At 35.7% G+C, this 122144-nt stretch overlaps 3 protein-coding genes across 3 annotated transcripts; all 3 read right to left on the bottom strand.

Moving 5' to 3' along the window:
• Positions 1-3626: 3626 nt before the first annotated feature.
• Positions 3627-71271, bottom strand: LOC123551310 (uncharacterized). Its single transcript, XM_053542101.1, has 7 exons — positions 70507-71271; positions 61074-61256; positions 45046-45140; positions 40005-40165; positions 25561-25661; positions 22421-22537; positions 3627-17354 (listed from the first exon to the last, which is right to left on the bottom strand). The coding sequence occupies exons 1-7, from the start codon at positions 71201-71203 to the stop codon at positions 16405-16407; spliced, it is 2304 nt and encodes a 767-aa protein (XP_053398076.1). The 5' UTR covers positions 71204-71271; the 3' UTR covers positions 3627-16404.
• On the bottom strand, positions 49523-57358 carry LOC128556283 (uncharacterized). Its single transcript, XM_053540835.1, has 2 exons — positions 56865-57358; positions 49523-55184 (listed from the first exon to the last, which is right to left on the bottom strand). Exon 2 carries the CDS (start codon positions 55181-55183, stop codon positions 51356-51358), a length of 3828 nt encoding a protein of 1275 aa, XP_053396810.1. The 5' UTR covers position 55184; positions 56865-57358; the 3' UTR covers positions 49523-51355.
• Positions 71272-88703: 17432 nt separating the features above from the next.
• Positions 88704-105212, bottom strand: LOC123551308 (ecdysone receptor-like). The gene is made up of 2 exons (XM_045340147.2): positions 105105-105212; positions 88704-91352 (listed from the first exon to the last, which is right to left on the bottom strand). The coding sequence occupies exon 2, from the start codon at positions 91299-91301 to the stop codon at positions 88932-88934; it is 2370 nt and encodes a 789-aa protein (XP_045196082.2). The 5' UTR covers positions 91302-91352; positions 105105-105212; the 3' UTR covers positions 88704-88931.
• Between the last annotated feature and the right edge of the window lie 16932 nt (positions 105213-122144).

Below are 122144 nucleotides of genomic sequence, written 5' to 3'. Positions count from 1 at the left end.
GATACTACTTGATAGATGTTCACTAAGCTTTTACCATTAGTGCCCGCTTAGCTCAATAAGGAGACTGGAGAGCGTTGGTCTACAGATCGTGGGGTCATGAGTTCGATCCCCGTGCGGGGCATTTGTTCTCCATGATGATTTGATAAAAGACATTGTGTCTGAAATCATTCAGTATGCTAGGGTTCCTCCAACGTAATCTTCGAGTGCGTAATAAGGACACCAAGTCGCAAGCCTACTTCGCTTTAGTAAGATCCAACCTCGAGTACTGCGCTTCGGTCTGGAATCCCTACACCAAACATAACATTAACAAACTGGAGATGGTTCAACGCAGAGCGGCCCGCTACACCTGCAACAGATACAGGAACACTAGCAGCGTTACGGATATGCTCGACGACCTCCACTGGGAAACGTTAGAGTCCAGACGTGACAAGATCCAGTTAACCATGATGTATCGTATCCGGAACAATCTGGTAGACATCAATGCCACCGACTACCTTAAACCTGCATCTGCACGTACGAGAGCCCAACACTCATCCAAATTTCGGCAACTTTCAGCCAGGACAGACACATACAAGTATAGCGTCTTCCCTCGTACCATCTGCACCTGGAACACACTACCGGCAACAACAGCTGAGGCTCCTGACTTGGTACACTTCAAGCAGGAGCTTGCCAAGATGACATTCTAAGCAGCTATCCTTCTCAGACTGTTTTAAGAACCGATGATGGTTGGAGCAGTACCGGTTGGGTGAATTCCCATTAGGCGCTACGCTTGCCGGGTTGGTCTGACGCTAAGGAACCGACGCAGTCTGAGAACTACCCCTCATGCATTCTCTCTTTGATCTAACTATTTCTATCTTTCCTATTATACATATCTTTTATCTTCATGCTTTTTTTACTTTTCCTGCCACTAGCCGAAACGTAATGGTCAACCTGATGACAGAGTTTCGTATGCTGTAGATGTAGATGTTCATGTGGGGAAGTTGGCAGTTACTTGCGGAGAACAGGTTTGTACTGGTACAGAATCCAGGAACACTGGTTAGGTTAACTGCCTGCCGTTACATGACTGAAATACTGTTGAAAAAATGGTGTTAAACCCAAAACAAACAAACAAAAATAAAAAAATATCTATTCACCCCAGTTATTACATGTTGCCGTCTCATCTTCCATTAAAAAAAATTAAAAAGAAATTCATTTTTTACAGAGCAACATCCAGTTTATTTACTCATCTTTTGTTATAATATTTAAAGGAATGTGTTTTAGAAAAGTGAAAGGCTGTTCTTTCTCATATGTAGCTGGTGAAAATATAGGTACAGGTTTTGAGTTAATCACCAACAATATTCTGCTTAGATACTGGAATACATTAGACAAATATTTGCAGATTTTGGCTATTTCTACAATAACAATTGTTTTATTTTTTGTCAAGTATGCATCCATCACTGTCATCTAAAATTGACTGACAGTATGCAATAATTTCAGATTTTAAATTAGGCATTACAAAATAAACTGTTCCGGTACTTTAGGCCTGTAAAATTGTAATGAAAAATACTCTCATATTTGATGGATTTTTTGTGTGGGTACTTTTCTCATATCACCTTTTCCAACTGAAAGATTGTGGGATATCACATTATGATATATTTCAGTTAGGACTGTATACTCTCTAACTACATGAATATTTGAAAAAAAAAAAAAGAATATGCTCTTGTTGAAAAGCACATGATTCCCCAAATGCATAGTAGTAATAGGCAAGAAGTCACCAATGGTTGGCTGCAATAGGGATCATCTACTCGGCATGTCCAATCATCCCAAGAAGTTTAAATATTGTTAGGGCCTAGTGGTTCTCAAGTTATGAATTGGAAACTGTTTTCCATGTTCTGGCCCCTGTGACCTGACCTTTGATCGAGTAACCCCAAAATCAATAGGGGTCATCTACTCTGCAGGTCCAGTCCTCCAATGAAGTTTCAACATTCTAGGCCAAGTGGTTCTCAGGTTAATGATCAGATTGAGTTTTCCATGTTCAGACCTCTGTGACCTTGACCTTTGCTCAAATGACCCCAAAATCAATAGGGGTCATCTACTCTGTATGTCCTTTCAACCTATGAAGTTTGAAGGTTCTGGGTCAAATGGTTCTCGCGTTGTTGATCAGAAATGTTTTTCCAATTTCTGGCCCATATGACCTTGAACTTTGATCAAGTGACCCAAAAATCAATAGGAGTCCTCTATTGTACATTTCAAATCATCCTGTGAAGTTTCAACATTCTGGGTCCAGTGGTTCTATAGTTGATCAGAAATGTTTTTCCATGCTCAGGCCCCTGTGACCTTGACCTTTGTAATTCCTATCAAATAATGAAGTTTGAAGGTTCTAGGTCAAATGGTTCTTCAGTTATTGACTGAAAATGAAGTGTGACGGGCAGATGGCCCCTATGACCTTAACCTTTGATGGAGAGACCTCAAAAACAATAGGGGTCATCTACACTGTTACGCCCTATAAAGTTTGATCAGAAATGGATTTCCATGTTCTGGCCCATGTGATCTTGACCTTCAATAGAGTGATCCTAAAATCAATAGGGGTCATCTGCTCTGCATGTCCAATCATCCTATGAAGTTTCAGCATTCTGGGTAAAGTGGTTCTCAAGTTATTGATCAGAAATGGTTCACCATGTTCAGGCCCCTGTGACCTTGACCTTTGATGGAGTGACCCTAAAATCAATAGGGATTGTTTACTCCCTATGCCCTACCACCCTATGAAGTTTGAAGCTTCTAAATCAAATGGTTCGGAAATGAAGTGTGATGGATGAACGGATCGACTGACAGTGTAAAAACAATATGCCTCCCCCAGTGTGTGTGTGGGGGGGGGGGGGGGGGGGACATAATTTATTCAAAATAAGGAAAGGGCAGTAAGCTTCTGAAATTACTGACATTCGGATCTTATGGCAACAAAAAATTTAGATATGATAATAGAAAATTATTGCTGTATTTCTCAAGAAGGCTTTAAAACTGACAGATTGTAACTAGCAGATTATATGTTATGGAAACAAATAAGAATTAGTTGTTTTTCCTACTTTTTCCATTCAAAATTGAAAAGCTTTTTTTAACCAGGTAAGGCTTTAAGCACTGGTATTCGCAAAAAGAGGTAAAACAACCTCAGCGGGAAGGGTGAGGTCATGACTTTTTGTTTAATTATATGTTATTATTACTGTTATTATTATTATTATTATGTACAACGCCATTAAATGTCATTATATAGGAATAGGCGTTTAATTGAATTATTCAGTTTCTTTAACTATAGGGTGCTGTCTATCTATTCATTTTTTTGTGATATTCATTTATGGATATCACAAATTCATTTTGTGATATATCATTATTTATTTTTGGACATCATTACTTGAAATAAAGGATATCCCAAAATGATTTAGATTCCTATTATTTGATTATTATATATCCTAAAATCAATTTTACTGCATGCAACACCTTGTTTTGCTATCATGAATGTTTGAGCCATGTTATTTAATAATCCTTCAGTATGGGACTAGACTATCAGGGGAAGGATTTACTGACGGACAGAGGATATACTTTATAACTGTTTTCAACAATTTCAAATGGGAGACTAATAACAACAAACTCAGCCATCGTTTTAACAAGTTTTAATGTCAATGCATAACAAAGGCACCAAATACTTATTTCACTGGGCTCACTCAACAATATAGAATTTTTTTTTATCATCACAATGTCTAACAAGAACTTAGAACAAGAACAACAACAACAAAATACTCCTTAACAGAAAATAGTCCAGTGAAAAATACCGGTATGAGAAAGTAAGATACACTAGTGTGTACAGGCCTCAAGAACTATGAACTTTAACAGTAAAAAGGTGCTTTGGCATATAAGTCCAGACAAAACAGTGCACTAAATTCACCACATTTCTCTAGTACAAAATGAATGGCATCCAAAATTTTGATAAATGACAAAATCTGTGTAACCTTTTTGACTTAAATGCAACAACTTACAAAATATTTATAACCCAACTAGTATCAGTCTCCAATCTATGAAATACAGCAAGGGAAGAAACTGCTGAAAAAAAGTTCTTAATAAACTTAACTATAGTTACTTCCCTTAACATAAGGATGCTTAACAGTGTCTTTTACAGATTTTGTTTGTTTGTTTGTTTTGGGTTTAACGCTGTTTTTCAACAGTATTTCAGTCATGTAACGGCGGGCAGTTAACCTAACCAGTATTCCTGGATTCTGTACCAGTACAAACCTGTTCTCCGCAAGTAACTGCCAACTTCCCCACATGAATCAGAGGTGGAGGACTAATGATTTCAGACACAAGGTCGTTTATCAAATAGTCATGGAGAACATACGCCCCGCCTGAGGATCGAACTCGTGACCCCGAGATCCGGAGACCAACACTCTTACCTACTGAGCTAAGCGGGCGGGCTTTTACAGAAGATTATAGTAAAGATAATCACTGTGTCCATGAAAAAAGACAAATATTCATTAGAACAGCATTTCTTATTCCTTCTTAAAGGAATTGTCTATGAGTTTTTGCTCACTTAAATGCACTCTGAAGCCATATATCTATCAAAATTGCTAAACAAATACATGTATACATGATGAGTTACTGTTACTTTCTTTATGATGCCGTTTAGAGAGAAAAGTAAACTACGGTTAAGCAGTATAACATAAAACACTTGCTGAACAACTACAACTGTATTAAATCTCTTAACAGATAAAGGTATTCTTTGGTTGGCAAAAAGGTATTTAATTGGATTTCAACAAAGTCAGCAGAAATGACAGAAAAAAGGCGATTTAAAAAAATGATGCATACTTGCCATAAAAAATGGTGGGGAAACAATTAAATAAGACCATAATTGTTTTCATGATTTACAACAAGGTACAATGATATAGTAAAAGTTAGTTATGATCCTTTTAAAGGGGCAGGCATCCAGATAAATATCAAAATTTTCAACAACAAAAAAAAAAACAAATGGCAAACTCTAAAATATCTTATACCATAAATCAATGTTGACCAATTTGTTTTTTTATCCAACTGATTTCTTCCAGTTTATATCACAGATTTAGTGTGTTACAAACACATCAGAGAACTTTTCTAAACAGTTTCTAGGTGAATGCTTCGTAGAAATCCCTAAATAGCTTCATTTCTACATCATATTTTCAATTATTAGAAAATTGGAGTTTACAGTTTTTAAAAAAAGTTAACATAAATCTGACGCCACACACCTTTCAATACTGATTTAAAAGATAACTGAATATTTTAGACTTCAACAAATCTTTACAACTGAATATGCAGACATATCTCCAAGGTTTTGCTTTGTAAATGGAATAATTAACATACCTAGAATAATCTGCCAAGAGTTAAACATTTTCTGATTAGTAATAATTCTTTTTATACATGTATTAAATTTCATTCATAGTCCTCTCTCATCATCTGCCTACCGTATTTTACCCTATAAGAAAGCTTTTAACTTTCTAACTATAAAGCCTTGAAGCATCGTCAATATACCAGTAGCTTACAATTGAGCCGCGCCATGAGAAAACCAACATAATGCATTTGCGACCAGCATGGATCCAGACCAGCCTGGGCATCCACACAGTCTGGTCAGGATCCATACTGTTCGCTTTCAACGACTATTGCAATTACAGAAACCATAAGTGAACAGCATGGATCCTGACCACACTGCGCGGATGCGCAGGCTGGTCTGGATCCATGCTGGTCGCAAATGCACTACGTTGATTTTCTCATGGTGTGGCTCATTTATGCAACATGCTGTGCAATTTACATACATGTCAATTCCATTTGGGTTAATAAAGTTATCTCACAAATTTACAGCTGATTTTCTGAAACCAAGATTTTTCATCATATCATTAAAAGTCACAAGTTACACATAACGCTAAAGTAACTGCTTATGTATATAAATTCTAACATATCTTGGACGCATAAACTTTTGCCACCTTTTATAGCCCTGGACTTTTAGAGCCCATTGCTAGTGGGATTTAGCTACCTGTGACCTTGATCTCCGGAGGTTCAGACCTGCTTCTTGCATGTACTGTAAAAGCAGTAATTTTCGAGAGGGTTCAATTTTTGTTATATTTGCGAGGCCCTACGAAAATTAATCCTCATGTGAATATTCACCATTAGTATAATGCTAATTAAAGTAGGATACCATTTTTACAATTTCGTGAATATTAAACCTCGCAAACACAATCAAAATTGCAAAATCGCGAAATTTTGACCCAGTGAAAATATGTGCTTTTACAGTAACCTTCTTTATGTTTAGCTTTTGTGAAAAGCTTCCTTGATCTGCTTAAAAGTAATAACAGAGACAAGAAGAGTTAAGAATGGACAGACTAACATACAGAGAAGAGTGGCCACTACTGCATGCCTCACTTTAATGAAATACTGTAAAATCATTCCTATTTGTGGGGGAACAGTTTTCCCTACATTTCATTGCTCCATCAATCAATGGCATAAAATCCCAAAGAACAAGTCTCAATTCTTAAATCCTGAGAAGTGGAAATCCACGAATACATATCCTAACAAAACAGCCATATAGGCAAAAACCACGAAATTTTACATCCACGAAATTAAATGATTTTACAGTTCACTAAAGCATCATTCAAAGTACTTTCTACAAGTTTAAACAGTATAAACCACTGTTAACAGTTAGTTATCATAAACAGAATTGCTTTATGTTGTATTTAATATTATATTAAAAAAATACGAAAAAAAAAAACTTAACTAAAAAACAGACAACAAAGTTACAAAATGTACATCTATTTAACAATATTATTGTCTGGTAAAGTCACTGTACAAAAACAAAAAAAACAGTTAATTAATTCAAAAACTACGAGTATGACAATATACATAATACTGATGTACATAGTACAATATGTATTTACAAAATTCTGTTTCCAAAAATATCATTTAGCGGAAATAAAAATTTCATTGTGATAGTTCTAACCTATACACCAAAACTTATGTACATAAAATCAGTATATTTTTATCAACATTTCACTTTAATTATTTTCATCAGTCTGCTGCTTAAATTAGGGACATCATAATCAGAATTTTCATTATTTGCCAGACACAGATGTATGTGGACTTCAGCAATATGTCATGCCATCAGATCAAGCCCAAACAAACAAACTGAATTCATATTCCATGAGTTCCTGTATCCACAATGCAGCTGCTTTGACCTCTTAATGTTTCTTAACTTTCTATTTCTTGTCAAGTCTCCTTTAGTACAAGAGATAAATTCTGTTAACAACTTGTAGAAAGTGAAGCCTAAATTTCAAGATAGCTCTAAAAAAAGGGGGCATTTATTGAATATTTTGTTAGTTCTGTGTTTGTAAGAAATATCTATAGACTTTACAACAAATTTTGAATGAACATCATGACCTATGCTTTTTCATAGTTACTTACGTATTTTGGTAGTTCTGAGTTTGTAAAAAATATAGATTATACAATAAATTCAAAATGAACACCATGCCCTATGCTTTTTCTTGGTTATTTTTAATTCAGTCATCGAAGTCATCAAAATGAGCGAAATTTCAGAAAAGTCTATCTGTCTGAAGGAAATTGTCAATTAATTTTGCAGATCAGTTTTGAATTTATGAAGGATTTTGAGAGAACATTTACAGCCGATGAGGTCATCAACCAGTAGATATTGAACCAGTCAGAGATACTAAATGAACCATGACAGGTCTCCCCCCACTATCCCCCATCCCCTGGTTAAATTGTGACGTCCCTAATTTAGATTGTAAATACAAAAACAATGACAGGAGAATAAACAAGTTACCACATCAAAACAGAGCTTCTGAATTACAAGATTTGCTAAAAACTAAATGAGCCGCACCATGAGAAAACCAACCTAGTGGCTTTGCGACCAGCATGGATCCAGACCAGCCTGTGCATCCGCGCAGTCTGGTTAGGATCCATGCTGTTCGCTTTCAAAGCCTATTACAATTAGAGGAACTGTTAGCGAACAGAATGGATCCTGATCAGACTGCGCGGATGCGCAGGCTGGTCTGGATCCATGCTGGTAGCAAAGCCACTATGTTGGTTTTCTCATGGCAAGGCTCAAAAAGAAGCATAATGAACTGGAATAAAACTGCTTCATTTCATTGCAATCAATACAAAAATGTAATTCATGAAATATATTTGTGTTGAAACTATGAATCAAATGGTGAATCTCATTTTACTGAAATGAAGCTAGCGTTGTTATGTCTCAGGATTTATTCGGGGAGGGTTTTCCTACTTGAAGTGATTTAAAAAAGCAACAAATTTTGAACAACGTTACAAACAAATTCTGCGTGTAAATCTCAAGTGCAACACTTACTATATTAAAAGACAAGATTTTTTTCAAAAGTCACATTTTACCACTAAAAGTTAAAGATAAAGTTTACATATGACATACAAGGTAATAAAGATATGGTAAGTTTGATTCTACACCTAAGACTCCCCTCCCCTCGAAAAATGACAATATCAATACTAATAAAAGGAATTCTAAGTCGACCGCCAAAATCTGAGGATCAGTTCATATAAATCTTATATTACACAACAAAAATACTCTGTACAAAAGGCGTTAACACACAAAACATTAAAAAAAAATGTTCTGTGTGTGAAACTTAAACAATTAGCACTTTACAATTATATACATGTATGTTTATATCACTCTTACAATGAGGTATATGTTATCTCTAAAACTTTACAATAACAAGCGCTGTTGAAAAGACAGCGTGCTCCGCTATTAAAAATGTTTGCCAATACAGTAGAAATAGAAAAAGTGACAGAATACAGCAGATGTACTATTGAGTGGCTGGTAGATGGTGTAATGAGGGGATTCTTGGAAAAAAAGTCGTTCAACCAATTTCATTAAATATACGTCCATCACAGTCACTGAGAATATTAAATTCTTTTCCTTATTTGAGCTGCGCAGTCTGGTCAGGATCCATGCTGTTCGCTTTCAAAGCCTATTGCAATTAGAGAAACTGTTAGCAAACATCAAGGATCCTGACCAGACTGTGCGGATGCGCAGGCTGGTCTGGATCCATGCTGGTCGCAATGCACTATGTTGGTTTTCTCATGGCGCGGCTCATTTCATTTAAAAAGGCTGCAATCATAGTAAGATTCACATAAAAAGTTGAAAAGAAGATAGAATACATGTATTAACATTTTATCACATAGTAATCTAGATTTATTTCTAATGTGCATGAAATATTTACTGAAACAAGAGAGCCATTACGACACTAGATCGCTCACCTGAGTTTCACAGCTTGCTTGAACAGTTTTGGTATAGGGTCATGCACGGTAAATACCTATATGATTATTATAGAATAGAACCAGTGATTTCTGGTTAGTTCTCACTGAATAAATATGAAAGGTAATGTGTGTCTGTGTCCGAGTGTGTAGGGAAGAGCAGGTTGTTGACGACACAGGATATCAAGGGATAATATCAAGAAATAGTAGGCGAGGGGGTAATGTGGGATGGGTAATGTGGGCCGATGACAAAACGAGAATATCAAGAAAACTAGCCCTGCCCTGTGACGGCCATGTTTTTAAAGAAACAAAACGATCAGAAGAAATCTGATTGAGGAACATTTCTGTGAAAATATTTCAAAATTGGTCAAGTGGTTTCTGAGGATAAGATTTGTTTTGGGGTTTTTTTTTTTTGACATGGCAACCAGAATTCTGAATGGATGACTTAAGATATGAAGAAATCTGAAAGGGGAAAATGCAAGGAACATTCCTGTGAAATTTGGTGAATTTGATTTAGGATGAAATCTGTACGGATAGAAGGCAGACATCTGACAATCCAAAAAATCTCACCATGAGTACTTTGTGCAAAGGTCAGCTATTAAAAGTGTAACGTGGTATAAAACTTAAAGACTTATTGCCAACAAATTAAAGACTAGAAAACATGAAAAAAAATTGTGAACTTCCATGCAACCTATGTACAGTAAGGTGTTATCTAGAAGTATCTAGAAAGTTGCAGACATAAACATTTAACATTCTGAAAAATTAAACTTGTAATAAAACATGTACATTTATTACTGTTTTCTATGCAGTGGATGAAGGTTTACAACCATTTAAATTTCAACTTTTTTCACAAGTGATACATGTGTTAGGTCTTTATGCAAATTAAATCAAGACTTTAAGACTATTTTGTCTAACTAAAAACTTGAGACTATTTTGTTAATAACACACAATTCTGTTTACAATTTGCTGCAGATATTCAAGAATGCCATTCCTTAATTGGGCTTGCGCAGAACAGTTAAGCCTTATTTATTATATTTCTGTGAATATTATGTCTGCCAAGCCCATTTATTACAATCATACCTTGAGGAGAACATTTGGACAAAAATATTTGTCTGCTGAAAATATAGGGATACTTTATAAAGCACTACTCTCACTCCCTAACCAATTTCACACAACACAAACATGGCATAAACATGTTTCCATGATGTAAACAACAATACACGTCAATATTTTTCTTTTGATCTATAGAGCTGAAGGAATCATTATAAGGCATTTCTATTCATATTTCTACGTCAGTCTCTTTAAATGGTGTAAATAATAATTTCAAAGTTTAATTACTTGCAAACAGTTTTGTCTTAGAACAATTTCCTCATCATCCTTTCATTACCCTGCTAAATTTCTAAAATGGACTGGTCCATCATTCATTTTGGGCAATTCCATTTATTTTTCAAAGGGTGTTTATTGAAAATTTACTGAGTGGATAGGATGTGCAGGCTGATCTTGGTCTGCACTGGTTGCAAAGGCAGAATCACTCACCACCAGCAGGCTTAAGGTTAAATGTGGAAAGTTTCCGACACAAATCAGCGATGGCGGTCAAGTGACCATAGATGTTCTATAGAATGCTATTACTAAAAGCACATGTCTCCCCATACCGCTTTCTTTACACTGAAAGGTAAATTAATATGCAATATCCAGCTATACCACAAAGACATTTTACACACAAGTTAGTTTATTTTTTGGAAAATAGGAAGGGAAATTGCCAAAATTATTTATAACAAAATAGCCAAAAAGACCCACCCATATGTTTTTTCTCCGTTTTGTTTTGTCACGCCAACACAATTTATGTTATATGAGTTGTCTTCCAACAAAAATACAGTTTCTAACTTTAATTCAATATATTCATACATCCAGTAATACATAGTTGTGTTGAATTAATTTTAATTTCTACCACCAGATAATTGAATTGAATGCTCCGTTTTTAAAATTTTGTTTGCAGATTTTGAAAGATATTCTTAAAATCCCTCTTTTTTTTGCTGCTGTCAAATTCTGCACGTGATCTTGCAGAAAGCGTCTACCTTCATACTATTACACCAGTGTTATTCATAAAAGATAAACATGAATTTTTTTCTACACAAAATGCATAGTATATGTAAATATTTTGGTAGACTAAAAAAGTTGGTAATCATTTCAAACTGTAAATTTGCAAATACTTGCTTATAAAGTAGTCATAAAGCACTGTGAATTTGTTAATACTCCGAATATACTTTAAAAAAAAAGAGTCATTTAGCATGCTGAACCTGCAAAAATTTTGAACTACGCTTATAAAAGTACATACATTAAGTATGGTGAATTTGCAAATATTTTGAAATATGTTTATAAAAGTACTAACCTTTAGCATGGTGAATTTGCAAATGTTTTGAAATACCCTTATAAAAGTACTAACCTTTAGCGCTGTGAATTTAATCTCTGGAATACACTTAAGACACTAATCATTTAGCATGGTGAATTTGCAAACATTTTGCAATATGCTTATAAAAGTACTAACCTTTAGTATGGTGAATTTGCAAATATTTTGAAATATGCTTATAAAAGTACTAACCTTTAGCATGGTGAATTTGCAAATATTGGGAATCGGCTTATTAAGTACTAGTCAGTTAGAACTGTGGATTTGTAAATATTGGGAATGCACTAAGACATTTAGTGCTGTGAATTTAATCTTTGGAATATGCTTAAAAATGTGATAGAAAAACTCATTGTTCAGGAAATACTGTAAAATTACGATTTGCACAATTAGTTCATTTTCAGTTCTCACTTCTCCAGCAGTGAAGGTAATAATATGGGGATAGTTGAGAAGCTTCATAGATCAATACATTGCACTGAATGATCTAGCACTTTTTTGTGTTGCTAATAATAAAGGATGATATAGAATGATAGCACTTCAGAATGTACTGTGTTAAATCGAATGATCTGGGCCTAGCCCTCAAAGGTGCAGCTTTCTTTGTGGAAAACAAACTGCTGTTCAGTTTTGTACTCTGTTGACAAATTGTTAGTTATTTTGTTACTGAAAGACAGGGAGTGTATTATTTCCTAAATCAGTAAATACTCAGAGACAATTAACATGCTAAGTTTCACTTGTCTTATGATTCCTAGGACCTTGTTTGTAAAGAGCAGTATTTTGCTAAACTGAAATTTAGTTAAAAATAAGACCTTAAACCTCTTCCGCACATGCATGCACACACACGCATGTACACACACACACACACCATACAAACTACCACAATCCAAACCGTAATTTCAAGATCTTTCATCTACTTGCATGAAAAAGGATAAAGAATATTATTTTCATTTCAAATGTCAAGAATATTAACATCTAAACTAACAGTTCTTTCAACAGTAACACTTATAAGCAAAGAAATTTAGAGTAAAAAAACATACAGAAATGTTTAGTGATGAAAAAATGATTGCAACATGAATACCTAATGTTATTTGGCAAAACAATTTTACCGGTATATTATATTGTATGTACATGTATAACTATATATTTACATTCTTATATATATCACTTACAACTGTTTATTGAAAGACAATTTGCAGAGAAACATTTATAAAACTAATTATATATCTTATGTACAGAAAAAATGGCGAAATATACAGCAAATAAAATGCACAGTTACAAAATTAAAACAACATTAAACCTCTTGAAAATAATCTCTCGCGACCATATACTAAAATAACAAGCTGGATTTCGATGAACTAAAAAAACAATGACAAATATACTGTCATGCCATTTACAAGCGTTGTTCCACCTCTGATTTTAAGCAGTCAAAAAGGAAAGCCATTTTACAAAGAAAAGTTCTTAAGCATTTTTGTCTAAAGTAAAAAAAAAAACGCCAAGAAACTATTACAAACACGAAACAACTACCTTAAAGCTACTAATTTACAGTTGGGTAGAAAAATTACAATAACATTTCAGAATGTATATCTGACACAGAGAAATGACAAAACAAGCAAAAACTAGTACTATTTACTGGGAAATCATTAACGTGTGTCAGCAACCATACCCTGCTAAATTTCTTTAATGAACTTGTCCATCTTTAAACTTGGACAGTACTATTAACTGTTAAAAGGGGTGCTTACCAAAAAAGATACTGACTGAATGGCGAACAGTGCAGATCTTGATCAGACTGCATGGATGTGCAGGCTGATCATGTACACTGGCCGCAAAGGCAGAATCAATTGTGTCCAGCATGACAAGGGTTAAATTCAAAAAGAGAACCTAAAATTAACATTTATTAATCATGCTTTTTTGTCTTGATGAAACTGCCAATCTGGTTGAAAACTCAAAATCTAATGCCAAGAAATTTAAGTGATTTCAAAACAAAATCAGAATGTTGGCTTTGTTAATTATTTCAGAAGCATTAACCCTTACCCTGCTAAATTTCTAAAATGGACTGGTCCATCATTCAATTTGGGCAGCATCACTTATTATTCAAAGGGATGTTCAATGAAAATTTACTTACTTAATAGCTAACAGTACAGACCATGATCAGCCTGCACATCCTTGGTCTGCACTGGTGGCAAAAGCAAAACCACTTTGTGCCAGAAGGTTAAGAGACGGCACTTAAAAGAAACATTTCTTTTCATAAGTTCTTTACCCAGATGCTTCACCAAAATAATTACAATGCCAATAGGTTTCAGGCCTGTGATTAACCCAAAGATCAGAAGCTGGAAAATCTACCTTTTTAAAGCATGAACGTCCTTTTCTAATAGAATACTGGCAACTAAATGAGACAGATAAAAGCTAAATGTTAGAGCCGAAAATTTATTTAAGGTTAAGTATAGGATATAAAGTTTACAAGTGAAGTTTATAGTGAAATCTTCAGCATAAAGAAACTGAAATGGCAGGGGTATAGCGTCCTAACCAAGTTTCATAATGCTCATAGTTTCTATCTGATTTAGTTGTTTTTGCTATATTTTAGATGAAGCTTAAAAACTGGCCAGCCTTTTAATTAACACTCTTCATTTTGAAGTGGCTGATATGTATATGTTGTACACTCTAAAGTTATAAGTACCGGTACTTGACAAATTTGAAAATGTCTGGCGCATTACTGGTTAGAGAAGTTGGGTAAAACAATTCTAGGAAAGGACTTTCTTAAGTAACAATAATGTAAGCAAAATTAAAAATATTAACAACGGTTTTTGGGCACCTCATTTGTTCTTCAGTAAAGACATGTATGAGAAAACAATGAAGAAGAAAAAGAGATAATATCGAGACATTGCCAGAAGACAAACAAGAGCTGTCAGAGGACAGCAACGCTCGACTATTCAACAGCCTTGTCGACTGAATGAATACGAAAGTCGAAAAAGGGGCATAATTTTGTAAAAAAGCAAAATAGAGTTATGGACCTGTGCAATGTAAGTCAGTTTATCACAGTGAATAAGTGTGTGAAGTTTCAATCCATTCCCACAAGTGGTTACTGAGATACCAGCTTACATACAAAACCTTAACCAAAAATTTCTAAGTCGAAAAAGGGGCATAATTTTGTAAAAAAGCAAAATAGAGTTATGGGACCTGTGCAGTGTAAGTCAGTTTATCACAGTGAATAAGTGTGTGAAGTTTCAATCCATTCCCACAAGTGGTTACTGAGATACCAGCTTACATACAAAACCTTAACCAAAAATTTCTAAGTCGAAAAAGGGGCATAATTTTGTAAAAAAGCAGAATAGAGTTATGGGACCTGTGCAATGTAAGTCAGTTTATCACAGTGAATAAGTGTGTGAAGTTTCAATCCATTCCCACATGTGGTTGCTGAGATACCAGCTTACATACAAAACTTAACCAAATCGGGACGCGGACGCGGATGCCGACGCGGACGCCGACGCATGGGCGAGTCCAATAGCTCTACTATTCTATGAATAGTCGAGCTAAAAACTTAGCAAGGCAGAGCTTTTTTCTGGACATGTAAGAGTATGCTCCCTTGAAAACAACTGTCCAGCACTTTTCATTTTTTTGTACAAAATAATTCCATTGTAATAGTCTGAGTGAGCCTCAGCATAGCTACACCACTGAACTGATTACAACTACTTCTCAAGACAAAAATATAAATTTACAGACATTTAATGAGAACAGAAATATAACTGAATACAACAACTCAACTCCACTTCTTGGATAACAAAGAAAAAACTACTGTAATGTTATGTATACACTGAGCAGAATTCAGTTTTGAAAAAATTGATAAAATTACAATAACTGGTGCTAAATTTACTTTTCCTCAACAAAAAGGATAGTCTAATGCGGAAAAAAAACAACAACAAAAAAAAAACAATAAAACACTGAGAAATTAAGATAAAATTTGAGCTCTCAAATACGAAGTGTGCTGAAAAAATTCAAATGTCTGATAAAGATTATTTTATTCAAATACAATAAAGGAACTTTCAGTTCCTACCTTGGCACAAGACTGAAACAGGCACTAATTCTATTTTTAGCAACATGATGACTTAAAGTAAACTTCATACTGAAGAGCTGAAAAAATACAATGATGACTGTTAGTATGTTCACTATGCTGAACTTTTTTTCACCTCTAGAGCCATAATATAAGGCTTCTAATTAATTACAGACTTAGCAGTTAATGACCAATGACCATCTGAAGACCAGTATAGAGCTTAACTGCGTTATACACTTATGTCACCTAATGCAGCAAGCTTTCAAACAGAACATCAGTAAGTGGCTGGCAATTCATACATTTTGTTATATTTAAAGAAGCCATATCAGCAGCCAAAGGCATGTCAACTTTCCAGTTCTAGCGCTGTAGGAGGATCCAAAAAAGCTAGCAGGATGACATGAAAGAATCTGGACAGAAGCAAAGTTCAAAACCCCAGAGTTAAAGGGGAAGTGATTTCAAATCAGCTATTTTTCCACTTATCATAGAAATCCCTTAGGGGCCAGCTAAAAGATGAAGATTGGGCCTTAGGCTATCTTAAGCAGTTGTGATACTGCCCTAAGAAAACCCAATGTGGTCGTAGCTTTACATGAACAAAGCAATGGTCCCTGTACAAAATCCAAAGGAAGGATTTTCTATAAACATCAAGTATCTGGTTAATATGCCAATTAACAATTGTCTCTATTCAAGTCTGTTTGATCAAATCAAGTGGGGCATCTTCTTTCGAATTATTTGTATGCATACCAAATTTTTGTCTTTTCTGCAATGGAATGTAACCCCACCCATCCGGAAACCTTTCCCTATATTTTGGGACTGCTGAGACCTGCTGACTAGGACCCTGGGGCTGACCATGGCCTGGAGATGCTGACATTAGGGGTCCAGGGGTCACTGAAAATGAAGATGCTTGAGACAGAATGGAATGCTGCCCAGACACCAAACCTGGAGGTCGGCCAACATTCTGACTAAACCCTTGTTGCTGTTGCGGCATGTATGTTAAGGGAGATGAGTGTCTGGGACTGGGGAAAGTTGTGGGCGGGGATCTAGACTGTGGGTAAGACTGAGGGGAACTAGACATAGAGCTGCACTGGCTCTGTTCACCCTGATCAACAACTATACGCTTTTTCATCGGAATAGATTTTTCTTCTTTGAAGCTTGATCTTATTGTATCTTGTTGAATATTGTTCTCATTAGCTTGTACATCTGAGGAGATCTTCTTTAACGCCACAGACTTTACATTTTGTAAACTGTAGTTCTCGTTTGATGTGAAAACTCGGAGATGCAAGGGAGAATACTTTTGATCAATAGACTTGTTCTCCGTTTTGTTTTTGTGTAGCAGTAACTGTGACTCTGCTTGTAAACCAGTCAGAATAACTGTATCCTGTGCTGGAATTGTGATCTTCATAGGTGATATGTCAGACGTACAACAAAATGTATCTCCAATACAGTCAAATTCCAGATCTTTAGCTTCAAATTCCCTTTGCTCATTCACAACACTTAGTCCGCTATTATTCCTCTGTTGCACTGTTTCCCTACCACCATTTTCTGCGTAGCCATTTATTCCATTCTGTTCCATTGATCTTGCTATCTGCTGCTGTTGTTGCATATCGTTCACAGGCTGGCATGTAACCATCAGTCCTAGAATATACAGGTAAAACAAAGTTATCCTTTTCTTCACAGACATGGACAAACTGTAATACCGTTACCTGATTTACTTTGGTGGCATAAAATTTAATGGTTTTGGCCATAATTGCTATTTCATATGGGGCTTGCGTGCGTCTTTCAAGTTTTTGTAAATAAATCAAATCCAGATTTTACTTGTTTTTAACAATACGATCAAAGTAAATTTGTCTCTAAAGAATTTTTTTTTTATTTCACAGTACTATGTATATACAACTTTTTGTACATGTTCTTCCTTGCAGGTGCTTTTTTAACTTGGGTTACACCAATTTTTTTTAAGATAGTCAGTATAGAAATCTAACAGAGTAACTTGTGTATGTTTTCTCAGAAAAACAGGACTTTAAGATTATAAACATAAAACCAAGCTTGAAGACCAGTCACAAAATGCTGTCTTGGCACTATTCATTTTCAAAACTGTACTCTTAAACTGCCAATCAATATTGCCAGAACATCAATATTCATGGGATACTAATTCTTGAGGATTTCATAGTCAAGACAGTCCACAACAATATATCCAGATGAATGCTTTACATTTATTATGTTTAATTTTTACCATTTGAAAATCACAAATTCACACCCTATACAACTTGAACTATCTTTAACCCTTATTATGCTGAACAGGATTAATTCTGCCTTTGCAACCAGTGCATATCATGATCAACATGCACATCCATGCAGTCTGATCAAGATCTGCACTGTTCGCCATTCAGTCAGTATCTTTTTAGTAAACACCCCTTTTAACAGTTAATGCTACTGTCCAAACTGAAATGATAGACAAGTTCATTATAGAAAATTAGCAAGGTAAGGGTTAATTTTTACCATTTGAAAATCACAAATTCACACCCCTATACACCTATCTTTATGGAAGAAACCATGAAATTTCATGCCAGCAAAATTAAATGAATTTGCCGTACTGGAGTTTTTTGAGACTTGTCTCAAAACTAAATATTTAATAACATTGGAGCCAGTACTCATTCCTTTTTTAGGGGTGGTCTTGAGCCAAAGGTTATTTGACCCTGCACCTTCTATGTTGCGTGTTTTTAGATACTGGACAAAAAAGAAATGAAAAATTTCATCGTATGATTTTCTCAATTACCACACAAACATATAAAGCTTATTTGAACAACTCTCCATTTCGCTTCATGTGAAATACTTGTAGGAGTGACTGTGAGGATGTGTAGTTGTGACATCCAAGTTGGGTTTCAAACCCTTGGCTGCTAGAATTAGCAGCAGATCCACCACTCCCCTCAAGATATCTTCTAGACATTAAAACTATTTTCAAAATTGAAATTGGATTCAAGTGTTAGCATTTCCTTTCTGAAACATACAGGAGTATTTATAACAGTGCCGGTAAACAGCACTTACACAACATAAGTATCTATCATCTCAAATATGGACAGACAGCAAGTGTAGTGTAGATAAATCTCTCCAAATTTGTTTACAGTTGTCTGAAACAGCCACTAATATGCTTCATATAGGATAAAATATATTTTACAGCTATTAGATCAATATGGAAGAAAGAAGTGTAATCTGATCCCCTCAATTCCGACGTAATAATTATACTAATTCATGGTAATTTGAACCAACAAGATAATTAGCTTCTTGCAAAGTTAATACGATGCCATCATATGAGCATTACATACGTTTTCACAATACAACATTATTTTCTCTAAAAATATTTCGTAACAACATGAGAGGCAGATGACTTGCAAAGTATCATTCATTTACAGAATTACAAGATATGAAACTAGATGCCCAATTAACCCTTACCCTGCTAAATTTCTATAATGAACAAGTCCATCTTTCAATCTGGACGATACCATTAACTGTTAAAAGGGGTGCTTCCCAAAAAGGTACTGGCTGAATGGCAAACAGTGCAGATCTTGATCAGACTGCATGGATGAGCAAGATGATCATGATCTGCACTGGTCATAAAGGCAGAACCAATTGTGTCCAGCATGGTAAGGGTTAAGACTTGGTTGCATACTGTAATGTTAATTACTGTTCATTATATACAAAATTCAGTAAGTCTGATTCTCCTATTATCTCATTATAAGGTATAACGTAGGTGTTGATCTCCCCATCCTTTGGTGGGTCAACGTTGCACCTTCTCGTAATTGTTTTGCCTAGAACACAAGATGCTTTTCTCATATAACAGATTATTTCCCTTTTCTTTGCTGCAAATAAAATTTCTTAGAATGATTTGTAATTCAATCTCACACTTGTACCAACTTTTCAAAGAGTCCACAGAAATGCTGGTATTTAAATACAGAAATAAATTTAGACCAAAAAACGTTGCTGATCCCCAGTTCTTGACACAAAACTATTACCACAATATTTACTAAAGAAACAAAGTATTCACTTGAGCCGCACCACGAGAAAACCAACATAGTGGCTTTGCGACCAGCATGGATCCAGACCAGCCTGCGCATCTGCGCAGTCTGGTCAGGATCCATGCTGTTCACTTTCAAAGCCTATTGGAATTAGAGAAACTGTTAGCGAACAGCATGCGCAGGCTGGTCTGGATCCATGCTGGTCGCAAAGCCACTATGTTGGTTTTCTCATGGTACGGCTCACTTCTTGTTTTCTTCCACACGTAAATTTAACGATGTTTATTTACAATCTATGACCTTTTGTCAAAGGATTGGACATTAATTATATTGAATAAAAGGCAGACAGCATACATGTGATTACAGGATTAGCTGCTATATTGGTACATACAAGAAACAGCACACACTTCACAGTATGGTTAACAGAAACTCCTTACTAACAAGCAAATGACCCTTGTGGGAAAGGTCAGTTTTGGCGTAAACAACAGATTGAATATTTTCACATTATAATGACCATTGTGGGAAAGGTCATTTTCTGAAAATACAGGCTGAATAATTTTGCATTATAATATCTGCAGCAAGAACTCTGCCAAGCCAGGCATTATATGCCTGAAAGGTTATATCAAAGGAGGACGGAAGCAAAATTTAAAGAAAATGAAAAAATAAGATTAAAAGATTTTTGTTTTGTTTTTTGGTGGGAGGTGTAAGGGGGGAGGGAAAGCAGAGTGTGCATGGTGATGTCAGGATACTAAAATGGAAGAAACTAAAATTTTTTTTTTTGGGGGGGGGGGGGGGGGGGATGTAGAGGTGAGGGGTGTTGTAATGTATATTGTTGCAGTCTGCACATTGTCCCATCACCACCTGGCCTGTATCACAAATTTCAAGTCAGTTCCTTTAATATTTTTTAAGTTATGCTCTGTACACAAAATATGATGGGCAGATTTGACCTTGCTATGACCTTGACCTTTGACCTACCACCCTGGTTAATGCAACTCTGCACATCGTCTCATCACCACCTACCTACATTCCAAGTTTAAAGTCTATACCTTGAATGGTTAATAAGTTATGCTTCAGACACGAAATATGATGGACAGATTGAACTTCTGTGATCTCGACATTAAACCTACAGAACAGGTTCATGTTCTCTGCACATCGACTCATCACTACCAACCTACATACCAAGTTAACTTTGAAGTCAATATCTTGAATGCTTAATAAGTTATGATCTGGACACAGAATATGATGGACAGAGTTGCGAATTCCAGGCAAGAAGGATAGGTCTCCATATAGTTCATATAGTTGAGCTACAAATTAGTACACACTAATCCCCAACTCTTGACCAAACACACTTACAGCTTAAGAACTGCACCTCCTGAAGTCATATTCCTCATAGGTTATAATCCTAGGAAGGGGATTGCAAAGCATAGCTTTAAATACAGTCGTGTTACAATGAACAAGTACATGCTAATATGGTAACTGCTGATCCAACACAATGTCAACTTCAGAACTGCACTCACTGGGGTCATACCCCTAACAGGTTATTCTCTTTGAAAGAGGAATGGAGAGCATGGCTTTAAACAAAACCATGCTAAAATGAATTAGCACATGCTTATCCAGCAACTGCTGACCTTTAACATTGTCCACTTGAGACCGGCACTCATTACGGTCAAACTTTCCACAGGTGATTAGTTTCCTACAGTTTGAAAACCAGTTTGCGGAGACAGTAGAACTGCGCTTTTCTGTGCATCATTCTTTCCATCTGCACTTTTGTGTCTAGTCCACAACTCTGTCATCCATCAAGGAATCTTATATTACTTTGCACAAAACATGAGCCAAATTTTCTACGTCAAAAAAGGCTCAAAATTTGTATCAAATTCAAGTAAGAGTTATCTTATATGATTATTCCAGAAGGCATAACAACTAGAAAGTATTATGGGAAGTGTCAATCTAATACACATAGTTGTTTCTGAGATACAACTTAATAGTTTTTGAACACAAAACTTAACCCAAATTTCACAAGTCAAAAAAGGGCCCTAATTTGTACTGAAGTGTTGTGTAATTTAGTTATTTCAGTACTGGTAGTTTTGATGACCTGGAAGCCTTGTGTGAAGTTTCAGTCCAATACACAAAATGGTTTCTGAGATATGAACTTGCAAATAAAACTTTAACCAAGGTGAGATGCTGACACCCATGTGAGAATGATAGCTCTCATTTTTCTGCTAAAAAAACAATCTTCAGCTTCACGAAGCTTGGCGATGCACACCCGAAGTTCTAGATCAGAGGAGGAGGAAGTAAAATTTAAAGAATTTTTTTGGTGGTGTGACCTACAGACCTGTTTCATGTGCAGCCTGCACATTATCTCAGTGCCATGTACGTATATGCCAAGATTGAAGTCAACACCTTGAATTGTTATTAAGTCATGCTTGGGACACCCAATATGAAGGACAAACTTGACCTTTGAGCTCCATTTGTAATCTTGATCTTTGACCTACTGATCTGATTCATGTGCTCTGCACATCACCTCATCACCATCTACCTATATGCCAAGTTTAAAGTCAATACGCTTATTGAGTTATTCTCTTGACACGAAATATGACAGACAGATGGATGGACGCTCAGATGGACAAACGCACATGCTATCACATAATGCATCATTCTGTTCTTCTAAAACGCGTGTATAAAAAGGCTACAAACCTGATGACTCGTGTTTCACCTCAAACGTCTTCATCCAGTTGATGAATGATTTAATATCTCGGACTTCTAGACTGTGCACAATATCGAGACATTTCAATTTGGCTTCCAAGATACTCCCTGCAATCAGATTCACAAGTTCAAGTCTGAAGTTATTTACCCTACATTAACAACAGAGAACTCTTTACAAGAACATAAAACATGCTTTGAAAATAAGGATCTCACAATGTCAATTAATAAAAAAAAAATAAAAAATGCCATTACGTTTGCAATTTGGATCTGTAAAATAACACCTATTTAAACACCAACTGACACTAAGACGGAATACTGAACAACGATTTTTCAACTGTTTGAAGATTTTCTGGTTTTCTTACTGTTGAATGTGAAATACAACCTGAAGTTACAAAAAGGAAAAGATATGGAAATACAAGAGGGCCAAGATGGCCCTAGGTCGCTCACCTAAGAAACACTCCATAACAGTGTAAAACATGTTTGACCTAGTGATTTCAAGGAAACAAATATTCTGACCAATTTTCATTAAGATTGGACCAAAAAATTGGTCTCTTGCGATAAAACAAGCATTTTCTTAGATATGACCTAGTTTTTGATCCTAGATGACCCATGTTCAAACTCGACCTAGATTTTATCAAGGCAATCATTCTGACCAAAATTCATGAAGATCAACTGAAAAATACAGCCTCTATCACATACAGAAGTTTTTTCTTTGATTTGACCAAGTGACCTAGTTTTTGACCTCAGATGACCCATATTCAAATTCAACCTAGATTTCATTAAGGCAATCAACCTGACCAAATTTCATAAAAATCAATTGAAAAAAACAGTCTCTATCACATACACAAGATTTTTCTTTAATTTGACCTAGTGACCTAGTTTTTGACCTCAGATAACCCATATTCAAAATCCACCTAGATTTCATCAAGACAATCATTCTGACCAAATTTCATACAGATCAATTGAAAAATACATCCTCTATTGCATACACAATGTTTTTCTTCAATTTGACCTAGTGACCTAGTTTTTGACCCGAGATGACCCATTTTCGAACACGGCCTAGATTTTATCAAGGTAATCATTCTGGCAAAATTTCATGAAGATCAGTTGAAAAATACAGCCTCTACTGCATACACAAGGTTTTTCTTTGATTTGACCTAGTGACCTAGTTTTTGACCCCAGATGACCTATTTTCGAACGTGGTCTAAATTTCATCAAGGTAATCATTCTGACCAAAATTCATGAAGATCAATTGAAAAATACAGCCTCTATCGCATACACAAGGTTTTTATGTGATATGACCTAGTGACCTAGTTTTTGACCCCAGATGACCCATTTTCGAACTCGGCCTAGATTTTATCAAGGTAATCATTCTGACCAAAATTCATGAAGATCAATTGAAAAATACCGCCTCTATCGCATACACAAGGTTTTTCTTTGATTTGACCTAGTGACCTAGTTTTTGACCCCAGATGACCCATTTTCGAACTCGGCCTAGATTTCATCAAGGCAATCACTCTGACCAAAATTCATGAAGATCAATTGAAAAATACAGCCTCTATCGCATACACAAGGTTTTTCTTTGATTTGACCTAGTGACCTAGTTTTTGACCCGAGATGACCCATTTTCGAACTCGGCCTAGATTTCATCAAGGTTATCATTCTGACCAATATTCATGAAGAAGAATTGAAAAATACAGCCTCTATCGCATACACAAGGTTTTTCTTTGATTTGACCTAGTGACCTAGTTTTTGACCCGAGATGACCCACTTTCGAACTCGGCTTAGATTTCATTAAGGTTATCATTCTGACCAATATTCATGAAGATTAATTGAAAAATACAGCCTCTATCGCATACACAAGGTTTTTCTTTGATTTGACCTAGTGACCTAGTTTTTGACCCGAGATGACCCATTTTCGAACTCGGCTTAGATTTCATTAAGGTTATCATTCTGACCAATATTCATGAAGATTAATTGAAAAATACCGCCTCTATCGCATACACAAGGTTTATCTTTGATTTGACCTAGTGACCTAGTTTTTGACCCGAGATGACCCATTTTCGAACTCGGCCTAGATTTCATCAAAGTTATCATTCTGACTAATATTCATGAAGATTAAATGAAAAATACAGCCTCTATCGCATACACAAGGTTTTTCTTTGATTTGACCTAGTGACCTAGTTTTTGACCCGAGATGACCCATTTTCGAACTCGGCCTAGATTTCATCAAGGTTATCATTCTGACTAATATTCATGAAGATTAATTGAAAAATACAGCCTCTATCACATACACAAGCTAAATGTTGACAGACGACGGACGACAGACGACAGACGACAGACGACGGACGACGGACGCCGGACATCGAGCGATCAGAAAAACTCACCTGAGCATTGCGCAGGTGAGCTAAAAAGATGTTTTGTGCAGTCAAATATTCGATACTTGATCCTATCTTTTTATTTGATATCCTCGACAAATACAGTAACTTATCCCACTTCACTCTATGTATAAATTTGCAATAAGGCAACGTGGTAGAGCCAGCTCCACAGCAGGGCTTTGTCAAGTTACCATTCCTATAATATTAGCAAAACAAGAAACATGGAAATTCCACAAAAAAATACAGGTTTTCAAATATTGCATCTTGCCATCAAAAAAAGTCATGTTCTATTATACATATCTGACTGCATACAATCAGGCCATTCAGAAGTACAGATACAGGAAAAGCAGCTGTGTCATTGCCATATGTAATTTATGATTCATCCTCTACTAGTACAGACACAGAGCGATCTGACCAGAGGGACAGAGTGAGATAAAGCCCCCAGAACAGATAGAGAGAAATCCTTTTAAGATACAGGCATGTCCTGCTAAGTTAGCCTAGCTCTTTGCGAAGAGACACTGGCTCTTTAACGCGCTCACTGTATAGCACTGATACACGTGAAGCTGTCTTTCCTTGGACAAACCAGTGCAAGCCTCCTAACAATCCTGTGCGGTCTGATGACGCTGGTTTTGAGATATGAACGCCACAAATCTGGATGGATGGAATTAGGACAGACAATGGCAACTCTAAGTGGGTGTGGGGGGGGGGGGGGGGGGGGGGGATGCACAAAAATAATTTAAATTTCTTGTCAACCTGTCTCTGTTTTCTTCCTATCTTCATCCACCTGTGGCATGTTTGTTGCAGCACATTTCGCATGGCTCTGCAAGTCCTGTCCACCATTTTGTCCCGTATCCCTGGAGAACAAAAACAAAATGTTACTGCAACAAAATCTGTATGAATGTTTGTATAGCAGTGTAAATTGCATGACACAGCATTTCCTGTTCACCTTTTGTCCAATATGATAATAAACATGAGGGCTATGATGGCTGGTCCTTGGTTGCTCACCTTGGCTTCATTGTAAATTGGTAAAATTTTTGGTAGGGAGACATCCAAAATAATATTTCTGCCAAATCATTTTAAAAATGGCTATAATGTATCCTGACACTTACTTTTAGTTGCTTATAGAATATTACTACATATCCTTAGGTCTTCCGGCACATTTTTATGCAATGTATGTTTTTGACAACACAGAAAATGAAGTAAAGAAAATGAAAGTAAACAGGCTAAACTTGAAAACAAAAGTCGCATTTGCACTGGTGTATAGTCAGGGGTCACGCGCAGCGGTCATCCATCTAAATGTATGCGCGTGGACTTCTTTTCTTTTTTTATGCTAATGGTGAGTCAATTTTCAGCACTTTCTAATGATTACCTGGGCTTTGGCATGACACGTCAACTTTTCATCAATGCAAAAATATTCAAACTTAAAAAAAAAAAACACAAATCCAACAGGGGTCCATAACGGAGCAAGGCTTTATGGAGTTTTTTTGAACTTTGTCAAATCGTTCAAAAGGTCTTAATAATGTTGTCCAAAAGTGTCATTATATGCCTTGGATGTAGGATATTTCCATATCTGAGAGCTGCAGACCTAGACATTTTCAGAAATATTTTCAAAATAAATTTCATGCAATAAATAGCGTGAAAGGGCCATCAGACGCTAATATGTTTTATTATGTTACGGTAGCAGAAAGGATAATACCAGTATGCAAAACTAGCTTTGGAACTACACCTTCCTAGAATGACTGGTTGTTGATCTGAGTAAAAGTGTTTAACACTTAAGCCGGTGCACGGGAGTGTTAGAGGTGTTACACATTTCATTACCAGTCTCACAAAACAGACTCAATCAAACCAAGTCATCTATTATTTTGCTTGGTTGTGTGGGTTGTTTCCAAGAAATCTTTCACAGATTTTATTATAAATGTGAAAGTTAATTATTTTTGTGCTGACAAGGTCATATTTCATAAAAAGGTTCTCTTTTCTTCCATGAAATCAGTTTCAAAGTCTTTCTACATAATGGCATCCTATTTTTGGTATACATGTCAATTCAATACCTCCACGCTAAGACAAACTAACATGAAATTGCAAAAAAAACCAAGATGAATGAAATTGTCACAATCATGTCAAACAGCATGTGTTAGTTTTACAATATTGGTACGTACTAAAATATTTCATAATCAAATGGAAAAAAGAGCTGTTAACTAAATTTCACACAATAAACAGACAGTGATACAAAGTATCGCATATCAGAATAACCATAGGTCAGCTGAGTAAAGCAGGCCTGTTACAACAACAATCATTTTGTGACAGGTTTCGATGCTGTAAGTGACACTTACTTCAATTTCATGCTTCTATTTGAGCCTGATTATGACATGCCACATCGCCACTACAGGTTTACATTTACTGCCGCTAACTACACGTTTTTAAAGGTAACTGAGTGACAATGTTCGTCGACCTTCCAGATCATTCCATTAAAATCCTTATTAATGTAGTTTTTCACATGGGAATAATTGTTTTTCTACAATGTAGAACTTTATAAAACTCCCAAAACTACCATATTTGCACTACCATATTGTCTTACTATAGAAACCAGATGTGTCCGCATGACACAAGTGCCCATCACTCCTGTCACTGTACATGGTTTCCTGACTCTAGGTTAAATATGTTTTAAGATATTTGCAACACAAACTTTTAAGCACTTTATGTGCATTTTGCTCTGTGTAAAGGACCATAAATTTGGCCTAGCCGAGTGAAATCCCAAAGAGAATACCAGGTGCACAACTTAACATGCTATGTAACAATCCTCTAATGTTTAATTACTCTATGTCCGGTACATTTTGAGACACATGGGACACAATCTTGTATTTCTTTGACTTAGTCAAGGGCCACAACTCTGGTTTGCAAAGTGAAACAAGAGGACCATGATGGTCCTGAATCGCTCACCTATCCCCACATGACCCAGTGTTGAACTGAGTATGACGTCGTTATTTCTATTATTTGACAAAGTGACCTAGTTTTTGAGCACATGTGACCTAGATATCATCAAGATAAAAAATTCTGACCAATTTTCATGAAGATCCATTGAAAAATATGGCCTCTAGAGAGGTCACAAGGTTTTTCTATTATTTGATCTAATGACCTAGTTTTTGAAGGCACATGACCCACTTTTAAATTTGACCTAGATATCATCAAGGTGAACATTCTCACCAATTTTCATGAAGATCTCGTGAAAAATATGGCCTCTAGAGAGGTCACAAGGTTTTTCTATTTTTCGACCTACTGACCTAGTTTTTGACCTCACATGACCCAGTTACGAACCTGACCTAGATATCATCAAGCTGAACATTCTCACCAATTTTCATGAAGATCCATTGAGAAATATGGCCTCTAGAGAGGTCACAAGGTTTTTCTATTTTTAGACCTACTGACCTAGTTTTTGACCCGTGACCCAGTTTCGAACCTGACCTAGATATCATCAAGGTGAACATTCTGCCCAAATATTCATGAAGATCTCATGAAAAATATGGCCTCTAGAGAGGTCACAAGGTTTTTCTTTTTTTAGATCTACTGACCTAGTTTTTAACCCCACGTGACCCAGTTTTGAATTTGATCTAGATATCATCAAGGTAAACATTCTGACCAATTTTCATGAAGATCCATTGAAAAATATGGCCTCTAGAGAGGTCACAAGGTTTTTCTATTTTTAGACCTACTGACCTAGTTTTTGACCGCACCTGACCCAGTTTCAAACTTGACCTAGATATCATCAAGGTGAACATTCTGACCAATTTTCATGAAGATCCATTGAGAAATATGGCCTCTAGAGAAGTCACAAGGTTTTTCTATTTTTAGACCTACTGACCTAGTTTTTGATCCCACATGACCCAGTATCGAATTTGACTTAGATATCATCAAGGTGAACATTCTGACCAAAATTCATGAAGATCTCATGAAAAATATGGCCTCTAGAGAGGTCACAAGGTTTTTCTATTTTTAGACCTACTGACCTAGTTTTTACCCCCACGTGACCCAGTTTCGAACTTGACCTAGATATCATCAAGCTGAACATTCTGACCAATTTTCATGAAGATCCATTGAGAAATATGGCCTCTAGAGAGGTCACAAGGTTTTTCTGTTTTAAGATCTAATGACCTAGTTTTTGACCCCATGTGACCCAGTTTCGAACTTGACCTAGATATCATCAAGGTGAACATTCTGACCAATATTCATGAAGATCTCATGAAAAATATGGCCTCTAGAGAGGTCACAAGGTTTTTCTATTTTTAGACCTACTGACCTAGTTTTTGACCCCCACGTGACCCAGTTTCGAACTTGACCTAGATATCATCAAGGTGAACATTCTAACCAATTTTCATGAAGATCTTGTGAAATATATGGCCTCAAGAGAGGTCACAAGGTTTTTCTATTTTTAGACCTACTGACCTAGTTTTTGATGGCACGTGACCCAGTTTCGAACTTGACCTAGATATCATCAAGGTGAACATTCTGACCAATTTTCATGAAGATCTTGTGAAATATATGGCCTCTAGAGAGGTCACAAGGTTTTTCTATTTTTAGACCTACTGACCTAGTTTTGAGGGCACGTGACCCAGTTTCGAACTTGACCTAGATATCATCAAGGTGAACATTCTGACCAACTTTCATAAAGATCCCATGAAAAATGTGACCTCTAGAGTGGTCAAAAGCAAAAGTTTACGGACGCACGCACGCACGGACGGACGGACGACGGACGCCGCGCGATCACAAAAGCTCACCTTGTCACTTTGTGACAGGTGAGCTAATAAAAACAAGAGCTGTCTGATGACAGCGCGCTCAACTATTCGAAGAACTGATTGAAGAATGGGATCAAAATATTAACACAGATATTCAGACAAAAGAAAACAAGAGGACCATGATGGTCCTGAATCGCTCACCTCTTCCCACATGACCCAGTTTTGAGTATGACGTCGTTTTTTCTATTATTAGACATAGTGACCTAGTTTTTGAGCTCATGTGACCCAGTTTTGAACTTGACCTAGATATTATCAAGATAAAAATTCTGACCAATTTTCATGAAGATCCATTGAAAAATATGGTCTCTAGAGAGGTCACAAGGTTTTTCTATTATTTGACCTATTGACCTAGTTTTCGAAGGTACGTGACCCTGTTTTGAACCTTACATAGATATCATCAAGGTGAACATTCTCACTAATTTTCAAGAAGATCTCATGAAAAATATGGCCTCTAGAGAGGTCACAAGGTTTTTCTATTTTTATACCTACTGGCCTAGTTTTTGACCGCACGTGACCCAGTTTCGAAACTGACCTAGATATCATCAAGGTGAATATTCAGATCAATTTTCATGAAGATCCATTGAAAAATATGGCCTCTAGAGAGGTCAAAAGATTTTAATAATTTTAGACCTACTGACCTAGTTTTTGATAGCAGTTGACCCAGTTTCAAACTTGACCTAGATATCATCAAGATGAACATTCAGACCAACTTTCATACAGATCCCATGAAAAGTATGGCCTCTAGAGAGGTCACAAGGTTTTTTTATTATTTGACCTACTGACCTAGTTTTTTAAGGCACATGACCCGTTTCAAACCTGACCTAGATATCATCAAGGTGAACATTCTGACCAATTTTTATGGAGATCCATTCACAAGTATGGCCTCTAGAGAGGTCACAAGGTTTTTCTATTTTTAGACCTACTGACCTAGTTTTGACCGCACATGACCCTGTTCGAACCTGACCTAGATATCATCAAGATGAACATTCAGACCAATTTTCATACAGATCCCATGAAAAATATGGCCTTTAGAGAGGTCACAAGGTTTTTCTATTATTTGACCTACTGACCTAGTTTTTGATGGCACGTGACCCACTTTCGAACTTGACCTAGATATCATCAAGATGAACATTCAGACCAACTTTCATACAGATCCCATGAAAAATTGGCCTCTAGAGAGGTCACAAGGTTTTTCTATTATTTGACCTACTGACCTAGTTTTTGATGGCACGTGACCCACTTTCAAACTTGACCTAGATATCATCAAGATGAACATTCTGACCAATTTTCATGAAGATCTCATGAAATATATGGCCTCTAGAGAGGTCACAAGGTTTTTCTATTTTTAGCCCTACTGACCTAGTTTTTTGACCGCACGGACCCAGTTTCGATCTTGACCTAATATCATAAAGATGAACATTCTGCCCAATTTTATACAGAACCGAAAAATATGGCCTTTAGAGGGGTCCAAGTTTTTCTTTTATTTCCCTACTGACCTTTTTTTTGATGGAACGGACCCAGTTTCAATTGACCTAGTATCATCAAGGTGAACTTTTGACCAATTTTCTAAAATCTTGTGAAATTTGGCCCTAGAGAGGTCAAAAGGGTTTTTTATTTTAGACCTACTGCCCTGTTTTGAGGAACGTGACCCAGTTTCGAATTTGCCCTAGTATCACAAGGTGAACTTTACCTTTTTCATGGTCGGGAAATAATGGCCTTAGAGGGGTCAAAGGTTTTTCTATTTTAGACCTCGGGCCCCCATTTTGATGGCACGTGACCCAGTTTCGAATTGACCTAGTATAAAGATAATTCACCAATTTCAAAGACCAGAAAAAGGGGACCCAAAAAACCCAACAAAATTTACCACACCAACAAAAGGACGGACGACGGACACGACACCGCCGTCACAAAAGCTCACCTTGTCACTTTGGACAGGGAGCTAAAAAAGATTGACAAAAAAAAGTTCCTGTATTTGTGGATTTTGATAAGCCCTTGCACAAAAGGGCAATGTGTAAACCCAATTTCAAAGCCAAAAAAGGGCCAAATTCAGCCAAAATAGTTGTCAGATTTAAAACTTTTGTCTCAGATGGAAATTTGATGAAAACAGTGTTTCAAATTTTAAAAGGGCCATATATTAAATATTTTTGAAAAAACGTGGACTTGTATGAAAACAAACCAATTTCAAAGCCCAAAAAGGGGCCAAAATTCACCCCAAAATAGAGAAAAGGTTTTACTCTTTCCTACAGATGGGGGCTATTAACTGAACAAGTGATAAAAGTTTCAAAAACCCTAGTCAAACACTTTCACAAAATAGAAGGGACGAAAAATTAACCAGATTTCTAAGTAGAAAGGGGCCAAATTCAGCCCCAAAAACCTTTATGGGTTATGTACACTTAATAACTCATGAGATGGAAAAAATTTTGAAAGTTTCCAAAAACTTTATCTCAAAAGCTGTCAAAAAAAGAACCGGTACGAAAAATTAACCATGATTTCTAATCAAAAAAGGGCCCTAATTCAGCCCAAAATCCTTGATGAAGTTATTTGCCGCCTATAAATGGCCTGGTGATGGTAAAAAAAGTGTGAAAAATTTCAAAGCTTTATCTCAAAAGACTTTGTAAAAAGTGGACTGGTACAAAAAATTAAACAAGCTGCGACGCCGCACCGTGGTGATAGGATAGCTCTACTTATTTTTCGAATACGAGCTAAAAAAAAACTCAAAAGAAAAAAAAACACATGCTGGATAAATTTCCCTATGGGTTTATAACTCTAATAAAATAGTTTAAGATAACAACACAAATTTAAGCCCTTTTTTGTAATTTTCACTAAGTCAAGGACCATAACTCTGGTCTGGTTGAGTGAAATCCCAAACAAAAACCAGCAGCAAACTTCACATGCTTCATCACATTCCCCTAATTTTTATGACTCTATGCAAAAACATTTTAAAATCAAAACACAATCTTGTATTTCCCCTTTGGCTATTTTGCATCAAGGGGCCCTAACCTGGTCGTTGAAGAAATCTGGAACAAAATCCAGATGCCCAAAATTCACATCAAAAAAATTCCTATGTTTGCAAGCCCAATAAAATATTTTTTGAAATATGTGTGACCACGTCTTTTATGTTTCTCTGGTCAAAACTAATATTTTTTTGTGTTTTTCCTTAACAAATTTTAGGGAAATTTTTTTTTTTGACCCAACAAATAAACAACAATGTTAATTAAAACCATCTAATGGGGTTTGTGGTGTTTGGGGGGGTTTATTTAAAAAACACGCATCTATGCCCCCGGGTTGAATACATTTGAAGCCTGTTCTGCAAATTTTTTGTACAGGTATAGTGTTGTCAAATTTACATTGAGCCACACCAGAGAAAACCAACAATGCGTTTGCGACCACTTGGATCCAACCAGCCTGCGCATCAGTGCAGTAAGGTCAGGATCCCTGCTGTTCGCTTTCAAAGCCTATTGCAAAAATTTGAGAAACCAAAAGCAAACAGCATGGTCCTGACCAGACTGCGTGGGGCGCAGGGGTCTGGATCCATTTTGGTTCAACCATTATTTGGTTTTTTTCAGGGGCGGCTCATATAAAAGAGATTTTAAAACCCTTTTCATGCTGGACACAATGTTAGAACATCTATGCAATTAAATAATAGCAATCAATTTTTATAGTACTAGTAACATAGATCAGTAGACATTTCACAGCTAATCATACCAGTCCTGTCTATAGGTAATGTCTTACGGTGTGTAACTTTTTCAGACACGGACTTATTAAAAAGCGGAAACAAGCATGAAACTTTATTTAACTATTTTGCAAATATAAAAACCTCAAAAAAAGACTCACTATTTTAAATTTGCTAAATTCTGACTCAGCAAAAATATGATCTTTTACAGTACACTTCAGTGACACGGTGGATAACTCACCTAAACACACTCACCTAAGTAAGCATTTAAATGATAACTCCTACCTCTCAAACAACTACAGGGTTCTTCCCCAGGATTATTGTTTATAGCCGGGCTCTTTGGGACTTATAGCGGGTAACTTTTTAAGCGGTTTTTTTTTGTTATTTATTTTTTTTTAATTGTTTATCACAATAAACATATTATTCATTTAATTAAATTGAGGTGATGCAATGTAAGAATGATATTAAACTGCATGCATCTGAACTTGGAAACATATATTAACATATTATCAAGTACTTAAGTAAAATAAAATCAAGAGAAATCAATGCAAGTAATCAATATTTAATATATTCTACTTGATTTTCTTTGAAGTTGGTTTAAAAAGAAAATATGCACACCGTGATTTTATCTTGCATAACAGAAAAACAGGAAATAAGTCTACATATCTGGTCCTTTAAATAACCGTGTCAAACACAAACTATATCTTTAAACCTACCAATCAATCTGTGTTTTCGTGTTTTAGATGAATCTGCATCTCAATTTATGAAAAATAATTTAAAGTAAAAGTATTGTAATCAAAATATTGATGTAATCTACCTTCTCTGTATACAAGTATTACCTATCCGAATTTGTGTTGTCCGAAATAATCTGCAGTTTCAGGTACGATTTTTCCCAATTTTCGCAAATAGAAGTTGCAATTTTGCAAGTTTTGCAGGTAGCTTTTATTGAAAAAGACTAGCCATTACTTGCTGGATATCAAAAATACAACATTAATGGTTCGACATCCATTTCATTTGGTTGTAACTGAACAGATTTGTCAATTTCTGGCGAACGGTTGCATTTTACATTATGCCAAAATTGATTACATGCAATATCAAAATTTGTTTGATATATACAAGTATTTGAACCCATTGTATTTCTGCTCAAAATAAAATGCGGTCTGCAAAAAGTTTGACAGTTGGCCGATTGTTTGTAACACTGTCCATGATGACGTTCTGCGACTGTAACATTATCGATTTTGCCTCCGGGCATGATCAAACTTGCATTATCAGCTGTTATATCACAGTTTCCAGTGAATAAACTGTAATACATGAAAATTTATGTATTGAAATTTATATAGCCGTCCCTGCGCTAAGATATTTAAGCGTGCCCAGCTGAAAGGGCCTGGGGAGGACCCTGAACTAGCCTTATTGGGTTGACAGTCAAAAATATTGCCAAAGATCAACCATGTTTCATTGATGCTTGAAGTTGAATTCTAAATTGAGAATCGTGTAGAATTTGACCAAATTCCACCTTGAAACTCAAGATTTCAACACAAACATTGTGGATTTATATCAATTTTTTCTTTGAAATTTTATCACTTTCACAAAAAAAAAATTTGGTTGAGAATGAAGGACTGAATGTGTCACTCATAATATCAAATATCAACAGACTATCAGCACTGAAACCTCCCAAGAAAATTGCTGTCAAACAATATCAATTGTTTTAACATGTAACAAAACACTTTTCACAGATTTTAACTGATGTGAAAGAAAAATTTTGGCTTTCACTTTTCTCATGTTCAAATAAATGTGTTACAAAACATTTTTTCTGCCACATTTTGAAACCTGCGAAACTGTTAAATATGTACATAAATTAAAAACTATTTTGTTGTGCAATACTTCACAAGAATCACCTGCCATTGTAAAATCATTATTACAAACATTTTACCACTAATTAAAAAAATATGCCCTTTTTCTCTGTGACAATTCCTTTAACTTTTTTACATAACTTACCATCTCAACATCAAAATTATGTAAATCATTCACAGATCTTTTGCACATTTTTTTCTGGCACATGAAATGATTTTAACGCCCGAAGGGACTATTATGTTATGACGCTGGTGTCCGTCTGTCCGTAGCAATTTCGTGTTCCGCTCGTAACTCTTGAACCCCTTGAAGTATTTCCAGGAAACTTTACAACAAATGTTCACCACACCGAGACGATGTGTCAGATACCACATGTTTTTGGATGTCTCACTCATAGGTCAAGGTCACACTTAGGAGTCAAAGGTCATATTAGTTTGTTGTTTGGTCCGCTCTGTAACTCTTGAACCCCTTGAAGGATTTTTTCGAAGAAACTTGACACAATGTTCAACCACACCAGACTGAACGTGCAGCAGCGCATTTTCCGGATGACTTGCTTCAAGGTCAAGGCACACTTAGGGGTCAAAAGTCATATCAGTTTGTTCATGTCCACTCTGTAACTCTGAACAGCAGGAAGAATTGCAAAGAAACATGGCAGAAATGTTCACAACACAATCGTAAATGATGTGCAGAGCGCATGTTTCCGGATAGACTCGCTTCAAGGTCAAGGTCACACTAAAGGTCAAAGTCATATATGATCTTCACTTGCTTTGTGTATATTGCTCTGCATTGCATTGTGTCTTGATTTTATTTTGGCAGATCTCTTTTTTGTACTTACAAATAAATATTTTTTTTGAATTTGCTTCCCATTTAAGTAACTAAAAATAGCTTATTTTGAAACCTTTTATTAATGGCCGTAGGAAAACCGAGACCACTTATCTGAGAACAACAAGGAAGGTACCCCTCCAATTTAAGTGTATTTTTACATACCTATACCTGATACGGATTTTTTTGTAGAGCTTTGATTTTTTTTCTGTGGACTTAGATATGTTTTAGAAGTTTTCCTTTATGAGTACCAGTCCCTTGGGGCTACAACAGTCAAGTTCCTTCAAAATTTTTTGCTCCAATCCTATGATGTAAGCCTTCAGGCATATATTGCCCCGCATGGCGGCGCTCTTGTTATATGATCTGACCTAATGACCTAGTATAAGATCTACAGGTATCCCCAATTTTCGAACCTGGCCTAAATTTCAATGGCAAAAACATCAATTCTGATATTTTTTATATGGAAAATCAAGTCCTCTGTAAGTTAACACGGACTTTTAATGAATTTGACCTAGTGACCTGTTTTTGGTCTCAAGTTAAACCAGATTTGAACTTAATCTAGGCATTCAAAAAGAAAAACAACATGACAATGTGTTTTATGAAGAATCAGGTCCAAAAATGTTGCCTGTCGAGTGTTAACAAAGTTTTTTTAGGATCTGGCCCAGGGACCTAGTTTAAGAAGTCAGATAACCCAGTTCTGAAATTAATATTAATTCCATAGAAACAAACATTCAGACAAGTTTCATGAAGTTTGGGCCAAAATGAAACATCTAGTGTTAACAGTCAAATTGTTGATCACCCACAACAATGGATGAGGGACACAAGGTAGTCACAGTAGCAAACCTTGAGCACCTTTTGCTCTGGTGAGGAAATAATATGAAAATTTATCCCACTTGCTCCTTAAAAAATGTACCCACCTCTCAAAAAGTCGAAACTGAGAAAACAAATCAAATAAAAATTTTGCTTGCTTGCGCGCTAGCTCCATCGTTTTTGAAAATTTTCCAAATGAACTATTAATCAGTTTGGTGTGGCCTTGAGGCCCTTTTATCATTTCCATTTTTTGTTTCAATAGTGTAACATGGACACTGTACTACTACATAATATTATATACAATTAAAGAACCTAATAATTTCAATATGGTTAATATAGTATACTGTAAAGCAGAAATTTTCACAAGGGTTTGATTTTCGCTATATTCCTGAGGTCCCTAATCTGACGAACATTAATCTTTGTATAAAAACTAACCATATGCATAATACAAATCAAGAATTCTCAATACTACACAATTCTTCCTTAACCAAACTTGAACAGAAACTGCCATATATTAACCAAAATTTGACATTTTTTTGTATTTCTTCTGTAACAACTTTAGGGTATTTTAATGACCAACAAATAAACCACATAAATGTTTTATTCAAACCTTTAAAATAAACTTTTAGGGATTTGAAGGTGTTTAATGAACAACATTGATCATATAATGGCCTATTAAAACGCCTATGTAGATTACATTTGAGCCATGGATTCTGGAATAATAATTGTAACAGGTATAGAGTATTCAAGGTTTACAGGTAACTAGAAATGTTAAAACATCCAAACAATTAATAGCAATCAATCTTTACAGTAATAGTATCATAGATCAGTAGAATTTTAACAGCTAAACATACCTGTCTATAGGTAACGCCTTACGATACACAAGCAGGAAATTTTTTTTAAACCATCACGCAAATATAAGACCACACAAATAGATCCACTATTCCAATTTTTTACATTTTGACCACAGCAAAATATGTGTTTTTTTACAGTACAACTGAAAGTGAGGAGGGGGGGGGGGGAGCAGTGGGGGTGGGTGGTGGGTTACTAATACCGTTAGCCTGCTGGCAGCAAGTGTTTCTGTCTTTGCTACCAGTGCAGACCAAGATCAGCCGTGCAATCCATGCAGGCTGATCGTGGTCTGCATTGTTCGCTATTCAGTTAGTAAATTTTCAATGAACACCCCTTTGAATAATAAATGCATACATGTCATACGTCCCGGATTGTCCGGGATTGTCCCGGAAATCACATACTCGTCCCGGTGTCCCGGACAGTGTTGAAATGTCCCGGAAAATTAAAAATACAGAAATACAAAAATAACCCCCCAAAAAACCTATAAATTTGTTGAATTTTACAGGAATAAAACACAATAACAGTCACCGGTGTCACATTGAGTTTATTCCTAATTATCCGTTAATCAGTATCATCGCCCCCGAGCGGGACACATGTTGATTAAGCATATCTCCGATCACACTCATATTGCTCACAGCGATCTTTTGATGACCCAGATTAATTACAGTCAGCTATATTGAAGACCCTTATAATGAATTTGTAACAAAATAAAAGCAATCAATAACAGTTTTAATTATTATAAATTTAATATTAGGAAACAATAGCCAAAAATCCTCGTTTGTTGTTTACACGTAGGCGGTGAAAGCTACATTAGCCATGATTGGAACAAATGCAGATAACGGAGCAAACGATAATGTATTTTAAAAGGTGTGTAATCTTTCAAAATGTAGACTGATTGTCACACATATTACTAAATTAAACTTATCGACTATAGAATGCATTATGGCACGCCGATCTTTGCAAAAATTGACCTAACCCGAAAATAATTCTTATATGATTTCATCTACAAGAACCTATTTCATTCCTTTGAGGATTCCATTATAATTAAATGATTAGGTAAACTTTTAAGCTTTAAAAAGATACAAAATAAGTCAGATTCTAAATAACGATTACCAGTTAATTCTTCGTATATAAGCAAGTCTCCCATTCCAGTTCACGCTTCTGAACGCAACAAACACGTGCCGAACATAATAGACGAAACATAACCCTAATTACCTCCCATAGAAGCTAGAAACGACATTTGCAACAAATTATTCCTAAGAGCGAGGGAACAATGTTTATCTCCGGAAACAGCCATATAAATTTATGATATTTATGCATGAAACATACGAAAACTAAAGTCACTGTTGTAATGTCCCGGACAAATGGTAAAAATCCCGAAATTTTAACGCGAAATCCTGGAAAGGTCCGGAAAAATAATGGGTCAAATGATAAATGGAATTGCCCAATTAAATAATGGACCAGTCCCATTTAGAAATTTATCAGCAAAATGTTAACTTACCAAACCGTAAACTCGTCTATAGTAAAAACCATTTTAAATGAAAACCCCTCCCTTTATAAACCAACAACATTTTTATCATCAATAAAAACTCCGATTCTGTGGGATGAAGGTCAACATTTAATGTCCACAAATCTTGCCCAGGTCTCATTGAAACTTGAATTCTAAATGAGCAACGATGTTAATACCGAAGAACTTGACCACAATACAAACCTTGAAATTTAAGATTTAAGACACAAATTTATCACTTCATATTTTTCCCAATGAATTATATCACACCAAAAAATAATTTTGTAACAGTAATGTATTAGAATGAAAGCCCTAATGTGTCACTCGATCACAACATATTTCAACAGACATCAACCAGCAAACTTCCCCACTGTACTCACGTGACACTTATCAAGACACTCATCCCAGATTTTAACTGATGTGAAATACAGTACAAGTACCTGGCAATGGGTAATTACTTTTCAAATTTATAATACATAAAAGTGTTAACAAAACATTTTGTTCACGCACATTATATGAAAACCAGTCAAAACTGTCTTAAAGTTGAATATTATACAACTTTTTTGGAGTGAAGCACTTTTTTCAAAAAATCCAGTCTGACAGTTTTAAAATTCATTTATTACAAAACAGTTTACCGCCATATAGATAAAGAACACATGCTCACAGCCTTTCACATGATGCCCTTTGTCTCTGTGACAATTCCTTTTACTTTTTACATAACTTACCATCTCAACATCAAAATTATGTAAATTATTCATACATCTTTTGCACATTTTTTTTCTGGCACATGAAAATGATTCTATACTTTTGGGCATATCAAAAGTGATCTACATTGTCTGCTTTCCGAGATATTTGAAAGACAAAACCAGAGTCTTGTACAGTTAGTTCAAATAGTTACCTGTACTTTGCCTGGTACCCTGGAATGTCAGAATCACAGTTTCTGTAGGTCTGGTATCCTGCTTCTTGCGTTGTATCTAATCTCTCTGCAGCTTTACCCATAAACATGTGAGGGGAACCAGAGTCCCAACTGCTCCCTCTGGTGGCAATATGAAATAAAGTAAAGTATTATGGGTAAATTTCTGAACATTACATCTATAAAAATTCTAAAAAATATTAAAAAATCCTTCAAGATCTGTTTACACCTTACATAAACCAGAATGAAGCTGCTCAAACGTTCATTTCATAGTTTACACAACAGTTTTTCCTAACTAGTTAAAGTTAGCTGTGCTCAGAAGAAGGAAAAAACAGATACGAGTTATTCCATAAAATACAGCCCTAAACAGCAAAATCAACTAATACTTTGGTCAAAATACATGATATAACAAGAGATACAAATACAGCAAAAAATAAGTCACTTGCTAAAACGGAAACAAGCATAATTAGTGAATATATATCCCTATTTCTGGTGAAAGTATCATGGCATCACAGCCCAAAACCATGATCAATATTATAGTACTAAAGTTTTCAAGAAGGTCCATCAAAGGATAACTACTATGTCTGATATGGAATTTATAAATTTAAAAACAAGAGCAATAACTCTGCAGAAACTAAGAGAGTCATTACAAAAGATTTGCATGCACCAATTGCCCTACAGTGACCTACATATTTGTAAAGTTTCATGAAGATTCATCCAAAGAGTAAAAAAATCCCTATTTTTTACCAAAGATACAGTGAAGTCATGGGAGAAACTAATTTTCGAGGATTTAGTGGTTGTGTCAATCAATGAAATTAAATCTCAATGAACAATAAAAGTCATGTTCTAACTAGAGATGCTTTTGAGAAAAGCGCATGTCTCCCACAACTGCCCCTATGAAAAATGTAAGATCTCTAGAATATTTAGACGAGTGGGAAACCAATTAGACGTCTGGATGAGTGTATCCAATCAGTAAAACAAGGTGGCCATAGAAATCAAAAGTGTCCCTGTGCGATTGGCTAGTAATCGAACCACGGTAAGGTCATAAGCCAAACACATTTTGTTCAAGTTATGTGAACATCGTATGAGAAATGTTCGACATAGAGAGCGGACAAGAGTAAAAAGGCCGATTTTTTCGAAAATCAAGGGACGTAACTCTAAAATGCCTGGACCGACTTTGGCTATTATCGAACTTAGGCCGAGGTCTCCATGGTCAAGACACATTTGATTTTCAAGTTGGTGAACAACGGATGAGAAATGTTTCGACTTAGTGTTCGGACAAGATTAAAAAGGCCAATTTTTCGATGAAAAAAAATTAAAATTCAAGGGCCGTAACTCCAAAATGCCTGACCGACATGGCTAGATTTTCGAACTTGGCCTAGGTCTCACGGACAAACAACATTTTGATCAAGTTAGGTGAACATCGATGAGAAAATGTTCGACTTTATTTGTGCGGACCAGAGTAACAAAAAGGCAATTTTTTTCGATAATTCAAGTCCTTAACTCCAAAATGCCTGGACCGACTTGGCTAGTTTACGAACTTTGGCCGAAGGTCACACGGTCAAGACACATTTTGTTCCAGTTTGGGTGAAGATCGGATGAGAAATGTTCGACATATTGTTCCGACATGAGTAAAAAAGGCCGATTTTTTGATAATTCAAGGGCCGTAACTCTAAAATGCCTGGACCGATTTGGGCTAGTATAATCGAACATTGGCCAAGGTCTCGATGGTCAAACACACTTTGTTAAAGTTTGGTGAAAATCGGATGAAACTGTTCGACTAAGAGTGCGGACAAGCTTTGTTGACAGACAGACACACAGACACACTGAATAAATCAATATGTCCTCCCACACCACTAGTGGTGGGAGACATAATGAATAGTGAGTTTTTTGCCGAAACTGCTAATAAATTATTTCACATCTAACCTAGATCCCAGCAGTTTGCTATACAACATTTAGCGGAATTGCCTATACATGATACAACTAAAAAATATAGCTACCTTCCAATCCACCCCAAACAATTTAACACGACTGTGGGAGAATCTACTCTGCATCTGTTATATACCGACTAAATACTCAAACTTTTTCAGTGCTAAGTAGAAATAACAAGAGGGTCATGATGGCCCTTGTATGCGCTCAACCGAAGTTAACCATTGCTCAAAATGAATATGATCAAATTTGACAAAGAGCACAAAGCAACACACTAAGTATGTAAATCAGTCAATAAGCTATCTACTCTACCCTATGCTCAGTCCACTAAAGATATAACGAAATTTCAAATGATTACTAGAAATAATATACCAAGATAAAATCACATTTTTATTAAAAACAGGGAGGTAATCATGCATTGGTATATTCATGTAGAATGATACAAGGTACAAGCCAATACACTAAAATGATTAGTTAATTATTCATATTGATAAATTTATCAATCATCACGATATATCTAATAGGACAATTACTACCATGTAAGACACAATTAATGTTTCAAACCAATCTAATTAGCAGTAGCCAAGTGTATCATATTAAAAAAATAAATAAAGAATGTAATTTGTCATAAATCCATTCAATATGTATCTTCACAGATTGTCCAAGGTCCATCTGTTGACTAAATGTAATTTTCGAGATCAGATCTCATTAGTTTTTACGGATATATACCCATATTAATAAATTTGAAATAAGGAAGGAAATGACAACAAAACAGTCCATAGTTCTGCTACCCTATTGTCTCAGTCCAACTAATGACAATAATAAATTTCCAATAAGTCCAATAAGATAACTAACGACACAATAATCCATTTTGATTACAATCAGAGGATGAAATTAGATATAAAACTAGAGTAGCTTTTGAGAAAAGCGCATGACACCCACAACTGCCTAATCAACCTAAATAGTAAAGTCAGTCTTTATATACAGTTTACTTAATCGGACACATGTGCAAAGCGCTTATCTTGACACCAAAAAGACGCCTATACTAATAGTAGTATAGGCGCCGGTTTACAGGTAAAACTGCACAAGAAATCTGAGTGTTTTTGGTAAATCAAGGGCAATAATTCCGAAGCGCCTAGGCCGATTTGGCTGGTTATCGAATTTGGCCGAGCACTTATTGGCTGACACATTTTGTTGAAGTTTGATGAAGATCGGATGAGAAATGTTCCATTTAGAGTGCAGACACACACAGACTGGAGTAAATCAATATGTCTCCCACACCACTGTGTGGTGGGAGACATAATAACTCTGGAACCTATAACTGGATCTGACAGATTCCTCATGAAATCCAAGATATATTGTTGTTGAAGATATTTTGGAACTTCGTATCAAATCAAATCAAAAATGAAGTCTCTAAATGGCTGCAAAAGTCAAAATATCAAAGTTTGGACATTTAAAGTGTGCCCATTACTCTGGAACCCATGGATGAATCTGCCAGTTTATTTTCAAGAAAGGAACCAAGATCTTTCCTGTGTGATACAAGTTGTGAGCAAGTCTGGTTAAAATCAATCATAAATGAAGCTGGCTAATGTGCAGACAATGAGTGTCAAAATAGCTAATTTTAGGCCTTTTCAGGTCCATAACACTGGAACCATAAAGAAACTAGCCAGTACAAGACAGAACAAAGAACTTATGGTGAAACAAGTTGTGTGCAAGTTTGGTAAAAAATAAATCAAAAAAATAAGCTGATATCGAGCAGACAAGGTCCACAAAAGCATAAATTTGGCACATTCAGGGGCCATAACTCTAGAAACCATAAACGGGAACTTCCGAGTATCATGAAAGGAACCGAGATCTTATGGTGATACAAGATTGTTTGAGCAATCTTGGTTAAAATAAAAACATAATGAACCTTTATCGTGCAGACAAGAAATTGTTGACAAGGACGGAACCCACAGTGACGGACAATGTTGATCACAAAAGCTCACACAGAGACCAATTTGAACGGTGAGCTAATAAAAAGTACATCAAATTTTCTGTCCACAAACAAATTTCATAAACTGATGAATTTATTTTTATATAATTTTACATAGTAAGAAAATGTATCAGCCCAGAAAACAGTGCATCTATGTCATTACGTGGTGAATATACAAATTTCTAGTCGTATGTAGCCTTGAAGGCACCACGAAATGTACAACTAGATACTAATTTGAACAGTAAATAAATTATAATTTCAAGTTTCCAAACTTCAGACTCAAGATGTTTACCTGTGTTTATATGCCTCAGCAAAGATCATGCGTGTATGTTAAATCAGTGCCATCCCTGTAGGGACATTTACAAATTTTAGAAACTGCATATAAAAACTATGAAATGAAGTAATTTACTTCTGATATCTATATCCGACCTTAGATGCTAATATGAAATAACAATTTTACAGCAGTAACTACTTAATACTTAATTAAAATTTGCTGAATACGGAAAATTCCCATTTATGCAACGCTTACCATTCGTGGGGAGGTTTTTTTAATAATAGCATATGGTCCATCCGAATTGACATATCATGCTAAAATTTAGTAGCTGATAAAATGCGAAGAATTTACGTGGTTCAATCAAAATAATAAATATGTTCCCAATAAATTTTAATCATAAATAAAAAGTATGAGATTCGTTCGGATCGATATTAAATCACTCTCGATCAAAATCACTCGTGAATTAATCATTACCAACCGAGCACCTTCCCAAATATTAATAAACACAAAAAAAATAGGCACATTTTATTATTTAACATAAGTAATGTTTTGCTTTTCAATGCTACAGTAGGCAAACTGCTAAAAAACTTTACTCTTTCAATAAACAAAATAGCACGTGACAAATACCAAGTGACTGGACTTTGTCTAAATGCGTTCTACAAGCTGCACATGCAACTGTGCTTCTGAACTATTAAAACTGGCAACTTGATTGTCTGACTGCCACGGCTAAAACATTGGAACTTTCTCCGTAAAGAACATGCTATCGTACAGCGATCCTTCCGAAAGACGTTTCGTCCGTTAATGCATTTCATGATGTGTCTTGATTTCATATGAAAAATTCGACTAACTTTTGACTTGCCAAACAGAGCATAACGACATATGGATTCGATGATCGGAATGTATGATGACTTTATGGCATTGATTGCGTAACTGTCTGGTAAACCTGGTTAATAACGGAAAATTTACATTATTTTTAATCAATCACAATATGTATTAATATTATAATAATAATTAACATTACCTTATTAATAAAGATAACAATGAAGAATTCTTTCTAGTATAATAACACTTTTCTTTGAGAATAACTTTAGTAATAATAAGTACACACATCCTTGATTATAATTTTCATATATCAATATATTAGAAGTGTAATATCGAAAAAATAGCAATACATCGATTCACAGGTGTAAAAAGTCTTTGACAACATGCTTTATCAAGAATTGTAATTTTGTTTGTACAAACAGGCATTCCGTCTGCAATTAATCAATATTGTCATAACAGAAGTCAGTGACACTTCTCTATATCTAACATACCTTACCCTGAACACAAACAGAAGCAGAATTTCAATATACAGGGATTGGTTTTCAGACTCAATGGTTTCTTCATGCAAAAGTTTTCAGGGTTCTACCACACAGCACAATCTACAATAGGGCCCACCTGTGTATCATAACCTTGCTTGGGCCAGTTTAATGATCACTCAATTCTTAATGGAGTAAAACAGAAAATTCTTCCTGCAGAGGTTGATATGGAAACATATACTTTCACTAAAATGTGCAATAAAATAGAGTGACTACCAATGACATGTTTTGCGTAGCTGAACTTCTTTTTTCAAATAAGAATGATGTCAACATTGTATGACACACAAGTGACCAGTTCTATACTTTAGATAATACATTTTATTATGAAAATCATTAAAATAACATTAAGTCAATATTATTATCGAGAGTGCCCTTACCTTTCTACAGTTATTACTTATCAAGAAAATAATTATAGCTAAACATATTTCATTTGATATGGTCATGCTACTTCAAAAGATATTCCCAGACATAATTATGATATGCTCATAATTTAATTAGTAAGTGTAATTAGAATCAGAAGAAATAAGCCACTGGAGTATACAAGTACTTGTCATAGTTTTAATGTATCATGTGTGATATGATTGGTTGAAGTATGATGCCTGTGTGATGTGATTTAGGTTGAAGTTACCAAGATGGCATGACTAAAAATGTAGCAGAGTTTGGAGTGAAAGTTGAAAGAAGTCAATTTGGAGTTTAGTTAGATTTGGGTTTTGTTTTATGGCACCGGAAAGACAAAATTAGTCAAAATTTTATAATTTAAATATATAAGGCAAGAAATACATTTGAGAACCTTGAAAATACTAAATTATTAAGTTACTATGAATCTGATAAATTGAACTAATTGAAAAGTGAAATAATAATAATAATTAGAATGGAAAAAAAGAATATTAAGAACACTACCACTTGTTCCATATTAGCTACATTACCCCCGAGAAAAAAGGCCCCCGTTTATAATAAATGGTGTGATAATCAAAAGGGCAGAAAATTTTAAATATATGGAAATTAAGAGTGAGATGCAAGAAAAATGAATTATATTACAACTCTGTGACAAAACATAAAAACTTGCAGTTAAACCTGAAAACTGCCGCAAGGAAGAAACAGTGAAAATGGACTTGAAAACCGCACAAAAGTTTTGAAAATTCGAAATGCAAAATTCTTTTTAGAAAAATTTGAACTTGTAGCAACTTGCTACTTCATGGAAATAATGAACAAAAATGCATTCAAATGTGTTTAGCTTTGCCAAAGGATGCTGAAACATGGTACATGAACTTAACAGAGGAAGTGAAAAATGATTTTGAAAAGTTGAATCAGGCCTTTAACTCAGATTTGCTAATCTGGACAGTAGATCAATTCTGTACACAAAATAAGTAAATTCAAAAGCAAGTGAGTAGAACATTGCAGGATAATGTTACTCAGTGACTTGTCTTGGACGCTAACACAGAAAAAGTGAGAGTTGATATATAGACAAAGGTCCATACATTGTTTGGCGGATTGACTACGAAAGTTTGTTTCGTTTTGGAAAGGAACACTAATTTGGAATCACTACATGAGTTTGAAGATTCAAACTTTTAGTACTTATTCTTCTTGTAAATAGTCAAATGTTTTTAATTGTAATGTTAGTCACAGTAATTGACTCAGAATGTCAGCATAAGTAATACAATATGCAGATTATAAAAAGTAAATATGTTCTGATGAAGAGGATTCTATGTTAATTAATGTTTTAAAATGGCATTTTTGAGTATAGACTTTGAAACATTGATCACATCCTACAAAATGTGTATTTAAACAAGAGGACCATGATGGTCCTGAATCGCTCACCTCCTCCCACATGACCCAGTTTTGAGTATGACGTCGTTTTTTTCTATTATTTGACATAGTGACCTGGTTTTTCAGCTCATGTGACCCAGTTTTGAATTTGACCTAGATATTATCAAGATAAAAATTCTGACCAATTTTCATGAAGATCCATTGAAAAATACGGTCTCTAGAGAGGTCAAAAGATTTAAATAATTTTAGACCTACAGACCTAGTTTTTGACTGCAGTTGACCCAGTTTCAAACTTGACCTAGATATCATCAAGATGAACATTCAGACCAACTTTCATACAGATCCCATGAAAAGTATGGCCTCTAGAGAGGTCACAAGGTTTTTTGATTATTTGACCTACTGACCTAGTTTTTTTAAGGCACGTGACCCAGTTTCAAACTTGACCTAGATATCATCAAGGTGAACATTCTGACCAATTTTTATGGAGATCCATTCAAAAGTATGGTCTCTAGAGAGGTCACAATGTTTTTCTTTTTTTAGACATAATGACCTAGTTTTTGACCACACATGACCCTGTTTCGAACTTGACCTAGATATCATCAAGATGAACATTCAGACCAATTTTCATACAGATCCCATGAAAAATATGGCCTTTAGAGAGGTCACAAGGTTTTTCTATTATTTGACCTACTGACCTAGTTTTTGAAGGCACTTGACCCAGTTTCAAATCTGACCTAGATGTCATCAAGGTGAACATTCACACCAAATTTCATACAGATCCCATGAAAAATATGGCCTCTAGAGAGGTCACAAGGTTTTTCTATTATTTGACCTACTGACCTAGTTTTTGACCGCACGTGACCCACTTTCGAACTTGACCTAGATATCATCAAGGTGAACATTCTGACCAATTTTCATGAAGATCTCATGAAATATATGGCCTCTAGAGAGGTCACAAGGTTTGTCAATTTTTTGACCTACTGACCTAGTTTTTGACCGAACATGACCCAGTGTCGAACTTGACCTAGATATCATCAAGATGAACATTCAGACCAACTTTCATACAGATCCCATGAAAAATATGGCCTCTAGAGAGGTCACAAGGTTTTTCTATTATTTGACCTACTAACCTAGTTTTTGATGGTACGTGACCCAGTTTCGAACTTGACCTAGATATTATCAAAGTGAACGTTCTGACCAATTTTCATGAAGATCTTGTGAAATATATGGCCTCTAGAGAGGTCACAAGGTTTTTCTATTTTTAGACCTACTGACCTTGTTTTTGAAGGCACGTGACCCAGTTTCAAACTTGACCTAGATATCATCAAGGTGAACATTTTGACCAAGTTTCATGAAGATCTTGTGAAATATATGGCCTCTAGAGAGGTCACAAAGTTTTTCTATTTTTAGACCTACTGACCTAGTTTTTTAAGGCACGTGACCCAGTTTCGAACTTGACCTAGATATCATCAAGATGAACATTCTGACCAACTTTCATAAAGATCCCATGAAAAATGTGACCTCTAAAGTGGTAACAAGCAGAAGTTTACGGACGCACGCACGGACGGACGAAGGACACAGCGCGATCACAAATGCTCACCTTGTCACTTTGTGACAGGTGAGCTAATAAAAATGTGTGATAATGTACTTACATGTCTATTCGTGAACAGTGAGCAGTGATAATGAAAGGACAGTGCATAACAGGAAAATGACTGAGAAATGTGGCAGAGACATTTAATTGTTTAAAACAGTGAAAACGCATTTTCAGCTGGACTTTTATTGTACACATAACAACTTCAATTAAATTGCTTAAAAGTATAATATAATGAAAGATATAATTTCAAGTTATCACAACTTAATTGCCACATATTACTGAACTTTGATCATAATATTTGGTCTATAACATTTGTGTGTAGTATAATATGTTTTCTTTTGTAGATATATCTTACATTTCAATATGATAATTTTTGTTGTTTCTTACCATAATGCTGAAAGTTATTATTCAAATGTTATTTAATATTAACAAATTTGCAGGAGCAAATTCAGTGAGAGAGAGAGAAAATGTGACCAGTTCTATATTTTAGATATATTTTTATTATGAAAATCATTAAAATAACATTAAGTCATTATTTTATCAGAGTGTCCTTACCTTTCTACAGTTTATTACTTATCTAGAAATAATTATAGCTAAACATATCGAGGGCTCAGCGCAAAACTATACTAACTACAGTTTTTACTTTTTTTCAGGAGGAGGGAAAAACTTTCTCTTTTTGTCTTTATTCTATAAATTAGATTTATTTTTGGAATAAAATTACTTTAACACTAAATTAATATAAAAATACTATTATTTAATACATTATTTTCTTTAAAAGTGATTTATTAGACATTTTTTAACTTGGAATAGTTTTGCACTGAAAATTGATTACATTTTACATAATCGATAGCGCAAAACTATTCTAACTAAACTTGGAATAGTTTTGCATTAAACATTGTCAGTATTTAGAACAATCATTTATGCAAAACTATTCTAACTTAAGTTGGATTAGTTTTGCACTTTTATCAGATCTGAATTTGAACAAATATTTATGCAAAAGGATTCCAGTTGAACTTTCTTGGCACATAATCTTTTCATTGTTGTGCAAAACTAGTTCTAAATGGACTTAGCAAGTTTGCGTCAGCAGTTTAGGCTATAACTTCAGTACTACAGGGAATCCAATAAAAAAGACAACACATTTTCAAAACATCAATAAACATAATTTAATAATAACATTGTTAGAATGATATAATGGCAAAGAACAGCAATTATACATTTTGCAATTAACTGTAGTATATGTTTCTATAAATGTAAAATAAATTATTAATTTAATTAACATCAAGAAATTCATGTCAATTTACTTATTTAGGCTTAATTTTCCTGGGTATTTTCACATGATACAAATATAGATGTATTTATATTGTGTTATAAGCTGTAATATAAAATATACTGTTAGTGTAATATCAAATGTACCATCACTAAGTCCATCTTCTTTTTATTTATCAAATTATTATGTCAATTGAACCGGTATTTATAAAACATCTTAGTAAAACAATTTACCTACGTTGATATGTTTGACTCAAGTCAAATACTTTTCCCTTTAATAATGTTCTTGGCATAATTTTCACTGGCATGAATTTGAATTTACATATTACATAGGATACTCTAAGAGTAAAATTAAAATAAATCATTTATGATCAGTCCCTAACTGAAAGGAAACAGAGTAAGGAATAAAATCAATTTTAAAGAAAAACTTAACCAAGCAGAAAATTTTACAAAGATGCTTTATGGATAGGCCCAGTTTATTTCAAACCAATCACTTTTATCCTATACTTGCGTAAAATGAAAATTTCACCACAAAACAGTGAACTAATCTATAGCTATAATCTATGATGGTAATTGTTGAGCTTTATATGGTACCTGTGAAAAACTTCATCATGGTGTAAAGAATGATGCATACTAATCATGTCACTTCAGTCAGGATACTGTAAAATTTTGAAGTAAATAGTTTTGGTTTATTTTTCACTTTTTTTCGCAGATTACCGCCTTTGCAAATTTAACCATCTCAGTTATCTCATTGACAAGAGAATTATCTGATTTAATCTTCTGCAAACAAATTGTGAAAATTTTGTCATATGAAATTATCCAATTAAAAGCCTCACTTAACGAAGTTTTATTTCCTAATATTAGGAAATAAAACTTCGTTAAGTGAGGCTTTTAATTGGATGTTATCCTAATATTAGGAAATAAAATTTCCTTAAATGAGGCTTTAAATACAAGGACAATTTCATTTGACTTCAAAATACCAACAGTCAGTGAATATAGATTTCAAAAATTCACTCCAAAATAAATGCAAATATTATAGACATGGGTTACGGACTAAACTAAATATTGCTTTCACTTTGCAAATTTTAGTACTGTAGTCTGCTTTTAAAAACAATTTTTAATTAAAAACTGTCATAGCTTTTAAGCACCTGTATTTTCTAACAGGGAAGTTGATTATTCAGTGTCATGTGGCAGCTCAGAAAAGAACTGGTGGTGTACAGAAGGAATAATTCCATCCCGACATAGCCTCATTAGGTCTTTGTATTTGTCATAGGTAATATGTGGCCTCTTTTCATATAACTGTTCCAATCTAATGTTTAATGGGTTTGGGATTTCAGTGCTTCTGCGTACCTTTTGTATCAGGTTGATGTAGTGGACTGGTCCATCATAGTTGTATTTGAATCCAACAATATTTGGACTTTCACAGCTCAAGGAAAAGGTCAAAATATCTAACCAATTCACCTTTTGTCGATCAGTATCCAGATCAAAATTCTTAAGAACTGTAGCCACTTTTTTAAAATTGAAAAAGTCTGAACAATCCATCTCCTTAACTTCATAGGCTTTTTTTGACTTTCGGGCTCCTCTTATGGCAGTGGCCCACTGAGGGGTTGTGTAAATAGGTTTACTTACCTCGCTGTGGCTCTCTATGGCTGCATGCACAGAATCATTTTCAGACTGCGTATGTCCCTTCTGTAGGTATTTGTGTTTAATAGACTGCAATTTCAGAGTTTTCATGGCATACCACAACATAGATATATAATATCTATTTTTATTTTGAGAGCTGCAATTGTCGGAAAAAAAGATAAATTTTTGTTTACCTCGACTCCTTGAATACTTTAAAAAGTCATAGACACAGCTACTAATTTCACAGGCTCCTCTACTTGCTATACTTTCGTTCCAGACGTAACAATTAGCATCTGATGTACCAAGATTGTAAATTGAAAGATTGAATGAATTCAATCTTCTTCTATAGTACAAGGATGATGCTTTTCCCTTTGGTGTTAAAAGCACTTTTTCTAAATCAAAGCAGGCAGCAAGCAGGTAATCATCTATTCCAGATTCAGCTTTTTCTTTATCATGGTTCTTTTGGGCACGTGCAGACTCTTTATTTTTAATATGCAGATCATATTCACTTTGAATACTGACCTTTTCAACATCAGATGCGTTCCTGAACCTAACACACATGTCACATTGATCTTTAAGAGGTTTCATGAACCCAATATTGAAGCAGTTATCGAAAGTAGAACGATACACACCTTGTGAAACAGACGTCCTTTCATCTTCTCTGCATTTCTCTTTATATTGTCTATGCAGTTCTGCTAAGTTTAGGTCCTGTTCTAAATACTCCTTCTTAGAATCCTTTCTACAATAATGCGACTCAACTCGTGGGTAAGAGTTTATATGCGCTTTTATGTATTCAATTTCAGTTTGTTTGGTTCGATTTGGTCTGTTCAAGTGTTTGCCTCGCCTGTCTGTTTCACAAACACCAGGGATGATCTTTGACTTTCTTATTGCAGTCCTTACCATTTGTGCTGATACATTTAGTGTATCTAAAAAGAAAGTTTTGCAAACTCTTACCTGTGTTCCATCATTTTGAGGCAAAGACCATGCACATGAAATATTTCGCTTAGAACTGCTGTTTAAACGTTTGCTGGCCTTTGGCTTTGGGGACGAGTGGTTAAACAGGAACTGTCTCTGCTGTTCAATGTTCCCTAATCCCCAGTATTTATGGAATATGCAGTCTCTTTCCTCTGAGTTAAAGTTCACCTGGCACTTATATCTGCACTTCTGCCCACACCCTGGTTTTACATACCGTCCACTTACAACTTTTCCATTTCTATTGTAGAATTTCTTACCTGAATTCTTTAGTCTTTTGCGGATGTTTCTGGTCCATTTTTCGGGGTTCCGTTTTCGTTTTCTTCCCCTGTAAACATCTTCAGTACAAGGTCTACCCACACCACTATCTATACTTTCCTGACTATCCAGTGCCCCTTCTATATCACTTTGATTCCCTGGTGCCCCACCTAGACCATTCCCTATCTGACACTCAGGTGACTCATCTAGACCACTCCCAATATGACATTCAGGTGCCACACCTAAACCATTCCCTATATGACACTCAGATGCCCCACCTGGGTCATTCCCTAAATGACACTCAGGCGCCCCGCCTACATCATCCCCTATATGACACACAGGCACTCCACCTAGACCATTCTCTATATGACCCTCAGACACCCCACCTAAACCATTTCCTATATGACACTCGGGCGCCCCACCTTGGCCATTCCCTATATGACACTCGGGTACTCCACATAGACCATTCCCTATCTGACACTCAGGTGACTCATCTAGACCACTTCCAATATGACATTCAGGTGCCGCACCTAAACCATTCCCTATGTGACACTCAGGTGCCCCACCTGGGTCATTCCCTAAATGACACTCAGGCGCCCCATCTACATCATCCCCTATATGACACACAGGCGCCCCACCTAGACCATTCTCTATATGACCCTCAGACACCCCACCTAAACCATTTCCTATATGACACTCGGGTGCCCCACCTTGGCCATTCCCTATATGACACTCGGGTACTCCACCTAGACCATTCCCTATCTGACACTCAGGTGACTCATCTAGACCACTTCCAATATGACATTCAGGTGCCGCACCTAAACCATTCCCTATATGACACTTAGGTGCCCCACTTGGTTCATTCCCTAAATGACACTCAGGCGCCCCATCTACATCATCCCCTATATGACACACAGGCGCCCCACCTAGACCATTCTGTATATGACCCTCAGACACCCCACCTAAACCATTTCCTATATGACACTCGGGTGCCCCACCTTGGCCATTCCCTATATGACACCCAGGTACTCCACCTAGACCACTCCTTATAAGACACTCAGGTGCTTCTTGGTTCACTTTGTGTGTATCACTATGAGACTGCTTTTGTTTTACTTTACATCTTATCTTTTTCTTACTTTTTAAGTCTGTATCTGACTCAGATTCAGATATATCTGACTGTTCCAATTTACGTTTCTCATATTTTGTGAATTCATATTCACTGCCTGAACTGTCAACATCAAGATCAGTCAAGTTCCCTGAATCTGAATCAGATATATACTGTAATTTCTTGTAATACTGCGACAAAACAGACAGAGGTATATCATCATCTGTAGAATCTGTTACATAAGAAATTTTTTCATCATCAGATGTATTTGAATCAGTAAGATTACTGGGATTAGCATCTGTGTCAGTAGCGCTATTATTTCTGATCAGGTCCTCTACTTTCTTTGCAATATAGGTATACTCAGAATCACTAACATCTGAAAATCCTGAGAACTCAAGACTGCTTGATGTACTACATGCATCAGAAATTATATGCTTATTGTCTTCAATATCTATAGATGTAATAGTTACATTTGTCAATTCATATGGGATATTTGCTGATGTAGAGCATAAATTATTGGACAGCAATTTGACAAAATTAAATAGTTCATCCTTATTGCTGTGCCCAGTGAGAACTGCACTGCCATCAACAGTAGGCAGCCCTTGGTCATTACGTGCATGCGGATCAAAAACGTAAAATGTACCATTGTTAATTACTGCCATTGTATAACATTTTATTGTTAAAAAGGCAAATGTCTCAATGTTTTGTATGGCATCACTTAATGTACTGAAAGGGTTTTCAGCTGAAGATGCATGAATATCTCCACTGTAAATGTTGTTTATTTTGAACCTGAAATTTGAACATACTTCAGGCTTATTTAGCTCTGAAATCAAGAGATAGGGTTCTCTCTGTCCACTTGCACTTAATTCTGTATACAATTTATCCCCATTATTTAGGATATCATCCAGGTCCTCAGTCTGCCAAAACTGTAAGGGCTTCTTCAACGATTTCGTCATAGCCATATAGCTGTTTGCAACGCACTGTCTTCCTGCCCCATAGAACATTGGGTTGCACTGATGTGTAGAAGCTTTAACTGACAACATCCTGGAAAGAGCAGAACATTTTAGATTAATTAATGATTTTCTTTAATATTTCATTTTTTTTTTATTAAAGAAATCACTCATCAGTCTCATTGTGAGTAAAAATTGTGCATTTTGATGCTCAAATATTAATACATGTACATAATATTCCCTACAAAGAATCTGAACATTTTATTTTGCATGTGTGTATAGTTTGCTTTCCCATAATATAATTATACTATTTCAAGGGCTCATTAATAATGCAATACTGGCGTAACTGCCTTCCACAGTCATTTATTATACAGTGATGACTGTATTGCATTCAGATAAAATACTGTATGTAAAGAAAATTATATCTGATTATTATTATTATTGAATGGTAAATTTATTCTAGTGTTTTGTTATTGAATGAAACATGCATGACTGAAAATGATATCACAATATTCTAATAACTCGAGATTTACAATTAGACCTACTAGCATCGAAACTCATGTCCTCTGATTTTAAGTATATATAAAATTTACAGTCAAACTTCGTGAACAAAGGCCATCCACAGGAAAAACAGAAAATGGCCTTACTCAAAAGTTGACCTTTGTTCTGAGGTGCATTTCTCTCATAAATAAATACAGGTTTCTGGAAGGGTGATCTTTATTCAGAGGTGACAGTAAACTACAGGTTTCACCATATTTTCAAGTGTTCAAAATATAGAATTAAACATTAAAAATGCAGTATTTAATGTTTTCAAAATCTGATGGCTTAAGCATATTAAATCCAAAACTTTTTACAGAGAAAAACTGTTCTGAAAATCAGGGGGTGGGTCGCAATTAGGGTAGTTGAATATTTAACTGGTAGATATAAATAAGCATGCATAAAAAAATTGTTTGTTTTGCTATCCCGACCTATCCTTAATTTTTGGCACAACCCTAAATATTTTTATGGCCTTGGAGAATAATTTTTTCAACGTTTAAACAAGAGTTTCAAAACTGCACTTTTATAGCTGTCTTTAGAAACATGGTACTGTGATGTAAGAAATCAACTACTGATGCTCTAAAGGCATAATCCCTATTTATTTTCATTTTTTGACACAAAATTAATTTCCAAAAAGTCTCACTAAAAAAAATCCCACCTCCCCACCCCCACAAAAAAAAAATCCCACCTATCTACCCTAGTTCTAAGCATGTTACCAGAAACAAAAAAATATTTTTTTAAGGCCTAAACAATCTTCTATCAAAACTAATTATTTTAAGGGCGTGGGCTCAATGATCATCTTACTCAAACACCTGACATTTTTCTTATATTCATTGCACTGCAACATTACATTGTGGAAACAAGGTTAAGATTATTAAATTTTATTTGTTTAAAGTCAAGGGTTAACAACTTAATTACAATGGTGCTATTAATTAGTACACTGCATGACCTCATACAATGATGTCATTCTTTTATGATGTCATTGCTCTCATGACTTTGTGTTATAAAATCAATATTATTGTGCAAACTAAAGGTCAACATTAGAACACATGCATTTACTTACTGGGTATGTGGATTTAAATACATCTTATTTGTAACCTTTTGTAATTATTTAGATCTGTTGTCAATAATATGTTTAAAAATCTGTGGGCTGTTCTTATTAAAAAGGCTGTGTGTACATGTACTTTTTATACTTTCTGTATATCAAATACATAGATACAGTTCAATGTCTAAATACCTGATGGTAATATATTACATACAGTCCACTTCTGTGCAGTACTAGTATATTATACAGGTGGTCCAATTGATTCCATAGTGCTACACTGAATCTGAAGAGAGAAATGTGATTCAAAAAGTCATATCCTGAAGTTTTTTACTACTGTGATCAGATATATACATGAAAGAAAGCTCATTCTAAATTAAATATTCAGTACTAAGGAAAAGACAATACCCCACCCACCACAAATGCAGCAGTTTTCATTAAATAAAACTTTTGTCTTGATTAATTATAACATAATACATGTCATAAGTAAGATATAATACAAACCTAGAGTTCTTGCACTGTTTTCTTCTTTTTTTCTCAATCTTCTGAATGCTAAGCAAGAAAATTCCAGATGACCTTATCAGTTCTTATTTTAAGTTTTTACCGCCAAAATTTTGATTTTTTTTTTTTAAGTTTTTAATTTAATTTTAGATATATCAAATTCTGAAATACTTTTCAGATTTAAATATATTCTAGGCGAGTTTGCTGCATAAATTTTTTATTTTGATAATTTTTTTAATTTCTGTATTTAAATTTTCAGCGCAAAACTATTCCAAGTTGAATTAGAATAGTTTTGCGCAAATATAACTGTAAACACAATAGTGTTATATTATAATGCAAAACTATTCCAAGTCAAGTTGAAATAGTTTTGCAATTATAGTTGAGGAGTGTTTTAACAAAAATAGAGTGCAATACTATTCTAACTTAAGATAGAATAGTTTTGCAATATTTTTGAGATAGAATATTTTTGTTTTCTTTCATGATGAAAAAATCTATTAAAGATACAGCTAAACTATTTTTACACAACATGTATCATGATAAAACAACCTCAAAAATGTCATAATGTCATTTTCACCAAAATAAGTAGTTAGTATAGTTTTGCGCCGAGCCCTCGATATGTGCATTTGATTTGGTCTGCTACTTCAAAAGATATTCCAGACAGAATTTGATATGCTCATAATTTAATTAGTAAGTGTTAATTAGTATCAGAAGTAATAAGCCACTGGAGTAGACAAGTACTGGTCAGGTTTTAATGTATGCATGTGTGATATGATTGGTTGAAGTATGATGCATGTGTGATGTGATTGGTTGAAGTACCAAGTGGGCATGAATGAAAATGTTGCAGAGTTTGGAGGGAAAGTTGAAAGAAGTCAGTTGGGAGTTTGAGTTAGATTTGGGTTTTTGTTTTAGGCACCGGAAAGTCAAAATTAGTCAAAATTTATATTTTAATATTTTAGGCAAGAAATACTTTGAGAACTTTGAGAATACTAAATTATTATGTACTATGAATTGATAAATTGGAACTATTGAAAAGTGATATAACATTATTATTTAGAATGGAATAAAAGAATATTAGAACTCTACCACTTGTTCCATAATAGCTAATTTCCCCGAGAAAAATGGACCCCGGTTATACATGCCCAAAAGAAAATAATCTGACATAAAATCCTTAACAATCTGTGCATGTCTATTTCATGCTGATGATGCATACTAAGTTCCATTTGAATTGGATGGAAACTGTTGAAGATGTTGAGTACACAAGTTACGCATGTAGTTGTCATAAGTTAAGACCAAAAAAGGGGCATAACTCATGAAAAAAAAAGACCTGAAAATACGTGCATGTTCACTGCATGTTGATTATGTAGACCATACTTTATTTGAATAGAAAAGAAACTGTAGGAGCAGTTCAGTATACAAGGTATACATGTACAGTTGTTCTAATATGGCTTAGTTAAAAAAGGGCACGAAAAATTAAAAAAAAAATAGATATAAAAGTCCCCAAACTTGAATGAAGGTGTGGGTCTGGTAAGACAGCCATCCATATACTTTGTATAGTCGAACTAAAAGTAAGTTTATTACACAAATAACTAACTGCATAACATTTAAAAACAAGCAAATTTGATGAATTGGTATCCCCCGCCGAAAGGGTTTGTGGTCAGGAATGGCAAAAAAATATATCTGGCAAAAAGTTACGGATGTTACTAAGAAGCAAATAATTTCATTGTCAAAATCAATTTAAGAGAAAATGAATGCTATTTTTTGGTTGGGGAAGCGGGGGCAGCAGGGGTGACTGGGTGAGGGTACAAAACATCGATTATTGATGTGGATTATAAATATTGAAATATCGATGGAAAATTAAATAAGAAAAAAAAAAAAAAAAATGGGGGGGGGGGGATGACTTGGTGGAGGAGTGAGGTGGGGGAACAGTACAACTTTGCATGTTGATAATTATTCATGGAAGGTTTGAAAATAATAATAATAAAAAGGAAATAATTTTTTTTTTTGGGGGGGGGGGGGGGGGGGGGGGGGGGGGGGGGGGGGGGGGGGGGGGGGGGGGGGTGTGACGAAGGCAAGGTGGTGACAGGTGTGGGTACACAACTTCACATGTGTTTACAATAATGTTCATGGAAAAAAATGAAAGAAGTTTTATGAAATTCTACCAACGGGTTTGGGTTTTGGGTTAAGTACAAATCTGTAGATTTTCAAACAATTAAAGGGCAATAACTCTAAGGAAAATTGACCAATTGAAAAAAAAAAATGACAGACATCATCGAAGTATGTTGGTTCATATTTATTTTAAGTTTCATGAAATTCCAACAGCTTGTTACTGAGAAATGGCTGCAGATGTGGATTTTTCATTAAATCAAGGGCAATAACTCTAAGGGAAATTGAACCAATCCAAAAAAAAACTTGAGGGGCATCATTGCTTTAAGGTTGGTTCATATTTATTTCAAGTTTCATGAAATTCTTCCTGCTAGTTACTGAAAATGGCTGCGGACGGACTTTTTTGGGCATTTTTCCTTTAAAATCAAGGGCATAAACTCAAAGGGAAATTGACCAATCCAAAAAAAAACTTGACGGGCATCATCGCAGTATGTTGGTTCATGTTTATTTCAAGTTTCATGAAATTCTACCTGCTAGTTACTGAGAAATGGCTGCGGACGGACGCACGCACGCACACATGGACGCACGGACGGACAACGCCATTTCAATACCCCCCTCCCGATTTCATCGGCAAGGGATAAAAATATATTGTACAAAAAAAGTCATGCACTGAAAAGTTTATGTCACATACTGATATAACATAAAGTAAAACTCATATTTCTAAGAAATTCAACTTCCTGAAAATATATCACCTACTTATAAATACTGACACAGATCGCTATAGATTTACAAGTACATTACAAAGAATAAATGTATATGATCTATAAAATCCTTAAACCCTTAGCCTGCTGGTGGCAATTGATTCTGCCTTTGCGACCAGTGCAGACCAAGATCAGCCTGCACATCCGTGCAGTCTGATCATGGTCTGCACTGTTTGCTATTCAGTCTGTAAATTTTCAGTAAACACCCCTTCAAATGATAAATGGTACTGTCCAAATTGAAAGATGGACAAGTCCATTATAGAAATTTAGCAGGGTAAGGGTTAATATGATGGAGACCTCCAAGGCAGAGCGGTTAAGGTCACTAACTTCAAATCACTTGCCCTTCACTGATATAGGTTTGAACCTCAAAAGGTGCATTCAATTCAACCAAAAGGGTCAAACAGTAACAAACTTTTCCACTGGTACTGTACTAGAGGACTTCTGTATTGCCACTGCAATACTCTGTCACTTGTTTATCACAGTTCTTGAAGCAGTAACTGTACTAATAGGATTGGACTATTTCATTTAGCTCTTAGTGCGACAACATGTGATCACTTTCCCCTTATACCTATAAATAAAGTCTGTAGCAGTGTATAAAAATCAGTACAATGTACTTTGTTCCTTACCTTTTCATGTATTCACATTCTGCTAATGTTTGAAAACTAGGCAACATTACTTCATATTTGTGGCACAAAACTTAACCAGAAATTGTTAAGTCCATAAAGGGGCATGACTTTGTCAAAAAAGAAAGTAAAGTTATGGAACCTGTTCAGTACATGTCATACTATCACAGTGAACAAGTTTCAACTGTTTCCCTCAAATCCATAATTCATATATCCTTATGAAAAAGCTGTTCTTGGCCAGAACCATGAAATTAAATGATTTTGTGTCATCATATACAACGTTACAAACTTATATAAAAAATAAATCACAAACTGACAGGGACTTTGCATACAACAGCATAAAATAGGGACAAAATACACAATTTACACGACAAAATGTACTGGTAACATTTTTACAACTGCTTTTCCCTATTTACCTGCAGACTGTGTAATACGGTTCATCAGTTTGTTTAGTGTACTGTTTCCAATACTCTGGTTGTCATACCAGACAAAATCTGTAGGTAATACACTACGCTTCGGTCGCTGCCAGAACGCATCAGACATCGGATGAAGGTGAATTACATACTGAGTGTATGACAAGACAGGACACTTTGGATCACCTGGAAGTAAAACTATGTGATTAAAAGGCGTTTTGGTAAAAATGATGGCCCTTAATCACTCACCTGACCTTGACCATTTGATCTTGAATATACATGTATATGAGCAGTACCATGAGAAAACCAACATAGTGCGTTTGCGACCAGCATGCATCTGCACAGTCTGGTCAAGATCCATGCTTTTCGCTTTCAAAGCCTATTGCAATTAGAGAAACCATTAGCAAACAGCATGGATCAATGCTGGTGGCAAAGCCACTATGTTGGTTTTCTCATGGCGCGGCTAATATCATGACATGATGTATCATAAAAGGCAATGATTGCATTCAGTATAAAACTAGATGGACAAGAAAAGTATCAAAAAGATCTAGACAATACTGTACATGACTTTAGTGAGCTAATAACGTTCTTCTATGATTTGGCCTAGTGACCTAGATTTTAAACAAAATCATCTACATAAAATTTTTCAATAATCCAGTTTCAAATTGACATATATACCAGAAATAATTATTCTGGCCATGTTTGATCATGATCAGGTAGAAAATGCTGCTATGGGAATATTTTATATAAAGATTCACTGCATTCTGACCAAGATATAAACATAAAGACAAATCGAATAAAGTTTATAGTTCTGCCAGGTGAGTTAAGAAAACAAAACCAAATATTTTTTTTTTTTTTCAAAATTTATCATTTTAACCCTGTCTGCAGTAGATCTATTTGCATAAACATTTTTACAATATTTGCTACATTAGATGTGTGCTGAAAAAAAGTCTCGTTCCCATGCCAACAATTTAAAAGAGCTCTGCCAAGAGGGGCAATATACACATAAACACCTAAAGGGTTATATCTGAGGAAGGAAAGATGCAAAATTTAAAGAAAAAGCAAAATGTATAGGGGGAAGGGGGAGCAGGGTGTGTGTGCAGTGGTTGTGACAGGATACTAAAGGGCAAGAAGGATTTTTTTTCTTCTGGGGGGATGGGGTGTAATGTAGATTGTGGCAGTCTGCACATCATGAACTGCCTATCTTCTAAGATTCAAGTCAATACCATTATTATTTTTTTATGTTATACTCCGGACATGAAATAATTATGATGGGCAGACTTGACCTTGACCTTTGACCTACCACCCTGGTTCAATGCACTATGCACATCGTCTCATCACCACCCACCTACATCCCAAGTTTGAAGTCGATAATTTGAAGTTAATAAATTATGCTCTGGACACCAAACATGACGGACAGATTTGACCTCTGAGCTCAATTTGTGACATTGACCTTTGACTTACAGAGCTGTTTCAACCGCTCTGCACATCGCCTCATCACGATCTACCAATACGCCAAGTTTAAAGTCAGTATCTTTAACAGTTATGAAGTTATGCTCCGGACACAAATTATGACGGACGGACAGACATCACATAATACAACTGTTTTTTTTTCAAAACGAGCATAAAAAAAGGGGGTTACACCATCCAAGGAATGATATAACCATGAATAATATATAATCATGAATATATATAACCAGTAATTTATTTGTGTCCATTTAAATATTTTGATGGAATTAAGACGGCATACATGTATTAACTTTTGGAAGGCTGCACATGACTTGTTATAATGAAAGTCCATGGGGGGAAAACTGGTGGTCTTTAACCTTAAATGTCAACAGTGAAATGACAGACACAGAACATTACACGCTGTTTTGGTTGACGTCACCACATGTAAATGGGATGTCATTCTAGCATAAGAGTGTTTTAACAGAGACAAGCATATCAAAATTGGAATTGTTCAATGCATCAAACATTTTAATATAATATTATATCTTTACAAAGATAGCAATGTTGCTGCTTTAATAAATTTACTCATGGGTTGCCATTAATTCAGAAAACAATTTTCATTTCTGTATACCGAGTCCAGGCTTTATTCTTCGTTACCTGGGTATAAGACATTACGCCATTACTTCCGATTTATCAAATATGCAGAGCACTACCATAAAGCTTGAATGCCAGCCTATTACATAAAACAGGCCTCCTAGCAGGCCTGAACAAAAATAAAGGTTTTTATAAAGGCTCCAATCTATGGAAATAAAGGCCTTTTTAGTGTAAAATATTAAAAAATAAAGAGTAAATAAAGGCTATTTTTGTCGGATTTCTCGTTGAAAACACATAATATATATAGGTATTTACTACATGTATGTGGTCTGGTGAACACAACAGCATTCTGAACAAGAGATCACAGAGTGATCTTGGCGCCCACCAATGTGCCATTTTTGAGTGTTCCAAATTTCAAGACTTACTGACTAGCTCAAGGTCAATTTCATTTCCGTACACAACACTGTGCAATGGTCCAATTTCGAAAGCTGTAGCCGGAGTAATGTGGGAAAATAGGTCACTAGATCAATTTCAAGGACAAGTTCTTTGTTACACCCAAAACTTTGCATGTTTCAACAAGTTTGAAGGCTGTAGTTTGAGAAATTTGGAAGTAGGTCACTAGGTCAATCTAAGGTCAAAGTTTATTTCGGTACACAAAAATATGCAAGTGGTCATCTGAAGGCTGTAGCTTGAGAAATGTGAAAGTTGGTCACTAGGTCAAAATCAAGGTCAAATTACACTTCAGAACACAAATCTATGCATGTGGTCCAAATTTAAAGCCTGTACCTTCAAAAATGTGAAAGTAGGTCAATGTCAAGGTCAAAGTTTGTTTCGTTACACAATCCTATGCATGTGGTCTAAAATTTGAAGCCTGTAACTACAGAAATGTGAAAGTAGGTCACTAGGTCAATCTTAAGGTCAAAGTTCATTTCGGTACACAAAACTATGCAAGTTGTCCAAATTTGAAGGCTGTAGCTTGAGAAATGTGAAAGTAGGTCCACTAGGTCAAAATCAAGGTCAAATTTATTCGGGAACACAGAACTATGCATGTGGTCCAAATTTGAAGCCTGTACCTTCAAAAATGTGAAAGTAGGTCACTAGGTCAATGTAAAGGGCAATGTTTGTTTCGGTATACAAAACTATACATGTGGTCCAAATTTGAAGGCTGTAGCTTGAGAAATGTGAAAGTAGGTCACTAGTCAAATCAAGGTCAAATTTCATTTCAGAACATGAAACTATGCATGTGGTCCAAATTTGAAGCCTGTACCTTCAAAAATGTGAAAGTAGGTCACTAGGTTCAATGTCAAGGTCAAAGTTTTTTTCAGTGCACAAAACTATGCACATGGTCCAAATTTGAAGGCTGTAGCTACAGAAACGTTTAAAGTAGGTCACTAGGTCAAAATCAAGGTCAACTCATGTCAAGGTTTATCTTGCCACTCAAAAACATACATGTGGTCCAAATCTGAATGTTGTAGGTTATTAACAAGAAGATTTTAAAGCTTTTCCCTATACAAGTCTATATGAACCATGTGCCCCCAGGGCGGGCCATATTTGACCCTAAAAGGGGGTAATTTGAACAGACTTGGTAGAGAACCACTACATTAAAAACGCCAAAGCACTAGTCTTTGTGGTTTGGACCAGAAAATTTTCAAAGTTTTTCCTATATAGTCTATGTAAACCATGTGACCCCCAGGGCGGGGTCAAAATTTGACCCCAGGGGGATAATTTGAACAATCTTAGCAGAAGACCTAAATGGGTGTCACAAACAAAATATCCAAGCCCTAGGCCCCGTGGTTTTTAACAAGGTTTTTTTCAAATTTTTCCCTATACAAGTCTATATAAACCAGTGACCCCGGGGCGGGGCCATATTAGACCCAAGGGAAAAAATTTGAATCATCTTGGTAGAGGACCACTAGATGATGCTTCATACCAAATATCAAAGCCCTAGGCTCTGGGTTTTGGACAAGAATATTTTCAAAGTTTTTCCCTATAAAAAATCTATGTAAATTATAGAAATAAACAAAGGGCCAAAACTCATTCAAAAATTGTTGAACCAGTCTGATTTTCAGGGGGACACAACTAGGGTACCAATACATCATTCTGACAAAGTTTGGTCAAAATACCCCGGGTAGTTTCTGAGGAGATGCGATAACGAGAAATTGTTAACGGAAGGACGGACGGAATGACGGACGGACGGACGGACGGAAGGACGACGGACCACGGACGCAGAGTGATTTGAATAGCCCACCATCTGATGATGGTGGGCTAAAAACTCAAGATGAAAGATACACAAGCAGTATCCTAATAACAACACTTACAAGGGGGGAAGAAATACAGTAGTATAACCATTACTTGCTTTAAACTGGCACGGCAAGCAGTCTGAACAAAAATATAGGTTTTGAGTGAAAATTACAGGCTATTTGGCCGTTTTAAAGGTTTTTTCAGAAGATTTAAAGGTTTTAAAGGTTTGCTCTGAAACTAAAGGTTTTTAAAGGTTTTAAAGGTTTCACTAGGAGGCCTGCATAAAATGACGATGCTACTGCAAACCCTGTATCAATTTAAGCGAAAACAAAACACGAGAACTTACCTTACAAGGGAAGAATGGAATTAAAAAATAAAATCACTTTCAGAAAGCAGGTTACTTTTTTTCATATGCCAGGTTCACCAATGTATCAATCAAATCCAAATTTTCTAGAGGTTCCACAGGTAACAAGGATAAACAAGAAGTCCAACGGGCATTAACACCTGCCCAGTTTACGTGACAAGGTGACAACAGCAGTGTAATTATAAATGATATTACCATGGAACCAAAGAATAAAAGATCAATGACAGCATTGCATCAATCCTCTATAGGTATACTTGTTTTGTTTTTATTCTGACTTACTTGTGAACATTTAGCAATATTCTTGATTTTTTTTCCTGACTGAATCATACAAAAAGTTTTTGCACGGCAAAACTTATACAAAAGTCCTTTTGGATCGTGTAGTCTATTCAGTGTCAGTCTGAGTGCTAGAGTGTGTGGGGACTTGCACATTTCATTACCTTTTGTGAATATACTTGATCAAACCAATTCTGCTAGTTAGTGCTTGTTGCATTCTATGTTTCCATCTTAATTTAGATCTTATGACAAGCAGAACTTCTTTACTAAATGTTTCATTGTGTTTACCAGGAAAATATACTGATAACAAGAGGACCATGATGGTCCTGAATCGCTCACCTCTTCCTACATGATCCAGTTTTGAGTATGACGTCGTTTTTTCTATTATTTGACATAGTGACCTAGTTTTTGAGCTCATGTGACCCAGTTTTGAACTTGACCTAGATATTATAAAGATAAAAATTCTGACCAATTTTCATGAAGATCCATTGAAAAATATGGTCTCTAGAGAGGTCACAAGGTTTTTCTATTATTTGACCTACTGACCTACTTTTTTAAGGCACGTGACCCAGTTTCAAACTTGACCTAGATATCATCAAGGTGAACATTCTGACCAACTTTCATGAAGATCCATTCAAGGGTATGGCCTCTAGAGAGGTCACAAGGTTTTTCTATTTCAAGACCTACTGACCTAGTTTTTGATCGCAGTTGACCCAGTTTCAAACTTGACCTAGATATCATCAAGATAAACATTCAGACCAACTTTCATACAGATCCCATGAAAAATATGGCCTTTAGAGAGGTCACAACGTTTTTTCATTATTTGACCTACCGACCTACTTTTTGAAGGCACGTGACCCACTTTCAAACTTGACTTAGATATCATCATAGTGAACATTCTGACCAATTTTTATGAATATCCATTCACAAGTATCGCCTCTAGAGAGGTCACAAGGTTTTTCTATTTTTAGACCTACTGACCTAGTTTTTGACCGCACATGACCCTGTTTCGAATTTGACCTAGAGATCATCAAGATGAACATTCAGACCAACTTTCATGAAGATCCATTGAAAAATATGGCCTTTAGAGAGGTCACAAGGTTTTTCTATTATTTGACCTACTGACCTAGTTTTTGACGGCACGTGACCCACTTTCAAATTTGACCTAGATATCATCAAGATGAACATTCAGACCAACTTTCATACAGATCCCATGGAAAATATGGCCTCTAGTTAGGTCACAAGGTTTCTCTATTATTTGACCTACTGACCTAGTTTTTGATGGCACGTGACCCACTTTCGAACTTGACTTAGATATCATCAAGGTGAACATAATGACAAACTTTCATGAAGATTTCATGAAATATATGGCCTCTAGAGAGGTCACAAGGTTTTCTATTTTTAGACCTACTGACCTAGTTTTTGACTGCACGTGACCCAGTTTCGAACTTGACCTAGATATCATCAGGATGACCATTCAGACCAACTTTCACACAGATCCCATGAAAAATATGGCCTTTAGAGAGGTCACAAGGTTTTTCTATTATTTGACCTACTGACCTAGTTTTTGATGGCACGTGACCCAGTTTCGAACTTTACCTAGATATCATCAAGGTGAACGTTCTGACCAATTTTCATGAAGATCTTGTGAAATATATGGCCTCTAGAGAGGTCACAAGGTTTTTCTATTTTTAGACCTACTGACCTAGTTTTTGATGGCACGTGACCCAGTTTCGAACTTGACCTAGAAATCATCAAGATGAACATTCAGACCAACTTTCATACAGATCCCATGAAAAATATGGCCTTTAGAGAGGTCACAAGGTTTTTCTATTATTTGACCTACTGACCTAGTTTTTGATGGCACGTGACCCAGTTTCGAACTTGACCTAGATATCATCAAGGTGAACATTCTGACCAACTTTCATGAAGATCTTGTGAAATATATGGCCTCTAGAGAGGTCACAAGGTTTTTCTATTTTTAGACCTACTGACCTAGTTTTTGACCGCATGTGACCCAGTTTCGAACTTGACCTAGATATCATCAAGATGAACACTCTGACCAATTTTCATGAAGATCCATTGAAAATTATGGCCTCTAGAGAGGTCACAAGGTTTTTCTTATTTTTAGACCTACTGACCTAGTTTTTGACGGTACGTGACCCAGTTTCGAACTTGACCTAGATATCATCAAGATGAACATTCTGACCAACTTTCATAAAGATCCCATGAAAAATGTGACCTCTAGAGTGGTCACAAGCAAAAGTTTACGGACGGACGGACGGACGCACGGACGGACGCACGGACGGACGACGGACACCGCGCGATCACAAAAGCTCACCTTGTCACTTTGTGACAGGTGAGCTAAAAAAAACCAACTCCATTATTCTGACTAAATTCTAACACACCTGTGTTCGTTTCACCCCTAAAAATGTTCAGATACAGAATCTAATATAGGAGAGGCAGCTTAAGTTTGAGCGTAAAAAGAAGTGCTTCAGTACTGAGCGTAAAATGCTCTCCTTTAGTCCTATTATAAGACAACACTATGTATCCTAAATATAAGACAGTATTATGTATCAAATTATCTGCAACAGAACAAGAGATGTAAACTTATCTATTACAGAATAAGAGATGCTGAATTACCTATGCCAGAACCTGATATACCAAATTACTTCAAAATGACAGAACAGGTGATGTCAAATAATCTATGCCAAGACAGGACATATCAAATAACTTATGTAAATAAATAACAGAATATGAAATGTAACTAAAAGTAACATTATTTATTATCCTAATAATGATTGTTTCTGTTAAAACACGCTTACGCTAAAATGACGTCAATGATGTCAATGTTTTTGTTGCAACCAAGAAAGAGCACTACGATATTTTATCTACTGTTTTAGATTAATGGCATATTAGAATCGAAATAATGTATAGCAAAATTGTGTTTTACCTAAACTAACACACTCAAAACTGGTTATTAGTCGCCAGAATTATTCATTCGAGCAACACCCTTGTGAAATTATTCCGCAGACGTATAACCTCTTTCTGTATTAATAACGTTAAAACACAGTTTTTCTATACATTATTTCTCAAACAAAAGAGAAGATGTTAGAAAATCTATGACAGAACAGGGGATGTCAAGTTCTCCATAATGAAACAGGAGCTGTCCCAATTTCAATGACAGAACAAGAGATGCCAAAACAGGATATATCATTTTACTTTTAAACAGAACATTAAATTACCTACCATAAAGTAGATGTCAAATTGTCTACAACAGAACTAGAAATATCAAATGATGAATAACAGAACTGGGGATGTCAAGTCATCAACGGAACAGCAGATATATATCAAATTATCTACAGACTGTATGACAGAACAAGAGTTTTCAAATGATCAATGCCAGAATAGGATATATAAAATTACTTAATCTATTCCTAACAGTATATTACTTAAGAAATTATTAATAATATATCTCATCCAGTGATTTGTCATTGAATAAAGTCATTGTTTGGAGTTCAGAGAGCAAATCACTAAATGAGATATATTATTGAGATTCTAACACGTTACCAAGGATTTTTCGGTATCCTTGATGACGTCTATCAAATATTTGCCTGTTTTTGTTGGTTTCTTTTCTAACATGCCGCTATGCCGTAATAATTGTGACGTCAGAACAGTGAACTGTTGTAAAATAACACACAACTTTCAGCCTTCTTTGTTGAATAGGAAAATGAATCAGGTTGTGTTAGAATATCTAGTATCAGGCTTATAACAAAATAATAATTCTTTGTTTTAATATGGTAATGCCTCCGTAGGTTTTTTGCTTTAATAAGCAGAAATGCCAACGATCTATAGGGCAGAAACTATAATTGTTAGTGTGATATTTATTTAAATATGAAGCATATGAGATTTTTTCAAGACAAATGTCCATTATTTAATTTAATTTTGCATTAATTTATTCCACTTCAAACCTCCATTTTTGCTAACTTTTGAAAATTTTGCTATCAGCTGAGCTAAATATCCAACCAAACTTGAAAAGTCAAACAATTTGGCATCTGCAACTGAGATTTATCTTGAAATGCTATTAAAAATTAAACAGCCATTTCTGTTCATTTATGTAAAAGTTGACATTTAATAACAAGGAAGGTTATTTCCTAAAACGCAGAAAACCACTTTCTTTTCTTGGAAACAGCCAATGTTTTAATTCTATATGACTAAATGCTGAACAGAATATTTTCTTTATTTGATAAAAAATTCAGTTTTATAATTTTATACAATTAACTGAAAAACAATTTGTTAATAAATACTGTTACAAATATAGTAAAACATGTATTGCAATTAATACGTAGAGTTTGATAAAAGTATTGCAACTGCTTTTTCCTTAAGAACTATATACTTTTGTTTTGTTTCCTTTTCCCCCTAATTTGGCAAACTAGTTCAATCAGAACTAACAACTATGTACAACACTGATTTGTAATTAAACCCACCCTTTTTAACTGATCATAAATGTGTTACCTGGTCGTTCATACATGCGTTCCCCAATTTGCGATCCTTTCACCGATTCCGTTGTAGTTCCACCTGCGACCTCACTAAAACTGAATTTAGAATTGAACTTCAGCCACACATATCGCCGTCCGTTCTGATCAGTGGAAACTTCAAAATCATTCTTCGTCATCAAACGCAAAAAATCTTTACCACGATTACAAATGTACATGCATACATCAAAGAAAACTTTGTTTTGCAATGACTCTGGCTGATCTAAATTCATTGCATCACTCAAATATATTTGTCGCAATTCATTAGTTTCAAAAGTGAAAGTTCGTTGTCTTGAATGTTTTTTCATGACAGTATTTTTAACACCTGTGTCTTTTACAAGATTTTCATCAATGATACCGTTACAATCTGTAAAATCGTTGCCTACAGTTATATCCACATCAATTGCCTTCTTAAAATACTCACTGAGGTCCGCTCTGACTCGTTGCAAACTGGCGACACTAGCGGTGCCATCTTCCTCAGCCTGGTTTCTAAGTTGAAGGTAGAAATCTTTCAGGAAAACACCCAGTTCAGAAGGACTAAGGGATATCACGTACTGAAAATCCTTCTCCTTCTTCCTGGCAAAATCTCTAAGACAGATGACAGCCCTCCTGACGCCTTCGTCCAAGTTTTCCCATGTGTTTTCAGTCTCTCTTTCCGTTGGATTCTGAGACGACATGGTTTTTCTAAGACCCAATTTTCACGCACCTGAAAGCTTTCTGTTTGACATGTTGTTGCAGTATTAGCTGTGACGTCACACAGACCTTGCGACAATAATCGGGTCATGGGGGTGTCAGGTTAGTTGAAATTCTGATAACCGGATGCGATTAAAATAAAATGCAATAAGACATTTTTGAAAATTATTGATTATAAATATTAAACAGAAACAGTGGATAATGAGAAAATATGCTATGAAATAGAACGTATAATTAGATAAAATGAATAAATCAGAAAAAATAAACCGTTAAAGCTTACCTATTTCGAAATGGGTATTTCCTATGTACACAAAGCGCCAATACACACCGGGAGGATGACGTCATGGTAAACTTATATCATCGCTGTCATCTCATTCAGACATTACGTCCCATTGTATTTCGTCCGTCCGTATGCTTGTGTCTTGTCATGAAGGTTATAAGCTTCAAGTAATAAAATTATATAGCATTAACTTGAATAGATTTCAAATCTTGTATATAAATCTTGACCCCTTTCCCTTGGGAAGAAATTGTGCACCCCTTGTCACAGATTTGTTTTTATAGTTTTATGAAATTTGAGCCTTTCTGTAGTCACAATCCGTGACTCAAGTTACTACCCTGACGATCAGTCTCTGAAATGATAACTTTGGTTTTAAAATTAAATCAAAACTTGAAAGATCTGTTTTCTTTAGGATTTTGTTTATAAACCTGGTAAGAATTTAAGTCTTGGAAATTTTCCAGCATTTCTGGTAAAGTTAGATGCAACATGTGCACTTTCCTCTTTGATTGTCTCTGACAGGACAGGTAGAGGACTCCATGATAAGCAGTTCTTAAATCCCATTGTGACTCAGCTGTTTTGATACCTGTCTTCTGGCCTTTCTTGTTTGGCCCTTAATGATGTTTTTAATTCTGTAAAGGCATTCTGTGGGTGAGTACACACATCAGGGGTTCTTTAGAGTTTTTATATATATTTTACATGCACATTTTTGTAACTAAAATCTGTTGCCATTGCATGTATTAGGAATTCACTGGCAGGGATTACTTTTTAGCTCATCTGATTTAAAAAAAAAAGAAAATGGTGAGTTATTGTCATCACTTGATCGGCATTGGCGTCGGCCTTGCCAAGTTAAGTTTTAAGTTTAGGTCAGCTATTGCTTTAAAACTTGCAACACTTGTTCACCATCAATAGCTGGATCTGTACAGCAAGAAGCATAACACCATCCTGCTTTTTGCAAGAATTATGGCCCCTTGTGGACTTAGAAAATATCAGATTTCTTGGTTAAGTTTTGCATTTAGGTCAACTTTTCATTTATGGTTAAAGTTATTAAAAGCTGACTCTACACATCAAGTACCGTAACTCTATATTGCTTTTTGCAAGAATTATGACCCCTTTTGGACTTAGAAAATGAGATTTCTTGGTTAAGTTTTGTGTTTAGGTCAGCCTAAATTCTCCTAACTATCAAAGCTATTGCTTTAAAACTTGCAACACTTGATCACCATCAAAAGTTGACTCTGTACAGCAAGAAACATAACACCATCCTGCTTTTTGCAAGAATTATCTGTAAGAATGATAGATTTACATTTTAGATCTATATTGCTGACAAACTGCTTAATTGATATTGTACTATTGAACTGCAATATTTGTTAAATTATGTGTAATTGTATGTATATGTATTATGTGGAAATAAAATTTATAAAAAAAAACAAGAGGGTCATGATGACCCTGGATCGCTCACCTGAGTAATATGAGCTACATGTTTCAAAGATCAAACTGATGATAAAATATTAAGAAAGTCAGTAGGTCACATTCATGGTCAATGATATTCAGTTTTACGATTGGTGTGCAAAACTGTGTATGTCATCAAAATTTCAAGGCTGTATCTTAAAAAAACAAGAAAGTAGGTCAATAGGTCGAGGTCAAAGTCAAGTGACATCATATTACTTGGGTTCATCAGGTAATTATTATTAAACAGTCTTGGAAAAAGGATCAAATGATTTTTTAAGTCTGTCACATAGTAACTAAGTTACCCCAGGGTGGGTCTTCTTTTAACCCCAGGGGCATAATTTGAACAATTTTGGTAGAAGGACTACTAGACAATGCATCATACCAAATATCAAAAGCATAGGTTGTATGGTTTCAGACAAGAAGATTTTTAAAGTTTTTTCCTATATAAGTCTATATAAAACTTTGGACCCCCAGGGCAGGGCCTCTTTTCACCCCCAGGGGTACAATTTTAACAATTCTGGTTGAGGACCATAAGACAATGCTACAAACCAAATATCAAAGGTCTAAGTGTTGTGGTTTCAGACAAGAAGATTTTTAAACTTTTTTTCATATATAAGTCTATGTAAAACTTGAGACCCCCGGGGCGGGGCCATATTTGACCCTAGAGGGATAATTTGAACAATCTTGGTAGAGGACCACTAGATGATGCTACATACCAAATATCAAAGCCCTAGGCTGTGTGGTTTTGTAGAAGAAGATTTTCAAAGTTTTCCCTATATAAGTCTTTATAAACCATGTGACCCCCGGGGCGGGGCCATATTTGACCCTAGGGGGACAATTTGAACAATTTTGGTAGAGGACCACCAGATGATGCTACATACCAAATATCAAAGCCCTAGCCCATGTGGTTTTGTACAAGAAGATTTTCAAAGTTTTCCCTATGTAAGTCTATATAAACCATGTGACCCCCGGGGCGGGGCCAAATTTGACCCTAGGGGGATAATTTGAACAGTTTTGGTAGAGGACCATTAGATGATGCTACACACCAGCTATCAAAGCCCTAGGCCCTGTGATTTTGGACAAGAAGATTTTTAAAGTTTTTCCTTTTGGTTGCCATGGCAACCAGAGTTCTGCATGGAATTCAATTCTTTGAACAATTTTGAAAGGGGGCCACTCAAGGATCATTCCTGTGAAGTTTGGTGTAATTCTGCCCAGTGGTTTTCAAGAAGATTTTTTTAGAAAATGTTGACGGACGCACAATGCACACCGCACGACGGACATTGAGCGGTCACAATAGCTCACCATGAGCCTTTGGCTCAGGTGAGCTAAAAAGAATTATGGCCCCTTTTGGACTTAGAAAAAATCAGATTTCTTGGTTAAGTTTTGCGTTTAGGTCAACTTTTCTCCTTTACAGTCAAAGCTTTTGCTTTAAACTTGGAGCAGTTATTTGTCATTAAAAGCGCACTCTGCACAGCAAGTACCATAACTCTAAAATTTTCTTGTTATTATAGACAGTTCTCTTAAATAATGACATATTTTTAGCTCATCTGATTTTTATACCCCCGAAGGGAGGCATATAGTTTTTGAACCGTCTGTCCGTCTGTCGGTCTGTCCGCAATTTTCGTGTCCGGTCCATATCTTTGTCATTGATGGATGAATTTTCAAATAACTTGGCATGAATGTGTACCACAGTAAGACGACGTGTCACGCGCAAGACCCAGGTCCGTAGCTCAAAGGTCAAGGTCACACTTAGACATTAAAGGATAGTGCATTGATGGGCGTGTCCGGTCCATATCTTTGTCATCGATGGATGGATTTTCAAATAACTTGGCATGAATGTGTACCACAGTAAGACGACGTGTCGCGCGCAAGACCCAGGTCCGTAGCTCAAAGGTCAAGGTCACACTTAGACTTTAAAGGATAGTGCATTGATGGGCGTGTCCGGTCCATATCTTTGTCATCCATGGATGGATTTTCAAATAACTTGGCATGAATGTGTACCACAGTAAGAAGACGTGTTGCGCGCAAGACCCAGGTCCGTAGCTCAAAGGTCAAGGTCACACTTAGACGTTAAAGGATAGTGCATTGATGGGCGTGTCCGGTCCATATCTTTGTCATCCATGGATGGATTTTCAAATAACTTGGCATGAATGTGTACCACAGTAAGACGACGTGTCATGTGCAAGACCCAGGTCCGTAGCTCAAAGGTCAAGGTCACACTTAGACGTTTAAGGTCATTTTTCATGATAGTGCATTGATGGGCGTGTCCGGTCCATATCTTTGTCATTCATGCATGGATTTTAAAATAACTACGCATGAATGTGTGACACAGAAAGACGACGTGTCGCGCGCAAGACCCAGCTCTGTAGGTCAAAGGTCCTAAATTCTAACATCGGCCATAACTATTCATTCAAAGTGCCATCGGGGGCATGTGTCATCCTATGGAGACAGCTCTTGTTTTTAAAAAAAATGATGAGTTATTGTCATCACTTGATCGGCATTGGCGATGCCTGGTTAAGTTTTATGTTTAGGTCAGCTTTTCTCCTAAACTATCAAAGCTGGTGCTTTGAAACTTGCAACTCTTGTTCACCATCAATAGCTGACTCTGTATAGTAAGAAGCATAACTCTATCCTGCTTTTTGCAAGAATTATGGCCCCTTTTGCACTTAAAAAATATCAGATTTCTTGCTTAAGTTTTATGTTTAGGTCAACTTTTTTCCTAAACTATCAAAGCTTTTGCTTGCTTTAAAACTTGCAACACTTGTTCATCATCAATTAGGCTGACTCTGTACAGCAAGAAGCATAACTTCATCCTGCTTTTTGCAAGAATTATGGCCCCTTTTGGACTTAGAAATATCAGATTTCTTGGTTAAGTTTTATGTTTAGGTCAACTTTTCTCCTAAACTATTAAAGCTATTGCTTTGAAACTTGCAACACTTGTTCACCATCAAAAGCTGACTCCGTACAGCAAGAAATATAACTCCATCCTGCTTTTTGCAAGAATTATGGCCCCTTTTGGACTTAGAAAATATCAGATTTCTTGATTAAATTTTGCCTTTAGGTCAACTTTTCTCCTTTACGGTCAAAGCTATTGCTTTAAAACTTGGAGCAGTTATTTGCCATTAAAAGCTGACACTGCACAGCAAGTACCATAACTCTGCATTGCTTTTTGCAAGAATAATGGCCCCTTTTAGACTTAGAAAATCATGGGTAGGTCAATATTTCTATTATACAGAGACAAAAAAAATCAGATGAGCGTCTGCACCCGCAAGGCAGTGCTCTTGTTTTATACTTCCAGATACTAGAATCTGGGGATTCCGTCTGTCGGTCCATTGGTCCTTCTGTAGATGGATTTGTCTGAGCTATTTTTCAGAAATTATTAGCCAGATTTCCATCAAACCTTGTAATTATTATCAATACCAAGCCTAGTTGTGCATGTGCGAAGCAGGTTCCATTTGGATGATTTTTCACTTAGTTATGGCCCTTTATTAATTTTTTCTATTTCTCAGTCCTTATATGCCAGACTTTTATCAAACCTTGTAAATATCATTGATACCAAGTCAAGTTGTGCATGTGCAAAGTATGTTCCATTTGAATTATCTTTCACATAGTTATGATATATATATGGGAAGTTTTGTTTTTGTCATCACAGTCCAGCAGTGAACCATGGTAGATAGCAGGTATGCATAAATGCCAACTGAATTACACCTCATTTTATTGTACCCCTCGAACAACGAAGTTGTAAGGAGGGTATACAGGTTTCAGCTTGTCTATTTGTCCGTCTGTCTGTAGACATAGACACAATCTTGTGTGCACCAACTCTCCTCATCTCCTGGACACAATTTAATGAAACTTCAAACTAGTGATATAACAATGTATGATATTGAGAAGTCTTTGTAATAATACGAAAATCATGCAGTATTGACTTGGATTAAAGATTAAACAAAAACCTTTTTATGGCGACAATTTATAATTGTTTCGGATACTTTATAGTTTGGTTTTGAGGTCAGCAATGTTTATGTTCTTTTTATAATGGAACAGTCCATTATTTAGGTACAGTTCATTTTCGTAAACATCATGTTTGTAAACATTAAAGATTCATTTTGTTACCTAAACTCAGGATTCTATATTTCAGTGTGTCTTGTATAAGAAAAACGTGAGCTCAAGCTAAAACAAAACATAATCAAAAAGTAGAAAGGTCATTTTGTAAGTAGAGAAATTTTAGTTTGAAAACATGTAAATATGTATGACCGTAATCAAACTGTACTGTTATTCAGTACATTTGTGGTTCTTACCAAAATTAGGCAAGGTAAATCATGCTGATTTTTTAAATCAGAAACTGACAAGTCTATAAATTGAACTCTCAAATATCAAATATTTATAGTAGGTATACTGGTATTGAGATTTTTAATGTTTGTAATCTGTACGATATATTTAAGTTTAAGTAAAGGAAATGTAAAAGATTTTCTGCAAAAAAATAAAGTACACAGAGCACTTGTACATTATAGAAAAATAAGGGAATGTTACAAGGAGTTCATTATATCAAACTGTTCAGAAAGAGTTTTTTCCCTTTACATTAGAAATTAACAAATCACTCAGATGGATTTCAAAGGTAGTGAGAACAACCTTAGACCAATGTGTGAAGACTCTGACTACATTCACTGGAAACAACAGCCTATTAATACATTTACATAAACAAAGTGCGGTTTGTAAAACACATGGCCCGTGTGACGGAGGACTGGGCATCTTAAATTTTTTATGCTGTGATCTTGAACTTTGAGCAAATATAATCTTAAAAGTAAGAGGGGTAATAAACTGAATACAGGCAATCATCCTATGATGTTGATGGCCATAAATCCAAAGGTCCTTCAGAAATTAATCAGAAATCATTTTCAATCTCACAGTTACTGTTATATAAACCCTTGAGGTACTGGCCCCAAGAACAATGAGTCATCTCCCAACCAAAGGCACCCCATCCTATGAAGTGTGCAAACCTAAAAAATGCTCCAAATATTGATCAGAAGCTACTTTCAGTTTCAAGGTCACTATGACATTGACCTTTTACCTACTTACCCTAAAACCATAGGAGGTATTCTTTTGACCACAGGTAGTATATCTTAATATAAAAAGCCCTGAGTAAAAATTATTCAGTTATTAAGTAAAAATTGTTTTCAGTCTCGAGGTCAGTTATAAAACTCACAAGGTCAATGTGACCCTGATGTTTGACCAATACCGTAACATATTAGGAGTCATGTTCCGACAGGCAATCATCCTATGAAGTCTGAGGACTGTAGCCCAAATTGTTCTTAAGTTATTAAGTGGAAACCATTTTCAGTCTAGAGGTCACTGTGACTTTGACCCACTGACCTCAAGGATAACATGGGTTATTCACTGACCACAGACAATCACCCTATAAAGTTTTGATCATTGTAAAACGAAGCATCCTCTAGTTACTAGTATTCAGCGGAAACCATTTTCAATCTTAGAGGTCACATTGTGACATTGGTTTTTGACCTAATTACCCCCCAGAAACAATAGGGGTCATCTACTGATCTTGGCCAATCAAGTTCGACCATTGTAGGACCAAACATTCTCCAAATGGGTTACTGACCAACTGACAGTCAGATAATGAGCAAATAATGTATCCACTTTCATAATTTACATGAACCAACGAGTTATCAGCAAAAATCAACTTTTATCCAGTCAGGGGCAATTACTCTAAAAATTCTTTAATAAGTTCCATTCCACAAAATTTGCAGAGAAGCAGCTATCTGTGAGTAGAAAACCGTCACCAAAATGTCAACTAAATATGGCAAATCATACAAAGAAATAGTAAAAACAAGTATGCCCACAGGCAGAATGTGGAGCCCGCCAGATGTCAAGTGTGACCTTGACCTTAGACCTAGGGACCTTGTTCTTTCGCATGACACTCCATCTCATAATGATGATCATTCATGCCAAGTTACATCAAAATCTCACAATGCATTAAATGCTCCAAACAAACTTCAATTTGACCTTTGACCTCCAACTGTGACCTTGTCCTTTGAGATAGGAACATGGGGTTTGTGCATGACACCATGACACTCCTCAGTGAGGTTAACTTTCATGCCAAATATAAACAAGATTGGTCCATGCATGTCAAAGTTATGGTCAGGACAAAATCGGACGCAAACACGCACGTACCCACCCGCCAAAAGTGATGACAAAGTGGAGCTCACTGCAAGTGGGCTCGACACCGCAAGCGGGCTGGACAAAAACCAGCTTTTAATTATCTAAAGGGCAGTAACTCTGGTAGTATTGTGAAGATTCTGAATGCAATTATTGGTGAGCATCATCCAGTTAATACAAACATTACTTATAACATAGACCATTCTAATGTTTGTCTCTGTTAAAACACGCATTCGCTAGTCTAAGAATGACGTCACGTTAACATGCGGTGACATCAAAGTTTTTGTTGCGACCAAGAAAGAGCGCTACTATATTTTATCTACTGTTTTAGATTAAAGGCATATTAGAATTGAAATAATTTATAGCAAAACCGTGTTTTAACAGTATTTATACACTTGGGCAGTAATACGTCGTACAAATAATTTCACTCGTTCTGCGCCGTCGTGAAATTATTACATCCGACGTATAACCGCCCATCATGCATAAATAGTGTAAAAGCACTCTTTTGCTACAAATTATTTCTTAAATACAAACTCCCACAAAGTATCAACCAAGATACGGCTGCTGAATGAGTGACAGGCAGGCTGATGGACAAACAAACACCAAAGCTTTATCCCTCAATTGTTCACAGGGGACAACAATAGGTTTATAAAATCATCAAATTAAAAGGTTACAAAAAAGATACAATTTACACTTTTTACAGAGTGCCAAACAGTCACAATATACACCCATCACAGCAAATTACCTTTGACTTACTGAGTAGACTATTTGTCATGTTTCTCAGTTTCAGCTAATTCAGGGGCCATCACTCCAGAGTGACAAAGACATGCCTATAATCATTATGACTAAGTTTAGTCAACATTGGATAAGAACGGCTTAGTTTTTTATGTGGACACTGTCAATGTTTGCAATTTTATGTAATTCAAGGGTCATATCTCATGAGTGACTGGGATTATCCAGCTGGTACCAAACTTGTTTGAGATATTATGCCCGTTAACATTTTTACCAAGTTTGGTGAAAATTGGATACGACCTAAAAGTTTGAGAACGCACACTGAAATGTTTCACAATTTTCAACAATTCAGAGGTTGCAACTCCATAGTCACTAGGACAATCTAGATGGTTTTTCAAAGTTAGCTAACCTATTATACTCATAAACACTGTGTCACATGATGAACATTTGATACAAACTGCTCAAATTAGTTTAAACCCTTAGCCTGCTAAATTTCTAAAATGGACTGGTCCAACATTCAATTTGGGCAATACCAGTTATTATTCAAAGGGGTGTTCACTGAAAATTTACTAACTGAATAGCGAACAGTGCAGACCATGATCAGACTGCACGAATGTGCAGGCTGATCGTGGTCTGCACTGGTCGCAAAGGCTGAATCACTTGCCACCAGAAGGCTAAGGTTCAAGGACTACAATGCCCGAGAGACTCGAGGGACCCAGCTGATATTTGAGTTTGCCAAAGATATTATGCCCATAAATGCTGTGATCAAGTTTGGTGAACACTTCACGACACGCCCACAGGACCTGGTGTTCTCATAATACTTGTATGTCCCTTTTACATGGGCATGCAAAAATTCAAAGAAAACAAAACGTAATTAAGTCAAAACAGTTTATTGCTGACATTCAATAAGCTGGAAAGCAAAGTCTGAAAATTGGGAGTTATTTAATGCAATGAATTACCAGCCCTCAAAAGATCACGGTAACATCTCACTAATATTAACATCTCACTAACAAAACAAAGCTTTTCATCAGTAAAAATAAAACACGAAGCACTAACTTTCCACTGAAACTCGAGATAATCAGTTTTTATTTGATATTAAACATTATCACTGCTACAAAATATCATTTCTGATATCATTATATTTTGTTTTGTTACTTGCAAGTTTTTATGTATATAAACTACATGTATAAACAAAATAGTGAATCAACTGGCTCAAAGTACTGTCACATTATAGGCAAAATATGAAGAATATAATAAGTTGAAAAACAGTTCTGGCAAGAACAGACAAGAGCTAGTAATATGCCCCTTCGCACAGAGAATAGGACAGGGCAGTAAAAATGAGCATTAAAAAAACAAATTACATTGGAGACATGTGTTGCTGGATAGGGAGGAGAGTGCACTGCCGATGCAGGGTACTAAGATACAACATAAAGAAACAGAATTGCTGACTTACATCCTTGAAACTCAAAAATTACCAACAAGAGGGTCATGATGACCTTGTATCGCTCACCTGTTAGATTGGCCTTGGAATCATCAACATTCTGACCAAGTTTCATGAAGATAGGGTCATAAATGTGGCCTCTACAGGGTTAACAAGCTTTTCCTATGATTTGAGTGGTGACCTAGTTTTTGACCCCTCATGACCCAGTCTTGAACTAAGCCTAGGAATAATCAAGATAAACATTCTTACCTAGTTTCATGGAGATAGGGTCAAAATATGGCCTCTAGTGTTAACAAGCTTTTCCTTTGATTTGAGCAGGTGACCTAGTTTTTGATCCCATATGACCCAGTTTCAAACTCTGCTTAGGAATCATCAAAATAAACATGCTGACTAAGATTCATGAAGATAGGGTCATAAATGTGGCCTAAAGAGAGTTAACAAGCTTTTCCTTTGATTTGACCATGTGACCTAGTTTTCGACCCCATATGACCCAGTTTGGAACTTGGAATAGGAATCATCAAGATAAACATTCAGACAGTTTCATGAAGATAGGATCATAAATGTAGCTTGTAGAGAGTAAACAAGCTTTTACTTTGATCTGACCTGGTGACCTAATTTTTGACCCCACATGACCCAGTTTCGAACTTGACCTAGAGATCATCAAGACAAACATTCTGTGCATGTTTGTATCAAATCAAAGCATAAATGAAACCTCTATATGGCTTAAAAATAGAACATTTTGCTCATTTCAGGGGCAGTAACTCTAGAACACATGATGGAATCTATTTATATATTTGGGTTTTACGGCGCAGCAACACAGTATAGGTTATATAGCGCCAAACAGGAATACAAATTTTGGTTCCACATCCCATTTACATTGAAATAAAAACATGAGGCAGGATGGAATCTAGCCGGTTTTTTTAAAGGAACCTAGATCTTATTGTAACTTAAGTTAAAGTGTAGAATGTCACTTCTATCGTGTTCACACAGTAAACATTTACAAATTTTGGCTCTTTCAGGGGCCAATCAGGGGCCGTAACTATGGTACCTATAATTGGATCTGATTGTATCATCACGGAATCCAAGATTTATTGTTGTTAAAGATATTTTGCAAATTTGTATAAAATCAAACCATAAATAAAGTATCTATATGGCTGCAAAAGCCAAAATAGCAAATTTTGGCCCTTCAAGGAGCCAAAACTCTGGAACCAATGATGGGATCTGGCCAGTTTTCAAAAGGAATCGAGATGTTATGCCAATACAAGTTGTGTGCAAGTTTGATTAAAATCGATTACAAACTGTGGCCTCTACTGTGTTCACAAGAAATTGTGGACAGACGGACAATGGGCTAAAAGTATGTTAGATCCCTGTGATCTTGCACTGTGAGCTACTGGCTCCAAAGTCAAAAACAGATCCTCCTGAAGTTGTACTTAATCATGGTGTAAAGTCTGAAAGCCACAGCAATTACATGTCTTGACCTAGAACCTGAAAATCAGCAAATTACCAGAAATTAAGTCCGGTCCCTGTGGCTTTCACTTATGAGCCTCTGACCCCAAAATCATTAGTGATACGTAGTCAGTCTGAAAGCAGTTTTCAGCCTCATGGTTATTGTGACTGTGACATTTGAACGATTGATTGATCCCAAAAATCATTAAGGATCCTCGTCATGTGTTGTTGACATAGAGTCCAGAAACACATTTTGTAGAGAATATTTTCAGATTTCAAGGCCAAAAATATTCTATTACCTTGAAATTATCCTGGATGGACCTATTTCCTCATTCCATAATTTCTGGAAGAGTCTTCATATATTTTCAATGGCAGTCCCAGTGTATTTAAGTTAAGAACACTCTTATCCAGTTCAAATGTGGTCTTCATTAGGAGGTGGTCTTTCTTCAATGTAAACGTTAAAATGGGAAACAAAACATGTGGTCTTTAGAGCCAGGTGGTCTCTGTTCAGAGGTGGTCTTTAACACAGGTTTGACTGTAGTTTAACATGTACAAATAAAATATAACAGACCCGCAAACAACATATTTGTAATACTCGTAAATCAGTAAAACTCATGAAGCATTTATTTCCATGGATTATGTGACTGTGTCAGTCTGCAGCAACAGCACCGCCAAGCAGAACAATATATGCCTGAAGGGTTACATCAGAGGATGGGAGCAAAATTTAAGAACTTGACTGTTGAAGCCCAAAGGACAGGAACAACAAAGGGAAGAAATTCAAAAATAAAATCCTTACCAGGTACAGGTATGTCGAAATATACCTAAAAATTGGAGGTTCCATCCATGTTGTACCACAGAAAAGTGGTCTTGGTTTTTCCCTACGGTCAATAATAAAAATTTCAAAATAAGCTATTTATAGTAACATAAATGGGAATTAATTCAAATTTTTTTTATTGTAAGTGAACAAAAAAGGAATCTGCCAAATAAAAACAACAGCAATGCAATGCAGAGCAATATACACAAAGCTAAGTCATATTTGACCTTTGACCCAAAGTGTGACCTTGACCTTGAAGCGAGTCATCCGAAACATGCGCTCTGCACGTCGTCTCAGTGGGGTGAATATTTGTGCCAAGCTTCTTTGAAATCCTTCAAGGGGTTCATGAGAAACAAACTTATATGACCTTTAACCCTAATTGTGACCTCGACCTTTAAGCTTGTTTATACATTTGCTTTTAAATTAGTCTTTCAAAATGTCTTAAAACGAACAAAAAAGTAAATAAAATAATATAAAATTACATGTGAAATGGAAGTTTTAACAACTTATACATACTTTTCACTGGAAGACAAACTAGAAGAAATTTAGATCCCCTCCATTTTATACCTTTTTATCTTTGAACATTTGTTTTGGCTTTAATGCCATTTTTCAACAGTATTTCAATTACGCAACGGCAGACATTTAACCTAACTAGTGTTCCTGGATTCTGTACCAGTATAAACTTGTTCTCTGCAAGTAACTGCCAACTTCCCCACATGAATCAGAGGTGGAGGACAGATAATTTCAGACACAATGTCTGTTATCAAATCGTCATGGAGAACAAATGCCTCGCCCAGGATGACATGACTTTTCAAGAATTTTCTATTTTTAGTTGCGGTGGCAATGTTTTTGATGAATCAGAATAATCTGAACGATATTGGTTATAGGTCAATGACAATTATTGTGATATTAATTCAGAATGAGACCATCAGCAATCAGCAATTAGTATACATTGTATTTGTTTAGCTCTGGAAGGTATAATTTACAATCTTTGTAGAGGGTCAACCATGAAAAATTTGTGTGGAACTATTCCAAAATCAGACAAACAGTTTAGAAAGCGATGTCACTTGATTTTTTTATCTATTTCAGCTCCAGCTGCTTCTAGAAACTATACCAAGGAAACAGTTTGAACACCTTTAGAAGAGGAACATCAATGTATATGAACAATCAGGCGTCCATTAAAATATTTAAGTCAATTTCTCTCAAAACTACTAAATATGGCTATATGGGAATAAGAGCACAGGTCAAAGTATTCATAAGTTGAGCAGTGCCTACCAAGTTTGAGAATCACAGGTCAAAGAATTGAGCAGAAACTAAATAGAGTGTGACCTTCGAACAATATAGGTCATCCAATGAACATGGGCAAAATGCCTGACAAGTATAGGATTGTAGATCAAGGGTTTGTGACAATATTGAGTGGAAACCGTTCTTGTACTTAATTGCTGTGACCTTGACTTCAAGTCAAAAGAGCTCAAGCTCATGGGCAAAAAGCCTGCCAAGTTTGTACACAACAGGTCAATGTATTCTCTAGAAATTCAGCAAAAACATCTTTTTATAAAACTAGAGAGCACAATGAAAATATTGACTGCACCTAAAGTTCATGTAGCTACATTCATTAGTATCCAATATAAAATAACTGAAAGATAAACTGACAGACGGACAACTTGACAATTGTATTGAGCTGTTTTTGTCTCAAGATAAACAAGCAAATTCGATGAATTGGAATCCCCCACCGAAAGGGTCAGAGTTGAGGAACGACAAAAAAATATATCCAGCAAAAAGTTAAGAATGTTACCAAGAAGCAAATACAGTTGAATATCGTTACCTCGATATCGGTTAGCTCGATACTCCGGTTAGCACGATGTGTTTTAGTCAGTCCCGATTTTCCCCTATATATTTTAATGTAATTATTTATCATTACCTTGATATGATTAGCTCGATATTTTGTTTAGCTCGATGACATTTTTCAGTCCAGTCAACTTACCTATACTGTTTTTACACCTGGTTTCGTCGATATTACAGCTTATCAAAAAATATCCATGTTATTTGTAAGGTGTGAAAATCAACCAACTGTTGTCCGGCGATGTATTAATCATAATAAGTTAGTTTGTGTGTTTGTTTTGTTTGTTATTTAATCTTTAATTCAATTTAAATGTCAGGAAGTTTGCATTTAATTTCCAATAATTAATCTTATAAAAAGCGTGCAAGCAGGCAAGCTGTTTTCCAATATAACAACTAATTTGGATGAAATATTTTTCTGTTTGACAGAGTAACAATCTGCCATTTAGGATTGAGTAACAATATGCGTATTTAACTGGAAAATTTTCATTATCGAAGCACAGTCAAAATGACTACTCAACTAGGAACATTACCGCTGCATTCAGACTTGTTTAAGGAAGGAATAAAAATGCTAATGTTTACACGTATATTTTGAAAAATTTAAAAGTTGTATGTATTGTAAGCTATACATAGGCGTATATTTTACGTTATAAGGTACGGGATGACTTAGACTTAAATCAGGTATTAATTACCGAAATGGCCGGAACGGTAAAATACCACAAGTAGAAAATAGCAGTGAAAGCTGTTAACGTTAAATAAACTTTTAATTGATACCAAACTGATAGATTAAAGCTTCATGTATGATGATAACACAACTAACTTGATTCTATGATAATTTGTACATGTGTTGCTGTTTAATAGTTTCTTTGGAGGGGTGAAGGTTGATAACGTTCATTGGTGGTACGCTGCTCCAGTGCCGATTAATAATTACGATTACAGTTATATGAAAAGCTAAAAACTTTTGTACTCTTTTTACAGTTACTTGTATTTAAAAAGAACGTAAAGTATTATGTACTAGTATATATATGTACTGTTCTTTGTTTACCAAAATAAACGTAAGCTATTGACTGACGGATTTTATTCACTTACGGATTCCATGACTTACGGAAAATGTTAATATTCTATACTAGTATAATAGTACTGTTATTTGTATACATTTATAAATACTGTCATTGACTGACGGATTTTATTCACTTACGGAAAATATTAATATTCTATACTAGTATAATAGTACTGTTATTTGTATGCATTTATAAATACTGTCATTGACTGACGGATTTTATCCACTTACGGATTTTATGACTTACGGAAAACGTAAGTATTTATAACTGTTACTTGTATAGAATACTATAATTATACTGTTGTTGACTGACGGATTTTGTCCACTTACGGATTTCGTAACTTACGGAAGATAACCTTGCGGATCAAACATGCGATTAACCCATTGTCCGTTCTTACGGATGGAAAGCCGCCATCTGAAGGGGAACGCTGTATTTATAACCTTTGCAGCATTAATTTCCGTAAATTGTAAACAGTCTAATCGAGTCCGACCAATGAACGCGACTTACGGATTTTCTCGACCAATGAAAATGTTCCGCAAGTCTCAGGACGCTGATATTCCAGTTCCGTACAAAACTTAGATCCGTAAGCCGATTTAACTAGGAAACTGTTGTAATTGTGTGTCCTGTACCATTAGAAAAGATACATTTTGGTATTAAGCATGGATAATGGTATTGCAAAATACTTATGTTAGTTCAGAATGACTTTGGGTAAATCAGTTGTTTGTTGTGACTCACGGAAACAAGGTCCGCATTTCGGCTGCACTTCAAGTTAAATTAAAGCTTCTCAGGTAACTCGAAGACAGTTTTACATAAAGTTTAATAGAAAATCCATTAGTTTGTTCTTAGATTTATGTGTAGTTTGCATGAGAACAGCTCATATGATTTAAGTGAGACTGTAAAATCGTTTGTCACCGGTTTCCACAACGGGGTAAACACTTCCCCATAGAATATAAATATCTTCTCAAGCTTTTTATACACGTACTTGCAATAGTTTTCAGAGAAATGAATGAAATTGAAATCAGTTTTGGTTTGGTTTTCATTACTGTAAACAGAAATAGTTTATTGATATCACTGAATTTGTGACAGGCTGGTCTCTGTCAGTGTACATTTGATAACAGTATGTATGTACTATTTATTTGTCAATAAAATTAAAATTGTATTTACGTTTTATATTATTTCTTCCCCCTTTCAAACCGTCTGAAAAAAGTATTGGATATAATGACAATATAGACGTCCGACACAAGTACAAAGTAGTCCCAGATAGTTGATATCGTTACGTCGAACTTCGGATATGTCGATGCAATTTTTACAGTCCCTTGAATATCGAGGTAACGGTATTTGACTGTAATTTCATTAGCCAAAATCAAATTAAAAGAAAATGAATGGTTTGTTTGGGTGGGGGGTGGGGTGAGGATACAACAGTTTACATGTTGATTATAAATATTGATAGAAAACGAAAAAATGAAAAAAAAAAAAAAAAAAAATTGGGGGGTAAGGGGGAGGGGGGTGACCAAGGTAAGGTGGTGACCAGGTGTAGGTACACAACATCACATGTTTATAATAAATGTTCATGGAAAAGAATGAAAGAAGTTAAATGAAATTCTTCCAATTGGTTGGTTTGTTATGTATTGTACAGATCTGTGGATTTTTAAACAATTAAAGGGCAATAACTATATGGAAAATTGACCAATTGAAAAAAAACTTGAAGGGCATCGTCGCAGTATCTTGGTTCATGTCTATTTCAAGTTTGATGAAATTCTACCTGCTAGTTACTGAGAAATGGCTGCAGACAGACATTTTTTATTAAATCAAGGGCAATAACTTGAGGGAAATTGACCTATCAAAAAAGAAACTTGACGGGCATCAGCGCAGTATCTTGGTTCATGTCTATTTCAAATCTGATGAAATTCTACCTGTTAGTTACTGAGAAATGGCTGCAGACGGACATTTTTTATTTAATCAAGGGCAATAACTCTGAGGGAAATTGACCAATCAAAAAAAAAAAAACTTGACGGGAATCATCGCAGTATGTTGGTTCATGTTTATTTCAAGTTTCATGAAATTCTACCAAGTAGTTACTGAGAAATGACTGCGGACGGACTGACGGACGGACAACGCCATTTCAATACCCCCCTCCCCGATTTCATCGGCCGGGGATAATTATCGCAACACTGGCAAACTGCAGCAGGTGCCCTGATAGTTATAATGCAGCACTATATTATCTTGATATTTTTAGCTTTTGGAATTAAAAACAGACAGAAAAGTTTTAACTATAATATCTTTTTGTTGGCACATCAGTAACAACCTTGATTAAGCTATTTTAAAAGTTATTACAAAGAAGATATCTATGAAAATATATTCTTCAATGACCAAATATGAATACAAGTGTGAAATACTGACTTTTCTAATGCATTAGCCAAAATTCTTATAATTTCTATAAAGGTGTCAGGATTTAATATTTTTGTTTTGTTTTAAGGAAAGTTTAGCATTAATGTTCATCTGGGAGTACACAATCTAGATTAGGCACTGCTTCTTTGATTAAATCATCTTTACATAGAGCACGATACTCCTTATAATAAATGTTCGAAACTTCACGCATTTTGGTCATTACATCAATAAATGATGTAAGCCTTTTGCGTCCAGCTGCCTGCCCGTGAATCTTACATGACTCCTTTAGTAACAGGTCAATGAGACGAAGCTGCGTGTCCTCTACCAATCTCGAGTTTTCAAGCTTACACTGATCAGAAGACATAGTGATTACTGAAATTAGGAGTGCCATTTCAGATTTAGAAAGATTCATTTTCTGAAGTCTTGACATCATGTCAACCATTGAAACAACTAAATCCCGTGAGAAAAATTTATTCGCTGCTTCTTCAATATGGAAAGGCACCCCATTCACTTCCAAGAACACACCATACTCAGGGATGTAACCCTGATGTAAAACTATCACAAAAAAGTCAAAGTGAGTGGCTTTCAACAGGCATGCTTGATCATCATAACTGAGAGAACAAAATTCTGGTATACATTTGGCAAAGGTACAATATCGACCAATGACAGTTTCCCAATCAAAACTCCACTGTTTGAATGATTCCCAATGTCCATCAATATCAATTCCGAATTTTTTCAGTAAAACTTGATACTCTTGCATGGAAACATCACTGAGCTTTCCGAAAGTTTCCACTTTTGCTGTGTATTTTTCATAATGCTCCTTAATGAGAGCTTTTCGCGATTCTTCAGTGACTAGATTTTCGCCCCATGGTTTGATACCCTCCATTGCCGAAACTAGATATTCTACTAGTTCTTCATTATATTCAGTTTTGCTTTCTATTTCTTGCTTCTCATGAGAAGCAGAATAAATCTGTTTAGAGATCATAGCACCACAAATGTCTCTATTTTCTAAATTTTCTATTTCTGGCATTGCTTCGTCAGGCTGGCTCATTTCATCTTGCTGACTTGAGCTCGGACCTGGAGAATCTGCGCTGGAAGTGTCAGAGTTATCTTCATCTTTTCCTTCCAGTTTTCTCACTTTCTTAATGGTTTCAGTTCGCATTAAAGCAGTATAACGACCCATTTTACATTTTTCTTTTGCCATACCCATTTCTAAACATTTATCTAGTCTGCAAGCTGAGCAGTTATTTTTGTTCTTTTTGAATGAGATTTCGCATGTTTTACCACTATGGCAGACAAAGGGTGTATCAGACTTTCTCAACAGACACCTTCGGAAGAAGTTTTTACAAGCCTCACAAGTGTTGCAACCGTAATGAAAACCTGAAGCCTCTCCTTCGCATATAATACACGGCGGAAATTTCAAACTTTCATGCCTTTTCATAGAGCTACGTTTCCGAGCAAACGACTTAGCATTTAATGCTAACGGCTGAAAATTTCCTTTGTTTATTGGCTGCTGATCGGAAGCAGTTGCACTTTTGCTAAAATTCACTGGTACTGATGTCACAACTGCCGATTTGCTAACAGTAAATACAGACGTGTTGCCTTTTTGTGGTAAACAACCCTGAGAAAAACCTGGCAGTCCTGGTATTGAGATCACTTTGGTAGCTGGTTGTTTTTCTTTAGGCATCATAAAGTAGTACGGTGTGCCTGGTACGGAGACGATTTCCCCAGGTTTCACTGTAGATAACAAGGCTGATTCAGGCACTATTACATATTTTACTGGTTGACCAGAGGTGGCTAAGGCAGCTGCTGAACTTTGAACAGGTGTTGAGGGTAAAGAAACATTTGATAATATGGACAAACTTCTTGTTTCTGAGCTAACACTCGTAGTACTTTGATTTGTACTATTTGGTACACAGTATTCCTGTGCCTGTGGACCATTGTTTACCACGTTTACTGCAGTTTGTGGCAAATTTTCAGTTCTAGAATTAATGGTTAGAGGGTCTCCTTCATTGGCACGATGGTTTGGAACAAGTTTGTTTCCAGAGGTTGAGCAAATAGCTTCAGCATATCTGGCCTCACTGTTTGACAGATTTACTAGAGTCTGAACATTTTCTTTAATAGCACTTTCTTGCTTATTACTGAGAGATGCTAGACCACCTGACTTCATCAGACATAAAGCCTCTGCAGCTATTTCATACGATGACTTGCCCCCATTTACATCTTTATCAATATCTACAAATTCTGCTTCCATAGCTTCAGGTATCTGTTTACTTGTTCCTGTTGCCCCAGTGCTAAGATCCATTGCCTCTACAGCTGTTTGGCCCATGACGAAATTCTGTGTATCTTTTTGTACATGTGTGTCATGATCATTACTAACAGTGGTGACCGTGTCTGTATTTTTCGGACAATTGATGGAAAACGGTAATATGGAAGAAGTTGGTTCAGCAGTGTTCTGTGGTGTAGACATTTCTACTGGTGATTTTTTATCTTACGCATTCAGGTCAGTGGTCATCTGGCTCTGAAGAAAGAAAGAAACAAACAAAAATTACTTATCACTTACTTACTATCAACTGTTATATAACTAGCAAAGGTTATTTGTAAAACAAATATATACCTCAATGATCACTTGTAAGAAGTATTATAACAGGGATTTTTTTTTTCAGTTAAAGTTACCTCAGTAAGTAAACAAGAGGCTCAAATGGACCTAAGTCACTCACATAATAGAACCTTGTCTATTAATTTTGACGTTTCTTCTCAATAAATCTGATGATTAGTTCATGAAAAGATTCAAGAAGTCATACAAGGGATTTTTTAACTAGTAGCCTCTAAGAGCAGTTAAACAGAACCATTCAAACAAATTGGAGAAGCTTCTCTAAAAGGGACCAAGACCCTCATGTGAATGGAATTGAAAGAATATCTTACAATGATGCTAAAGGCCAAGTTCAAGCAGTTCATGACAAGAATTTATATAAAGGCATTAAACTTAAGAGAGAATCTTACCATGATGCTACAAACAAAGTTTGGTGTAATTCTCACCAGTAGTTTCAGAGGAGAGGATTTTAAGCAAAAATGTTGACAATGGATGCAGGACAACAGACCATCCACCTATACTAATAGCTCAACCTGTACCCTTGAAGACACTATTATAATGATGCTGCAGATCAAGTCTGATGAAAATTCATCAAATGGTTTATGAAAATTCCAAGTTGTTTAATGGTCTCCTACTTTATCTCTAACAGCCCCTAAAAGGTGTCAAATGGAACCATTTGCAGATTGAGAGAGGACCTTGCCAGGATGCTGCAGACCAAGTTTTGGATAATTCTGACCAAAAATTCTAGGGCAGAAGATGATTACGAAAATTGTTGACAGTAGACAATGGAGACTGAACCATCCACCTATTCTAAGATCTCATCCTGAACCTATAGTTCACGCAAGCTAAAAAAGGAAGAGGGTATGAAAGGATATCAAGAGTCAAAATCAATAGAAACAAGAAACTAAAAGTAAAACAAGAGCTTTCTGATGACAGCATGCTCGACTTTTCTCAGTGCCTGACTCTGAATTAGAGCTTTGCCATTAAAATCTTTATAAAACTTTTACAAAAATATCTATTTAGTAAGTTAAAAAGGGGCATAACTCTGTCAAAATTCAAATCAGTGTAATGGGAATTGCTTCTCCTGGTGTAGACTATAATAGTAAATAACTGTTCTAAGTTTTAAGTCAAAATCTTTCATAAAACAGAAAATTTTGACATTATCAAAAACTTTAACCAAAAAATTTTAGGTTAAAAAGGTGCATAACTTTGTCAAAATCCAAATCAGAGTTATGGTGATTGTTTCTCCTGGTGTAGGCTTTAATAGTAAATAAGTGTTTTAAGTTTCAAGTCAATAGCTTTGATAGTAACAGAGATATCTGACTTTTTCAAAAACTTTAACCAATGGTGACAGTGATCCCCATGCTGGGGCAAGTGCAATGGCTCTACTTTTTCTCTGAAAAGTTGAACTGTTGAGCTAAAAACTGGTGTTTGTGTTTAATGAGGGGTGTGGGGTAATATGGCTGAGTTTCGGTAATGTGGGTTGGGCGTGTTCATTGACAAGGTAACGGTACTTAAAGACAATATCAATAAACACAAGACATCAAAAATGAAAATAGATCATTTTGGGTGGGTAAGCGAATCTTACAATCATGGCAAAGACCAAGTTAAATGATGATCTCTCAGAGTGCAAGGTTAAAAAAATAAAAAAGACTTTCAGTGCTATAGTTAAATACAAAAAGAAATATATACCTTAAACAAGGCGTACAGTTGCCAGCTACTCAGCAAACAGACCAAGTCCGGGGATGGACTGTACATTAATGCTTGGAAGGGTATTCCACAGATGAATTATTCTTGGAAAGAAATAATTTGTGTAATAGGTGTGTCTGAATGTGGAACAAGGTAGTTTAGGCTCTTGGCAAGGTGGAGATAATAGTGATGTATATAATTATATTGACTAGGTTACATTTTATGTTGTAAACTATGATCAGAGAAGTTTGGTGATAGCACTGTTTAAGAGTTTGCCAGTTTAGGGTATTTAATTATCATTAGGGATACACTGCTTGTGTAGAGCTGTTATCATATGGTCAAAGCACACTGTGTTAAAGGACTTTCGCCATGGCTGCCAAACAGTTAAACAATATTCTTATTAGGGACAGACATAGGCATAATAATTAAGCCTTTATTTGAACTTCCACATGTTTGAAATTATCAAGACATATATCTCCTAATTAAATGAAATGGACAGTTATTTGCTTTGCAAAATGGATGGATGCAACATTGTTGATATACGGTGACAAGTTTATAGATATTGTCATCTCATTCTCAAGGTATTTAACAGTAAGGTGGTCGCATGAAAAATCAAAAACTGAATCAAATATAACATGTTATATACCATTGGAAAGCTGACTTAAAGGCAAAATCAGATATTGCCTGCTGCACAGTAAATGGGCCAAATGTGTTAGCATCAAAGTCAAAAATTAAAGTTAAAGATTTCTAACCTTTTAAGCCTTTTTCATGAAGTTGTATGTTTTAACTTCATGAAAAAGTAAAATAACAGATAACTTTTTGCTGATTTTTGTTTTTATACATCATTTTCTATCAGTGGTTGGGCAAGGGGACGGACGTTACATGGGAATGTAAAAAGCTTGTTTCTGAAGCTGTTTACTGTCATTAAGATGAGAAAATTCACCAAATCAATAAACCAGTACATCTTTACAAGAAACTTATAAAAAAATGCCAAAAATTGAAAAAAAAAATTTTTTTTGTTATTCTACCCGTCGAAGCAGAGAAGGAAAAAAACAGCCATACTCATATTTTTCCTGTTACCATTTATAATATTATACTTAATTGGATAATAACCTTTTAAATAAAGACATAAGAACATACATTATTAAACAATCCAGCTTTTTGTATATTTCATTTTTATTTAGGCTTCAAAACTAGCAAAGAGAAACTGATGGCAAAGGGGGACGGACATTACATTATGAGGGGACGGACGTTACACTAATTATATACATTTGTTTTTCAAGCTTTAATGTGGCTTTACTGAATAAATACAGATTCTGTTAATGTTAAACCTATCTAGATGAATGAACAAGAGTGCAAGAATGTCACAATATACGCCCGTCACAGCAAATTTCTTTACTTTAGCACCTGTATTTGCAAATGGAATTTTAATTTTGTGGTTGTTTAGTAATAACTAAGTGTTTTGTTTTCAAGGTCCACAAAAAAACTCCTTACCAGGTAGAGATACCTTAAAATACACCTAAAATTGGAAAGTAACATCTATGTTGTACCACAGAAAAGTGGTCTTGGTTTTTCCCTACGGTCAATTATAAAAAAGTTACAATATAAGTTATTTATAGTAACAACTAAGGGAAGTTAATCTTAAAAAAAAAAAAAAAAAAAAAAATCAGAAAAAAAATTGTAAGTCCTCACAAAAATCTTAACCAGGTAGAGACTGGTCAAAATACACCTCAAAATTGGATGTAGCATGCATGTTGTACTACAGAAAAGTGGTCTCGATTTGTCCCTACGACTAGTAATGAAAAAGTTACAATATAAGCTATTTATAGTAACAACAAAGGGAAGTAATTCTAAAGAAGGGAACTGCGCATGACACTTCGTCTCATGATGGTGTATAATTGTATCAAGTTACATCAAAATCCCTCCATGCATGAAGAAGAAATGCTTCGGACAAAGTCATTCTTGTATCTGACCTTTGGCCTCTAAGTGTGACCTTGACCTTAGACCTAGGGACCTGGTTCTTGCGCATGACACTACGTCTCGTGGTGGTATACATTTGTGCCAAGTTATATCAAAATCCCTCTATGCATGAAGAAGAAATGCTCCGGACAAGGTTTTCATTCTTGTATCCTTTGACCTCTAAGTGTGACCTTGATCTTAGACCTAGAGACCTGGTTCTTGCGCATGACACTCCGCCTCATGGTGGTGAACATTTGTGCCAAGTTATATCAAAATCCCTCTATGCATGAAGAAGAAATGCTCCGGACAAAGTTTTCATTCTTGTATCCTTTGACCTCTAAGTGTGACCTTGACCTTAGACCTAGGGACCTGGTTCTTGCGCATGACACTCCTTCTCATGATGATGAACAATTGTGCCAACTTTCATCAAAATCCCTCTATGCATGAAGAAGATATGCTCCGGACAAAGTCATTCTTGAATTTGACCTTTGACCTCTAAGTGTGACCTTGACCTTAGACCTAGGGACCTGGTTCTTGCGCATGACACTCCGTCTCATGATGGTGAACAACTGTGCCAAGTTTCATCAAAATCCCTTCATGCATGTAGAAGATATGCTCCGGACAAGGTCTGTGGACGCCGCCCACCCGCCCGCCAACCCGCCCGCCAGGGGCGTTCCCATAATACGTCCCGTTTTTCAAACGGGCGTATAAAAATGATACAAAGTAATAAAATAAAAAGAAATATGCTGAATTACAGTTTTAAAATATGGAGAGAAAAAGAAAACAGTATTTTTAATCAGGAAATTGATAGTGTTCGTCCTATGTATTTACTGACTTAATGAAAGGTGTTTTTAAATTTTCATTATTATGCTAATGTTATTCAATAAAAGATGTGTGTGTGGTAATGGTACATCTTACTGCTAGAGTTAAGTAAATTAGGATAAACGTTGCAAAATTCACCATAATTTCTAACATTTTTTTTTGCAAAAACTATGTTGAAGCATAAAACAAAACAAAACAGAACAAAATGAGAAAAAGTATTAAAATATTTTTTTTATGAACATGTAAATGATATGTATCATATAATATCATACACTTTTAAGAAAGTGACAGTAATCATCATCTCAGCACAATAAGGGGATAAGAGCTCTGACATCAAACACTTTTTTAACCGAGATGAGGAGGGTCATTTTGTTTCACTTTGAATTTCACAGATACCACTATAAATCATATTCATATACACAGATTAAAGGCCTAGATTCACTACTATATAAGTGTACCCCCCCCCCCCCCCCCCCAATCCAATATACAACTCCCATCTTATCTGCTGCTTATCAGCGATTATGTAACAGTACATGGGTGAAAGTATGGAATATTGAAAATCCTGAAAAATTTGCTGGGGGCTTGGGGGCCGCTAGGGCCCCCCTACCAGGGGGGCAAAGCCCCCCGGAAGCTTCTGAGAATTAGTGATTTTGAACGCTTAGAACAGCCCTATTCTACCCTTATATGTGTGCCAAAAATTTACTTATTATATTGCACAAAATGCATGATTTTCAGTTAACAGTAACTTTTCTAAGTCAAGGACTTGTTTCAACAATATACCCTCAACATATTTTTGTAAGATTCAGACTGAAACTACCTGAAAATTCTAGCAACATTTTTTGTTTTTTCATGCCACCATATTTTAATGTTTTGGCACAACATTCACAAAATGCAGACCCTGCAATATCCGGTTTTCGTAGCCAAAGACCCCATCGATCACCATCAGTGTCACATTCAGATAGCCAAGCCCATCTCCATTTGTTACCATGTTTGCTTTCTAAGTCCTAAGTATTGTACGCTGGCGGTAAAAACATTATTTTTCACGCACTAACCCGTGCAGCCCTAATTACGGCGTGTTAATCCCCGAAAGAAATCTTGATCTTCCTCCAGTTCCTCGTGGAAAGATTGATACTTTGGAGATAAAAAGCGTGCAAACCGTAGAAATCAAGACATGCGTGTGAAAGTCCGTACAAACTTTGACGCGGCAACTTTTAGGCGCACGTGAAAGTCATGAAAAACGTGAGTGAATAGTTATATAAACGGTCGTCTAAAATAATGTTTTAAAACAAACAGTTGAAGTAAATTTCGGTACGTAACGGGATCGAGTAATCATCACTGCAATATTTTTTATAAAAGTGACTTTTCCGTGGTTGACGCTTGTTTTATAATTGGAACTCTTTACAAGGTGTGTATAATAAAATCCAGACATCACGAAAGTTGCCAAAAATGGCTATCTGATCTAGACTGCTTTGGATTCGAAAATCCCGAAAAATAATTATCAACCCACCCCTGTTCAAAGCGGAAAAAATAACAATTATCGGTAAATATTCTGTTGATAAAATAAGTACTAGCCTTGTTTTCTTCATCAGTTAAAACCCCCTTAAAGAGCTAAAAGAAATGTGTCGGTATCATGGCATCTGAAGTGGAGATCAAAGTTGCCCGAAATTGTCATGGCATTACGTCATGTTTACGCGCCATGTGACACATCACTGTCTGATCGTACCGCCTCGGTTCTTTAAAACAGTAAAAAAAGTATCTTCTTTAATTTTTTTAAAAGCGAATGTGCAATATTCCGTATAAACTGACAGGTAAATGTGTCAAACGATAAGTGACCTATTTGCCCTAAAAATTTTTACATTATTGTTTGAGAAGAATATCTCACATAGTGTCGTGTCAAAAATACATCTACAAATATTCATTTACTTATCAAACTTATTTAAAACCACGCTTTATTTTAAAACCATATTTCTATTTACGTTCACGAGGTCACGTAACCTATTCTGCCGCATTACACAGAAATCTGTTTGCCAAAAATTGTTTTACTCATGTATTGAAATAGCTGCCGCTTTTTTATTATTTAAGATTTTTTAATTCTGTTTTCTGTACTTTCTTGTCAAAAGTCTGAATTTTATGACCATAGAATGTAGTATTTATTTACTTTTAGAAATAAATAAATATTTAAGATCGCGCTGTTTGAAATTTTACAAATAAATGTATGAAAATTCGATCGTTTTTATAGACTTTTGCCTACATTTCTGTCGATATCTTATTAAAATCGTTATAGAATTCAAACTGTATTACTTCTCAAGCGGTGTTGAAAATTTGAAGCGATTATATTAAAAAATGAATGCACTACGCGCGTTTTTTGTGTACGTGTCGATAAACAAAAGTAACGGCGATCTAGCCTAAATTAGATATTATTATTACGATAGGTCGCACGTGTTCGTGGAATGAAAAATTACTGGTATGACGCTTTGATATCTTTACGATTCGCGGGTAAATTCCAGTCAATCCAGGTTATTTTTAGGGATGTAATTTCTGCATTTGGTAAAGTTACGAGGTAAAATCCACGCGTCCGATCGGATGAGCATACAGAGAGGTCCACTCGTCCCTATCCCGACTTTAACCCACCAATGCTCGTATAAGACATAACTCGCAATATACGCGGCGGCTACATGTGCATGCAAGAAATCAAGAAATGCATGCTGCAGACAAAAGTCCGTGCAAATTCTGACGCGCGGGAACTTTTCGGCGCATGTAAAATTTATGAAAAACGTAACAGTTGTTTTCATTGAAGTACAGCGCCCATGCGGGTCAATCAAAATTGTCGTTACATATTGACGATATGCGAGATGCGCTGCAAACGGCAAATATGATAAACAGAGTCGATTGTGTTTGTCGCCGATCGACTGATTTTTCAAGCTTTGTTGATTGATGACACAATACCAACCCCCCCCCCCCCCCCCCCACCCCCGAATTTCGACCCGGATTTAGACGATTTGGAAAAACGATCCCGGCCGAGATGGAAAATCCGGAACTTCCGGAGTATTCCAGAAAACTTTCACCCATGACAGTAACAGATTAGAGGGCAATTAGCACAGCAGGGACCCCAACTAGACCATGAAGATGTGTGCAGTGGAGTTGAAAGAAATTAATTTTTCTTCAGTGAATGTGGAATGATAATAAAAATAATTATTATTTTGATATTATATAGATGATAATAACTATTACTTTAATGTTATAGTAATGATTATAATAATAATAAAAAATAATCACAATTATTGTTATTATTATTATTATCATTATTATTATATTACATATAGGATGATAAAAGATACAGTAATAATACTGAAAATAATAATGATCATAAAACACAAGTATAGTGAAAACTTCTTTGTGCTGACAAACCATATAATATAAAATCAATGTGTTCCATCTATACTTGATTTTCATTTTCAGTATGTTGCCAAAAGTGACTTTTTTTCATGCTTTGCTTTGTAACTTTGAAATGCACATTCTGTTTTCAATTTTAGACAAATGTTATTTACAGTACTCTGCAAGCTTTAAATGAGTAAAAGTTACATTTTTCTGAAATATCACAATTCTCCAGACATAATTTGAAAAAATAAAAACTTGCATATTTCTTTAAGTAAGTTTCTCGTTATTTCATTATTGTGAAAATAAGTTTCTGATAATTTTATTATTGTGTTTGATCAACAATATTTTTCTTTACATAAAAATGCAAAAAATAGCATAACTTTAAATGTTATAAATTATTCATTAATTTAAAATAAATTACATTGTTTCCCTTCTCACTAATTCATACACTTGTAAGGTAGACTGTCTCTCCAATAAACAATGACCCTTGTTTATTGGAACCATACTGTGATGGTCATTAGCCCCCAACTGTGCTGGTGAAGACAGAAATCCCTTGGCCCACTGCCAAAATCTGAAAGTAATGCTGAAAATACATTTAGATAGACAGTATTTTCTATTCCCCAGTTTTGGGGATTGAAGGGCAGGATCCATTAGGAAGGGAAAATATGCTGTAATGACAAAAATACTTTTTGGGTCCTTAATATGAGTTTGAAAAAAAAATACCCTGGACCCTGTACAACAGTTGGTACATTTACTTAAAATATCTTTGATTCATTGCCATGACACATCAGATCATCAGATTTTGTTTATGAAATGATCATAATTCAGATTTTTTTAATTCAATTTAAGGGTCTACACAACCGTATGACCATCATCACTGGCATGAGTCTGGATCATAAAATTAGTTAACTTAAAAAACTTTCACACATTTAGTCCCACTCCTAATCTGCATATGACAGCAAGCTCCTCCCCTTTCTTAGTTTTTCAAAAGAAATCTCTTTGTACCGGTATATACAAGTCAGTGTTTTTACAAGGACTAGTATGGATCCAGAAATGTATATACAGGGTCCAGTTTTATGACACCTTGTATAACGCTTAAGTTTTCTCAAAGTATGTGTTTATACAAGACTCGTTAAGAGGGTAAGTGTTGTTTGTAGAATCTGACATGTATCAGAGATATATACTATGTATATAAAACTGGGCCCAGTTTAGTGGATCCATTTTTAAATTAACAGTTTTGTATATTTTTCTCATGTTGTTTTTATAGCTAACTGTTGTTCCAGCAGGGGTCTCGTTACATGCGACATATTATTCTTTTAAATAATGTCCTCATATTTGTAAATAAATGTTTTAGTGGGAATGATTTAACACACAGCATCTTTATTTATCAATATATAAACTAAAATAAGTAACTGATGGATAACAAAATCAGAATATAAGAAATATTCAATTATCACAATTTTTGTAACATCCGTCCCTTTTCTGTAACGTCCGTCCCCCTATTTTTCAGATGAAGATGATACAACATTATATCAATCTAAATGAATCTTTTTATATATTTATTACTTATTGATCCATGTCCTATCAAACTGGAGTTAATTTTATTTAAGTTTCCTCACACAGCATAAAAAACTAAGATTTTTGCTTTAATTTCAGGTTTTTTTTAGAGTTTTCAATCTAAAATACTCAAAAGTATGAAAAAAAAACATTTTTCAACATTGTTTTTGATAATTTTATACCTTTTACATACTCTTGTGAAATAAAAGTGTCAGATATTACCATCAAAACATGAAAACACTGCATTTTGTACAACATTAAGAAAAGCATATATAGGGGGACGGACGTTACAGGGACGGACGTTACACATAACTTTTGATATTTCGTCATTTTTTTCCCAGCAAGGCTGCAGATCTATCTATTTTTCATTTTTTCATGATAGGTATGTCATTAAGCATATATGAAAGTAATTAATATCAATATATTCATATTCAATTACAAAATAATAGTGGGGGACGGACGTTACACTTTTTTTCACGCAAATGTTTTTCTGGGTGGTAAAATGGACTTTTTTTACTAAAATGTCCATTGATAAGTGCTGCAAGCATTTTTTTCTTATTCTACAAATATATAGTAAGACAGTGAGTAAGAAAATTATTTTGAATATGTAAAATTAAGACATTTTGCGTTCAATTCAAAATTTAGCGTTTTTGTTAAAAACAGTGATGTTACACAAGTCACTTTTTATTATCATATTCATAAAAATGTAACGGCTTCAGTGATCACCAATGTTATATATCATTTTAAAGGTAATACAATTATCTTTTTAAAGGTATTCAAATCAAACTTTTATTTTGTTATTTGAAAATACTGTAGCATTTTTTGAAAAGTGTAAAAATCCAATGCTAACGCATTACATGAAAAAATGGCCAATTTTCAGCCATAAAATGGCTTTCAAATTTTTTTTTGGTTGATTATGTGAATTCTTTTTTACTGCAGCATCTGAATACTAATAAGACACATTGAATACAGTTTTAACAAAACGTGAAACAGATGTTCCTCTATAAATAAAATGCAGTTACATGTTTTTTGAAAAAATTGGCCCATTTACTGTGCAGCAGGCAATATGTAAACCTTATGGCTCTACTGTTACTAGGAAAAAAGTTACGTCAATTTCAGTATCCACTTTCTGGGTTTCATTCTGCCACCCTATTAACAGCACTGGTAATTTTAAATTAAGTGCCATGAAGAATGTCTGAGAAAATGTGTAAAGTGTTCCTCTTCCTTGTTATATAACAATACCTCAACCAGTCCTTGTCCCAGTATTTTAGTATAATTCTTCAAAATGAACAAGGAATTGTAATATGAAATGGGTCTAGCTACAGGGGAAAGCTCTGTGTAATGTTACCATTTCATACATAATATATTAGGGATAAAAGTTAGGGCAGTAAAAGCTGTATTTGTATTAAAGTCATAGAACGTCATGCTCCACTGGTTCAATATCTAGGACATACAGGGGTCAATTATTAGGTTATTTCTAATTTTGTAATAAAACAACAACAATAAAACCTGACTAGCCGCTACATAATAAATACTGTCTAACTCAAAAATAAATACATCTCAAGTCAGAATTATTAGCTGTATGTTTTTTCTTCCAATAAACACGCTCTTTCAGCGCAAAATACGTGAATAAATTTTTGAAATTCGGTCAAAACTTCCACTCAAAATTTATTTGGAATTTTCGAGCGATCCTGAGAAAAACATTAAGTTTTCTAGATTGATATATACTATTTTATTATTCGACTTTATAGCAAAAACATTTATAGCGAGCTTGAAGAGCAGGCCCGAAGGGCCTGCTCGAGAATCGAGCTTTACGGTAACGCAAGTATACTTTCACACTTGGTGATGGATTTGAAAAGTTTCGTCGGAAGTTTTAAAAAAGCGCACCCTAGCGGACTGGTGCTCACAGGAAGTACTTCTTTCCGGAGTGAATACAGAACTTCATTCAATTGCTAAAAATTATTCATCACTCAACAATAATGAAAGAATGATTTCCAGTTGTTTGAAAAAAATATTATTTGCATTTAAAAGATCAAGCATCGGCCAGAAATGGAAAAATGTCATTAATAAGCAGAAAGAAACAGGAACGCGGTAATGACGTCACCGAACACCGGCTCCCATAAATTTTGCAACGTATAATATTCACTGTTATAGGCATGGTGACACTAAATGTAGACTTTTTTCAAGCGAAGGTAGCAGTGTACACTTTCGAATTTTGGCCCCCGTCAATATTTGTTATAAAGAGAACATCGTGATTTTGGATGCATGTTAATTAAGGTGAGAGATAATGATTATTAATTCTTTAGAAAATCTATACAGCCGATACATGTAAAATTCTGATGTCAGTTGGAAAACTTACTGCTGGTAGCTTTGTATGATCAATGAGACACCATTTCGCGGAAAAATTCAATTCACGGAAGGGTTCTGTGCTTGTTGATTGATACTCAGGAACAGTTTCGTTATTTTCCGAAAGAACGAGCTGGATAGGCCCCCATTCCGTTTATGTCCTGACGTTCAGTAAGGACTATTAAATTAAGAAATGCAGTAAAATTGGACAGTGTTCTTGCAGCGGGATCATTGTAGACTGTTCAAAAGGTGCAAAATTGATGATTTTGGCACGCTATTTTTCATGGATGATGTAAACCTTTCGCTTTGATAACTTTCTTTATTCTTGTATGAGAATCCTGATCTTGCCATTAATTAAAAGCACAAAACATGCACGCAATTTATAAAATAGCCACCCAAATTTTGCTCATAGGGGAAGTGCAATATTGCGACTCGCTACATGTAAGACCGTCCGTGCCCAAAAGTTTCGCATCTATGTGTACCTTGCTACATTAAGGAAAATCTGCCAAAATTAAATTTTGAAAGAACTCTTAAATTTGTGCAGTTTCAAATAGTTTAGAACCTCTTCTTCGATATTCTAAACTTCCTGGGCACTTAAAACGCTACCTGACGGCACAGCAGCTCAAAAATGTTACGGTGAGGACACATAAAAGCATAAAACTCAATATATACGCATACGATTTTTTTTTTTATTCTAGCTCCAGTAACAAGGTTCTGGTACAGTAAAAACATCATTTTTATCGTTATTAACCCACACAGCGCATATCTGGCCCACCAGCTATGCAGTTCGTCAATTAGGGGGATGGTCGGACGGTGGGGACCCCATGAAATAAGAAAAGAAGGGGTGGAGACATTTTATTTTCGCAAAATGGTGCAGAATTGCCCTTATATCATTCCTAATGACAAAATACGTTAAATCATGTCAGAAAATGGTAAAAACGGATGTATTGTACGTTCTTTGTCTCGTAGCGACGATTTGTAAATTTTGGCTAAATTTGTGCATAAGGGGTGGGCAAGTTTAGAGTCTCTCATACAGACTTCTTTTCATGCTATTGAAAACATTTTTATTTGGTTGAATTGGCGAAAGACATATAAAAGTTCAGAACAAGTAAAACCCTCTTTTGTTCATGAACTGAAAAATCTTAAGGTAGCAGGGTACACTTTCGAATTTTGGCCCCCGTCAATATTTGTTATAAAGAGAACATCGTGATTTTGGATGCATGTAAATTAAGGTGAGAGATAATGATTATTAATTCTTTAGAAAATCTATACAGCCGATACATGTAAAATTCTGATGTCAGTTGGAAAACTAACAGCTGGTAGCTTTGTATGATCAATGAGACACCATTTCGCGGAAAAATTCAATTCACGGAAGGGTTCTGTGCTTGTTGATTGATACTCAGGAACAGTTTCGTTATTTTCCGAAAGAACGAGCTGGATAGGCCCCCATTCCGTTTATGTCCTGACGTTCAGTAAGGACTATTAAATTAGGAAATGCAGTAAAATTGGACAGTGTTCTTGCAGCGGGATCATTGTAGACTGTTCAAAAGGTGCAAAATTGATGATTTTGGCACGCTATTTTTCATGGATGATGTAAACCTTTCGCTTTGATAACTTTCTTTATTCTTGTATGAGAATCCTGATCTTGCCATTAATTAAAAGCACAAAACATGCACGCAATTTATAAAATAGCCACCCAAATTTTGCTCATAGGGGAAGTGCAATATTGCGACTCGCTACATGTAAGACCGTCCGTGCCCAAAATTTTCGCATCTAAGTGTACCTTGCTACCGAATAGGTTCTCCTGAATTCTTGTGACTAGTGAATAGTTTCTTTGTGACAAATTAATGATGCATAATATTTTTAGATAAATCCGTTTTCTTTGCGCTCGCTTTGAGGCTTTGCCTTAGTTCATATTAGAGCTATTACCTGTTGTATATACCAACAAACGGCTACATTTTCATTCAAAATATGAATTTAATCGGGTTTCCATGTCATATCCGCCATTGTTTGTATCTGGAAGTTTACATATCGGTCACACAATGCTGATTAAAACTCGACTAATCATTATGTTTTGCGTCCCTTTATTTACTGGATTCTTCCACGCGCTTATACTACATATTATTCGCTAAGACAGATCAGTGTAACAGACTACTTATATACGTCATTCGAAATGTTTTAATTGTGAGAACATGCTAACATTTAATAAATCTTTAATATCTAAAGGTAAATTCCATATTAAGTATGGTATAAGGCAATGGCTTTGGAATTAGGGGCTGTGACATATGTTGTTCGGAGTACTTGCCTACCTACCTACAGTCAATCCAAGTATAACAATGCCAACTCCTCTTCCGAACCTCACAATCGTCTTATTCTTTTTTGGTATAGATTGCAGGGTCATTACTGAAGCATCACCGCAATGAGTGTATCCTGAGGCGAGCAAATAGTGCAGAGGTAAAAACAGAATATTAAAGCCATATATCCTGTACATAACTAATGGAGACTGGCCAACCGTCTAAGGTCTGGGCAGTGGCGACATGCCAGATGGTAGATGGTTCCAAAGTCTGATGCCTGCTGGTAAGAAGGAGTATCTGTATGCACTAGTTCTGAAGAATGGTGGTATGGCTTTGGATGGAAAGTGCAGATAGGTGGAAGAGATCTAGCCGCTGGTTCCGATGGATAATGTGATACATCATGACTGTCCTAGTGTCAGCTCTCCTCTGTTGTAGAGGACCCATCCTGCTGGTGCTACTGGTAGTCTTGTAATCCCAATGACAAACAGTGCTGCCCTGCGCTGTACCGCTTCCAACTTTTATATGTTTCTGCTGGTATAAGAGTGTGTGTGTGTGTGTGTGTGTGTGTGTGTGTGTGTGTGTGTGTGTGTGTTCGGGTTTAACGTCTTTTTCAACATTTTTTTCAGTGTCTACTTGTAGCAGTGAGCGCAATGCCCATCTTTATAGTGCTGCCTCACTGGTATATCACGCCGTAGACACGTGAAATGATATCCCTACCAGTCACATTATACTGACATCGGGCTGACCAGTCTCCTGGCACTATCCTCTTAATGCTGAGCGCCAAGCGAGGACGCTACTACTTTAGTACCATATTTCACGTCTTTGGTATGACGCGGCCAGGGACCGAACCCACGACCTCCCGCACTCGAAACGGGCGCTCTACCACGTACTAGACTACCGAGGCGGTCTTTCAGCTGGTATGAAGGTCCAATGGGGTGCGCGTAGAAAATTAAAAACAAGAGCACCGCAGTGCGAAGCAGTATATAACCATAATGGCATTGACGCACTAAAGTTCTTGATTAGAGTCAAAGTACCTACATTATTCTAGCAAGTAATTAGTAAGATTAGTTCCCAAAGAATTGTATAAAATAATACGTCTTTAGCGCTTTTTTTATCCCCCCGCCAAAGGCGAAGGGGATATTAGAAATGCTCTCCGTCCGTGCGTGCGTACGTGCGTGCGTCCGTCCGCAACGATCTTTGTCCGGAGCATAACTCCAAAAGTTCTTGAGGGATTTTCTTCAAACTTCATACACTGATAGAACACATTGGGAGGAAGTGCAGTGTGCAAGAACAATAACTCTACCTTGCCTATTTTTTTGAGTTATTCCCCTTAATCTTATTTTCTTAAAAAATTTTGTCCGGAGCATAACTCCAAAAGTACTGGAGGGATTTTCTTCAGACTTCATACACTGATAGAACACATTGGAAGGAAGTACAGTGTGCAAGAACAATAACTCTACCTTGCCTATTTTTTGAGTTATTCCCCTTAATCTTATTTTCTTAAAAAAATTTGTCCGGAGCATAACTCCAAAAGTACTGGAGGGATTTTCTTCAAACTTCATACACTGATAGAACACATTGGGAGGAAGTGCAGTGTGCAAGAACAATAACTACCTTGCCTATTTTTTGAGTTATTCCCCTTTATCATATTTTCTTAAAAAAATTGTCCGGAGCATTTCTTCTTCATGCATAGAGGGATTTTGATATAACTTGGCACAAATGTTCACCACCACGAGACAGAATGTCATGCGCAAGATCCAGGTCCCTAGGTTTAAGGTCAAGGTCACACTGAGAGGCCAAAGGTCAGATACAAGAATGACATTGTCCGAAGCATTTCTTCTTCATGCATGGAGGAATTTTGATGTAACTTGGCACAATTATACACCATCATGAGACGAAGTGTCATGCGCAGTTCCCTTCTTTAGAATTACCTCCCTTTGTTGTTACTTTAAATAGCTTTTATTGTAACTTTTTCATTACTAGTCGTAGGGAAAAATCGAGACAACTTTTCTGTAGTACAACATGCATGCTACATCCAATTTTGAGGTGTTTTTTGACCAGTCTCTACCTGGTAAAGATTTTTTTGTGGACTTGCAATTTTTTTTTAAGATAAACTCCCCTTAGTTGTTACTATAAATAACTTATATTGTAACTTTTTTATAATTGGCCGTAGGGAAAAAACAAGACCACTTTTCTGTGGTACAACATGGATGTTACTTTCCAATTTTACGTGTATTTTAAGATATCTCTACCTGGTAAGGAGTTTTTTGTGGACTTAGAAAAACAAAAGACTTACAATGATTACTAAACAACCACAAAATTAAAATTCCATTTGCAAATACAGCTGCTAGAGTAAAGAAATTTGCTGTGACGGGCATATATTGTGACATTCTGGCACTCGTGTTCCCTGTTAGCTTTCCATTCCTTCTTTTTACAGTAGCCATATAGAAAAACATCATAGCTATACTGTTCATGAAAATTAATAAAATTTAGCAGTAAACCACCTCACCACTGACTTATTATTTCTTTCACATCTTTAAAACCCCCTGATGCGGACCACAACTAAATGGTTCTTCAAAGCTTTCCCCAAAACATACTTTCAGACACTAACTTGCCAGGAACTTTAGCCTTCAATTATAATATGCCCGGCGGGGGGATTGGCCATGTCTAACATGGCTCTTGTTTGAAACTTTGCAAGGGCTTGCAGTCTCTTATGGGAGGGCTTTCCATAACCCCGCAGCTGCTGTCTGAAAGCTCCTATCACCAAATCGCACTGTCCGACATTTGGGCACCACCAGTCTTAATGCATTATTTTGGGATCTGAGATTTTTGGATGGCGTATATATTTCTAACATGTTCACTACATAAGCTGGTGATTGACCTTCGAGTGTCTTATATGTATGTGTTAGAATTTTGTATTCTACCCTACACTGCACAGGAAGCCAATGGAGTTCACGCAGCACAAGTGTTATATGTTCGTATCTGGATGTTCTGGGTACGTATTTTGGACATATTGTAGTTTGTTCATTGACTGTTTTGGAATCCCATATAGAAGAGAGTTACAATTATCCAAACGTGATGTAACAAGACAGTTAATAAGAGAGTGGTTGCGTTTGAGGTTATATATTGTCTGATGTGACTAATTTGCCGCAACTGTGCATAGGAATTCTTACACACATCCTTATGTTCGAGTCCAGGAAAGCACCGAGGTTCCTGACACTACCTGATTGTTTGATTTCAGAGCCGTCCGCTTTCACAGATATGTTTGAAACATATTCTGCGTTGTGTTCAGATGAAAATATGATTAATTCTGTTTTTGTTTTTTTCAGCATTGAGTTTCAACTGGTTGGTATTCATCCAACTAGCTATATCCTTTAAACAACTTTCAACGCGATGGATGGTCTCTTCAATAGACATTCTGTTTATTGGTTTGAAGGATTGATATAACTGCGAATCGTCCGCATAGAAATGATTGTTCAGTCCGTGCTTTTTGCAGATAGCTCCGACTGGTTTTGTGTACATTGTGTAGCTCTTTGGCCCCAGGACAAACCCTTGGGGGTACAGTAAATAGATTTTTTAAAATATAAATTTTTGATATCAATTAATCATTTCAAGTTATCTCCTGACGTGTGTGATTTTTGACCGACTTTATGATATCCTAAATATCATTAATAAATGTAAATAACTCAACTGTGGCGTGTTATCATTTTGACGTTCGTCCAATTTGAGGATTTATCGCCCTCGGTTGATAAATCCTCATATCGGCCCACCTAAAAGACAATACGGATATAATATATTTAATCCTGTTTGATGATATCTTAAACTTATTTTGTGGTATTTTTAAGTTATCTAATAGTGTCGAGTACAATAAGGAATTCTTTTGGACGAGTGCACAGCAGTAATATACAATTATTGCCTTTTGGTGAGATCGGTTTGTGAATTTATCAGGTCGATAAATCCACATATCGACCGAACTTAAAAGGTTACACTTGTTTTATTATTAAAGCATTGTTTTGACGTCAAACTGTGATGACGTCACAGCTGGAGGTCAATACCTGTTTTTGGCTCCGCCTTTGAGTCAATACGACTTTTTATCATCGATCACGTGACTACATCTAGACCAATGGAAAGGACTATAAATATGGATTTAATAATAATATATCCTTATTGTCTGTTTTGAATAACAATCCTGTGAGGTTTGATGAGACCGGGTCGATATGCAGGGCACAAACTCGGACGGACGGACGGACGGCACAAAAAAGGCACCTGATAAAAATTAATTAATTTAAAGGTTACCATTAAATCGGATAACGGATATAAAAGAAACGTATTTAGAGATGTCCGATATTCTATAAATCAGTTTTGTTTTTATAATATAAGAAAACACATTTAATGACGGATTTTAGTTTTGACGTCATAAAATGCATTTTAGTTTACGACATCACTATATATTTAATAATGTTATAAAATTAAGAATATCACAAAATGAAATAAAGATATCACAAAACAGTAAGTACATAAAACGATATCCCAAAGTTACACGTTCGTACGTTCGTTTGTTCGTGCGTGCGTGCGTGGCGGTGAAGGAGGTGGATGGAGTCAACTTGTTGTCCTACTACGTTTTTACACATAATAATTGATAATTTAAAACAGCAGGAATTGAAAATGTTATTTACATTAAAGCTTGAAATTGTATAATATCGGTGCTTCAAAGTACTCCATGGCAGGTTGAAAGTGTCCCAGACAAGGGAGTGTTTTACTGTTTTAGACAAGACAATTTAAGGTTAAAATGTTTGGACGAGGAAGTGTTTTTACGGTTCCAATGACCTCAATATACAAGGAAGTCAAAACTAGGCCAGACTGAAATAAATATAACCTAAATCTCAATTCATATCACCCTCAATGACTTATTTTATCAATTTCTGTTCCCCATTAACCAAAGATTTCGAAATGTAGTGCACTGTCCGTGGGACTGGCAAAGTCAACTGCTCTTAATAACTTTAACACTGCTAGTAATGCGCGATGGGTGAACAAAGTACAATTGAAGATTTTTCTTTCAAATAAAATGCCATAATATGAAGAAAGAAGATGGTAACTGTCAAATCATCATTGCCATGGCCATGCTATTATTAATTAATATTGGTTTATAATTTATACCAAAGTGATACCAATATGCTGTGTGTGCGTAAGATTTGCTAGCTATATTTCACGGCAAAAGATTGTATAAGTAATTTATAATATCTGAAAATACCACATTCTCTTGAGGTCTACTGTTTTGGCGGACGATTTGAAAATGTGTGGCAACTTGGGGGTCGGCTAGTCACAAAGTTATTATAAGTTAACTTGTAGTTGTCTTCACTACTCGGTAACATAAGTAAGAAGATTTCTGAATTCCATTATGTAATACCCTGGGAGTTGTCATATTTTTCCTAATACAATCTCAGATATAACGGACATTTTGATTACGATTAAAAAAGTGCGAAAACGTTTCTCGAGCTATGATGCAAATCTGAATCAATTTTGGGAAAACATAAAATACAGTATCGCATATTCTCCACAACACAAGAAAACACTTTGCCACAAGTTTCATGTCATAGGAATGAAATAAAACGAATCACATAAATTTAGTATTACACCAGCGAAATGATACTTTACTTATATACTAATATTCTGATATTTTATTTATCTCGCTGAATACATTTAATATGAAAAGAAATAAAAAAAAACATGTATATTATATCCTCTGTATGATTGGTAATTCTGGATATGTTGATTAACAAAACGGTAATTTGTCGTGTTTTCACCCCGCCGGCACGAAAACACGACAAATACCTTACTTTTCGAGTTTTCGTGTTGTCGTGTTCTCGCCCCGCCGACACGAAAACACGACACATACTTTTCAGACATCTCTTATAAAATGTAGAGTTATTCTGAAGCCAGTGGCAAAGGGTTTAAGAAGCATTTTTCTTTCTATTCGAACGAACCGTCAATTCAAAATTTATTTATATTCACTAAAGCTGCATTAGGATAATTGAGATTATAAAAGAGTACAGTAATATATCGTTTTAAGAATACGAAGTGTATGTATAACAGATCCGGTTCCAGAAATATTTCATTGGGGTGCGGGGAGCGGCAACAGTTTAAGAATGAAGGCGGCATCGGCGAGCCGAATGGGGTCAGGTACGGAAGGGGGTAACCCCTCATGTTAGACGGGTCAGGGCGTGTCCGGAAGTTATACTCATACATTCTTGTATACTTTTTGAATCCAACAGTCTTAACATGTAAATGTTATACAAATAGTTATCAATATATAGAAACTAGAGGGCCATGATGGCCCTAGATCGCTCACCGTATCTTCACAGTTTGCTTGAACAGTCTTGACAGAGGGTCAAGCAAGAAAAACGTTTGAAATACGGAGTATTTTCTGACAGGAAGATTTTAAAGTTTCCACTAAATAGATACGGTTTGGAAATGACATTGTGTGTTTTAGGGATGGGACAGGGATGGGATAGGTGTGGGGGAAGGGGATGGACAATGATGTAGGAATCAAAAACACAATACCAACAAATAGTAAACAAGTATTTTTTTAGGATGGATGTGGTTAATGTTCTGAGGTGGGGGGTGGAGAAGATAAAATCAAGAAACTAAAAGTTTTAAAAAATATATTAATTTGATGGTGCCCGCTCGGTGCTTGAAATAATGAAGGACATTCGCCATTTAAGCTGGATATTCGCCTTATGATCATAAATGTGAAATCCACTGAACACAGAAATAGAACCCATGATCACTTATTAGGAAATCGTTCGTTTTCTACAGCTTCACTGGTACCCAGGAACACTTCACGAACAGATTTTATTTCTCTTCTGTGCATTATTCACATATGCATCAGTTTGACATTGATTGTCTTTCAACGTATTGAGATGCGATCCCACGGTGGCAAGGATATATTATGCAATTTCCTATTACAAAATATATCTTGTAGCAATATTTTCTTAAATGAGGCAGACTGCTGGGCTAGGCTGGCGCTGGGCTAGTTTAGTCTATGACTTTGATAGAAGATCGCTCGTTTTTCTTTTTTTATTTGGTATCGTGTGGGGAAGTTGTCGGTAACTATGTACTAGTAAATACAAATGTTATAGTTTTATTACACCTACATAAAATTACGGTGGTATGTTTAGTTTATACTTATTTATTTTGGATCGATTGTATATTTGAACCACTCTCGAGTCCGCTTCCTAAAAAAAAAAACAGTACTAGTGTCATATGAGAAGCTGTGGTCGTGACCCCAGTGGGACTCAAACCCACGACCCCCGGGTTGAGCAGTCGACACCTTAACCATTAGACCACCGCTCCTCGGTTGTATGTTTAGGACATACACTAATATTTTTAATTGAATTATCTCGAGTAGATGTCGTTCAATCAAAATCAGATGTCGTGTGCTCGAGAAGTTATGTCGAGCGATCGAGAAGTGATGTCGTGCGCTCGCATTAATTAAGATGTCGTGCGCTGGAGATAAAATGTCGTGCTTTTATGAAAGCTACATGTAGGATGTCGTGCGATCGAAATAAGATGTCTTGCGCTCTTAAGAAAATGTCATACTGTCGAGGTAGATGCCGTACACTCTCGAGATAGGATGTTGTGTGATTGAAATAAGACGTTCTGCGCTCAAGATAAAATCTCACGTTCTCGAGATAAGATGTTATGCACTCGAGATAAGATGCAGGATTCTTTTTCTTTCCTTTCTTTTTGTCTTTGCGACATGAAGCGTTGTTGTTGCGACATGATAACGATGGACAAATTCTTGCGATATTTAGCGTTAAAGGTGCGGCATATAGCGGCATTTGATTTTGCGACATCTAGCGGTGGTTGCGACATTTAGCGTCAACCTTGCGACATTTAGCGGTGTTGCGACATTTCACGGTGCCACAGTGCGTAACATTTCGAAAAAAAAGTGAAAAAACCTCTTTGAAAAGCTACTGAGTCCGGTCAAAGTCTATCAGTCATGGAGTTTAATTGACATTTGTATGATGATGTAACATGGAAAAAATCAACTTCATCATTAGGAAAGTATTTTATACACAGATTAGCGATGGGGTGCAATGTCCCGGTAACTCTACCGAACTCGTACAAAACATGTTAGTAGCAATCTTACACAATTCACTCACCCTTTGTGAATTAATCAACACGTTTTTCCCGGGGCACTGTTTTGCTCAGTTCACTTAGCACGTGATTTTCATGACTACAAATTGTTAGTGTTAGTGCTAGCGACGATTTTTGGAGGGACACCTAAAAATGGTATGGAATTTTCTTACTCTTTATTTTCAATTTTCTTTCTACTTATGTCTTTCTTTTTTTCTCGTTTCTTCAGTTAACTGAACTTACAAATAATTATTTTTGTGTTTTTCACCCATTTTAACCTGCGATTATCATGCAAATTGCTGTAGAGACAAGGAACTATTTCTAGAGAAAAGCTAATGCTACTGTTTTCATTGGACTGATAATAAAGATAAATGCCAAAGAATATTCATAACTTAAATTAACTTTAACTGGGAAAGAAAAAGTCTGTTCTGGAGGTTTTTATTCATTCAGTCCGTACAGGTGCCGTTGCCATGATTATGCCTAAAATGGGTAGATATAAAGGAAATATCGCCTGTACATGTTGCCATTGCCTGAAATGAACGGTTGCTATGGGTAGAATCAAATTATGTCTTGTGAAAGGGTTCTTTTAACATGTTTAAGTCTCATTTATTTGACCGTGCCAACAATCTGGCATCCATGAAAAATTGTGCTAAGAGAGGCGCTTCCGGTCTACCGTCAAAGTACAAAATTTATTTGGAAATACTGACTTGAAATCAAGTTTATTCTCATCCCTTCACGACATATGTTGTGAAGCCACAAATAACCATAAATTAATTTATCTTATGGTCTTATCCTGGAGGTCCGAAAATCTGTGTTCGAAGCCTTACACAGATTCCAAGTCTTTCTGTTGATGGTCGGAAGTATCAAAAAAGTGATGTTGCCACAAAAACAAAAGTTTATAAATTGTCCTGATAGCTTTAATTGCAAGTGAGACATTTACGTTTAATAGTAGCATGTTTTATTTTTGCAGTTTTCCAGACTGTCATGGTGACATAGATGGAAGACCATACATAATTTACGTTTAATAGAAGCATGTTTTATTTTTGCAGTTTTCCAGGTTGCCATGGTGACATAGATGCAGGGCCATATATACAGAACATTGACGGAGGTGATTTCAGATTAGGAGCATATAGGACGTGTATGTTTTCTTTTTTCTTCCTGTCTGAAATGTCTAACAGTAATATATGAGCCGCACCATGAGAAAACCAACATAGTGCATTTGCGACCAGCATGGATCCAGACCAGCCTGCGCATCCGCGCAGTCTGGTCAGGATCCATGCTTGTCGCTAACGGTTTATCCAATTGCAATAGGCTTTGAAAGCGAACAGCATGGATCCTGACCAGACTGCGCGGATGCGCAGGCTAGTCTGGATCCATGCTGGTCGCAAATGCACTGTGTTGGTTTTCTCATGGTGCGGCTCATTATTAGGGTTGTTTCTGCTTTTATACATGTCTTTCTGGAATTTATACACTTACATAATTATAAAGATAGAAATGGATGATGAACGTTCAGTAACTTTTCTGTAATATTGTTCATGGATCGCCTCCATTGATTTTGAGCTGTTGCCATGGAAATTGTTTTTGATGATTTGACAGCTTAATGAGAAGCAAGGTATTAGACTGAAACTTCGCAATCATCAACCCTACTGCAGTAACCAAGTTAGATTACTCTTGCTTTGATTTAATGCACCCTTTTTAGCTCGACTATTCGAAGAATAGGGGAGCTATCCTACTCGCCCCGGCGTCGGCGCTAGCGTCACACAAATGTTTAAGTTTGCGTACCACCCAAAATATTTTCAAAGTCCATTGAGATATTGCTTTCATATTTTGCATACTTGTTTACCATCATGACCCCATTCTGTAAACAGGAGCAGACAACTCTTATCATTTTGACTGAATTATGGCCCCTTTTCGACTTAGAATATACTTATTGTAATGTTAAAGTTTTACTCATAGCTAATATTATACTATCAAGCACTGAAGATAGTCGAGCGCGCTGTCCACTGACAGCTCTTGTTTTTTGCATATACTTTCTGTATGTATACACTCAATAGGATTACCATGGAAACATACCTCTACATCTAGGCAATGGTATTAATGGATGGCCGACGTTAAATGTACAAAATTATGCAGCAGTCGTTCGAGGATATAGGGTGTGTATGTTTTCTTTTTTCGGTGTTTTTTTTTTTGTGGCACTACTTGAACATGTTTGTTTCTCATTTTTGCACATACCTTTCTGTATCTATACACTCAACAGGGTTACCATGGAAACGTACCTCTACATCAAGGCAATATATGGCATAAATGGATGACTGACGTTCAGGTGTACAGTTATACAGCAGATTTTAGAGCATACGTTTGTGGCAATACAGCAGCTGTTGGAGGATATAGGGTGTTATGTTTTTTTTCTTTTTTATGGCAATACTTTAATATGTTTGTTTCTCATTTTTGCACATACCTTTCTGTATCTATACACTCAACAGGGTTACCATGGAAACGTACCTCTACATCAAGACAATGGCATAAATTCATAACTGACGTTCAAGCGTACAGTTATACAGCAGATTTAGAGCATATAGGGTGCGTTTGTGGCAATACAGCAGCCGTTGGAGGATATAGGGTGTGTATGTTTTTTTTTCTTCTTTTTTTTTGTTGCAACACTTTTATGTATTTGTTTCTGTTTTCACACATGCCTCTCTATATCTATACTCTCAATAGGATTACCATGGAAACGTACATCTACATCAAGGCAATGGCATAAATGGATGACTGACGTTCAGGCGTACAGTTATACAGCAGATTTTAGAGCATATAGGGTGCGTTTGTGGCAATACAGCAGCCGTTGGAGGATATAGGCTGTGTATGTTATTCTTTTTTTTTGTGTATGGCAATACTTTGATATGTTTGTTTCTGTTTTTTTGCATATACCTTTCTGTATCTATACACTCAACAGGTCTACTATGGAAACGTATCTCTACATCTAGGCAGTGGTATCAATGGATGACCGACGTCCAAGAATACAAACAGCAGTGAGAGAACTCCGGCAACCAATCATATGGTAAACTCTACATTTAAACAGTCTTAAGCTCTGCTAAGGCCTGTATGTTCGGCTGTTATTATTATTATTGTCGTTATTAATATTGTTATAATAACTATTATTATTATTATTATTGTTATTATTATTATGTACAACGCCATTGAATATATCATTGTATAAAAATATGCGTTTAATCAAGTTATTCAGTTTCGGTTTCAGTTTAAATGAATTCAGGCAAAACTTGAATTTAAGCAAAAATCAGGAAATAGCTGTGCTCATTTAGAACACAATCTACCTTGAATGTTTTTGGTTCATCTTACTGTGCGTTCGGTGTTCGATTACAGTAGATACTTGGTGAAGTTTGTGTGTTTGACTATGGTAGTTTTTGTGGCGGTGTTTTTGGTGCTGTTTGTGTTTTGTTTTTGGTGATTTTTGCGGTGGTATTTGTTGTGCTGTTTATGTGTTTGTGGCGGTGTTTGTGGTGCTGTTTATGTGTTTGTGGTGGTGTTTGTAGTGCTGTTTATATGTTTGTGTGTTTGTGGCGGTGTTTGTGGTGCTGTTTATGTGTTTTTGGCGGTGTTTGTGGTGCTGTTAGTGTTTGTTGCGGTTTTTTTTGGTTTTTGTATTGGTGTTTACGGTGTCTTCAAAGTGGTCATCTCGCTTGTTTACGATATGGGTTGTGGTGTTATGTAAAAAAGGATTTTGTTGACGCGACTTTGTCACATTGGGTTGTTCGTCTTTTGTTCCGTTACAAGCTGTTTTTCTTTCTGCCGTTAGCAATATATTATATCTAAATTTATTCCTGTTCTCGGTTATTATAATGCTGTGTGTTTTAATATATTACTTTTCCAGCTGCGGACATGAAATATGCAGACGACATTTAGGTAAACGCGCGCAATTGTTCTATCTTTTTTTCTGCTTTTCATTCTTGCTTTTTTCCTACTGGAATTTTAGGGGTACTTAGAGGGTAAATACGCAGAAGGATATGGAGATGTAGGTCAAACAAAATTTGTGTTTCTCTTTATCATGAACAGGTATGTATATTGATTGTACATTGCTACGTATATTTTCCTGTTTTGTATGCATATCTCTGCAGATTTTTTTCTAAATGGCGGTTAATGTTGACCACAAGCACGTGTGAAGATACAGTGTTGTAGATACCACAATGGTTTAGTGGATGGTTCAATTATAGTGGTTGGTATTGTCTACAAGCCCGCGCACGGACATCATGTTGTTGATTTCACAGTGCAGCTATGGTGGCTGATGTTGACTACACAAGCACGTGCAAGGATGTCATGTTGTGGATTTCATAATAGTTTAGTGGACGGTGCAGCCTGGTCCTTTTTCTCGAGTGTAATCAGGTATGTAACTTGTCTGTACAATTAGCTTATGTTTTCTGCTAGCTTAATATCAGGCATATAGTTTTCAACCAAGTCATGCACATTCCTTTTCATTTTAATAAATTTTCTCCAACTTGAATTTGGTATTTTCTGGTTATCATGTAGGACTAGATCTTTTTAACTTTTTTTTTTTTAAATTACCTGTTACTGTTAATTGTTAAATATCAGTATTCAGCCTGTGATGCATAACTTTAAACCTTTAGAGCAAAGATCGATTTTTGTCAGGGAACATGCGCGTACAGTTTCTGGCTTTGGTGAAAGTACAACTCGAAATATTGAATGAGAAACTCAGAACTTTTCGATGAGAAACGAGGAGCCCAATCTATCCGACGAAGAGCAGTTTCTTGAACCATACACGTAAGTACTTGCTTATAATTTATACCGCACTTTTAATAAAAGCCGGTAATCCAGTTTAGTGTCAAAGGTTTTCATGATTGATCTAATACTATATTAATGCTGTGGTCTAAATAAGGTAAGCGTTCACTACCATATCAGTCTGAGACGTGGTTCGAATCCGTAATCATCGATGTTTTAGACCCGGACTTTTTTAAACCTTAAGGTTTAAATACTAAATTTTATTTTGTCAGTAAAAAGTATAACAGGGATAAAATTGTCTTGTCATTTTAAAATGAAGTTGAAATACTTAGCTCTTCATACGTGACTTTGGTGTAAGTACGGGTGAGAAGCCCAGGAAAAAAGCAATGTGGCTCATGATTTTTAGCTCATCTGATTTTTTGAAAAAAAATGATGAGTTATTGTCATCACTTGAGCGGTTGTCGGCGTCGGCGTCGGTGTCGGCGTCGGCGTCGGCGTCGGCGTCTGCGTCGGCGTTGCCTGGTTAAGTTTTATGTTTAGGTCAGCTTTTCTCCTAAACTATCAAAGCTATTGCTTTGAAACTTAGAAGACTTGTTCACCATCATAAGCTGACCCTGTATAGCAAGAAACATAACTCCATCTTGCTTTTTGCAAGATTTATGGCCCCTTTTGTACTTAGAAAATATCAGATTTCTTGGTTAAGTTTTATGTTTGGGTCAACTTTTCTCCTAAACTATCAAAGCTATTGCTTTGAAACTTGGAATACTTGTTCACCATCATAAGCAGACCCTGTACATCAAGAAACATAACTCCATCTTGCTTTTTGCAAGAATTATTGCCCCTTTTGGACTTAGAAAATCAGTTTTCTTGGTTAAGTTTTATGTTTAGGTCAGCTTTTATCCTAAACTATCAAAGCTATTGCTTTGAAACTTGCAACATTTGTTCACCATCATAAGCTGACCCTGTACAGCAAGAAACATAACTCCATCCTGCTTTTTGCAAGATTTATGGCCCCTTTTGGACTTAGAAAATATCAGATTTCTTGGTTAAGTTTTATGTTTAGGTCAACTTTTTCTCTTAAACTATCAAAGCTATTGCTTTGAAACTTGCAACACTTGTTCACCATCATAAGCTGACCCTGTACAGCAAGCAACATAACTCCATCCTGCTTTTTGCAATAATTATTGCCCCTTTTGGACTTAGAAAATCATTTTCTTGGTTGAGTATTATGTTTAAGGCAACTTTTCTCATAAACTGTCAAAGCTATTGCTTTAAAACTTGCAACAGTTTTTCACAATCATAAGTGGACACTGTACATCAAGAAACATAACTCTATCCTGCTTTTTGCAAGAATGATGGCCCTTTTTAGACTTAGAAAATCATGAGTAGGACAATATTTCTATTATACAAAAAAAAATCAGATGAGCGTCAGCACCCGCAAGGCGGTGCTCTTGTTTTCTATTGTATTAACAGGAAGAAAATTTTAGTTGATGGAACTACAGTTGCCATAGGACTGCCTTGCTGGTACCACAAAAAAAAAAACCCCGATAACCAGAGGTGCACTGGATACAACCGACGACGGCCACTAGAGATACGATATCGATACCGGAAATCATAGGTGTACTGGATCCTTTATGTCATTCAGTTGTTTTCAACAAGGTAGGCAGCTAAATTAATTAAAAAATGCCATTTACGCGACGCGAGTTCGAGCCAGAATTTGTATTACAGTTGTTTCTGACTTAGCAATATGCTTATTGGAGAGCTAAATTCTACTTGTTAAGGAACTGAATTCGATTCTCTTGAGCTTATTGACTTATCTGAAACGATGTAAATTGTAACAGGCACACCAAAAGCTACTGTTGATGTGGTCTGACTACCTAACTTTATATTTCCTGACCAGATTAGGAGATTTGTCAAATCATGTTACATTGGCCGATAGATATTTAGATTTTACAAAGTAATGATTTCGGTATATGATATGAGAGGATTTATTACATGACAGTTAGTTGCCAATCACATTTAGCAGACGACACCAATTGTTTTTATCAGACCGGACACCAGTGGCGGGCCACAGGCACGGGTCTAGTGTATATTTTTTATTTAATATAAAAAATCCATTTTTTTTTCACACAGATATACTTTTTATATGTCAGTCAAATGAAAAAAATAATCGATGACCAAAAATCCGCTCACAGTATCATATAAAAGAGTTCAACGACTTCGAGCAAGGCTGAAGCCACAGCAGGACTGTGTAAATACTCAATGATATGGTCAACGATCTTAACAACCTAATTGTAGCCAAAAGTTGTTTGGAGAATTACTGTATATATAAAAAGACTTGTCTGACAATCGATAACCAATATCATTAAGCATTACTTAACATATTTTCATTGAATTTCTTGTGTTTCGCTGGTTATTGTAGCATCTGGTCAATATAGTATGATTTATTTCAGGTTTAAAAGGGTTACAATACAGTGTTTGACATTATTGAAAGACACAGAAAAAGAATCGATTAAAGAAAACAAATATCATCATGCCGGCCTGTGTTTGTTGTTCCCGGCGACTGACAGACCGATGCATGCAAGGTAATACCTTTTATTCTTTTTTGTTTGTTTGATATTGACTCTATATATTTGTGAGCAATTTATGATTGATTTTGCACCATTATTTAGCTCGACTATTTGAAGAATAATCAGAGCTATTCTATTTACTTTGGTGTCGGCGCCACAAGCTTTGAAACTTATATTTTCTTTTTCTAGTTCAATTACCAACGTCACTGGGTCAAGCCCGAAACTTTGGCATGTATTTATGCCAAATTATGCCCCCTTTTGAGTTCAAGTTTTGTGTGCAACTCACTATTTCCAAAGCTAATGCAGACATTGAATTGAAACTTCACATGTGCCATAAGGATTATAACACTAGGTGATGGCATCAAGTCCCTTAAGTCTGACACGCTTTTTAGCTCGACTATTCACAGAATAGTAGAGCTATTGGACTCGCCCATGCGTCGGCGTCGGCGTCGGCGTCGGCGTCCGCGTCCGCGTCCCGATTTGGTTAAGTTTTTGTATGTAAGCTGGTATCTCAGCAACCACTTGTGGGAATGGATTGAAATTTCACACACTTATTTACTGTGATAAACTGACTTACATTGCACAGGTTCCATAACTCTGTTTTGCTTTTTTACAAAATTATGCCCCTTTTTCGACTTAGAAATTTTTGGTTAAGGTTTTGTATGTAAGCTGGTATCTCAGTAACCACTTGTGGGAATGGATTGAAACTTCACACACTTATTTACTGTGATAAACTGACTTACACTGCACAGGTTCCATAACTCTTCTTGCTTTTTTACAAAATTATGCCCCTTTTTCGACTTACAATTTTTTGGTTAAGGTTTTGTATGTAAGCTGGTATCTCAGTACTCACTAATGGGTATGGATTGAAACTTCACACACTAGTTCACTGTCATGATCTGACATGCAAAAAGCAGGTCCCATAACTTTAGTTTGTTTTTTTACAAAATTATGCCCCTTTTTCAACATAGAAATTTTTGGTTAAGTTTTTGTATGTAAGCTGGTATCTCAGTATCCACTAATGGGAAAGGATTGAAACTTCACACACTAGTTCACTGTCATGATATGATATGCAGTGCAAAGGGTCAATAACTCAACTTCGCATTTCACAAAATTATGTCCCTTTTTCAACTTAGGATTTTTGGGTTTAATTCTTATATGTAAGCTGGTATCTCAGTACCCACTAATGGGAATAGATTGAAACTTCATACACT

The sequence above is a fragment of the Mercenaria mercenaria genome, chromosome 4, assembly GCF_021730395.1.
Source record: "Mercenaria mercenaria strain notata chromosome 4, MADL_Memer_1, whole genome shotgun sequence".
Lineage (NCBI taxonomy): Eukaryota > Metazoa > Mollusca > Bivalvia > Venerida > Veneridae > Mercenaria > Mercenaria mercenaria.
The sequence above is the reverse complement of the archived record's forward strand: the minus strand, read 5'-3'. Positions and strand labels throughout refer to the sequence as shown.

Coding starts and splice junctions, on each gene's coding strand:
- LOC128556283 (XM_053540835.1), bottom strand. CDS start 55,183: ATGTTGTCAGTTAAAGCTTCTACACATCAGTGCAACCCAATGTTCTAT.
- LOC123551310 (XM_053542101.1), bottom strand. CDS start 71,203: ATGTCGTCTCAGAATCCAACGGAAAGAGAGACTGAAAACACATGGGAA. Junction 22,538..25,560: donor TAGGAAGAAAACAGAGACAG/GTTGACAAGAAA, acceptor ATCTGATTGCAG/GGAGTATCTTGGAAGCCAAA. Junction 17,355..22,420: donor GGTGAAACACGAGTCATCAG/GTTTGTAGCCTT, acceptor TGTATATTCTAG/GACTGATGGTTACATGCCAG.
- LOC123551308 (XM_045340147.2), bottom strand. CDS start 91,301: ATGTCTACACCACAGAACACTGCTGAACCAACTTCTTCCATATTACCG.